At 35.0% G+C, this 144,179-nt stretch overlaps 1 protein-coding gene across 2 annotated transcripts; it reads left to right on the forward strand.

Moving 5' to 3' along the window:
* Positions 1-1,759: 1,759 nt before the first annotated feature.
* Positions 1,760-53,251, forward strand: Rpp14a (Ribonuclease P/MRP subunit p14 a). 2 transcript variants are annotated; one of them, XM_090415924.1, is made up of 5 exons: positions 1,760-2,059; positions 21,244-21,337; positions 33,738-33,814; positions 38,667-38,745; positions 53,120-53,251. In XM_090415924.1, exons 1-5 carry the CDS (start codon positions 2,010-2,012, stop codon positions 53,159-53,161), a joined length of 342 nt encoding a protein of 113 aa, XP_090272050.1. In that variant the 5' UTR covers positions 1,760-2,009; the 3' UTR covers positions 53,162-53,251. The 2 variants fall into 2 exon arrangements, with proteins under 2 accessions (XP_090272050.1, XP_090272051.1); XM_090415925.1 differs by lacking the exon at positions 1,760-2,059 and adding an exon at positions 2,171-2,306.
* The last annotated feature ends 90,928 nt before the right edge of the window (positions 53,252-144,179 follow it).

The raw sequence follows: 144,179 nt of genomic DNA on the forward strand, positions 1-144,179 counted from the left end.
CCAAGAATGAGAATTTGGAAGACCCTAGCAGGCTTCAAAAATTTCCATATTTGGTCTCTATAGAGATGTATCTCATCAAAAGAGTTGGCGCTCTGATGGTAGATCTTGGAAGAAAGGCTACCTTTAAATTATCATATGTTATGCTCCCATATTGGCCTTAAGTGATAATGAGATAAATGAATTCTATAAGAATCTTGAGGAGCCACTACAGCAAAAGTCCACATACACTTGTGTGCGACTTTAATGCTAAATTGGGAAAGATAGAAATCAAAAAACCTTCATTGGTCCCTATGGATTCGATTCCATTCATGTGCCGTCTACTATCTAGGAGGTTGACTACAATGATATTACTCATGGTTAACTACAGGCATAACGACATATGGTGAGGACCCTATCTCTTCCACACATTGCCATAGGCATTTATGATTATAGCTGTGTATGTTCAGGGGCCGGTTTGCCTGTTCTGAGGGACGAAAAACCCAAGTTTCCGGGTGAAAAACTCTCTACCCCCGTATGAGACTGGCTAATTCACCTTTAATCGAAAGAGACCAGATAAAGGTTCTTCACGTCATCGACGGGAATCGAACCCAGGTCTTTCCGACCAAAGGGATTCGTCTATACCGACTGAGCTGTGGATGCTTCCCTTTGGATTACATAACAGAAATGAAAGGGTAGAGAAACTTCTAGAATTTGCAGAAGCAGGACAAAAACATCATCTTGAATAACTTCTTTCAATAAAAGAAAAAATGGCAATATAAGAAATGAAATAGGCTACATTCTAACAGACTGCAAAAGACCAGTTTAAGATGTAGGCACAATTGGCAGAAAGTATTTTGACATCCATTCAGATCACCGACCCCTATGAGCCATCCTACAAATTGACCAAAAGAAGGAAGAAAATGATCCCAGGGGACTATCAAACCTATGGGGGGGGGGAGACTGAGAAATGTCGCTGAATCTAAAAAGAGTATATAAAGAAGTAGATCATATCTACTTGATCAAGATGGAAGAAAACATGCAAACAGTACAAAAATGGAAAAGATAGTACAAGACGTCTACAATGACTTCTTGCATCAAATATTCTTTACCCTAACCAAAACTTTAGAATATACGAGGATGTACCAGAAGTGCTCCCAAATAAAATAGAATGTGCACTGAAAAACATTAAGCCAAATACAGTTCTTGATATACTCTCAGAAACCTGTGTTTGTTCCCGCAAAAGCAGACCAGAAGAACCCACGTTAGTTACTGAGATGATACATTGGCCTCATATCTAGAGTTGCTTCTACCATTATAATTCGCCCACAGATTCGAGATCCTTCGACCGACACTTCTGCGCATGTCAACAGGAGGAGAATCCATTCCGATAATAGGGTCCGATAAATAGTCCGTATTGTGGAATGAGTTGTTTATTATTACACGACGGAAAATTAACTTATCTTTTATGATGATTGTAGTTAACTATGTTGCTTGTATCATAGTTGGAAACTTTTACTTATAAAGCACGTGATTTCGCGTGTGGGCGACCAATTCGTACGTCCTTTATTTCTCTCTCCCCTTCAGCATGAATCAACTATTCTTGGCAAGACGCCAAGGAGAGACCTACAAACTGTGGGTGAACTATACCTTCAAATAGCTGAATATGCCAATCATCTAATTGCTTCCTCTCAAAACTACCACCTATGCTACTTCTGATAGGTTGGTATTGCGCATGCTCAATAAGGAGACTTCATATTTACACCACGAAAACTTCGCGAATACTAAATGTTTATTAGTTGCTAACGGATGAGAATAAGCGCGATTTTGGCATGTGCATTAATATTATATTAAATACTGATGACATTTAATATTTTTCTATATTTAACATAATAATGTTTCAAAAATCTGTTTTACCTTACCGAAATTCGTAAAGCTCGCGACCTCTTCTTTGGCAACACGTGCTTCCGAAGCATGCTCCCGTTAAGTAATTGTATGCGTTAAATTTAATGTTAGATTTGTCTTAAATATAAATGGTTATGGAAACATTTACAAGTGATTATTGCTATATGGATTTAACCCTGTGAGTGAGTATATTTTAGAATTAATAGTTTATTATTTTTCAAAATATGTACAATAAAATTGTAATAACATTTGCGTGTTTTGGTTTCTGTCCGTTCTAGTTTATTGATGGATGTCATCCTATACTTATTCTAGCCATTTCGCAGTTAAGATATTCACAAGCTGCATTTTGATTCGATGTAGTTGTGGAATGAATACTTTTGCAAGTTGAGAAATGCTGCGATTAATATTTCAAAGGTTATGAACCAGTAAGTAGGATTTACTTAGATGCTACGATTTTCATCGATTGCCTTAATAATTTAGGTGTGAGGAATCCTTCTGAAACAGTTTTCCCCATTAAAAAAAAAAAAAAAAAATACTAATAAAAATCAGAAGTCAGGGAAGAGAATGATGAAAACACCATGAACAGTGAGACCCCCCCCCCAAAAAAAATCCTCTGTTTTTATTATGAGTCGACTTCAGACTTTTCATGACTCACCTGTGATGTTTTATATCACTTTGTCTCCAAAATTTATGTTTCACCGGACTTATATTATATTATCAATTGTTATAATACAAATCTCATTTCCTAAGAAAAAACTATCATGGCATCAGCATTAAGTAAACTTTCAGGTCTCCTTCCATCTTTCTTGTTCAACGCAGCGATGGTGTTGCACTTTTCAAAGGATCATCTTTTTCTTCTATCCCATTCAAAGTGTTATCAAGTTGCCTGCTCTGGGCAGACTGGTAGTTGTGCAGTGATATATGTGTAGAGGAATGTAATCCTTTCAAGATTGTATTTATATATATATATATATGTGTGTGTGTGTGTGTGTGTGTGTAATTATATGTAATGAAAAGTAATTAATTTACAATATATATATATTGCAAATTAATTACTTTTCTTTTCAGATTTCAGTGGTGTACAGATTGATTATGCCTCATACATTATGAGTCATGCCTATAATATCATATTTGTAACATGCTCTTTAATTTGTTTAACTTTTTTTTTAAACCATTTAGTTACATGGATAGCAGTCATGAGACATGAACAAAAATACTGTTTAATAATAAAAATTGTATGAATGTGTATGTGTATATATATATATATATATATATACATATTCATACAATTTTAAAATTACAAATTCTGAAGATAACTTACAGAAAGCTATTTTAGATCTAAATGAGATAGCCAAAGATTATGGTATGATAATATCAACAATCCACTACCCAGACCGGTTTCGACCTTTATTGAGCTCTCGTCAGTGGGAGCCAGACTAAAAAATACTAAGTTTTAAATACAAAGCTGATAAATATTTTACCAAAACAAGTTACCATAAGGTGCTTTGACCTTATTAAATAAAAATCTCAGGATGAGAGATAGATGTAGAAAGTTTTTTACCTTGGGTATAATATATGTTAAAGATACCAAGTTATTTTAAATATAAACCTGGTTGTTTACTCCATTTCTCTACCCAAGGTAAAAAAACTTTCTACATCTACCAATTGGTGAGAGTGACCATAAGGTCATGACTTGGGAGGTGGCTAAAGGAGTGGAATTTACAATTAAGACAGGGTACATGTGGAATTACCGGGCTGGTAAGTATGACAAGCTTAGGTATGTGCTTGGCTCAGTGCCATGGCATGTAAAACTGCAAGGGCTGGATGTTGATAGTGCATGGGAGGTGGTTAAGAACTGTTTGCAGGAGGCAATGGTTGACTGTATACCAAGAGTCCGAATAATAAATCAAGTAGGCGTTAAATGGATGAATAACACTATTAAGCTTGAGCTGCAAAAAAAGAAACAATTGTGGAAGGAATTTAAGGAAAGGTGACCATCAGGCGCAGGAACAGTATAAAGCTCAGGCCAGGATGGTAACAAGGGTGATAAGAAAAGCAAAAGCAGATTACGAAAGAAAATTGACCATGCAGGCTAAAGAGAATCCTAAACAGTTTTTTCAATATGTTGCAAGTAAAAGGAAAAATGCTCATGGTAGAATGATCTTAAAAAATGCTGAGGGTAGGGAGGTAACTGAATCAGTCGATATTGTGGAATTACTGAGCGAGCACTTTGCAAGAGTATATCATCCGTGTGGTGACTTTGCAGGAATGGAAGAACCAACAACTTATATTGGAATTGTGATGAATGAAGTAGAGGTAACTAGTCTATTATAGAACCTAAATGGCAATACATCTGTGGGATTGGATGGTATACCAGCTCGTGTCGTACGTGAAGCGGCCAAAGAACTGTCAGTGCCCTTGACCATTTTGTTTAACTTGAGCCTCGGGTCTGGGTCAGTCCCAAGGGGGTGGAAAGAGGGGAAAATAGTTCGGCTGCACAAAGGTGGTTCCAAGGCAAGCTGTTGAAAATTACCGGCCAATCAGCATAACAGGAATCATTATCAAGGTCTTAGAGAAAATAGTCAAGAGGAAAATACAAGATTGGATAGAAGAAAATGGGATACTGTATCGGGGACAGCATGGTTTTGTGAAGGGTAGATCATGCCTCAGTAACTTGTTCACGTATTATAACACAGTGACGGCTGAACTGGATAAGGGTAATGGGTTTACAGTGATTCTACTGGACCTTGCTAAGGCTTTTGACAGGATACCACATGGAATTCTAATCAGTAAATTGCATCATATGGGGATGGACATAGGGTTGGTGAGATGGATAGGAGAGTGGTTGACTGAGAGATATCAGAGAGTGGTTTCTCAGGAGTAGAGTCCACAAGACGGTCTGTGACTAGTGGTGTGCCACAAGGATCTGTTCTTGGACCACTGCTGTTTAATTTGTTCATTAATGATATAGGAAAGGATCTGAGAGGAACAGTTCATTTGTTTGCGGATGATGCGAAGTTAGGGAGGGCAATAGCGAATGCAGATGACGTCAGAATTTTGCAGGATGATTTGGATAGATTGGAGGTCTGGGCTGAGGAGAATGGATGTCAATTTAATGTGGCAAAATGTAAGGTTATGCATTTTAGGGTGAAAAGATTGGCAGCAGTTTACTGCATTGGTGGAACTGTGCTCCAGGAAATTGATGAGGCACGAGATTTAGGAGTGTTGGTGGATAAGGAATTGAAATTTAGGGGACACATTGCAAAAGTGGCTAAATCAGCTCATCAAATCACTTGGTTGCTGAAGAATACGTTGACAAGCAGAGACAAGCAGGTTATTGTTCCTCTGTATCGAGCCTTGATAAGACCCCATCTCGACTACTGTGCCCAGATTTGTTCACCTAGGTTTCTTCTTGATGGGGAGGAGGAGGTGGAGAGGATTCAGAGGCGAGTGACCAAGATGATAGCAGGTCTGTGGAATGAACCTTATGAGAACAGGTTGAGGATTTGTGGGTTGCAAAAATTGGTTGATAGGCGGAGGAGGGGAGATATGATTGAGACATTCAAATTACTGAAGGGTTGCTATAAAATTAATTCAGAAGATATTTTTGAGAACAGGGCTGGTTGTGGGAGGACTAGGGGACATCCATGGAAACTGGGCAGAAACGTGGTTAGTAAAGGTGTTAGAGCTGGGTTCTTTACTTTTAGAGTAGTGAATGAGTGGAATGCGCTCCTGAGTCTGTGGTGGATGCTGTGACAGTGAATGAGTTTAAGGCGAGGTATGATAGATACTGTATGAATGTTGAATAGTTGTGATGAATATGATTTGGGGCCTCCCTCTATGAGTCTAATGACTCCCTGGAGTTGCCCGTAATAATAGTAATAGTAATAATCTATCTTTTATCTTGAGATTTTTATTTAATAAGGTCAAAGCACCTTATGGTAACTTGTTTCAGTAAAATATTTATAAGCTCTGTATTACTTAAAACTTAGTATTTCTTATTCTGGCTCCCACTGACAAGACCTCAATAAAGGTCCAAAGGGCCACTACCTGGTTTGGGTAGTGGCCCTTGCCTTTAATACATAGCATCATACGTCTCCTCCAGGAGATGTGCTTTGCATTAAGGGTAAATATTAAGAATAGTGATCTGAGCTTAATAACCCAGTAATGAAGGAGCATAGCAAACAAGAACGTTTTGTAATAACAATTAAATTACAACTAATATGGTCACTAAATAAAATGTCTGGAGCCCACCACCTTTGGTGTCCTTCATACTCTGTGTGTGTGTATGCAGTTATATATATATCTACTCTATATATATAAAAAGATAAGCCGAAATTTGAAACGTTTTTATGTCACATTTTCTGTCTCACCAGCTTACCTGCTCTTACTGGGATACCAGCCCGGAATTTGGGGGGTTGGGTGCCGTAGGTGCCAGGGAGGGTGGATCCCCCCTAGTGTATATATATATATATATATACCCAATAGATATAAAATGATAAGCCTTTTTATGTCATGTTTTTTGGCAAGTTATTTGAAACGTTTTGAAACTCAGGGGCTATCCTGAGTGTCGTCATCAGAATTCAAGGAGAACCGGCCTATCGGTCCAGAACTCAGGCAGGGGGTCATAGGTGCTGGGGGGGGAATCCCTTTTGAAGGCTTTACACTCAGGGGCTATCCTAAGTGTCAAGTCTTCAAGTCATCAGAATTCAAGGAGAACCAGCCTACCAGTCCGGAACTCGGGGGGGGGGGGGCATAGGCATCAGGGGCAGAGCTCCCCCTAGTATAACCATGCAGTGAAAAATGGAGCAGAAGTAATTTTGAAAAGCAGTTTTGAAATATATTTGTGATGTATTATCAATGAACCCAATTACACATTTACACCTGATGGTATTCAATTGTTGGCTCAAAATGGAGACTAATAAACTGTGTAGTTCAAAAATTACTATTAAGTATAAAAAATAATATTAAGTACATGAAGCTTTCTTTTATGGTGTAACTTTTTAGTTGTATGAGTTTATATGTTGTGGTTTGTTTTCTTTTTTTCCCCCATCTACACAAATGTATACATGTAATCAAACTTAACTGTGAATAAATGATGATAATAATCCTAAGGCAAATGTTATATTTATTGTTTTTCTTTCTGTTAAGTTATCATGCATGTTTGTAATGATGATGTCTTTGACTCCATGGGGTCTTATGATAATAGTAATTATTATTATTTTGTATATTCATTACAGAGAAGTAAAAACAAACAAGAGAAGCATTACAAGAATGGGCAGCAGGCCTACAAGAAAGGACCAAAAAGAAGGGGGCACTACTAATGTTGACTACCAAGGCAACATTGATTAAGCCAGTTTCATTCATAAGATTTAGAAATTTTTTTTAAAAAAAAAATCAGCTGCCCTTCTATTAACAAATCTGTGTGTAGCCATTAGCAAAAACATGGATACAAAATTTACAATACACTATGGAAATAACACATGGAACAGATTTGGTTACCTGGTTTTCAAAAGGATGAAGAGATGTTGGAAAGGGTCCAGAGGCAATTTGCTAAGGTAATTTCTGATCGCTGAATGTGAATAAAGGTTGAGAAGATGCAGTTTATAGTCTAGTGGCTAGGAGAAAGAGGGGTGATATGATAGAGACATAAAAGTTGATAAGGAGTTGTTATAGGATTAGTGTTGAAGAGGATTTTCATAAAATGATGGGAGATTGGGGTAAACAAGAGGTCATCCCTGGAAGCTGCATAAGTAGGACATGAGCAAGGGAGTGAGAAGCAGATTTTTTGCATGGAGAGTTGTGAATGATTGGAATCCATTGCCTGAGAGGGTGGTGTCTGCAGAGAATTCAAATATGTTTAAGGCACAGTATGATGAGCTCTGTCTGACTGACTGACCCTCCCTCCTATTAGATGAATCTTTGACTCCATCAATCAGGTCTTAGGATAATAATATCATGAGTAGTCTGTAAGGCTAATTATTTCCTGAGCATAAACTTTCATACTGTTCTAAGAAGTAGCTTTTAGGAAAGCTAACATTTACACATGCACACACAAATTTCTGTCACCTTGTTATTCAAGAAAAAATGAGTTATTATTATTATTTTGTGACCCTCCAAGGAGTCCAAAGACTCATCGAGGGAGAACATCTACTCTACAACACACTGTCTCCATCATCCATACTAATGCCATCTACTGCTCACCATCACCACTAGTATTTTTTTTGTCTATAAATTGCATGTGTCCTAAAAGCCGATTTGTCTGTGTGTGGGATGAAAAACTTGACTTTCGAGGAGAGAAACCCTCCTACCTCCATATTAGATTGACTAACTCATTTTCAATTGAAAAATTCCATATAAAGATTTCTCCCTTTATGATGTGAATCGAACTTAGGCTTTTTCCAGTTGAAGGGCACAATGCACTGACTTTCTTCCAATTGTGCTGCAGAGGAAGACAAGAAGTAGAACTTGGAGATACTCACTGGCAAACTCTGAAGAAAATGTTGATTGATTGATTCAGCCAGGGAAGCATGTGAAAGTTGTCTCAGTATAGAAAAAAATTAGAACTCCATGTAGACTCAGGACATTAAAGCAGTGCTCATGGAAAATGAGAAAGCATATTGAAAGTTCCCTGCAAGTGAATCATCATGTGTGCTTGGAGAATACAGAAGAAAAACGCAAAGTAGTTCAACAAACATCATGACAAGACTTTGGTAAGGAAGGTAAATATCAATAAGGTGGCAAAATGCTGTGGAGGCTATTGTAAGGACTTGGAAGTGGAGGAAAGAGTACCATAAAAGGAACCAGAAATGATAAAGATAACAAGAAAACTGAGGATAAAGATATTGCAGATGTCTGGTGTAATTACTTTGAAAGACTGCTAAACGAAACAAGAAGGGATAAAAAATATTCAGGAGGAATGCAGTCAGAGGTAGGGAAAAAAACATCAGAAATCTCAAATGTGGAAAGACAGCTGAAGTAGTCTCATCTTATCTTCCTTTTACCCTCTTTTGCCTTGTGACGTCGAAGGTTTATTAATCGTCGGACCTCAAACTATTCACAAGATAAGGTGGTCAGCCCTATGCCCTGGTGTATCCTATGTCTATAGTGTTGAGTTCTCAAGGCCGGTTTGCCTACTTTGTGGAATGAAAAACCCCAGGATAAACTGGGGAAAAAACTCTACTGTCCATGCCCAAGATAGGCTAACTTGGCTATGGCTGAGGAAGATCCTTCAGCTCCTCACGTCTTCGATGGGAATCGAACCTAGGACACTTCTTCCCCAGGCATATGGTTGCAAAGTGCACAGCCACTAGGCTAATCGCACGGACAGCTGAAGCAATGATATTACCAAAAATGCCTAACTACTGAAGTATAAAGATGGTTGGCATATCTGCTCTCCAGCCAAAAGGCTGCAGGTTCGAATCCTCCCATGGGCATGGATGTTTGTGATTATCTGTGGAAATATTAGTGGTGGTGGTGTAGTTGGTGAACTGAGTGGTGGAGACAGAGAGTTGTAGAGTAGGTGTCCTCCCTTTGGACTCCCTGGAGGTATCACGTAATAATAACAATAAAGTTTTACAGTAGCTGCTCTACATCAATCAGATGGCTTGGTTAGAGACAAATTCTGAATGATTTTAGTAGAGCTCTCAAACTAATAACCATCTGTATAAAGAGAAATAAAACTGAATTACAGAAGAATTTTTTTATGGAGTGTTCCAGATAAGATTTATGTGCGCATATATCTTGCCTAGAGGGGAATGTTCAGGCCAGATAGATTATCACCATCAGATTTTAATAGATAATTGGGAAATAATGGGAATATAACTAGGATCTTTATTTTGTAGATCTGGGAAGGGAAGCGATTGGTTAAAGATGGCAAAAAAAGAAAAGCTTTTAAAAATGTGAGAATTACAGTGTTAGTGGGATGTTATACCCAGCAGTATATAGTATATATCTGAGTTGTACATCAGGATACAGCTCAAGTTGTACATGAGTTGTACAAAGATATGCAATATTTCCACTGTTGTTCATCTCTGTGGATCAGATTACTTTCATGTAATGTTATACTCTTAAGTAAATCCAGTACAAAATATGCAGGATTTTATAATTAGATTGAATAATTGTAATTAAATTTTGGTATGAAAATAGACAGTAACATTGAAAACATCAAGTGCATTCTTAATGGACAACCTATAGAATAAGTAAAGCTTGGGCAGAAATAAAATCAAACACAATAGACCACAGATATGAGAGTTCTGAGAATTAGGGAAGTGAACAGATGGCATCAATATCAGAATCATATGATACATAAAGATATTATGATGGACCTTGACATCATTAGCATTCCAGAATATGTGACCAAAGCTAATCTAATATGGTAGTGTCATGTAAACAGAATGTGAATAGAAAAGCTAGCAGAACAGGTGTTTGGTGTGTCAAGAGGGGTAAAAAGAACCCAGAAGAGGAAGAAGGCGACCGAGATCTGATGGTATTGGAGTCCTGATAGATGATAGACTAATGTGGAGGAAAATTGTTGATAGTAAGTTAGTAAACTATTTCATGTGGTACTGTTCTAATATCCTGTATGAATCATCCCTACCAATGGTACATATCAGGAATTTGATGATGGTGTCACATTAGTGATGTATGCAAGTAGAGATTTAAAAAGGGGACAAACCTGATTTGCCATGTTGTACCATCATTTTGTATATTTCTCTGAACAAATCTGAAAGCACCCCCAACTCAACATCACCAGAGTTAAAGATTGGTACTATCAACATAAGAAGCCTAAATGGCAAAGAAATGGAGCTAGCTGAGGAATTAGATAAGTACCAGATTGACATAATAGGGGTGACTGAAACAAAAAAGACAAAAACTGGTGAGATCTTTCTGAGCAGTAAGTACAAAATGTTATATTCAGGCAATGACAATCAAGGAAAAGGAGTAGCCATAGTATTCAACACAAAATATGAGGCTAATCTTCTTGAATGGCAGGCAGTCTCAAGTAGAGTAATGTGGGCAAATATGAGAATGGGGAACTGGACAATGAGACTTATTTGTGCCTATGGTCCCACAGAAGGTTCTACTAAGGTAGAGGTGGAGGAATTTTTTCATGCTTTAGAAAAAGCAACTGACACAATGAAAAAGGAAAAGTTCGTCCTTGTTGGCGATCTAAATAGCAGAGTAGGGAATGACTGTTAGACACACAAAAATATTTTGGGAAAATTTGGAGAAAAGAGCAAAGCTAATAATAATGGCAAATATCTGTTGGATTTCTGCTCAGGACATGGACTGGATATTACTAACACCATGTTCCAACATAAAAATTTGCACAAATTCACATGGAGAGAAAAGGCAAGGAATAAGAAGAGTCTCATTGACTATGTTATTGTTGATAGTGATGTTTTCTCCCTGGTGCAGAACACCAGAGTGTACAGAGGATTTGAAATTGGAAGTGATCACTATTTAGTCTTGAGCAGGATAAAATTGAATTTCGTATTGAAAAGAATAACGTGTAGGAAAGTTTTAAAGTGAATAAAAGTTGAGCAGCTCTCAGATGTGAACTGTAGACTAAAATACAAAAATTATTGAAGAAAAAATTAAAGAGTTTGAGAACAGAAACCAAACCTTGGAGATTCAGTGGCAAGCCTTGAAGAAAACTCTGATTGATTCAGCCAGAGAGGCATGTGGTGAGGTTGTCTGTAAGAATAGAAAAATCAGAACTCCATGGTGGACACATGAAGTTAAAGAGGCAGTGAAGGAAAAGAAGAAAGCATATCAAAAGTTCCTGGCAAATAAGTCAGCTTGTGCTCTTAGAGAATACAGAGACAAATGTAAGAAAGCTAAACAGTGTGTAAAAGTAGCTAAACAAAAGTCATGGGAGGACTTTGGCAAGAACATAGAAAATAAATATCAAGAAGGTGGTACGATATTCTGGAGGTTGTTGAAGAAGCTTAGAAATGGAGGAAAGAGTGTTGTAAAAGGAGTTAGAGATGATGAAGGTAACATGAAAACGGGGGGAAAAGATATCCTTGAAGTATGGAATAATTACTTCGAAAAATTGCTAAATGAAACAAGCAGTGATAGCACAGTGGTAAAAAAACACTCAACAGGCATACAGTCAGGAATATATATCCATACTTGAAGTAGAAAAAGCCATCAAAGGCTTGAAATGTGAAAGGCAGCAGGAGTGATGATATTCGACCAGAGATGGTGAAGTATGGTGGTATAAAAGTCGTACAGTGGCTGCACTGCATAGTCCAGAGAGCCTGGACAGAGGGATGAATTCCTGATGATTGGAGTAGAGCTCTAATATTACCCATATACAAAAAGGGAAATAAAACTGAATGTGAGAATTACAGAGGTATTTCCTTGAGTGTTCCTGGCAAGATTTATGCAACTTGTGAGAAGAATTGTGGAAGTAAAGCTTGGTGAAGAACAAGCTGGATTCAGGCCAAATAGAGGCTGTCAGGACTTCACTTTACGACAAATAGTTGAGAAAGCATGGGAATATAACAAAGATCGGTATTTAAGTTTAGTCGATCTGGAAAAGGCATATGACAAGGTACTAAGAGAGAAGCTATTCAATACGCTACAGTTATATGGTGTCAATGGGGCATTATATCAAGCAATACTTAGTCTTTATTTGAGTTGTAAGTCAGCAGTTAGAATTGAAGGAAGTACAGGAAGATGGTTTAATGTTAAATCTGGTGTGAGACAATGATGTACATTATCCCCTCTGTTACTCATTATCTATATGGATCACATTATGAACGAAAGTGGTATTAAACATGATATCAGAACTGGAGATGTTAATGTCAGCTCTTTGCTTTATGTGCACGATGCTATACTTCTAAATAAATCTGCTACAAGTGTGCTAGATTCCCTGACTAAATTGAATAACTGTTGTAATAGATATGATATGAAGGTCAGTAATAAAAAGACAAAGACAATGAAAATAGGTAGAATCATTGAAAATGTCAACTGTGTTGTGAACGGAGAACCTGTGGAACAAGTAAAACATTTCAGCTACTTAGGCACGATTTTTTGTTAAGATGGTAAATTAAATATGGAAATAGACAACAGAATCAACAAAGCTGGTATGGTAGGACGTTAATTGAATAAATTCATATGGAATAAGAGAGAAATTAGTCAGAACACTAAATTAGCTGTATACAAGACAGTGTTCAAACTAGTTTTAACTTATGAATCTGAGAGCTGGTTAAGAAGTAGAACACTTGACCAAAGACTAGAGATCACAGATATGAGAGTCCTGAGAAAGATTAGAGGCATGAACAGATGGCATCAATGGCAATATCATATTAAAAACGAGGATATTAGTAGGAAAGAACTTGACATTGTTTAGCATCCAGGAATGCTGACAATGTCAAGTTGACAATTATTGATGGCTATTTGCTGAAATAGCCATCAATAATTTTTTCCAGATCTTGTCAGATGCCCTAGAAATGTTCAGCAGCACATGATTCTCTAAACTTTTCCGTGATAAAAGTGTCCAGAGATGGTGATGCAAGCAAGGAGATGTGATGTTGCACTACAGCAGTAGAATCTGTACTGTGATAGGCATTAACTGGTCGGTTTCAGGAGATGAAGTTGACAATTAATCTTTTTCATTATTTTGAAGGTGCTAAGGAAGCAGTATGTTAGTGGTTTGATACCTGACTTCCCCCTCCCCCTCTGTTTTTTTGAAGGTGTTTGCTTCCATGGTGTGGGATAGACATTTAACTGAGTATGATATAGGTATTATTTCTGAGCACAGCTTAAGTACATTTGGAGGGATACCATCAGGATCAGAAGACTTTTTTTGGCATGTAGTTAATCAAGATTCTTCTGGTGTCTTTTTTGGCAGAAGGCTAATAGACAAATAGTGCATTGTTTTTGTTTCTGGTATGGTTGGAGATGATCTCACAATTAGAAACAGAAGCATGGTTCTAAGAGGTCAATTTTGCCTTTAGACTAAGCATCTGTGCAAGAGTTAACTTTTTTTTTTTTTTGCATTGTAGGTCCTGTGCCAGTGATCACAGAATTAGAAGTAAAGAGGGCAGTTGACAAAATGGTGAACAACGAAGCCACTGGACCTGATGATGTTCTGCCAGAATTGTGGAAAAGGTTGGGTGTGGTAGGTGTAACCTTCCTGATATATATTTTCAACAGAATCCTCTCAGAGAGAGAGAGAGAGACGATGCTAGATGAATAGAGGAAAAGCTGATACCATTCTCTAAAAATGAAGATGTTCGACTCTGCGAGAATTAGAGTCATAAAACTCATCTCTCACACATTCAAAATATGGGAATGAGTGCTTAATCAGAGGTTTGTAACAAATGTCTGAAAATCAGTGTAGGTTCGTCTAAGGAAAATCCTCAATTGATGCCATATGCTTGATCAGAAATTTACTAGAAAGGCATAAAGATAACCAAAAAAGACCCTGCACCTGTTATTTATTGACCTCGAAAAGACCTTTGATTGGGTTCCACGGAAATTAATATGGCAAGCACTAAGATCGCAGAAGGTCCCAGAATATTATATTAACCAAAGTAAAAGACATGTACCAGAATGCCACAATCAAAATGAGAGGCCCAGCAGAAACCAGAGAAGAATTGGAAATTAAGGTGAGAATCCCTCATGAAATATTTTATATGCTGATGACATTGTCTTAATGAACAATGACCCAGAAGATGCTAGATAGGTGGGGAACTGCTCTGGAAACTGGTGGTGTGAAAATTAGCAGACAGAAGACTATTTGCTGTGATTTTTTGAATGGCCCTAACAATACCATCATATGCCTTCACAGTATCCCTCTCAAGAAGGTTGACAGTTTCAAGTACTTGGGCTTAATCTCTCACAAAGGACAGCATCATCATATGAAACACTACATGAACACCAGCTGGATGAAATGGAGAACATTGTCTGGGTGTCAATTCTCAAGGATGGAAGGATGCCAGTATGATTAAAGGGAAAACTGTATAGAACATCAGTACTACCTTCCATTATATACAGTGCAGAGCATTGGCCTCTTAAGAAACAACAAGAACAAAAGCTACATGCACTGAGATGAAGATGCCAAGATGAGCTAGAGGAATTACCATGCTGAATAAAGTGCATAGTAAAGTTAGATGTATTGCTGATAAAATAGCTGGCTTAGAGGGTTTGGACACATCATGAGATGCTCTATGGATCACATGACATGAAAGGTATTGGAAATGCCTGAAAATCACTGTAGGTTCATCATAGTAAGAGGGCATAGTAGACCCCATTTAACATGGATATCCCTTATAAAAAAAAAAAATAATAATAAAAACCCCTCCAAACTGACCAGTTAGAGTTATCAACGATCTAGGACAGAATATCCTGGGGTTACAGGCTAGGAGAGCCAGTCCCATATGGTTTCATATTTGTTTCAAAATCATCAGCAAATATCAGTTTTGAAAGATCAACAAATCTAAATCTAATTCAGTTTGCATCTTTGAGTCACTTGCAATTTTTTTTTTTTTTTTTTTTGCAACAATTTTCCTTGATGACTTTACTCCTAGCTATACCCGAGTGGGGCAAGGATAATATTGTAAACTTCAATGCCACCAAAGTTCTGTCTGATCTCTCGCAAGAAAGAGCTTGCATCCCTCCCCCCTTATTTTCAGTAATACTGAGATATCCAAACACAATCAGATTTCTGTTCTTGAACTGACCCGCATCTCTCATCTTTCCTGGCACAACCATATTTCACCTATAGCTTCTGTAGCCACCAAAAATCTAGGTGTACTCTTTTGCACAAGACACTTCACACCTTCAAAGCCGCTAACTCTATACAAAGCCCAAATCTTCCGAACCATGGAATATTGCTCCCATATTTGGGGTGGTGCACCAAAATCCTCTCTAAGATTGCTCAATTCTATTCAGAAGAGGGCAATCTGACTAATTAACGATCCCTCTCTCACACAAACATTCAGTCTCTGCTTTGTGCCTCTTTGACAGATACTTTCATGGACAGTGCTCTGCTGAATTGGCCACCATTATTCCTCTTCCAAAATCATTAAAACAAGAGCTATTAACCAACACCCTTTTACAGTCCATCTTGAAACTCACCAAACTAACTTCACTACCTCCTCTTTCATTCCATCTACTTCTGTCCTTTGGAACAGTCTCCCCAGACTCTGCCTTCCCCAAAGATTACAACCTTCAGCTGCTCAAGCAAAATGTGAACAGACTCCTCCTCTCCTCTATTCCTCTTGTCACAAACACATGGTACTGGTGTACTATAGGTTTTGTGGCCTGTCATGTGTGTATCAGATATTAAAAAAGAAAAAAAGTAAGGATGTTATGATTGCATTGTGCAAGGCTTTGATCAGACTGCATGTGGATTATTGTGCACAGATTTGGTTGCTTGGTTTTCAAAAGGAAGATGAGTTATTGGAGAGGGTTCAGAGATGATACACTAAGTCGTTTTCTGTTCTCTGGAATGTGGAGTATGAGGACAGATTAGAAGAATGCAAATTGGAGAGCCTAATGGATAGAAGGAGGGGTGTGTGTGGGGGGGGGACATGATTGAGACGTATAAGTTTGTAAGGGGTAATTACCAGATAAATATGGGTGAGATTTTTCATAGAATGTCTGGAGAGGGGAGAACAAGAGGTCATCCCTGGAAGCTGTATAAGGAGGGTGTGAACAGGGGGGGGGATTAGGAGTAGATTTTTAGCCTGGAGTGTGGTGAGTGCTTTAAGTAGAGGCATGATGTACATGTTAGAGTGGGATCTGCGATGAATCTCTTGATCCTGTGGATGTCTGATGGTGATAATATTTCCCCACTTTATTCAGAATTTCCACCTAATATCTAGTGCGCTGTAATTATAAAGCTAGGATATTTGATGGAAATTTTGGAGTAAGAAATTAAATACTTCATTCTAGTAAGAATATTTTCATAACTCACTCAAAGTATGTGTTTGAATATGAACAGAAACACTAGTGTGATAGAAATTGGACTACATCAATGAGATCAGAATGATTTTGAGAATTAGAGAGAGTGATATACAGTGCAGATGAATGATACAAAATGATGCAAGGAAATCATGAGACAGTAAAGTAGAGAAGATTCAATATTTAGCATTTTATGGCATGGAATTGAGACCATATAAATGCACGATTCTACTCTTAGTGGAATCATACTAAGTGTAATTTGGACATTTAAGTTGAACTGTAGTAGTTGCATGTTTCAGATTCACTCAAAAACAAGAGGCCAAATCTGGATGTGTAAGTCATGTGAATAGTATTTAAATTTACATTTATATAGTAAATGTTGAAGTGAATGTTGCAGAAGTGATTTTTTAATATTTTTTTTAAACTATTTTTTTTTTTTGGTACAATGTTTTCAGGAAGGTACTTTTTTAACTGAAGTAACACCATTATTATTTGAATTTCTTATCATGCTGCTTTAGAAGTTAATAAAGAATTGGGACCTGCAATGAGTGAATACTCTTAGACATTTCCATACAAAGAGCATCCAGTCTTCATGACTTAATGCTTCCTAGACAGTACTTTTGACATGCCATATGGATTGGCCTTCCTCTAGGCATAATTTGGTGGAAATAGAATTATGCACTAGCTGAACAGGAATCCTTCTTTGTGTATCATCAGGTTCAGTCTTAGAATTACTTTACATATCAAATCACTATGCTATACCCTTGAAGAAAGGAAAATCTGAATCTCTTCATTATGTTTGGCATTCTCTGAAGAGTATTATCACTCATCATAGCATATGCAGGGGAGAAGCAAAGAACCATCTCTCTCTCTAGTAAGCTAGTTCTAATGGGGGGGGGGGGGTTTGCTCACATAATGCCTTCATGTGGTGGTGATAAATGATAATCAGCCAGTGAAATATCACTGGCCGATGAAGATCATTAACTACCTAATAGATCTGGTAGTTGTTACATTGCCTTGGTTTCAAAAGTAGACTTCATAAAGATGTGTAATCCATGACACGGGATTATTGTATTACTCTTTTGTGTTATAAATCAGTCATTCTGAGCTAATTCATAACGTAGGTGTGAACTCTGATAGTTTAAAAGGTCATGATATATGCACACATATAACACTCTAAACTGATATAAATTGTTAGGCAATTAGATTATAGTTGTGAAAATTTAAAAATTCACTCTATAATGCTTATTTGGCTGAATGGATAGCCTTTCTGACCAGCAGACTATGAATTCATATCCCACAGTATGTTGTGGGTGCTTATGATTGTCTTTAAGGAGACGTAAATTTCATCACTGTGTAGATTCACCACTCTGCTTATTTGAGGCTTTAAGTGGCATGCATGCTACCCCCTCCCCCCAGTCTTACCATAAATATTGTTACAACTTAAACACACTTTAGGGTGCCCACAGAATTTCATGAGCCCAGTTCTGTTAGAGAAAGAGAGTTATCTGGCAGTACTGGTTAACATACAGTGGAGAGTTTATGAGAATCATGTAGCTGTAATAGCACTTTACAAGATTGGAATGTAGTCACCTGTTATTTTCAACACACCAAAAAACACTCGGGGTTAGTAGGATGTTTGTGTATCAGACTCTTAACCTTTATATAGATACAAAAGATGTATCTGATCGCCAAAGTACAGGTCGACCTCAGTGTTAGGATGCAACAGTTTGTGAGGGCTGTGAAGGCACTCCTCCACCGTAATCCTGTGAGATTCATGTTGTAAGAGACAAACATCAGAAATTCATGTTGCAAGAGATGAATGTTTCACAGAAAATGATGCCACATCTACTAACTGATGATCTATTGTTCTACTACACCTCTTAACACCACAACTTATGCGACAGAGGGAGATACAATCAAAAGCATTCCTCTGACAGTATATGAACAACAGACACAGAGATATCCTCTTCACAGATGAGATTTTCAGCATTGAAGAGTTGTTTAAACTGCCAGAACAACCAAGTATATGCCCCAGATGGTTGCACCACACACACACACACACACATGCCAAACCAGGATTCAGAGAGGTCATCATTTTGCATCAGTGATTGTTTGGTGAGGGGTGACGAATCACGGGAAGGTATCCAAGTTGCATTTCTGGAGAAAGGGGTCAAAACTTGCACCAAAGGTTATCAACACCATACTGGAACCTGTGGTATGGCCCCGAACAACACCTTATTTCACAGTAGGTAGTGAACCTTCCAACAGGACTTTCCATCTTTCCACAAGATGAGGACCACACAACAGTAGTTGAAGGCAAAATGTGCCTTCAACTTCAACCCCATATCACCATCTGATTGGCCATCTAGAAGCCCCATTCTGAATCCATTGCACTTCAAATTGTGATCAGAACTTGAGAAGTAGCCTGCAAAAAATGACAGCTCAGCTTTGCCAACCTGAAGGTAGATTTGGAGCAAGCAATAGCAGCATTTCTATCGGATGTTGTGCGTGCCACAGTTGATATGTGGCTTTCACAGACTTTAGGTGTGTGAAAGCAAAAGGGGGGATACATTTCAAACATTGAGTGCTACTATATGCACATTATACATGTGGTTTGTATGTTCTAAATCCATTGGACTTCAAATTGTGATCAGAACTTGAGAAAGTAGCCTGCAAGAAATGACAGCTGAGCTTTGCCAGCCTGAAGGTAGATTTGGAGCAAGCAATAGCAGCATTTCTATTGGATGTTGTATCTGCCACAATTGATATGTAGCCTTCACAGACTTTGGGTGTGTGTGAAGCAAAAGGGGGGGGAGACATTTCAAACATTGAATGCTGCTATATGCACATTATACATGTGGTTTGTATGTTCTAAATCCATTGGACTTCAAATTGTGATCAGAACTTGAGAAAGTAGCCTGCAAGAAATGACAGCTCAGCTTTGCCAGCCTGAAGGTAGATTTGGAGCAAGCAATAGCAGCATTTCTATTGGATGTTGTATCTGCCACAATTGATATGTAGCCTTCACAGACTTTGGGTGTGTGTGTGTGAAGCAAAGGGGGGGGGGGGGACATTTCAAACATTGAATGCTGCTATATGCACATACATGTGGTTTATATGTGCTGAAAGCTGTAAAGGGATTAAAGATTAATCCATTTACAGCTTTCATTGTAAATTACTGTAAATGGAAAAAAAGATTAAAGGTTTATGCACTGTCAAGTTGTAACAGTACAGTAATACCTTGATTAAAGCTCAGATGCATTCTTAGAAGACAAAGCGCTAAATGAAACAGCGTTAAACGGGGTAATTTTAACATATAGTAAATAGGGATGGGGAACACGCTACCAAAAATAAACAAGTTTTACTTTAATTTTCAGTTATTGTTATATTAACTTTCCTTTCATGGCCCTTGGTGTTTTGGAACGATAGCAATGGTTTTAATTTAAAATTAATTGGTGTTACTGGCCAGAAGAAGAAGGGTTAAACAGCCTTTTGCAGCCTGGTGGTCGCTTTTGTTTGCACGATATAAATGTGCACTTTGGCATTCTCTTCCAGAAAAGTCCTATTTCTCAACATTAAAAACTAGTTCGGGAGGATAATTTCCTCTTAAAGTTGATGGAAAGGCTGAAGCAGCTTCAGAATCTGCTTCAGCCTCACTGGTTCTCCGGTGATTCAAATGTTGTCGAGGTTGCTTCTTTTTTAAAATCTCGAACCACCTTCTGCTAGCTGCAAAGGTTTTGCTTGTATCCTCTCTTTGTGTTTGAATATGATTTAAAAATACTTCTGGTCTTTTCTATGATTATTATTACCTGACTTAGTGGCATGTTGCATTTAGTTTCATGATCATCCAAATGGAAAGATGTTTCTCCATTTCCTCTAAAACATTGCTTCTGGATTGGGTTACCTCTTTTGCAGAAGATGTTGTGGCTGCTGAATGTTTAATTTTGTTCTTGTTTTTTAAAATTGTTTATATAGTAGAAGTAGACAAATTTAAAGTGGCTCCTATGAATGTTCACCTTTTTCTAATTGCCTCAGCATGCATTTGAATGCCGAGCGAAATGTTTTTTTGGTATCAATTTTGTTTTAACCTTTTGCTGGTTAGTTTGAGTTCGGTAATAATCATATGTACAAATCAAAGGAAATACAGCGAATAATTGAATCAGCGTAAATTTAGCATTTTTTTAGGCCTCAAGTAGAACTACATTATATCAAATCATGGAATATTTAGTACTTTTTTTTGGGTTCAGAAAAAAAATGCATTATAGCAAATCAGTGTTAAACGGGGTCTTACTGGTATTTATGGCTAGACTGTGTATATTGGTTTAATGCAACAAATGGAAAGAAATTCAATCTTCTTTTTTTTTTTTTTTCAGATTGAACATATAAAAAATACTTTTAATAAGTTACTGAATTTTTATATATTTTTAATTTCAGAGATTTTGGAGAGGGTGTTGACTTGCCTCAAGATTTGGATGATAAACTCTTTAAATTTATAGTGACACGAGCTTTAAAATCACTTCATGGAGAGGTTAGTTTGTATCTGTGTATGTTTTGTTTTTATATATATATAAATCTTACATTTGGTTAGTATTGTGTTAGTAGAGATTGCAATGAGAATTTAAAAAAAAAACTATTCAAACAGCGAAACATAAAAATTTGCAAAAATTCATGTGGAGAAAACATTTAAAAAAAATTAAATTCTTATCAATTGCATTACTGTGACTTCAGATTGGCCTAAGACACAAGAGTATGTAGGAGGATTCGAAATATGAACTTACCACCATAGCAGATGAAGAATGAATATCTCATTGCAAAAATAAATAAAAAAATAAATTAAATTAAATAAAATTGTATACTAAAGTTTTGAAAAGATCATTCATATTATTATTATTATTATTATATGATGCCTCCAAGGAGTTCAAAGGCTCATTGAGAGAGGGCACCTACTCTACAACTCTCCGTCTCCATCATTTACACCAATGCCATCTACTTCTCTTCACCACCCACTAGTATTTTTTATGTGTAAATTGCATGTGTCCTAAGGGCTGATTTTTTTTGGGACGAAAAATCAGCCTTTAGAACACACAATTTCAGGGAGAAAAAAAACCTGCTACCTCTATATGAGATTTGCTAACTCGCCTGTTCAATTGAAAAAACCCTATAAAGATTCTCGTCATGACGAGAATGGAACTTAGGTCTTTTCCAATTGAAAGGTGCAATGTACTGTCATTCTTCCAGTTGTGCTATGGAGGCACTTATCATTGAACTATTCATTTTTCCAGTCGAATGGGACAACGTACCATATCATTGAACTATTATGTGAATCTATCTAAAGATCATTCACATAATAGTTCAATTCAAATATACAAATGTTATTGGGGAATGGAAAAAAGCAACAGACATTGAATTTGACAACCAGCTCTTAGACTGAATGGTTAAATTACAGAGGAAAAGGAAAGCAGTTGTACATTGTAACATGCATTCTGTGTAGGTTTGATGAAATTAAGACAAAGACGATATACACACACACTCTCTCTCTCTCTCTCTCTCTCTCTCTCTCTCTCTCTCTCTCTGATAGTGTGAGAATGCAGCATACTTATTTCAAATTCACATAATAATATGCATTGTAATTATTTAGATTCTAAGTGGCCTACAGAGTATTTTTGTTATACCACCTATAAAGAAGATGAATTGATCTGTATAAATACACTGGTGTCCAAAACCTAACTATTTCTGAATATTACAGCTGCAAATTCAGACAAATCAGCTTGTGGAAATTTGTATAATTGATGATTTCAAATAGAAAGCAGACACACACATTCAAATTTTTGATTTGCACTCAAGGGGGCCATGTGGTAGCACTTAACAGGATAAAAAGTAAAAGTCTGCGCCAAGCGAATTGTTGAAGAAAGCTCTTTACGTGAAGGAATAAAGTTGCAATCATGGATGTCTCAAGGACATCATTCAGATGATTTCATGCAGGGAAGATTTATTGGAAAACTTGAAGGCCACAGAATTAATTGCTGATATTGCCAGAGAGTTTGGAATCTCACATAGCATTGTACCCAGAAGCAATGATTCGAACCAATGCCATGTGTTCCAGACAATTGCTAAGAGGTCGTCCTTGTTCTACCCTGGAGCATGAAGACAGATTTTTGGTTATAATAGCAAAACATAATCAATACACCATGGCAGGTCAGCCTCATTCAAGCACGGGTATGTGGATATCTCGACAAACTGTAGCAAGATGTCTACAACAATTATAGTCCTATATGCCCGAATGCCTGTAACGTGCATACCTTGATCCATAGCTCATTGTAGAGCACAGTAATGTTGTACCCATAAAAATTGGACAAGACACCAATGGGCTAATGTACTCTTTACAGATAAGAGTCGTTTTAGTCTTTTCTCTGATTCTAAACAGCACTTGTGAATCTATCTAAAGATCATTCACAGAGTACATTTGTTATACATTGGTATAACAAATGTACTCTGTAGGCTACTTACACTAAGAATCTAAATAATTACAATGCATATTATTATGTGAATTTGAAATAAGTATGCTGCATTCTCACACTATCAGAGAGAGAGAGTGTGTGTGTATATTGTCTTTGTCTTAATTTCATCAAACCTACACAGAGTGCATGTTACAAGGTACAACTGCTTTCCTTTTCCTCTGTAATTTAACCATTCAGTCTAAGAACTGGTTGTCAAATTCAATGTCTGTTGCATTGATCTGGCACAAAAGTGCTACTGTTTACCATCATGAGAATATTCTTGAAAGGGATAGATACAGCAGTGCTAGGTCATGGCATGGGGAGGCATTATACTTAATGGCTGCACTGAGCTACATGTGCTGGAAAAAGGGACTATGACTGGTGAACAATATTGTGAAGAAGTTCTTCAACATCATGGTCGATTGTTCCATGGTGTTCTTTGTGAAGAATTAATTTTTACGGATGATAATGCTACATCACATCATACACGAGCAGTAGAAATACTTCTGGAGACCAAGCCCACTCCCCAGATCTCAACCCTGTAGAACATATTTGGGATGCACTAGGGAGATGGATTGCTGCTTGAAATTCCCCACCAGAAAATAAGACCTTATCCTTGCTCTGAAGGAGGAGAGGGTCATTTCAAGAACTCCTGAATCTATTCAAGCTTAGCATAGTATGACATTGTGATAACTGCATCCTAGTCGGGGGGGGGGGGGGGATAGATATATTTCATACTGAAATGTCTCTCTGCATAATTTTCTATAAGCACTGTACATTAATTCCTTAACTACGTAATTAGGAAATTTGTAACTTTTGCTAAAAACATATAGCAATTAAGTTTGTATGAAATTTATAACAAATATTACACATTGTATAATATATACTTTATTTGTATGCTGGCAATAAATTTTTGTCCACATTTGGCTGTAGTTATGAAAATTCATATACATGTAAAAATGTAGTTTGTCCTTAGCTTTTGGACAACAGTCTATTTAAAAAATGAAATTAACTGCCTTCCATAAATAAATAAAATGAAATACATCCTTTTCTTTCCCTTCTCAAATTCCTGTTCAAAATAAAGCTTGTGGAAGAAAAGTTTGGTGAAGAACAAGCTGGATTCAGGCCAAACGGAGGCTGTCAGGAATCAGATTTTCACTTTACGACAAACAAATAGTTGAGAAATGATGGGAATATAACAAAGATCTGTATTTAAGTTTTGTAGATCTGGAAAAGGCATATGATGAGGTTCCAAAAGAGAAGCTATTCAAAAACACTACAGTTATATGATGTCAATGGAGCATTATTATTATTATTATTATTCAGGCCTCCAAGGAGTCAAAAGACTCATCGAGGGAGGTCCTTCCTAAGACATAAAGTCTGTCAAGGCTCATCGAGGGGAGGTCCCCCCCCCTGAGAAACACAAAGTCTATCATACCACTCTTTAAACTCACTGACCGTTCTCGCTCCCACCACTCCATCAGGCAATGCATTCCACGGCTCAACCACCCTCCACACAAAGAAACCACTCCTTACCCTCTTGCTCACAGTTTCCTTTCGTAACTTCCAGGGATGGCCTCTTGTCATCACTCCTTCCCGCTGATCAACCAAGCGAAAGAACTCCCCAATGTCAACCCTGTAACCACCTCTCAACAGTTTAAAAGTCTCAATCATATCACCTCTCCTTCTTCTATCCACCAAACTCTGCAATCCACATTCTCTCAGTCGATCCTCATAACTATCCTTGTACAGTCCTGAAACCATCTTTGTCATCCGTCTTTGTAACCTTTCCACAGTTAATTTATCCCCTTCAAATCCTGGGGACCAAATCTGAGAACAATAGTCCAAGTGTGGTCTGATCAGAGACTTATACAACGGAATGATAACCCTCTTATCTCTGCAGGTTAACAAGCAATACTTAGTCATTATTTGAGTTGTAAGTCAGCAGTTAGAATTGAAGGAAGTACAGGAAGATGGTTTAATTTTAATGTCAAATCTGGTGTCAGACCAGGATGTACTTTATCCCAAAGGGGATAAAGTACATCCTGGTCTGACATACATTATCTATATGGATCACATATAGATAATACATTATACATTATCTATATGGATCGCATTATGAAGGAAAGTGGTATTAAACCTGATATCAAAATTGGAAATGTTAATGTCAGCTCTTTGCTTTATGCAGACAATGTTATACTTCTAAATAAATCCACTAGAAGTCTGCAAGATTCCCTGACTAAATCGAATAACTGTTGTAATAGATATGGTATGGAGGTCAGCAATAACGAGACGAAGACAATGAAAATAGGCAGAAGCATTGAAAATATCAACTACATTTTGAATGGAGAACCTATAGAACAAGTAAAACATTTCAGCTACTCACGATTTTTTGTGAAGATGGTAAATTAAATATGGAAATAGACAACAGAATCAACAAAGCTGGTATGGTAGGAAGTCAGCTGAATAAATTTATATGGAATAAGAGAGAAATGAGTCAAAACACTAAATTAGCTGTATACAAGACAGTGTTCAAACCAATTTTAACTTATGGATCTAAGGTCTTTGGTCAAGTGTTTTTCTTCTGACCCAGCTCTCAGATCCATAAGTTAAAATTGGTTTGAACACTGTCTTATATACAGCTAATTTAGTGTTTTGACTAATTTCTCTCTTATTCCATATAAATTTATTTATATAAATATGAGAGTCCTGAGAAAGATTAGGGACATGAACAGATGGCATCAGTGGCAATATCATATTAAAAATGAGGATATTAGGAAATAACTTGACATTGTCAGCATCCAGGAATGCATCTGCCGAGCTAATCTAAGGTGGTATGGTCACTTAAACCAAAGGGTAGAGGAAAGATTAGCAGAAGAAGTGTTCTCTGCCAGGTTGCCAGGAAAAAGACCCACAGGAAGGCCAATATAGGTGGATTGATATGGTAAAAAGTGCCTTAGAAGATAGAAATATAAGATCTGATAATGTTGGAGTCTTGACAGGTAACAGACTGATTTGGAGGAAAATTGTAGATAGGAGAAGTTAATAATGATGTAAATTTTTCATGTAATACTAACGGAAATTTTTTGTTATTTTATGATTATTATTATTACTGTTTTTATTCCCTCTATTTATTTATTTAAGCCTTTGTTGTTCTTATATTTCCTTACCTTATCATTCCATTAACTATGCCAGTTTAAAGAAAATTTTGTTTACGATGTGTTTATTTTACAAAGTTTCTCTATCTTAAATTTTGCTCACCCCTTTCTTCTTACTCTTGTCCTTTGTTCCTACCGCACGTAAAGCAGACCCTAATTCTAGTCATCACCAGCTATACAATTGCAGCATATTTAATTTTTCATGCTCTTTGGCCTGACAAATTTATTTGATTTATGACTGTGCCAGTCAGACAGAGTAATAGAGAGTGAAAAATTGAAGAAATGGAATAAAGGCAATATTTAGTCAAAAGCCATAAAGCAAGTCATGGCAATATCTAATTAATACACACAGGTCCGTAATTTTTTTTAGATAGTGCATTGGCAATGATCAGATCAAATTGTTTGAAACAAAACATTTTATTCTAACTAAAAATTGTATTTACATACTAGACAAATAGTGGGGAATACTTGTTTCTCCCAGCATAGCTAACTCCAGAAAATACATTACACAGTTAAAACATACATTTCTGCCCTCACACAATTCTAACACACTACTTAGTATTGTGTAAATCTTAGGACAAACTCTTACTTAACAATTACATACAGTTACACATATCTACAATTCAAGAAAATCGATATGATGTGGTTACTCACGGTTTCAACTTTATAACAGTTCTTCACTACCAACAGAGTTCCGTCGGAACATCTCGTGTTTTTGCCTTGATCTGGACATTTCTTTCTCTTTTTCCTCCTCGGTTGGCAGCTGCCTGTCATTTACACTAGTAGGTAGTTGAGGAGACCATGATTTCCTCTGCGATGTATGTCCACTGGGTCCCAGTCCATTGTCTTCAGATTGCAGGGAATGCGCCCTACTATACTGCAGGAAAACATCAGCAGACATGCTTGGGGAACTGCCCAGAGAACTTCAGGAAGAAGGACCATCGACGAAACTCCAATGACAAACCATGAGTCAAGAGGTATGAGCTATGAAACTTCCAGCCCAGAACTCCTAATAATAATCTTCCTTTCTCTTCTCCTCCAGTAAAAAGGGACCCTTCCCCCTTTACCCTTTTCTTTCATCCTTTTAAATATCCTCCTCGTTCTTTGTTTCAACTTCAAAGTGTCTGCGATCACCCTCTGGCACGATGCTGTCACTCGGGTTCTCTCTTGCGAAAGTCTTTTGTTTTATGTGCCTAAATGTTTGCAAGTTGTTGCGAACTTTTTGTTTGCTGACTCAATAAGGCATAATCCCTTTTCTCTTCCTTTTTTTTTTTATTACAATATAGTTGTAGAATAATTTTGTTATTATCTATATAAGGTAGTCGATTTATTTTAAGAAAAAAGAAGAAAAACACAATACGTTGTATTTTCTTTATATTTTGACTTGACACCCTCATAAAAATGAGCTTGACAAGTTAACTAAATTAACTTATCGTGCAAGATTTTACACTATCATATCCTGTACACCCCTTGAGGGTACATGGCAGGAATTTGATGATGATGAATAAAGATTGCATCAATTTCTTTAATTATAAAATGTGCAATTAGGATTTTTAAATTCAACTTGTGTTAAAATTGGATGTCTACTTTCTGCTCAGATAAGTTTTTAATAGATATTAGTGTCACTTATTTTCTTTCACATATGAAAAGAAGGTGCTTACCATAGAGTCTTATTTATTTATTTACTTTGCAGTGGTGAGATTCATTTTCATTGGTAGATCACTTTGTAATGATTGAAGTTAGATGCAGATACACTCTGTCCCTATAGAAGAAAGATAGGAAAGTCAGTTCCCTTGATAGTTTCTTCCTTGATGCCTGCACATTCCAATTTTTTTTTACAGGGAGAGTTTCTCAGTTACACTTACATATTCTTTACTATGAAAATATTTAGATTTACTTCTGCAGAATAATATAATAGAACAGTAATGTAGAATCATTTTTATTTCATACCAGATTCCTGATCTTTTCCTGGTATGCACCCTCCAGAAGTATGCAGAATATTATATGAGTCCAAAATAATTAAGGGTTCATTACTAGTTTCTTATCAGCAGTTTTCTTTCAAACTGATCCATTACTTGTTAGGTCTTAATTGGGATCAGCTCTTAACTGTTTCATCTGTCCATCCATCTAGATCTAGGTGTTCATCTTTGTCTTTTTCCAGTTATGCTAATATTTCATCTCCTGTCTGTTTAAATGATCATATCACTTTAGATTAACTTGATTTACAAATTCTTGAATATTAATAATGTCCAGTTATTTGTCTCATTTTTTTAATGTGATGTTATCTGCTTGTTCTCCTTAAATTTTTTGAGAACTCCCATGTATGGTCTGAAATCTTTGATCAACTATTTTGTTTCCTACTCAACTCTTGCTCTATATATTAAAATTATGGTTTTGAATATTACTAGTATTGATATATATGCCAGTTTGCTTATTTCTCTCAGGTTCCATGTATTGCTGTTTAACTAGCTTTCCACCCAATACCGTTTTTTGTTTATTTTTTTATCTGTTGCTCCATGCGTGAAAACTGATTGTTTTGAACATTACTAGTATTTGCTGATATATTGGTAGTTTGCTTATTTCTTTCTTGTTCCATATATTGCAATTTAACTAGCTCTTCTATTATCTCTTTCTGTATTTAAGTTTCTGTCTGTTCACTAAAAATTTGCCTATGTATTTTCTCCTGTCCTTCCACCTGTGTTTGTGTCCTCTTTGGATTTACAAGCCTTTCACCATATATTACATATTTGGTGAGATGTAAACCTGAGATTATGTGGGGAAAAATCCCTCCACTTCTATATGAGACTGACTAACTTGTCTTGAGTTTGTGAAGTCTTTATAAAGGTGAGTTATATATAGAATGGGAATTGAACTCTCTTCTTTCCAACCAAAGTACATTATCACTGCCATCTGAACTATGGGGGCTCAAAAATTGTACCAGTATAGCTGGAATGTTTTACTTCTTCCATAGGTTTGTCACTGAGAATTTAGCTAATTTTGCTTTCCATTTACCTACAAGCTGTTTATCATAGTTTTTGATTTTCATAACTTCATGCCATATTTGTCACAGCAGTTGTTTTAAGATGGTTAAAGGTTCCTTGAAGACTTGCAATAGATTTATTTAAGAGAATTAAATATCAGGTTTAATATCACTTTCCTTAACAATTTGGTTGGTATAGGCAGGGCTTAAAATGCAGTCATCTGTGATGAGTGAGAATTATTAGTTGAGTAAAAAAAAATCAGAAGAGGAGAATAATTGTTGGGTATTTACATAATACAATTCTTTTTCATATTTTATGCCATAAACAGTTTTTTTTTTTTTTTTTTTGTATGTTAACCTTACTTATTATGTCTATTGGGGAATGCTGGTTATTACAAATGCACATTTGTCAATGATTACTGATTTTGTTGTAATGGAATATGACTAATAAGAAGTGTAGCAGAGAACAGTAATTCTTTCCCACTTATAGAATATGCAGAATTTGATCATTAATAGGGAATATTAAAACTTGAAAAGCTGAGAAAGAAGTATTTACTTTCCCAAAATAAATACGTCTTTCTTGGCTTTGATTCTAACCTAAATGTTTTTTTATTGTTTTCTGAATTTTCTGTCCATGTGACAATATTTCAAAGCCAATCAGATTCCATTAATATAATTATATATGTAAACTTAAGGGTTTTTTCCTTTATTTTTGATAATGCACTTTTACATCATAATGAAGATGTAAAAATGATTAAAAGAAATGTAAAGAAGAAAAAAAAATTGAGTTTTGGCCAAATAGAGATCTCAGGAGTAATTTTTACCTTACAAAAAAGGAGCAGAAAAATCAGAGAATATAACTGTTGGGAAAGGAAGGAATAAAACTTCTATCCATCATCTTTAATAGAAGTCTGGAAAAAAGTGATAGAATACCTAAAGAAGACAAAAGTGATAGAATACCTAAAGACTTCATAAGATCTATTTTTATTCCTATTCCCAAGACTACAGGAACAATGGATTGCAGCAAGCACAGAACTAACAGCTTGATTAGCCACATTGCAAAAGTCCTAATCAACATAATATATAGAAGAATGGAACAGATGATAGAGAGGGAATTAAATGAAGTACAGGTTGGTTTCAGGGGAACTAGGGAGCTATCACAACACTACGGATATTGGGGGAAAGAATGATTGGGTGTACTAAAGATTTATATCTATGCTTTGTGGACTATGAAAAAACTTTTGATAACGTTAATCACTCTGTTTTATTTGATGTTTTGCATAAAATAGATAAAAACAATGAGAATTTTGTTCAGAATATACAAAACTCAAGAAGCCAAGGTCAGATTTGAAGGAGAGGAACCCTTGCCTGACACCCCATAAGAAAGGGTGTGGGATGTCCCCACTCCTTTTTAATGTCTATAGTGAATGGATGATGAGGGAGGCCTTAGAAGATCTGAAGGATGGAATAAAGATAAACGGACATCTGATAAATAATATAAGATATGCAGATGACATCTTACTTGTGAGTGAAACAGAGGAAGCCTTGCAAAGAATTTTGAACAGACTGAACAGGGTTAGAAATGAGAGATATGAAATGAAAATAAACATTCAGAAGAAAAAAGTGATGAAGATTTCAAGGAAAGGAAGTGATGGGATGGAAATTACTTTGAACGGACAAAGAATAGAAAATGAAAAAGTTTTGAATACCTTGGGGGTTGGATAACAGAAGACAATACATCTAATTATGAAATTAAGAACAGAAGTATAAAAGCAAAAGCAGCCTTTTTCCAAATATACCACATATTAGGAAATAGAAATAGAAATCACAGTTCATCACTTTGAACGGACAAAGAATAGAAAATGTAAAAAGTTTTGAATACCTTGGGGGTTGGATAACAGAAGACAATAGATCTAATTATGAAATTAAGAACAGAATTATAAAAGCAAAAGCAGCATTTTTCCAAATATATCACATATTAGGAAACAGAAATCTGAACAAACAGTTGAAAGTAAGGAATCCTCAAGACAATGATCTGGAGCATGGGGACATATGGATGTGAGTTCTGGATGATCAATAAAGAGATGAGTGACCGATTGAATGCATTTGAAATGTGGCGCTTGAGAAAAATGGATCGTATCAGCTGGGCTGAAAGAGTGAGCAATGAAGAGGTTCTTAAAAGATTCAAAATGAAAAGAGACTATATGGCTAGTATCCAAAAAAGAAAAATAGCATTTGCAGGACATTTGATGAGGGATTCTTCTGGAGAGCTTCCCAGAATAGTATTGCAGGGAATGATGGAGAGAAGGAGAGGAAGAGGAAGTGCCCAACTGCAACTGAACAACATCAAAGATTGGATGGGCAAGAGTTTTACAGAAGCAAAATATAGAGAGGCATGGAAGTGGATTGTTCATCAGCTGCAACCCTCTTAAAGAGGAGGCCACAAAATTAGATTAGATAACCGTTGGATATATAAGAAGGTTCCTAGTGAAAAATTGTTCAAAGCAGCAAAATTGTATATTTAAATCAGTGCTTCCCAAACTTATGGATGTAAATACCCCTTTGGAAAAATTAAAATATTCCATGCCCCCCCCCCCCCCCCCCATCGGAAAAAAATTCGTAATACAAACATATATTATTATAATATTTATTGTAATGAAATGAAACTTATATGAATAAGCATATATTTACTAATATTCATTAAACACTGAAATATGCAAGAAGCAAAATTTTTGAACCAACACCAATGTATGATTTTTTATATTAAAATATAAAAAATAACAAAAAAGAAATAATAAAAATTAAATACGTTTCTATTAAGATTAAAAAAAATATCTACTTAGTCTTACAACATTTTAAATTTGTTTTCATTATTTCATGGCCCCCTCAACAAAACTAATAGCTCCCCAAGGGGACCACGGTCCGCAGTTTGGGAAGCGCTGATTTAAATGATACAGCTAATACTTGAGTGATAGGTAAGCAATTAGAATTGAAGGATGTAGAGGAAGATGGACTGAAGTTAAATCTGATGTAAGGCAAAACTGTATACTATCTTTATCATTATGCAGGGCTTGAAAAATTTTGTGCTGGCTCACCAATCTGAAAAATATCTCCCTAGTGAGATGTTACCTTGGGTGTACTATACCACAGTTCATCTGATATATCATAGTCATGTGTTTAATCCCAGATCTAATCAATTTATAAGGTTATGTTAATACCATTGGTTCATTTTTATCCTATATAACTACCAGTGTTGAAGCAAATATGTTAACTAATATATGTTTATCAGTCTGAAGAAAAAAACACATGCATTTCATAAGGAATACGAGGCCATTTATTATTTTTTATTAATGATAACATTTTTCACTACATTTTCACTTCTAACACTTATGTCTTGAATCACTTTTATGGAAAAAAACAAACAATTGTTTCTCTGTCACTGCAACAAAGTTTAGTACAAAGTATTAAAAAAAATTAACAGTGAGGAATATCTAGCACTTTCCATAATGGTGTTAAATTTTGTTTGTCTCTCAGTAATGCTTCACAGCTTCTCTTCTCTTATCCAGTTCATTTCATGAGGAACCTACTTTTATGTAGAACTTTAGTCTTTTTTTTTTTAACCCAGAAAACTGTGCGTGGAGATAGTATATATGCTCTGCAAATGTCCAGATATTCCAGTTCATGGTACATGATGTATTTCTTATGTTTTTGATGATGCATAGCTACAAATTGAACAAAGTAAGATAACCACATATGAGAGAGATTTTTTTTTTCAACACAAGAAATTGCCAGTAGAGGAATTTTCAGGACCCAAAAATTAAAAGCCATAAGAAATATGAAGTATACCAAAATGGAGCTCTCTTAACTTGCAGGTGATGCTATCATCCCCACATATATAGTGTTTGCTGGGAAAAAACACTACAGTCCTGTGCCTGTAGTCTAATCTGATGGATCATATTTATCCCCATTGTAGGAAGTAATATTACCTAACATTATTCATCAATATTAATTAATTATTATTATTACTATGTTATTTTATTTATATACCTTTTGCTAAACCTTGTTAGAACTGTAGATTATTTGCATTGTTAATCCTTCTGTTCTTAATATTGAACTGTTATTCCATCTTTTAAATCAACTATACAAAAGATGCTTATTGAAACTTATTGATTTTTATTACTATGTCAACTTATGTCTTATATGTGATGAACTTCTGTATTCATTTATGATTTAATTTTACAAATTATGTTTGAAATGATACTAATTATTTTAAAACTTACTGAATTCTGCCAGATAGGATGTGCAATTCCTGTGGATATTCTTAAGTATTCAGAAGCAAATCTAAGAGCAATCATTAGATTTCCAGCCAAGTATGTTATTTGTTTTGTGTCCTTAATATCATAGAATGTAATATCTTAAAATTCCAAAATTTGTCATACATTTTATAAAATATTAGAGTGATAATTTTAATTTACTATTGTTCATGGACATATTAATGCATATTATTGGATACACCTTTGATATCCATGGTGAAGTTGCAAAGATATTTGTCATGGATGTTTGAGATGCTATAAAATATAAAGCATTTGTACCCACTGGAAAAAAAAAAGCTTAAATACTCCATGCTGAGTTGTACTTTTGGTTTCTAAAAATAGCAGATGGAGAGAAAACATTAGCTAATTAGCTAATGTTTTTTATCCATCTGCTATTTTTAGAAATTAGCTAATTTCTAAAAATAGCAGGTGGAGAAAATGCAGATGGAGCAGATGCAAAAAAAACATTAGCTATATTAGCTAATGGTTTTTTCTGACAGACACACAACAGATCATTAGCTAATTAGCTAATAATCTGTTGTGTGTCTGTCAGTGTACAGACTTTTTTTATATATATACAATATGCATCTATGGTTATTTTTAAAGTAGATACACGAGCCTTTTCAGTAACAGCATTCTTACACTGTTTATTCATATTAAGTATCCTTTTAAATAATATCATATATATTAAAGTTTGTGCTTCAGTAGGTTCATGTTTATGTTATGTGAACAGTTATATATTTGATTTTATATGATCAAATGTTATTAGAAAAGAGCTTTGCTATTAAACTTTCTCATTGTTCGCTACATATCAAGCCTAGAGTTTGATTTCATACATACGAAAATGTTTCTTTATGAGAAACCATGAAGCTGCTGTCACGTTCAAATATGCTTGGTAGCTGTGAGTAGGATGCATACCTACTCACAGCTACCAAGTTTAAGCTACCATAGTTTAAAGATAATGTAAATATAAGCAGAACAGTGGTTGTTTAGCATAAACACTCAGAAACATAGCACAGCAATATGCATATAGTTCTGTTTTATTTACAGGTGTGTTTTTCACATGACTGCAAGTGTCCTTATAATAAACTAGAGAACAGTGCCCTTTGCATGCAAACTACTGGCATTTTTATTGCTTATTTCCTTTACATGTTTTATGGAAGTTTTTCTGCTGGCCTAGTTGATCAAGTGGTCAACATATATGCTCTTCATTACAGGCTGTGAAATATCCATGCCCACCATTGGCATGAATATTTTCTTTTTTTTTTCTCCAGATCAGGGTTTCCAGCTTATCTAATCTAAATTTCCCAGAGTTGTGGTCTGCAGTCTGGTACTAGTCCTTGGGGAGGGCCTAGTTCTCTAAAAAAATATCAAATTGAAATATGGTGTGCAAAATGTCATTAGAGAAAATGAGGTTATATGCAAAAAAGAAAATTATATTACTGAAATGTATAACTTGCTTACACAAGTTTAATAACATAGCTATAGAAAATATGTGGATATATGGGTATAGAAAATCTGGGCCTATTACCTAACTGATATCAGTAAAAATATCAAATATACATTATGTATACAATTGCATGTATGTATGTATATGTGATGAGCCAAAAAAATATGTATATTGAATAATATACCTTTTTATCGTTTCTGATTCGTTTTACTGAAGTCTTCTTGTGACTTTTATTTAGCTACTTTTACATATCTCTTTGCTTTCTTACATTTTTTTCTGTATTCTCTGAGAGCACATGTGACTTACTTGCTAGAATTTCTATAACTTCCACTTTAATTTCTCACATCTGCCATAGAGTTCTGATTTTTCCATCCCTGTAAACAACTACTTTGGCACATGAAGGAATCAATGTTTTCTTCAGAATCCACTGTATCCAAGGTTTAGTTTTTCTCCTTGAATAATATTTTTATATTTGAGTCTACAGTTCACCTCTAAAAGCTTTATCGTTCATTCTTTTTAAAACTTTCTTATACACCTCTATTTTAGTATCGTATTCATTTTTAATCTTTTCAAAGCTAAATTGCTGAAACTTCCTATTTCAAATCCCTTGTATACTGTTGTGTCCTGAATCAGTATGAAGCTATCACTCACTATCAATTATAACAATCAGTGAGATTGCTTATTTCTCACTAATAATATGGTAAGTACCAGCAGGTAATTACCATCATTATTACCTTTGTTCATTTTTTGCTGATTTTTTTCTAAAACAATTCTCTTTGACTGGTATTCATTTCTTACTCTACTATTCAGATCTCCAGCAAAGATGACTTTTTTTTTCTTGATGTCAGATGTCTTCTCTGATGATTCAACAAATTTCTCTGCTTCTTCCTTAGTAGAACTTTCGGCATTTTGACATTTGCCCACATCACTGTACTTTATACTGCCTGCCATTTAGAATTATTCTAATGTTCAGTGCTGAATACTATTGATACTCTGTCCCTTTCATGGTCATTATTGCCTAAATAATCTTAGTTGTTATATAGAATAGTCTTACCTGTTTTTTGTCTTTTTTATTTCAATAACACTAATTATGTTGACTTCATGCTTCTCTAATTGTTCTGTCAATTCCATTTCTTTTCCATCAGTAACTCATGATGATGGTGTCTGTCTTTCTTTAATTCTGCTGATGTTGAGTTGGAGTTTGCCAGTAGCTGACTTCTTGCTGCCCTTGTTCCCTGACAAAAACAGTAGGAACTTTGTTTAACTAGGCAATGTCCCATTTGGAATGAAATTCCATTATTTTATTTCAATTTAAGCCAGATAACTGATCAGTTACATCCCAAATTGCCAACCTATCCTTGTTCTTTCAGTATCCAGATATATTCCTACTAACTGAGTGCACCCTGAGAGGGTAAGGGCCAGTTGTTCACCTTCTAAGGCTATGTGGAAGTTTCCTCCTATTTATATATTTTGAACCCTTAAGTGATCCCTGTTATTTTTATGCACATGTTATGTGAAAACATAATATTATGATGACTAGTCTGTGTCTGGAACAGAAATGCAGCAGGTACATTATTATTAGCTTTGCCCTTTTCTCTTAAAAAAGAAAGAAAATGTGCCTGAAATGGCATGTTCTTCACATAACATGGATTATGTTAAAACCTTTTTAGTACACTTAAACCTGTATATCCCCAGGATTCATCCTGCCATAGAAAAAGAAACAATAACTGTGTATCCTTTCTTGTAATTATAGTCATATCTATCTAGTGGACTCTTATCAGTCTGCAGGAACCATCCTCCAAGTTTTTGTAATGTGATTGCTTCTCACAAAAGATTATAACCTATAGGACTTAAGTACCATGTGTGGGCTTGGATTTTGTCAATGAAGAAATATCTGAAGATAAACGAAACCTTATGTTTCACCTAAAGATATTCACATACAAATACATCTATATCCACTGAGATTCAAACCTGTTGGTAGAGCAGAGATTCCATCCATGTGACTAACAGAAATAGAAGTACCTTAGGTGGAAAACAAACTCACAACCTTAAAATTATGAGAACAACATCACTATCACTTAATAAATTATACTTGCAAAGAAATTATGTTTTTGCTTAATCCTTTGCCCAAGTGTGTGAAAGTATCCTCATGACCATGAAGATACAAAAATATAATTTCTTGGCAAGTATAATTTTCTTTGTAACCCAGTGAAAAAACCTACTGCTTACTACTACTGTTCCAACATTATGATGTTATGAAAACATTAGCTAATAAAGCCTGGACCATCTGTTCAGACCACACTACCCTTACACTGAAATCACTAATATTCTTAGTCAGTCTCCCCCCCCCCCCCCCCCAATCTTCCCACAAACTTCAATTAGAGAGAGAGAGGAAAAAAATCCAACATCCTATCTATCTTCATGACTTAACAACAAAAATTGACTATATTCTTATATTCTCATCAAATGACTCTATCAAGCATCCAGACACTTACAAGAGTTCATTTTCTGCAAATTGATCTATAGACTGGAAGTGATACTAACATCTGTGGATAAATGTATATAATACATCAAATAACCACATTGTGTCCACTCATATGTTACAGATCATGCCACTGACTGATCATCAAATTCATTGGGAAAAAGCTCTAAATATATAGATGAAGATTAAAACCAGGAGACTCTTTTGGTAATTTCTATAGCATTTTGCAACTTAAACAAATTCCAGTACCAAAAATCTGGAAGGTTTTTAATTCCTATTAGAGAACATAGATTAGTACTGTAGGATAAGTACTCAGTTTGTTTTGCATCTCCTATTATTGTATGCCCACAGTTCATAGAACCAGGGCTGGCAGATTTGCCAAGAATAGTCAATTCATGCTGAGGGGGAGAAAGAAATAAAGGATGTATGAATTGGTCACCAATACACGAAATCACATGCTTTATATGTAAAATTTTCCAGCTGTTATAAAAGCAAAATAGTTATTTTAAAAACTATTGTTCATAAAAGAAAAGTTAATTTTCTGATGTGTAATAATAAACAACTCATCCCACAAGACTGATTGATTACCCTATTATCGGAATGGATTCTCCTTCTTTTGACATGCACAGAAGTGTCGAAGGGTCTCGCATCTGTGGGCATACAGTACATGCTTGCTCTGTATATCTGTGAAAATCTCTGGTGATCAAGACAAAGTATTTGGTGCAATAATTAAATTAGTTTATTGTCTGAAGGTACTTATTTATTTCCTTTAAACAACAACATGAATGAAATTAACATTTATATCTTGTAATATTAGATGTGGTTTATTAGAAGTTATTTGGCAGGTTAACACTGTATAGTTGAAATAATTTATAAGATTGAATAGCTTGGTTTGCCTTTACTGACCATTTGAAATAAACTGAGTTGTTTATATATTTTTAAACTGGAAATTTAAAGGAAAATAATTCTCTGTTTAGGGATTTGGTAAAGGTGTGGAGTTCACTTACTCTATATTCAAAGTTTGGTGAACAGGAATGTGCTTTCAGAGTGCATAAGGTGAGCTAAATTGAGATAAAGGCTTTCTGGTTTTATTTAATGTAATGTTTTCCCAACCTTTTTAAATGAGATAATAATTTTCAAAAGCTCATAAAAGTTATTTATATGTTAGCAGTTATCAAAATAATTAAATCAAAAATTCAAATAAATACCATATTCAAAGAAGACAGTATATGCATCCCTTTCAGAGACGAATAGCCAAGAAAATTGATAAACATTTTGTTATTTTATTTTATTTTTTCCACACAAAGATTAATTATACTTATTGGGTCTTTCAGATACATTAAAAGGGATATAACCAGAAAATCTCACTTAATTCAAACTGATAATTTTGCATACTGAATTGATATTCCATTGGAACAATGGAACACCACAGTAAATATACAGCAATCTCTCGATTAGTGCGCCTAATGCGTTCTTTAAAACAGGTGCATTAATCGAAAACGCACTAATTGAATATAATAACCTATGGGGAAATGTATAATTCGTTTCTCAGATTTCTTTTTGGACCCTTATTTTTTTTTTTATAAAAGAATTAGGGTATGTCTCAGGGTCTAGTTAAAGGAAAACCATGATGCTGAAAGGCAATAAAACATTTCAAAATATAAATTTATTATTCTACTTCTTAACAAAGAATTGAGCTAACGTAGTTTGGTGGGCATTTTGTTTCTTTTTTTTTCATACAACCGACAGTATGGCCCTATTGCCTCTTCTGCTAATTTTACTGCTTCTCTCTTCATCAGGGTTGGCTTCTAAGCATTGCTGCTTAAAAACTTCGATTGTACAAAAAATATTTCAAATTGTTTCTGTGAAATCTCTTTTGGCTGACTATCAGTAGTTAAATTTTCTTCATATTCTTCTGGGATGAATTTAGATGCACAGCAGGATCTTCCCGCTGTGCATCTAAATTTAGCAGGTCGGAATCACTCAATTCTTCAGAATGAGCTTTAATTAACTCTTGGATGTTATTATTGAAGGAGAGAAAGAAATGAAGGACGTATCAATTGGTCACCAACAGGCGAAATCACGTGCTTTATAGATAAAATTTCCCAACTGTTATACAAGCAAAATAGTTACCACTTTAAAAACTACAATGAACATAAAAGAGAAGTTAATTTTCTGACGTGTAATAATAAACAATTCATCCCAGAAGATGGATTGATTACCCTATTATTGGAATGGATTCTCCTTTTTTGTGACATGTGTTGAAGGGTCTCGAATCTGTGGGCGTACTATAGCAGATAACATAAATTTTGGCAGTAAAAATTTGGAACATAGTATACATGGAGGTATTGTAGTATGCCGTTAAAAATAACTTTGTAAAATGTTTTAAATCGGTAACTAAATTATTTCATTCTGGTGAGTGATTTTTTTAAAATACAGTAGTTAGTCATAAAAATGTATAGATAGAAAATTTTTAAAATCTGTAACTCTTATTTTTAAGATGTATATAGGCGCACTAATCGAATTTGGGTATCGAAAAAAATGATGCACTAATCGGGAGCGCATTAATCGAGGGATTACTGTACATAGGAATCCAGAAAAACAATACTTCCTGATTTTATTTGTATTTTTTATTTTTGCTTTTGTTAAAAAAGGACACTTCCTTTGAGCTTTATTCTGCAGACCATTATTTCTTGACATAATTCTTGCATCTACATTCTGCATACTTTCACAACATTCAAGTAGTTATCAGCCTGTCACAATAAAACTAAGCATCTTTAATGAAACTATATCTTCACTGTTACATCTTCAAATCTCATAAGAACTGATGCTTTTTGAAATGTCCCTTCATTTTTGGAAAAGAAGTTGGGTAGAATGAAGTTTAAACCACATGGTTGGCCAAGATAATCCAGAACCAAAGTAGTGAATCTCTGGAATCATTTGTCACAGTGGAATCAAAGCTGTTACATGTAAAGACAAATCCTTCTAAGCTATGTTTTAAGTTTTTTCAGTGTTCCAGAACTAAGACTTAGTGGTGCCATTAAGCATGAATTCTGAATGCACTTCACCATTCGCATCCAAATAACTAGTGGATATGATATCATCATTGGCAGGTGCATTGAATTTCCTTGTTTCTGGTTAACATCAGAATACTGTCTACACACTCATTCACAAAAAAAAAAAAAAAAAAAAAAAAAAAAAAAAACCCTCCATAGTGCAGTCACTAAGCCAACGTGATGTTTACCCTTTTGTCAGAGAGAGACAAATTCAAATCACATATCTAGGGTGTGAGGAATCTTTTAAGGACCTTTACAACTAAAGATGAATTTGCTGGTCTCTGGAGGTAGCAGAGTTATTCCTATTCTCAGGTATCTCATTGCACAATGCATGTAGTCATCATAATCATCAAATTCCTGATATGTATCTGCAGTTGGTGTACAGGATATTGTGATAATACTTCATAGTCTACATTATAACTTCCTGTAAATAATTTTGCTCCAAATTAACTGATGTTAGTCAGGACTCTATATTGTCAGACCAGGTATTCCATTCTTTTAAGGCACTTCATATTCCATCAATCCACATAGATCTTGATCATCCTGTAAGTCTTTTTCCTGCCTATCCTAGCATCAAACACCTGCTTTGGTAACGTTTCATTTCCCGTTCTGTTTAAGCAACCATGTTGTCTGAGATTACCACTGCTCACACATCCTGAATGCTAACATTGTCACATTTCTTCTTGATATCTTCATTTTTAATATGATTTGCCATTGATGCCATTCACTCTCCTAATTTTTCTCAGAACTCTAATATCTGTATAAAATATCTAATATCTAGTCTTTGATTAAATGTTTTATTTCAAACCCAGCTGTAAGTTCCATAGGTTAAAAATAGTTAGAACACTGTCTTGTGTACTGCTACTTTCATGATAATATAGCAACAGAAATGCTTAAGACAACTGTAGAAGTTTCTTCTGATAGTTCAAGTGATCTTTAATAATGTGCTAGAGACTGAAAGAATACCCAGATGAAAGAAGTAATGATAACTATAATTCCAAAGAAAGGAGATCTCTCTAAATGTGAAAATTGGAGTGGAATTAGTCTGTTTGTATTTGCAGAAAAGTCAGTAAAATTTTGATAAATGGATAAATAGAAAAGATATTAAGGCATGAGCAAACTAGTTTTAGAAAAGTAGATATACTGTACATCACATTTTTACCTTAAAGAATATCATTTTAAGCCTTTTATACCTCGTATTTGAACAATTCTGGTCAAATATCATCTACCCCATCTGCCTTTTCACATTTCAAGTTTTTGATGGCTTTTCTAATTAGTGATATGTTGTCCTGATTGCATTTCTGTTGAGTGTTTTTCCACCATCATGCTGCCACTGCTTAATTTTTATTATTATTATTATTATTATTTCACACCTCCAAGGAGTCCAAAGACTTATTGAGGGAGGACTCATCTACAACTCTCAATCCACCAACTGACCGCAACTACACCAACGCCATCTACCGCCGACCACCAGTAGTATTTCCACATATAATCACAAACATCCATGCCCATGGCTTGGATTCGAACCCGCAGCCTTTTGGCTGGAGAGCGGATATGCTAACCACTTGGCCAGCCAGGCTGGCCATTTAGCAATCTTTCAAAGTAATTACTTTAGACATCTAGAATATCTTTATCTTCAGTTTTCATGACACCTTTATCACCTCTTCCTTTTACAGTACTGTCTCCTCCATTTCTAAGTTTTTTTGTTTTTTTTTTCAATAGCATCCAGAATATTTTGCCACCTTCCTGATATTTATTTTTTATGTTCTTACCAAAGGCTTTTCATGATTTTGTTTAGCTGGTTTTACAGTGCTTTACTTTCTTGCATTTTTCTCTGTATTCTGTAAGAGAGCACAAGATGACTTACTTGCTAGGAACTTTGATATGCTATCTTCCTTTCCTTGACTGCCTCTGTAACTTCCTGAGTCCACCATGAGAGTGTCTTGCAGACAGGGCCGGATTTTGAAGCCCTAAGCTATACAAAACCCAGAGGTCCCTACTGTTTTAAATTACATCAGCTGGTCTCAGAAAAATTTAAAATATATATGCTTCTTAATATATGAAAATATATTGTCTTTTAATTTTTATTAAAAAAATAATAAAGTATGCTTTTACAAAATCAGAGAAATAATTATATAATTAAAGGGTTTAAAAAAGACAAATAAGGCTCACAGAACAGAAAGTTTTAAATTAAAATAGGAAAATGAAAAGTAAAAATTAAATTAATCTTTTATTCAGGTGAAAATTGAACAGTAGACATCACATAAAATTGGGTACCCAAAATTCCAAATAATACAGGTACACATATATATATACAGGGTGTTCGGGATAAATTTGACAGTTTCGTAAGGAAAAAGAAAATCTTCTTTGTATCTATTAAATTTAATGAATTGACAAAAAAACATTACAGGCAGAGTTAATTACAATACCATCAACAAGATTTACTCAAAATAACCACCATTAGCATCGATCACAGCTTCAATTCTGCTTCGGAACCTCGAACAAGCTGATGCTACAGTCTCCCTGGGAAGGGCCGCAAAAACTGTTTTAATTTTATCCATTAACTGGGCTTTTGTATTACTGGAAGTGCGATTGGTGTCTTTTTCAACTGCGCCCCATACAAAATAATCCATGGGGTTAAGGTCTGGGGAGTTTGGAGGCCAAACATTTGGACTGGTGAAGTCGTAGAAATTTTCAGACAACCATTTTTGACTTTTCCCAGAGGTGTGGCAAGGGGCCGAATCCTGCTGCCATACATACGGCCTACCATTGGCTACCCTTGTTATCCAGGGCTTGACTACAGTTAGCAACTCCACGAACAAAGCCCGAATTCCAATGCCAGGGTTCTTCAACACCTGTTCCTGCAGATTTGCGAGGAATTCTGCTGTACGAACGCAATCAGATCGTCTGCTAGGGATCTTTCTTCTTGCTACATCCTCGTAGTTACCATTGCAAGTCTCTAGTTCATGCCTGATTGTTTTTACTGTATTCAGGGAGCATTGGGCAGCAGTCGTAATATCCTTATTTTGATGGCGGGCACGAATCATCATGATACAAGTTATTCTCTTCCATGATTCAGGTGGGTTCCAGCTATCCATCCTTTCTGACATCTTGTATATGAATGAAGAAGGGTCCAAACTTTTAAATGAAGAGAAGTGTGTGTTAATACATGTAACTTACGGAAAAATATAATTAATTATAAATATGTCAAATTTATCCCGAACACCCTGTATATATATATATATATATATATATATATATATATATATATATATATATATATATATATATATATATATAAAATAAATTAATATTGAAAATATGGAGTGGATAAATTGTTATAATACAACAATATTTAATAGAAATAATTATATTATATAATCCTCTAAAAGGCTCTAAGATATAACTTAAAATATTTTCTTTCTTGATTTCCCAAAAGAAAAATCATTAATTATGTCATCAAAAGATATGCTATGTAACTTATTGCTTTCTATACACATGATGCTAAGTGCAGACAATATTTCTTGAGACATAGTTGCTCTCATTTCATTTTTTATTCTCTTTAGCTGTGAAAATGATCTTTCTCCTGAACAATTTGTTACCATTAAACACAGAAATAGTCATAATATTGCTTCCACATTAGGGGAAAACTAACTCAATCTTGTGTTGAAAATGTTCTTTTTCAGGATAATTCTGCTTGACATACTCATGGAAGTGCCTCAGTTCACTCGTGAGATTAATATCAACATCGTGTGGATACTCTTTTATTAACGTATCTACTGCTTTTTGTAGCTGTACCTCTGAAACTTCTAAATCAACTAAAAATGAAAATTTATTTGCAACATAATTGTAGACTGTTGCTTTTCTCGTTAAATTTGCCTCAAGGAGATCTATGATATGAATGAAGGATTTCACTCGAAATTTGTCTCTTGGAGAAAGCTGTTCATTAGCATCAGGTGAAGCTCCATCATTAGCTTGTTGTTTCTCATCCTCTTTCATTTTACTGTAGACTTATATTCTACACCAGGCAATCTAGATTTAACTTCTTCAAAATCATCAAAATTTTCTCGAATGTTTTTAACATAGTGAGAAAGTGATTTGTACATGTGGTAAGTGCAATCTTTGGATCCTGGAGAGCCATACTGGTTTTGTGAAACTCTGGCAGCAAATTATTCCATAAATGTAGCATAAAAACAAACTCTAGTTCCTCCATTTTTTCCACAGCTTCTAGTTTTGTAGCTCCCTTTTCATTCTTATCATCATAAATGTGACTTAGAGCATCTATGATGGGCTTATAATTCACATTTATGGCAGATGCTGCTTTGACATTTGCTTCCCACCTAGTGTCAGACAGTCTTTTTAGTACTCTGGTATCTGAGTCTGTTTTCAAGAAAGATAACATCACAGACTACCTCTTTGTAGAAGATGAAAAGAAAGTGTATATTTCTTGAACAACAGCAAAAAAGTTTACTGCATCTAAACAGCAATCTACAGCAGCACGGCCGACAAGATTTAGTGAATGACTGGCACACGGAATATATATAGTATGCTTGTTTAACTCAAGTATTTTTTGTTGCATTTCCTTGTATTTGCCAGCCATATTCGCTGCATTATCATATGACTGTCCTCGGCATTTGCTGAAATCAACTTTGCAGTCCTTATTTAGATAATCCACCACCATACCTGCCATACATTCACCACTGTGATTTTCCAACTCTAGGAAAGTCAGAAAACGTTCAACAGGTAAACTATCACCAGGTGATACATACTTTACTATAACAGTTAGTTGATCCACATGGGAAAGATCTGGCATAGAGTCCACAGACAAACTGAAGTATGCCTTTCTCAGATCATCCAAAATTGATTTTCTTACTTTATTAGACATAAGCTGGATCAATTCGTCACATACTGTTTTCGACAAATATGAAGGTTACCCAGATCCTCTGTTTCCATGTTGTTTTATGTGATTGGAAAGAAATGGATCATACTTAGCAATCATTTCTAACAAACCAAAGTAGTTGCCATTATTTCGCGATTCAAAAGTTTCATTGTCTCCACTAAAAGCCAGACCGCATTCCGCTAATGTGCATATCACTGCAACAACATGCTCAAGCACATTCTTACAATAAAGCTATTCTTCTTTTATTTGTTTTGCTAGTCCCAAGTCTAAGGTTTGACCATGCTTTCTTGTCAAGTATGTAAGCAAAGCTCTTCAGAGTGTTCATGACTTTGAATTGCAATGGGATTTTGCCAGTCAGAAAATCCATCAGAAGTTAGTGCTGCAGTTGATGTTGAAAACAGTTTGCAGACAAAGCAATAAATACAACCTGTTGTTGGTGAGTACACAAACCATTCCAGATCATATACTTCACCATTAACCTTCCTATTCTGAAAAAGACCTTTTGAACAATATCTAACCTGATTTTTGAATGAACGCTTAGAGTTTTCAAATGGACCGTTGCAGTGCTGACACTCGCATGGACCTTTTAAGATCCAGTATGGGAGTTCATCCTGTGTGAGGACACCACCATTGACCAATATCACTGAGTTTCATGAATTTTTTTGTTTCAACTGTAGATGTCGGTTCTCCAACAGCAGCAATGCTCACACTGGGATCAATTACAATATTTCCATCAGCTGAGATTCCAGACTCTATGATCTCAGAGACAGTAGGCTGTTGTTTTGGAATTGGCTGCTCTCCCTGGGTCTGTGGATCATCTTTCGTTGCTGCAGTGAAATATATATCAAGTTTTGTTGCTTTTTTGAATTCGTCTTCAAGCTGCTGCTTTCTTTTTCTTTTCTGGTATCCACTTCCAAATGTTCGTTTCATTGTGTGGTTGGAAATGGAATAGCAGAAGTAAATGCTAGAAAATAAAAGATTACAAACATTTTCTAAATAATGATTTTAAAAATTAATTAAAACTTATTTAGGTATTAAAGATAAATATTTTAATTAATGTTTTTGAGAGGGAAAAAACTTCTTTTGTTATATTTTGTATATTTAAAATTATTTAGAAATTATCATCGTGATATGTCTGACTTCATTTGAGTGATTTTTCTACGAATTTTTTTTTTATCAATTTTTATATTTTTTTTGTTTTTTTATTTGAGGCCCCAGCAGATTGCGAGGCCCTAAACTGTAGCTTTTTTAGATTATACGTAAATCTGGTGCTGCTTGCAGACACTCACCACATGCCTCTCTAGGTGAATCATTGATGTTTTCTTTCTAAGGTTCTTGTTTTTTAATCTTTTTCATTATTTCTTGAATAATGTTTGTTTATTTGAGTTTTCAGTTCACCTCTGAAAACTGCTCAGTTTTGATTTGCTTAAAATTTTCTTATATACACTTCCTTTTAGTATGAAATTCAGTTTTATCTTACTTATCACTAAATGGTGATCACTTCCAATCTTTGTTGGGTGTGCTTCTGATTTCATCATCAAATTCCTGCCACAAACCCTCAAGGGATGTACAGGATATGATAGTACTACATGAAAAATTTACATCATTACTAACTTCCTTTCTATAATTTTCCTCCAAATCAGTCTGTTACTTGTCAAGACTCCAACATTATCAGATCTTATATTTCTATCGTCTAAGACACTTTATACTGTATCAATCCACCTATATCTTGGCCTTTCTCTGGGTCGTTTTCCTGCCAACCTGGCAGAGAACACTTGTTTTGCTAATTTTTCCTTGCCCATTCTTTTTAAGTGACCATACCACCTGTGATTAGCTCTGCTAACGCATTCCTGGATGCTGACGATGTCAAGTTCTTTCCTAATATCCTCATTTTTAATATGATATTGCCATCTGTTCATGCCTATAATCTTTCTCAGGACTCTCATATCTGCGGTCTCTAGTCTTTGGTCAAGTGTTTTACTTCTGACCCAGCTCTCAGATCCATTAGTTAAAACTGGTTTGAACACTGTCTTGTATACAGCTAATGCGTTCCAATTAATTTCTCTCTTATTCCATATGAATTTATTCAATTGACTTCCTACCATACCAGCTTTGTTGATTCTGTTGTCTATTTCTATATTTAATTTACATCTTCACAAAAAATCGTGCCTAAGTAGCTGATGTGGTACTTGTTCCACAGGTTCTCCATTCACAACACAGTTAACATTTTCAATGATTCAGCCTATTTTCATTGTCTTTGTCTTTTTATTGCTGACCTTCATACCATATCTATTACAACAGTTATTCAATTTAGTCAGAGAATCTTGCAAACTTGTAGCGGATTTATTTAGACGTATAACATTGTCCCCATAAAGCAAAGAGCTGACATTAACATCTCCAATTCTGATATCATGTTTAATACCACTTTCGTTCATAATGTGATCCATATAGATAATAAATAACAGAGGGGATAATCTCACACCAGATTTAACATTAAACCATCTTCCTGTACTTCCTTCAATTCTAACTGCTGACTTACAACTCAAATAAAGACTAAGTATTGCTTGATATAATGCCCCGTGGACACCATATAACTGTAACGTATTGAATAGTTTCTCTCTTGGCACCTTGTCATATGCCTTTTCCAGATCGACAAAACTTAAATACAGATCTTTGTTATAAGTAAAGATCTGATTATGACAGCCTCTATTTGACCTGAATCCGGCTTGTTCTTCACCAAGCTTTTCTTCCACAATTCTTCTCAACCTTTTCTCAAGTATACTTGCATATATCTTCCTAGGAACACTCAGTAGGGATATACTACCTCTGTAATTCTCACATTCGGTTTTATTTCCCTTTTTATATATGGGTACTATGAGAGCTCTACTCAATCATCGGGAATTCTTTCCTCTGTCCACGCCTTCTGAACTATGCAGTGCAGCCACTGCAAGACTTTTATTCCACCATACTTCAGCATTTCTGGTCGAATATCATCTACTTCTGTTGCCTTTCCACATTTCAAGCCTTTGATGGCTTTTTCTACTTCAAGTATGGATATGTATTAGTGACTGTATGCCTCTTGAGTGTTTTTTTACCACTGTGCTATCACTGGTTATTTCTTTTAGCAATTTTTCGAAGTAATTACTCCATACTTCAAATATATCATTTTCTCCATTTTTTTCTCACCTTTATCATCTCTAACTCGTTTTACAGCACTCTTTCCTCCATTCCTAAGCTTCTTCAACAACCTCCAGAATATCTTACCACCTTCTTGATATTTATTTTCTATGTTCTTGCCAAAGTCCTCCCATGACTTTTGTTTAGCTAGTTTTACACACTGTTTAGCTTTCTTACATTTGTCTCTGTATTCTCTAAGAGCACAAGCTGACTTATTTGACAGGAACTTTTGATATGCTTTCTTCCTTTCCTTCACTGCCTCTTTAACTTCCTGTGTCCACCATGGAGTTCTGATTTTTTTATCCTTGCAGACAACATCACCACATGCCTCTCTAGCTGAATCAATCAGGGTTTTCTTCAAGGCTTGTCACTGAATCTCCAAGGTTTGGTTCTTGTTCTCAAACTCTTTCATTTTATCTTCAATAATCTTTGTGTATTTTAGTCTACAGTTCACATCTGAGAGCTGCTCAACTTTTATTTGCTTTAAAACTTTCCTACATGTTATTCTTTTCAATATGAAATTCAATTTTATCATGCTCGAGACTAAATAGTGATCACACTCCAATTTCAAATCCTCCGTACACTCTGGTGTCCTGCACCAGGGAGAAAACATCACTATCAACAATAACTTAGTCAATGAGACTTTTCTTATTCCTTGCCTGTTCTCTTCATGTGCACATTTTTATGTTGGAACATGGTGTTAGTAATAACAAATCCATGTCCAGAGCAGAAATCCAACAGATATTTGCCATTATTATTAGTTTCTTTCTTTTCTCCAAATTTTCCCAAAATGTTTTTGTATGTCTGACAATCATTTCATACTCTGATCTGATTTTACTATCTAAAAGCAGATTCTACTTGATTGAGGTAATTATATAGCAGAGTTACATGTCACTCAGCTTACACTTGTGCATATAAAAGAGATTCACTACCAAAAGTGCGAAAAGTGTGTAATTTATACAGACTCTTTGAGTTCTTTACAGGCTGTTTACTCTCCTATGTATATAATCCACATCCTGTGCTATGTGAGGTGTTATAACTATTGTACAAAATGAAGAGACCCTTAATTTTGACGTTTGGTTGTGCTGGATTCCTAGCCACATTGAAATTAAGGGAAATGAAACTGCAGGTCATATGTTTTCCATGTGTTTCCTAGATCAGGTCATACATTTTCCATGTGCTGTTTGACAGTTTCTTATACAGACTACAGACATTTTATAAATCAAAGCAAATGGCCCAATAGCAGTCATCATGGCAGGAAGCATCAACAAAAAAATTGCATGATATTAAGTCTGAAATTAAGTATTAGCAGGTCATACGTTTTCCATGTGTTTCCTAGATCAGGTCATATGTTTTTCATGTGCTGTTTGACAGTTATACACCCTACAGACATTTTATAAATCAAAGCTAATTGCCCAGTAGCAGTCATGAAATTAAATATTAGCAGTTTAGTCAACATAGAAACAGAAGAGAGGAAGATGTTCTTGTTAGGCTCTACATAGGTCAGTCTTCTTACATATTTTATTTACTGATGACCTGCCTATGTGTGAAAAATGCAACACACACATCTTATCATTTGTCTTATTCTGGTGGAATGAAAGCACTCCATGAGAGGAGAAATGATATTTTTGCTTATCTGGCTGAGCCATATACATTCCAACAGATGTTATCAGATTCAGACAAATTGCATGATATTTTTAAACTTTTTACAAAGAATTAATTTATACAAACACATTTGATTATAAATTCTAGTTATAGGTGGATACTGCAGTGCTTAACTTAATTGTACATACATATTATCAGAGCCGTTGCCAGATTAGATCGCACCCTGAGGTAAACAATTTAATATCGACGCGGATGGATTATAAGACAAAAACATAAGGAAATCTCCAATTGCTATTTTGTTTTTATTACAAGAGAAACATTAATGCAAAATAATTACATAATAATATTAATTAAATGTTTGCTATACGGGAATATCGCACAGTAAAATTGTTTATAAGCTCTTCTAAATTTAAGTTATAAGCTATGTCCGCTTCTATCGATATAGTTGCTAGACCAACCAATCTTTCTTGGGTCATTGCTATTCTCAAATACTTTTTAATCAGTTTAAGCTTGGAAAAACTTTCTGCACTTGCTACGCTTATAGGAATTGTTAGGGTAGTGATGGTGCCTACCACAATATGGCTGACTGAGCGTCCTTATTAAGGTCGCCATAAGGCAGACTGCTTCTATGCTACACCCTGTCGATGGTACTGCATGCTATTTACTAACTTATCCCTTTATGACTGTTTGGAGGAAATGCCAACGAGATACTAGGTGGAAGATGTTCTTCATCACTCGGTGAAATACCACCACCCAGCTTAGCGGGGGTCTGAAGGAGCAAATGCTATGTTTGGTCTCCAGAGCAGGGTTTCCAATTTCTATTCCCCCCCCCCCCCACACACACTTTCTTCATGTAGTGTGAGTGATACCCTTCAAGGCCATGACAACATCTACTTAGAGACCTATTATCTCCTCCATTTCGAGGGTACATCAGTTAAAAACGGTGGTGCCGCAGGCTGGCTGCCATTTAGTACATGGGCCCGAACCTGTCAGTATCAAATCAGGAGGCTTACCGGTCAAATGGTGCATAATCCTGGTGCCACATACTCTGCTAGGTTGTGCCTGGAGAGGGAGGCCGAGTAGTGGTATGTGGGGCATTGTCGATGTCATGTCATGTATGGAGACTGGTTTTTCTCTGTATGGATGTTATGTCTGAGAGTCTGTTTCTCTCATTGCACATCCTCACCATATTTTTCCAGCTAATCACAATTAAACGTTTGAAGTCTTCTACAAACAATGACAGTAACACTGCAACAAAAATGAATCTCCTTCATAAACCAATCCCATCAAAACAGTCTCATCACAACAGACAAAACACACAAACCAAGCTTGAATCTCTTCACTAAAAACTCACTTTCACATGCACTTTACTAACATCCATTGACATAACACAAACATAAATGATGTTCACCACCACTTGCAGTCTTCCAGACCAGATGTCCTATTCCTCACAGAAACACAGATTGCAACCACATCTTCTACTGCCCGTATCCACTGTGCACAAACTACACACTTCACGATTCATTTTGCCGCATGGGTTGCACCTGTGCTTTTGTGAAATCCGACATAGCCTGTCACAGAATGGCTAATTTAGAATTTACAATCACTTGATTCTCATCTTTCCTCTCTCTCTCTCTCCTTATCTTTTGCTTCACTTTTTACTTCCTCTGCCTTCTTGCTTACATCACTTATTGTTCCTCCTTGCAGCAATAGTCTCTCTAACTGACTCACACTAAATCCATTCAAATGCAACCTGTCACTTTTGTCCATTTCCATCCTTCTCTCAGATGCATCCCACACATTCACAAACTCTCCTCTGTTCTCTTTGCACAGCTCTGCCTAAACATACCATTCATGATCCCTACTTTCTGTCTCAGCTCACCTTTATCATACATAGCAACAGACCACCCTTCTAACCATGCTGTTATCTTTCACTATCCTCTACAACCTCATGATATCCATTCTAACATGCTCTTTATGTCCAACCAAGTCATTTGTTCCAACAATCACACCATCAGCTTGCTTGCTCGTCTGCTTCTCTTATCTAATGCATCAGTTGTCCTGCTAATTCTCCCTCCTGGAAAGCACATCTTATGGTATCTCTCATTTATTACACCTCTAATAATGGAATCTCCATACATTGCTATTCCTGCATCATTCGTCACCTCTTTCTCTGCTTTCCTTCGTCCTAACTTTTTGTACTCCTTCATTCATTCTTATCCACCAAACGTCTCATCTCACTATGCATATTTTTCATTTCACTTCTCATTCTGATCAATTCATTTTTCAAGTTTTGCATCCTGGCAATTACATTCTGTCAGTCTAGTCTATCGTTCATTTGTTTCATTTCTTAATTCTGACTTTCCTTCACTTCCAGAGTGTCACTCGCTTTTGTTTCTTCAGCTGTACATTCTTTTGCTTCCATTCTGTGATTTATACAACCATTTGTTTCCATTCCATCATTCATAGAGTTGTTTTTCTCCTGCAATTATGCACTCTTTCATTCTGTCTGTCAGTTTTGGTTTTGCTGATAACTTGTAGTCCAACAGAATATTCAACTCCTACATAAAAACATATTATACACAAACATACATACTTTTATAACTACAATAACTTAAAGTAATTGAAGTAAAAATTCATATCTTTTATTAATGAGAATCTGTCATTTAATTGAAATATTTGTGTTTTACAGGTGTCTCCTATACTTATTGCACTTGCTTCTCAAATTTTCTAGGATTTTTCAGTCATATGCATTGAAAGTTCATGAATGTTTAAAAAATGTTGAGAAGTGAAATAAAATTTATTTGCAGTCTCAAATATGAAATCACTGGTTTTATATTTTTATTAGTATTTCCCATTTTTTGTTAACTTTGATTTTAGAAGCCTATTTTTAACTGCTTACTTGACTTATAATAGCTGCGATTTGTTTAAAGCATTGTACAACACCAAAAGTTTTGTTTGATACAACTGTTTACCACACACACACACTCTACCATGTATATGCCTCTTTTAAATGTTTAACATATGAGTTGGCATCAACTGAAATCATTTTAATGTACTCTCTGTTGTACTGCTTATGGCTGTATATATTTTGATCATTTTGCAATATGAAATTTTCTAGCATTTGATATTGCATGACTTATTAAGTATACAGTATTTCAGTTTATAGGTCTCTCCTATGCTCAGTACTCTTGTTCTAGGAATTTTTAGCCATACCTTATGAAAATTTGTTTGCCTAAAATTATGCAAATCACAGTTCAACAAAGCACATATGAGGCAGTATAATGATAAATATGGAACCTATTTTTTTTTTTTTTTAAGATTGAACTGTATAAAAAAATATTTCTGTTGTGGTATAAATGAACTTTGCTTTCTCAGAGACTGATGACATTCGTTTATAATGGGACAAGAGAGAGCACCGTGCCATGCAGAAATTTCGTGCTTGCATTTTAGCAGATGCACTACATATCATGAAGGTTCTTTAATTGAAACCAAATTTGCATAGAGGGGATGGAAATTGTGTTTGTTTTAGGATATATTAGAAAACAATAATGAAGGAGAGCACTGTATTTGGTTGGTATAACTGAAGTGACCAAAGGTGTAAATATGTGAATCATCATTAATAAGCCATGTGAGAATTGCAAATGTAAAGGAAAGAACAAGTGTAAGTATAAATAAGGACAAACGAATTATTAATAATTAACATTTGTGATATTATATTACATTCACTCCATCCAGCAATATACAGTAATATTACTGAAATAGAGAGCCAAAAGGCTTCACTTTGGCGAGGCAAAATTATTTAAATTAAGTGGATATTGAATCCAACATTATTTCAAAGCCGAATAAAGAAACTGCAAGAGTTTCATGCTGAATATAGATAGAAACTATAAAAGTTTCGGTGGATCCAAGCATAAGTAAACCTTTTCATGACAGGGGTAACTCGTAGCAAAGGTGGGTTAAGCTCCGATCACTGTCCTTGGTATTTTCCCATAATGTAAAACACATCTCCTAGGAGATATATGATGTTATACATTATGTGTATTGGGGAGGGGGGGGGTTCCATGCCCAGACTGGTTTTGAATCCAACATTATTTCAAAGCCGAATAGAGAAACTACAAGCGTTTCAGAGAAACTGCAAGAGTTTCATGCCAAATATAGATAAAAACTATAAAAGTGTCAGCAGATCCAAGCATAAGCAAACCTTTTCAAGACAGAAGTCTTTTGGCTCTCTATTTCAGTAATTCTTGGTGGCTTTTGTGATGTGAAACCTCTTGGCAATTCATATGGTAAAATATAAGCTCTGCATCACTACAACCCAAGTATTTACAATTTGGGTCTGCTTACTCACTAATGAGACCTCAACAAAGGTCGAAACCAGTCTGGGTAGTGACCCCCCCCAGAATGTATAACATCATACATCTAATAGGAGATGTGTTTTACATTATGGGAAAATACCAAGGATAGTGATCAGAGCTTAACCCACCTTTCCTACGAGTTGCCCCTGTCATGAAAAGGTTTGCTTACGCTTGGATCTGCGAAAACTTTTATAGTTTCTATCTATATTTGGCATGAAACTCTTGTAGTTTCTCTATTCGGCTTTGAAATAATGTTGGATTCAATATCCACTTAATTTGAATAATACAGTAATATAATATTATATTATATTGCTGGGTGGAGTGAATGGCATGTGATCCTATAAATTCTAGACATGCATAAGTGAATTTATGATGGCATAATGAAAAAAGATGGAAATAAATTTGTTTGCAAAGTATAAATAACTAACCAATAATAAACATCTGCTGTATACATTTGGTAGTTTAGTAATTAACTATAGGGTGGGGCCTAATTCAATGAACTAATGTTGATCAGGTGATTCATTTAGGCATGTTTCGAATACATATGGGTTGATGGAGTAGCAAATCATTTTGTAAAATTAGTTGTGCTGGTTATGTGTATTTATTTCTCTGTTTTCTTTATATTTCACTTCATATTCTAAGAATTTCTTTACTAAGGCTAAGGATCAGTATACATTTTACACAGTAATAGAATACACAATGTCCAATCATTATTAAAATTATTCACACTTTAGTGAATCCTACGTTCATTACATTTTTTTTGTCCTCAATTCTTCTCTCCTATCAATGATAGATATCTCACATATGCTAGTATTTTGTTGTAGATCAACCACTTCTTATAATACATAGAAGTATTCATTTTTATTGAGGAATAAATACATTTTTTATGACGTCTGTTGTTTCCGAAGACTGGAATAAAAAGTGTTCCTATAACGTGATGAACATTTCAACAGATGCTATTCTGTAGAAGCAAGAAAAACAAGTAGTTCTGTTTATCACTAAATACAGTACTGAGACATTTACATTCTATGTACTATATTTAGCAATGACTAATGTGACTCTGTGCTGCATGCATGCAAGCAAAACAGATTTCTTGTAGCACTAAACATAGCAACTAACTAAAGACATTTATTCTAACATCGTCTTTCAAATTTTCAATTCAAGAAAATATGTATAACAACTGTATATAATGCAAGCATATATAGAAAGCATACAATTTATGTACACCAAAAATATCAGTATGAAAATATATATATATATAACTTGAAATCAGTTTGAATTACATTTGAGATATTTGATATCATCCAGACACTTTACAAATGCTAATTTTACAAATAAACTTCTACTGAAAAAAAAAGTTGCAACTAACATGCCAATAAGTATTGTGAAAATGCAACTATATACCGCAGAAACAGCATACATATGCTTAAGCTAGTTCCTGCCAATGGTTTGTGCAGACTCCAATGTGCAAACATGTTAAGGAGGCTGGAATTACTGTTTGCTTATAGTGATGATAAAAAAATGTCACTAGATGTCAGTCTAACACTATGCATGACACACACACAACATTCTAAATTAGTTTCTAAAAGTGATCGAGGTAAAGAGCCATTTTACTGAATTATTTGTCTTTAACATAGTCCTGATTTAACTCTATTGAGTTTGGAATAACAACATGATGGAATAATTATTACACAGACGCTTTCCAAATTATTGAGACACTCTTTTTAATAAACGCAGCAACCAGTATTTTCAAAATTGTTAATATATATATATATATATATATATATAATTAAAATGTAAATTTAATATCCCAGTTTAAATGTATTACCATTACCTAATTAAATTAATTTTATAACCTAGTTTGATTTTATGTACAAACTATTGCCAAAAATGATTCACAGTGTAGCAGAAAGGAATCATAATTTTATAAAATAAGAAAATAATAATAAAATATATAAAAGTTTTTATTTATTTCATTAATCTATGCCAAAAAAAATTACAGCAGAAACATTAATATTTTCATCATCATCAAATTCCTAAGATATACCCTCAAGGGGGTGTACAGGATATGAAAAATTTACATCATTACTAACTTCCTATCTACAATTTTCCTCAAAATCAGTCTGTTACTTGTCAAGACTCCAATATTATCATTATCAGATCTTATATTTCTATCGTCTAAGGCACTTTGTACCGTATCAATCCACCTATATTTTGGTCTTCCTCTGGGTCGTTTTCCTGCCAACCTGGCAGAGAACACTTGCTTTGCTAATCTTTCCTCGCCCATTCTGTTTAAGTGACCATACCACCTGAGATTAGCTCTGCTAACGCATTCCTGGATGCTGACAATGTCTAGTTCTTTCCTAATATCCTCATTTTTAATATTATATTGGCATTGATGCCAACTGTTCATGCCTCCAATCTTTCTCAGCACTCTCATATCTGTGGTCTTTGGTCAAGTGTGTTACATCTGACATAGTTTTCAGATCCATAAGTTAAAACTGGTTTGAACACTGTCTTGTATACAGCTAATTTAGTGTTCCGACTAATTTCTCTCTTATTCCATATGAATTTATTCAATTGACTTCCTACCATACCAGCTTTGTTGATTCTGTTCTCTATTTCCATATTTAATTTACCATCTAAAATAGTGTCTAAGTAGCTGAAATGTTTTACTTGTTCCACAGGTTCTCCATTCACAACACAGTTGATATTTTCAACGATTCTACCTATTTTCATTGTCTTTGTCTTTTTATTGCTGACCTTCATACCACATCTATTACAACAGTTATTCAATTTAGTCAGGGAATCTTGCAAACTTGTAGCGGATTTATTTAGAAATATAACATCGTCCGCATAAAGGCAAAGAGCATGCATTAACGTCTCCAATTCTTATATCCTGTTTAATACCACTTTCCTTCATAATGTGATCCATATAGATAATGAATAACAGAGGGGATAATGTACATCCTTGTTTCACACCAGATTTAACATTAAACCATCTTCCTGTACTTCCTTCAATTCTAACTGCTGACTTGCAACTCAAATAAAGACTAAGTATTGCTTGATATAATGCCCCATCGACACCATATAACTGTAGCATGTTGAATAGCTTCTCTCTTGGCACCTTGTCATATGCCTTTTCCAGATCGACAAAACTTAAATACAGATCTTTGTGTAAAGATCTGATTATGACAGCCTCTATTTGATCTGAATCCGGCTTGTTCTTCACCAAGCTTTTCTTCCACAATTCTTCTCAACCGTTTCTTAAGTATACTGGCATAAATCTTGCCAGGAACACTGAGTAGGGAAATACCTCTCTAATTCTCACATTCAGTTTTATATCCCTTTTTATATGTGGGTACTATGAGAGCTCTACTCCAATCATTGGGGATTCGTCCCTCTGTCCACGCCTTCTGAACTATGCATTGCAGCCACTGTAAGACTTTTATTCCACCATACTTCAGCATTTCTGGTCGAATATCATCTACTTCTGCTGCCTTTCCACATTTCAAGCCTTGGATGGCTTTTTCTACTTCAAGTATGAATATGTATTCCAGACTGTATGCCTGGTCAGTGTTATTTTACTACTGTGCTATCACTGCTTGTTTCATTTAGCAATTTTTCGAAATAATTACGCCATACTTCAAGGATATCTTTTTCTCCCGTTTTCATGTCACCTTTATCATCTCTAACTCCTTTTACAGCACTCTTTCCTCCATTCCTAAGCTTCTTCAACAACCCCCAGAATATTTTGCCACCTTCTTGATATTTATTTTCTATATTCTTGCCAAAGTCCTCCCATGACTTTTGTTTAGCTAGTTTTACACACTGTTTAGCTCTCTTACATTTGTGTGTGTATTCTCTAAGAGCACAAGCTGACTTATTTGGAAGGGGTGGTGAAGCGCAATACATAGCCTCTCCCACTCAAATGTTAACCTCACCTTCCCGTGGTCCATCATGTTCAAAGTACAAACGAGCGACCGAGTATGGGCGGTATAACCTTAACACCCTAACAGAGTAAATGCTGTTAGATCTGCCTGTCCAGGGGCATTAGGTAGCAGCCCTACCACTGGACTTACCCAGTGACAGGTTAGTAACCTGCCCTGGAGAAATTCAAAATACTTTCAAGTTTCATGCAAGGCCACATAACAATAATTGGTGCATATGCACCAGAAGAGGGAAAAGAAGAAGACAGTAATATATTTTATAAAGAATTACAGAATGCCATAGATAAAACAAACAAAACTGACTATTTACTGCTAGCAGGAGACTTAAATGCCAGAATAGGAAACAAAAAATACAAAACAAACATAGGTAAATTTGGCGAAGATACATGTAATCAAAATGGTCGCAGATTGCGCGATTTTGTCATTTATAATAATATGAGAATAATGAATTCAGTATTTAAGCACAAGGAAATACATAAATATACTTGGTCAGCCAGAGGATACAAATCAGTAATTGACTATGTTATCACAAATTTTAAATTAGTGGAGTTAATTTTAGACATAAGAGCATATCAAGGCTTTGAATTAAACTCTGATCATTATATGGTATCAGCAAAAATTCGTTTTAAACCAAAGTGGCTAAAAACACATAGAATTGAAAATTCTTACCAGCCAAGCTACAAAATTTCTTCATTACAGAATCCTCAAGTTAGACAACAATATCAAAAATGCACAAACTTAAAAACAGAAACCACACATTAATCAAGTGACATAGAAGATGAATGGGAAAATTTGAAACAAATTCTCACAAAAGCAGCAACAGAAACCTTAGGAATAAGGCACAAGTGGATAAAGAGGACTATGAGACTGGAACAAAGAAATAGAAAATATAATAAAAACCAAAAAGGACAGTTACCAGAAATGGCTAAATTTCAAAAGAATAGAAGCAGAAATAGAGTATAAAAGAAATAGTGCAATTGCAAAACGAGAAGCAAGGAAAAAACATAGAGAAAGATGGAACAATTTCGTAACAGAACTAGAAAAGGATTTATTTAAGCCACAACCCAAAACCTATAAAGTAATAAAATACATGAATAAAGAAATAAAAGAAAAGATAAAAATACAAACAATAGATTTAGAAAAATGGGTGATCTATTTCCAAAATCTCTGGACAGATGAGAACAATGAATTAAAATTTTATAAGACAAAGAATGACCTAATAGAAAATATCACAATGTTAGAACTGAAAAATATAATAAAGAAGATGAAAAATAGGAGAACGCCAGGAGAAGACAATATAAATATAGAATATGGTTTGGATGTCCCGAAAAACCCCTAACTCTTGGAAAAAAGCACTGGTTATCCCAATCTATAAAAAAGGAAATAAAGACAATTGCAGTAATTATAGAGGAATTAGCCTGCTGAATACAGGATATAAAATATATGCAGGAATATTAAAAGAGAAACTAAGCAGCATTGTAGAAAATAAATTACTAGAAGAACAAAACGGTTTCCGAAAAGGCCGATCCTGCATAGATCCAATTTTTACTTTAAAATTATTAATAAAAAAGAGAAGAGAATTTCAAAAAGAAACACGTGGCATTTATTGATTATGAAAAAGCCTTTGACAAAATTAGTAGACAAAAATTGTTTAAAATATTAACCGATTTAAACATACTAAACCAACTTTTACAATCTATTCAAGAAATATATACAGGAAATAAAATAGCAGTTAAATTAGAACACACCTCAGAATGGAAAGATATATCAAGAGGGGTATGACAAGGATGTACCCTCTCACCTCTGCTTTTCAATATATATATATATATATATATAAATGAAATAATAACAATCTGGAAACAGCATAACCCATTTGGTATACAAATGAAGATAGATACACTACTATTTGCAGATGATCAAATAGTATTAGCTACATCAGAAGATGACTTACAAAGATCATTAAAATCATTAAATGATATCTCAAAGCAATATAATATGACAATATCCAAAGAAAAAACAAAAATAATGGCGTTCAAAGGAGAAAACCCAATAAGAAGTAAAATAGTGATAGATAATAAAATACTAGAACAAGTAAACACTTTCAGATACTTGGGATGTGATCTATCATATGAAGCAGAAAAAGACATAGACACTAAAATATCAAACTTTGTCAAAGTAAATGGCATAATAAATAATATATTTAAGCCATCCCTGGTACAAAAACACTAGAATCAGACTATATAATATCTTGTCAAAACCAACTCTACTATACGGAAGCGAAACATGGACCATGAAAAGGAAAGATGAAAAACGAATTCAAACAGCAGCAATGAAGTTCCTCAAAAAAACAGCTGGATATACCAAGTCGGACCACAAAACAAATGAAGAAATCTTACAATCCCTGAAAATAAAACCAATTAATCACTACATAAGACAGTATAAACAAAAATGGCTAGAACATTTAAATCGAATGGACAACAGCAGACTACCAAAAATATTATACAGATACAAAATAAGTGGAAAAAGAAGAATCGGAAGACCAAGAAAGAGATGGCATGAGACCGGAACAGGCCACATGGCCTAAATTCCATGTTCGGAAGAAGAAGAAGACATTTGTGTGTATTCTCTAAGAGCACAAGCTGACTTATTTGCCAGGAACTTTTGATATGCTTTCTTCTTTTCCTTCACTGCCTCTTTAACTTCCTGTGTCCACCATGGAGTTCTGATTTTTCTATTCTTACAGACAACCTTACCACATGCCTCTCTGGCTGAATCAATCAGGATTTTCTTCAAGGCTTGCTACTGATTCTCCAAAGTTTGGTTCCAGTTCTCAAACTCTTTCATTTTTTTTTCAATAATCTTTGTGCATTTTAGTCTACAGTTTACATCTGAGAGCTGCTCAACTTTTATTCACTTTAAAACTTTCTTTCTTGTTCTTCTTTTCAATATGATATTTAATTTTATCCTGCTCAAGACTAAATAGTAATCACTTCCACTTTCAAATCCTCTGTACACTCTGGTGTCATGCACCAGAGAGAAAACATCACTATCAACAATAACATAGTCGATGAGACTTTTCTTATTCCTTGCCTCTTCTCTCCATGTGAATTTGATTGCAAATGAATCAGTATGTAGGTTGTGCAGAAGGAATGGTGTGGAGTGGAGACCTATGGACTGAATGTGATGAATGGAAGGACTTACATAATGCAGATAGGTTGCACTTTTAATAGATTTTGAGATAGCTCTCTCAAGAAAGCATTGTTCACTCAGAGCATGCAAGTGCAAAGTCAGGAGAATAATGCTGTTAGAGTGAATGCAGACGTGCATCTGTGTGTGTGTGTGTCTGTCACCCATGAGGTGAGTGAGTGTGAGAATGACCAAGTGGTCTCCATTCTCAAATATGAAATTTGAATGGAATGAATACAAGGTTATAGGTATGCGAGGACCAATGGGAGATGCTACCATTTATATATACTAATGCAAAAGAAGTATCAGGATTATATAAAAGTGAGGAGTTTTGGGTGCTGGTTGGTGTGACCTCACCAAAAGTTACAGGCATTAGTGAGACTTTGCTGATAGCAGATGTAGTTACATGGATAGAATGTGAGGATATAGCATTTTCATTGAAGTTATAAAAAAATAGGATGGGTATTGCTGATGACATCAGATTAACTGCTGCCACAATGAGTAGGGGATCTGGAAGATGCATGTGAATGGCAATTTATTTGAAGCAATCTGGTGTGAGATAGAGGTAGCCTCTGTAGCACTGTCTTGTCTTAAGCTTTACACAAACCATTGAGGTTCTTTTGCTGAGGACTTCACAACCGCGACTGTCTCGCGGATAATGTGGTTAGCCCTATGCCTCCTGGTATGTCTTATATCTGTCAATGCATGTGTTCACAAGGCCGGTTTGCCTGTCCTAGGGGGTATGAAAAACCTGAGTTTCTGTATGCGACTGGTCACCTTTAGTTAAAAGAGACCAGACAAATGTTCCTCATGTCATGGACAGAAAACGACCCAGGTCATTCTGACAAAGGGCTTTGTCTATACCAAGTGAGCTACGGAGGCTCCATGAGGTCAGCATATATTGTCTGCTAATTGTGTGTTCTGGCTGGACTGTTTTGCACAATGAAAAAAACCTTTATAATTCTGTATGACTTCATATGGAGGTAAGAAGATGTTCTACCAAGATGTTTTTTTTGTTGTTTTTTCTACAGATATCTCAATGGATATTATTTATTTAGTTTGGATTCTATTTTACTTTTAAACAAGCTAAACCTGATCAAATTTCAGGTGATATCAATACACAGATTTCATATCGCTGAACCACCACTTTTAATTTTGATTTAAAATACGTTTAGTACTGTTAACATGGTTATTAGGATAAAAACCAGTAAATAAAAGAATAATAATGGCAAGATTTGCATCAAGATTATTAGCATCACAATAGTTCTGGTCTAGTCACCCACTTCAAAGAAGTACTGGAAAAAAATAATGATGATTCTATAGCAATTTGAAAATAATCTTGAAATCAGTGCCAAAAAAAAAAATAGACTAATCATTGGAAGAGATTACGATGCGCAGATCGAGAAGGATAATGAATGATGATGGGAAAGAATAATAGACAAATATGGATATGGAGAAATCATTGAAAGAGGAGAAAATATGCTTGATTCAGCCTTGAAATATGACAAGGTAATTCGCAACACAAAATTCCAGACAAAAAACAAAACAAAATATGATGGTCAACTGATGGAAGAACTTGATAGGCGTGAGACTCAAGCAAGTGATGGGACACAGTTCAGCAGTATCGATCATTTCAAGGCAACATGGAATCGGATCATAGCTAAGTGATTGTCAATCTCAAATTGAAACTCAAGCGAAAATAGAAACAAAGCTATGTGTGCAATCAACAGCTGCGAAACAAGCAATCCAGAGACAAATTAGACGTGGATTCACAGGAGATATCATGCCAATTCCAGAGAGATTTTTGTGGAAATGGAAGAACAATATAGAGCAAAATGTAATGAAGTGAAGAAGCCGGTTAGAAGAGAGAAATACAATAGTGGAACAAGAGAAGTATACCAGATGATTAGAAACATCAACAAGAAAGGAAGGCGCCCAAAGTAGCAAGCTATAAGAGATTAAAATCTTGATGAACACAAGAAATAAGAGAGAAAGAGAGAGATGGGCAAGACACTGTTCAGAGTTATATGAGACAGGGAGATGTTGAGGTCCAAAAGAGGTTAAATTCATGAATCGAAATATCACCAAGCACAGGGGAAGAAACAAATATATTTGTGGGATGAAGTTGTAAAGGCAATCAGAAAACTAATGGGGGAAAAAATCTAGAAGGTGAGCAATTTGGATTTAGAAGATACAGAGGTACTGTTGACCAACTGTTAAGATTCGTTGTGGATAAAGCACTACGTAAAAACAAAAGTGTTTATATATGTTTTGTTGACTTTAAGAAAGCGTTCGACACTATATATATATAGAAAGAGAGAAGTTAGGTACCTCATATGCTTAGGGTGCAACATGGCACTCGATGTACACAAAAAGAGAGATAAGATCTGGGATAACAAAAGCGAAAGTAAACTTACAGGCAATGAAAAAGATAAGGAAAAGAGGTCATATACCTCGCATACTTAGGGTGCAACATGGCACGCGATTTACACTATAAAAAAAAGGGATAACAAGCAAAAGTAAACCTACAGGCAATGAATAAGATAAGGAAAAGTAAATCAATAAACATTTCTACAAAACTGAGACTGCTAGAAACGCATATGCGCAATTGCGCTCTCAATGGTTGTGAGACATAGATAATGGTCTGAGAGTCTAGGAGACGAATATTGGCGTTTGAAAGAACTTGTAGAGAGATTTTGCGAACTGGAAGCGTTGTAGTCCTGCCCATAAATGGAACATTACAACATACAGGAACACTTCTGTGACTGCAACACACCAATCCCGGAACATTTAAGCAATAAGAAATACTAATCAAAAGATAAACAGGGAAAATAGAAACAGCAGCCCACGCTCTTGAACAGAAACATACCCACAAATCGACAAAGCCGTAATAGTAGACATACAGGAAAATGAAACAATGCTTAGAATATCGGAAACAATAGCCGTAAAAGTGACAAAAACTCAATAAACGTTCACCGTCCCTATATAATCTTCGAGAGTTGGAAGCTCCACAACATAAAAATTAGGTCAAGACCAATAGAAAACAACACATACACCCAAATCAAAAACACTAAGCAGATATGACGTAGCCTCGAAGACGACACTCAATCGAAACATCTCACATCCCAGTTACTCCCACCTTTAACCTTGATTCATCATATTTTATCCTCCGTTCCCCGAAAAAATTTCTATCTTTCATCTTCTTCCCAAAGAATTCACAGTCCACCCTTGAAATCGCCCTTATCCGCAATTCTTCCACATCTTTCTATTTCCACCAACCCTTCCTTTCTGTCATACTTCAGCAGTGGTATATAAATGTTTATCACTATATGCCTGATGCTGCTCCAAAAGAAGACAAGGAACATCTTATAAAGGTATGTCCAAAATTATTCCTTCCTTATATTCTTCATGTATCTGTCTTTAAAACATCAATAATGCCCTAAAAATTGAGTAAAAAGCCAGTGACATTATAAAAGGGGGTATTCCTAAAGAAAAAAATAGGAAAATAGCAATAAAAATTAATATTAATTTAGATGAGTAACATGGAAAATTTTCCAAAAATAATATCTGTATCTTTTAAAGATAAAATTAAATCCCCTAATGTTTTTTTTTTATTTTTATTATTCTTCAAAGAGAGAGTAAGCAGAAGTACTTTAGCTGTAACTATCTGAAGATAGATTGTCTGCATGCCATCATTAATACTGAGCCAAGGCTAATTAACTAAAGCTTTTCAGGGAGGAGAGCGAGTACAGTAGAAAACTGCCGCCATGTCATGGCACTAAATTTTAACACTCGTATTACTGTTTGTAATAGCGTTAATTCTGAGCAGTGGCGGATCGTGGCTTGAAATCGTGAGGGTGCTGCAACTTTCGAAATATAAATATACATACAATGTATATTTTTATCCAAATACGTATACACTATAAGTACAGTGCATACATGTTTGGATAAAATATTAAAAATATGGTAAAAATTAAACATGAAAAAATATTGTTTATTATCGATAAAATTATAGTTTGGTATAATTCAAAATTACTTAAAAATATAATATATTCTTGTTTTGGCGAAACATGTAGGAGGATAAAAATAAAGCTACTTGATAAAGATTTTATAAAAAAGTGTAATAGTCTTATGAATAATTATCAAGAAAAAATTCAACATAACATATTCTTGTTTTGTTTCATGAAAAAATATTGTTTATTATCGATAAAATTATATAGTTTAGTATCCCTCAAAAGTACTTAAAAATAAAATCCATTATCATAATAACCCCAATAATGTTCTGAAATAAAAACTATAACAAATGTTATGTTTTTAATTGTAATATCGGAGTAAACACAATAAGCACTACGAACACTCTACTACTGGCTCAAACTGCATATAAACAACAATGGAACTGCGTGACGGACAGTGCCGCATTACGCTAATAGCTCGCATCTCACTATGTCGTACATATGCCTGCTCGTGTAGCAAATACTAGCACTGTGGTAAACACAGTGCTGCCAGCGTCCTTCGCCCTCCTAAATGCTACAAGATGGATTTTTATTATTTTTTATACAAAATAAGAGAATTGTATAGGATTGTTGATTATAAAATTAAATATTACAAGCAAATATAAATAAATTAATAAGTATATATATTTATATTTATATATCGAGAAAAATTGGGGGTGCTGCAGTTCCATAGTGCCTATGCACGAGCCGTCCCTGATTCTGAGGTCAATTTTATGAGATGAAGGACTTAAAAACAAAGTTTCATTGAAAAAGAATCCCTATTCCCATTCTAGAGATCCACTTACTATGAAAATGATCAAAGAAAAGCTTAGAAAAACTTCCTCTTGTTGGCAACTAGAACTGAACTTATGGTCTTTCTTCAGGCAGGCTAATGCTGTGGATGAAGCCTCTATTTCAACAATATATGTAGGCACCATCTTTTAGATATATTTTCTTTAACCTTAAATTTTTAATTTACATCTTTATATATATATATATAGCTTTTTAACACTTATATCTTAACTTTAGTAACCCTATTGGAAATGGCGTTTGAATCCGTAGATTGAAACTTTGTAAGTTTCAACCTAGTCGTCGACTAGAAGAACGTTTCCAAGCCGTTCTTCAATTGGTTCACGTTAGTCGATTTCTGACACAGACAAGCCGTTTTTTTTTTTGTTTTTTTGTTCTTTCTCCCGGACTCGTGTTTTTCCTCCCCATAAACTCAAGTAAGTCGAACGTAGAACCCACACTACTTCAAGATTTAATACAGGAACCACGAGATGGCGACGCTTGTCCGCCTCTCTTTACTATATGCCATTTATAATTAGTGATAGTTTCAAGTCAGCTATCCCTAATTGGCTATTGGTGGAGACTGAACTTCCCTCTCGGTCTCCAAAAGTTATATAGAGCTAAAACTGCCTTGCCTACCTCCTATAGGGAAGGTGTTAGCGCATTTTATGTTTATTTATCTTAACTTAACCACACACACACACATACTAAAAAGGTCAAAACGACGGTTGTAACTACCACGATAGAACTGTCAAATTCCATATATATCTTCAAGGCTATACAAGATAATATGATAGTACTACATGATAAGTTTTTACACACACACAGAGAGAGACAGATGTACGTTGCATAATTTTATTTATTTAATTTTATTTTATAAAAATTATGAAACCTGCCGAAGGTATAAACGAATTCCATTATATTATCAGTAAACATCCGCTTAATTTTGTCTGTTTCGGGTCGCATCTTAAGGTTATTATTAGATTCAACACAATTCTAGAAATGTAAAACTTTTGCAGACATCGAACATAGGAATGTCATCACCTTAAGAAGAATCTGTGAACGTCAAATTAAGCGGGTATTTGCTGAAAAAATAATATTCCCTGCAAAGGCTGACACTTAGGGAGGGGGACAACGTGAAAGGAAACACGAAAGGTGCCGAAATAAGCCCATCCAGTTAGAATTTCCTTGTCATATCATATATATAATTATCGCCGAAATGCCACTAGCCCTTTTGAATTGATGTGTGTAGTTACCAGTATATATTCAAACAGTATGAAAATACTCAGATCAAAATAAATAAACAAATGCCTTTTTGTACTCTGTCCACAAAAGCTTTGATTCATTGATAGCTTGAACTTACTATCACCGAAAGATGAAGAGGCTTTCTGCCCGTCACTGAAAGTTATATTAGGACCGAAGGAACTCCATCTATTCCCTTTGAAGAATAAAAGGTATTAGATCCAAAATAATAAAATAAAATTAGATTCTCTAATGTGTTTTATTCATAATGACAATACTTAAACTTAATCAACTGTTTTTGGTTATTGGTTTTTTTTTTTTTTTTTTTGGTTATTCATAGCTGATGATTATGAATATTTTAACAATAACCATAACACAACTAATCAAATTAATATTATAATAATATTTATTAATCCGTTTCCTACATTTTTCCGAATGGACATTTTTACTATTATTATTATTATTCCTACTATACTATTAAGATTACATATTACTAATATTCTGTGAAGAATTTTCCTCCTAATTAGTCTATCACTTCTCAGCATTCCAGTATCGACAGATGTCATATTTCTGTTTTCTGGAGCAATTCTGACTGCATAAATCCACCATGTTCTTGGTCTTCCTTTGAGGTCTCTTTCCTGCTATGCTGACAAAAACATTCTTTTGCTAACCCTTCCTCTCCCAGTCTGTTTAAGTGATCATACCAGATTAGATATGCTCTGCTCATGCAGAATGGTAACAATGTTAACGAGTATTTAAGCTTAGGTTCTGGCTTAAGTTTAATAAAATGAATTCAGCACAGAGAAATAATTAAACACAAGTTTAATCTTCCAATATTTCTTCTCTGTCAGACACATCTTCGGGAATGCAATATTAAAATTGTAATGACACACAAAATCAATAAGCTGAAGAAAATATATTATTTTAAACATGGGTGCTGTTGGGGGAAGGCCTAAGAATTTGTTTCCCAAATCTTGGGAAGTTTAACACAACCACATTTGTTTAAATTAGGCTGGTTTTTAAATCTGCTGCTGATTCTAAAAAAAGGTAAGTTTTTATATGCTGTAATGAAGCACAGCAGTTGCTTCCCCCCCCCCCCCCCCCCACACACACACTGATGCTGTACAAAGTATCTGATTGTACTGACCGTAATAGTACTGGCGGATGTATTTCTAGTGTTCATCTGGGTAGATGTTAGCAGATCTCCCAGTTTGTTCATGATATGATAAGCTGCAAAAACGAAGAACCTTGTAAACACCTGCGGCAGTAATGGCTACCAGCTTCAGCTGAGGTTTGAAAGCAGTGCCGATATTTTATTTCTTTAAAGTTCTGTTTTTCTGAAGACCCCCAGATATAGGGAATTGCGATAGCATTACTGTAATCAATATGATGAGAAGGATGTGATGAAATTGGAGGAATTTTACAATTTTCATAGTGTACTCCTAAAGATGGCTCTGTGACAGAGACGAATTATCGGAACAATTAAACTTGTGCTTAATTATTCCTCTGTGCTGTATTCATTCCATTAAACTTTTGAGGATAAGAATGTCACGTTCTTTTCTAATATCTTTATTTTTGATACGATTCTGCCACTGATGAGACTTTTCAGTTCCGTTTTTTTTCTTTCATATCGCTAGTATTTAATCAACTGTTTAATTTTTAACTCAACTCTCAGATTCGTAAGTTAAAACTGGTTTGAACACTGTCTTGAATACAGCTAGTTTAGTGCTTTGACTATTTCTCTCTTATTCCATATAAATTTATTCAATTGACTTCCCTCCATACCAGCCTTGATTTGCTATCTTCCCTAAAAATTCTATTTAAATAAGTGCCTATATATCAGCATAATTTATTTCATAGGCAATCAAGTAAACAGTTATTTACAGCAGTGTTAAAAGTTAGAAATGGGAGGGAGAAATAATAGTAAATTAAATACTTGATGCAGAGACTTTCAGTTATAATTACAATTTTAAACTTCTTTTAATTTGTAATTTATCATGGCGGACGAAATCATTCACTATCAGCAAACAAAACTTTACTTTTATTATTATTATTATTTAATTTTTAGTTTCCCGCAACGTCAAGTTTCTTTTGAAAAATGCGAACTTCTTTTTGCTACTTTGTTTGAAATGCATTCATAATATGCGTTTTATTCTAGTACTTTTTCACTTCCTCCATATTATCATAGGCAACTAGTACAGGGCTTCATATTCACGTGAATCATAATATGGCAAATACTATACAAGTATGTGTGATGACCTTTTCGACCCCGGGCAATATCATTTAGGTAGATAATAACCTTCCTCCTCCCCCCCTTTTTTGCTACGCTTTAGATATAACCGCCAGATGTAGTCATTTGCCTTGAAGATCATCTATACAAAAATAATCCAGGAATTTGGATAAGATAGCGATAACGCGCCAAGTCATTTTTTAAAACTTTGTTACAGGTGTATGGTGGAATTTTTGGTTTGTGATATTTTCAGAAAGAAGATGAGTGTATGGAAAGGGGGGGGGGGTCGCCAAACCGTTCTTTTTTTATGATTACTGCTTCTCTGATTTCCTTCTCCTTTTACTTAATAATAAGAATTAGCGTTAGAAGACTGTTAAACATAATGCGAACTTTTTTCCTTGTTAACTTTTGAAAAAAATAAAATAATTTAAAGAAAGCAAGAACATAGCGCCTCCGTAGCGCAATTGGAAGAACGACGGTACATTGCGCCCTTCGATTGGAATAGGCCTAAGTTCGATTCTCGTCGCGACGGGAGGAATCTTTATCTGGACGATTTCAATCAAAGGTGAGTTAGCCGATCTCATACGGAGGTAGCAGGGTTTTTTCTCCCGGAAACTCGGGTTTTTCATCCCGCATACAGACAAATCGGCCCTTCAGAACACACGCAATTTACAGACAAAAAATACTAGTTGTGGTGGGCGGTAGATGGCGTTGATGGAGTTGATTCGTAGTAGAGGTTCGGTGTAGTGGTTGAGACAGTTGTAGGTATCCTCCCGCGATGAGTCGTCGGACTCTTTGGAGGTATCAGGAATAATAATAATAATAATAATAATAATAACATTTCATTTATATGGGAATCTTCATATGAGCTTTTTCAATTGAACGTGAGTTAGAAGATAGGGGAGTGGCAGGGTTTTTTCTCCCAGTTTTTCATTCCACGTATACAGACAAATAGGACTTAGTGCACACATTTAACTTGGGGAAAGAAAGAAAAAAAAAATTGGCGAGCGGTAGATGGCGGTGTGTACTGATTGTGGTAGAGTGCTGCCGTAAATACTTAGAGGATTAAGTAGGGGGGGAGAGAGTGAGTTGTGCATAGAGAAGTAGTGTGCCCTGCCACGATTCTTATGTAATACATCACGTACGAATCTACTACATTCCTATGTAATAATCAAATATATATTCATGCATGTCATTATTTTATGACTTGAATATGTAAATTTTGGTTTTGCTAAATAAAAATTATTTTCACATTAAACCCACATATGAGGAATTGCAAAATCTACAGCACATCGGTGCTGTAGACTGAGTTATTTTGGTTCTTCCAGTTTCGTGTATTTGATGTATTATTATTAGACCTTAATGGAGTCAGGACTCATCGAGGATGTATTATCATTAAATATACGGAAGAGTTATTTGATGAAGTTAGAAAAAAATGTTCTAACTTTATACGTTTTTTTAAAGCTATTAGTAACTATTTGAGCAACAACTCATACACAAATACAGGGTTGCACTTGTGTTCTAGTATCCTACCAATTAAAAAAAAAGTCATTGGCATCCGATTCGGTCGATTTTAGTATACGCTGCACATCGAAGTTAATCATGACATTAAAGCACAAATTCTTTCAATATATATATATTTAGAAGTGTTAGAAATTTCTGCTAATTTAAAAATAATGTTTTAATATTTTAAATATGAGAATTTCTAATTACAATATAATAAGCTATTCTGTTAATAACCAAGCACTGAATATTATGTGTATAAGTCTATACAAAGAGCAATAGATAATACAAAAGATAATGACGATGCAGTAGATTGAAGTGGATATGGTTGCCAGGGTGCAAAGGCTCTTTAAAGGGCATTCACGTTATATCTTTGATCTGCTTCGTCACAAATCGCGTGTCTTGTTGATAACAATGATGTTGCTAATTGAAATATGTTATTTTTATCACCAAGTACCGCCAATTATCAAGGTTGGCTTTGATGTGATTATCATCTAGTATTAAAAAGCTATTCAAGAAAGAGTGCAAAAAGGTGACCAATTATTTAGTCCACGTTCCGTGGACGACGAAGCATTTCATTTTAAACTGGCGCCATCTTTTGGAAAAATGTCGATATTATCTACTAATTCATGTACTGTATGATATTTAACCAATTTGTGATGACACAGGTTGTAAAATAACATGTACATGCAGGACAGACCTAGAAATTTTGTCGCCCCGTGCAATAGCATATTTTGCCGCTCCTTCCCCTAAAAAAAAAACTCTTTTAAAAACCACGCTACCGGCCAAGACGTCAAGGTTATCATGGATGCGAAGTGCATATTAAAATTTTAATACCATTGATATTACATTGAAATATTTGATGGATACGAAACGTATGAGGATGCGTATTTGATCCATAATGGCCGGTAAGGTGATTAATGACATTTAAAAGCCATGATGTTAAGCTAGGCTTCAACATGTATCATCATAAATTCTAAACAGTTAGCATTAGCTAATGAGAATTCATAAGTTAATGAAAAATGATCATAAACTATATTTTTTGCAGAAAGGGAGAGAGAATTAACCCTTCAACGGTGGAATTTTGTTCAAAATGCGCACCTGCATGGGTAATTAAAATCAAGCGAAGATGAGTACATTCGTCAAACGCAGAGTAAATGCATTTTGCCGCTCCCCCAAAACTTGGTCCCCCGTGCAAATACACGTGTTGCACCGTCGGTAGAGTCGGCCCTGTGTACATGTTTGAAATATTTTAGTAGCCTGCATACCAATTTTTAACCAAAACTCTTCCTGAGATGCTTTAATATTTTAAAACATCTTGATAACCCTCTCTAACTTATTCGGTCTATTCCGTATTATATGAATACTATTTTGCTCTCTCATGTTCTATCTTCAGTGATTAACGCAAATTCATCAACAATCCTTTTGCTGTTGTCTACACTATTAACAGGACAAGTATGGAAAATATTCAAGCGAATCATAAGTTGCGTTTCATAATAACTTTAAGAGAACTGGGAGTGAATGGAATAACTGCAGAGGTCATGTCTACGAGACTGGTATATTTGTTTAACTGGGGACAATCTCTGACTCGTTTGAATACTCTTGTTTCTGGAAAGAAAAGGCGTGCAATCTCCATACAAGAATAATATCTTTGTGATAATCATCACCACTCCGACTACTGAATCTAGAGGTTTTTTTTTTTTTTTTTTTTGGGACTTCGGCACCGTAGACGAGTAATTTGTAACCTATAATTTTGTATCGATTTTTGTTTAATTTCGGGAACTTTGGTGCGATCTTAACCGAAATTGCGATGATTATACAAATTTCAGTAACTATTCCACAGGACCGAATTCTATTAAACTCTATCCAACTAATTGGAAGTTATTCTGGTGAATGGATGAAATAAATCTGATAGGTGGTATATTCTCAAAATGCATTAGCACCTATCAGATATTTTTGCGAAACTACGTCTGATCGACAGCCTTATTTAACTTCAAATATAATTGCCTTTTCTCATTCTTTCTATCTTTGGAATACTCCCCCCCCCCCCTATCCCCCACGAGAATTATAATCTACGTCTTTTCCATAAAAAATGTTTTTGGTCCACAATGATCAGTGTGATACCGTCAGAGTAGCAGTTAGGAAATGTATGTATAACGCAACATTACAGGTGCTTTTACGATATTAATATATATGTTATTTCCGACGATTCACAAAAAAAAAAAAAAAAGGCAAGAACACAAGTGGCTGATTACGATCATTGCGTGTGACTAATATCCCAAACGCGATGATTAAAATCATTGCACCGAGTCGAAAGTTAACTGCACGAGTCACTAGCAGAGTGAAGCGACCTCCTTGGTACAGTGAAAAAAATGTGATGTCAAGTTGTGGTTATTATCAGGGGAGCGCCGGCCATATGTGCAATGTGTGCGACCCACACAAGCACCAAAGAGGAGGAAGTACTTTAAAAAAAAACGTTTTTTTTTAAAGTGATTTTTTTATTGGAAGGGGGGGAGATAGGGGCGCCAACTAAAGTTTTGCACACAGGCGCCGGACACTACTGGCGCGCCCCTGGTTATTATAACCCGATTTTAACATCAATGAGAAGTGTTTGAAAATGTTAAATATTAAATTTCGTCCACATTAGCTCGTATTCTCGAGTATTCGCAGGGGGGGGGGGGGTTGCGCATTTTCATAACTTATTAACTAGTATGTTGTCATAAACTACAGGTGCATGTTAGTGAATATCTATATCTACATGAGCGCAGTTAGTATAATTTATAGTTGGAGGGAGATCAGTCGTTCGATGCTGTTGGCACACTCTCCCTTCGATGAGCCTTTATATGATGCGCGCGCACGCACGCACGCATACACACACACACATCAAATAATGAAATTACTTGTTTGCAAAATATAAATAAAAAATAAATAAATAAATACAAATAAATAAAATAAAATAAAAATAAATAAATAAAAAAATAACAACTCAGTAACATATTAAATAGCAAAACTGTTAGGTGATATTAATAGTAATAATATTAAACGCTTGACTTATAGTTCACTGGATAGCATTCTGGTCAGGCGCCTCTACGTGTTGTCTCGTATAATACCGAATAACTATCGTTCGGACTCTAAAAGTCGAAATTATTTTTAGTTTAATAATTACAGTAATTATCACTATTCAGAATGATTTTTTTTTTTTTTTGTTTTGTAAAACAAATGGATGACCTTTCATAGCATCATTGGTACCCAACACTACCTGATATGAAAAAAATAAATAAATAAAAAATATTGAAATATCTTAAGGAAAAACAGAAATAAATAACCTCTTTTAGAATAATACCAAATAAACCTGACTTTCCGAGAGAGATCATGATTAAAAATAAATAAATAAAATAAACATCGTGTGTGTGTGTGTGTGTGTGTGTGTGTGTGTGTGTGTGTGTGTGTGTGTGTGTGTGTGTGTGTGTGTGTGTGTGTGTGTGTGTAGAAAGTATTTTACCTTGGGTATAATAAATGTTAAAGATACCAAGCTATTTTAAACCTGGTTTTACTCCATTTCCCAAGTAAACAAACAGACAAATAAGTCGTTTGCACCTACAAGTGTTGCAAGTCTAGCTGACCCTGCACGTAGTGCAAGACCAAGGCAACTCATGGTAAAAGTAGAATAAGCTCTGACCACTAATCTTAATATTTATCCTTAACGCAAAGCACATCTCCTGGAGGAGATGTATGATGCTTTGTATTAAAGGCAAGGGGCCACCACCCAGACCGGTTTCGACCTTTATTGAGGTGTATTTAAGTAAAGACCTCTCTAAAAATTAGGACTATCCCTACACCACTCCATAGTGGCCAAAAGACCGTCCAACTCAGCGTTGTTCCGTCGCCGAGAAGAACTTCTCAGCGTTGACTCTACCCAGTGGTAGGCTCACCCCACCACCAGCCAAAGCCATAATCTCAGCGGTGGCCCTACTCAGAGACAGGCAAAAACCTATCACCAAGCAGAGCCTCTCAAGGCCAGCCCCCATCAGTGGGAGCCAGGCTAGAAATACCAAAATTTGAACTTTGAACTTAATTGGTTGATGGACTGAGTCCTTGACTCTTTATCCCTTCATCTGGATTTTAGATTGTGGGTGATGAGATTATTGTGGGTAATTTATCCGCTCATTGTGAGCATTGAGGCTGTATCAGCTTTCTCTTGCGATGGAGGATTTCGGTTTTTTATGTTTGAAACGATCTGAGGGCTTATAGTCCGCTGCCTGTCGAACTATGCCAAAATTTTAGTAATACAGAGCTTATAAGTATTTTTCCAAAACAAGCTACCATAAGGTGTTTTAACCTTATTAAATAAAAATCTCAGGAGGAGATATAAATGTAGAAAGTATTTTACCTTGGGTATAATAAATGTTAAAGATACCAAGCTATTTTAAACCTGGTTTTACAAAGCACAACTCCTCCAGGAGATGTGCTTTGCATTAAGGGTAAATATTAAGATTAGTGATCAGAGCTTATTCTACTTTTACCATGAGTTGCCTTGGTCTTGCACTACGTGCAGGGTCAGCTAGACTTGTAACACTTGCAGGCGCAAACTTGACTTGTCTGTTTGCTTACTTGGGAAATGGAGTAAAACCAGGTTTAAAATAGCTTGGTATTTAACACACACACACACACACACACATATATATATATAATTAACCGAGGCCATTTTCTTGTTGTCATATCCTAAACATAACAACATATTTCTTTATACAATATTAACATGAGAAAATATTTAGCGAATTTCATTAATATTTTGGCATATACGAGTATATTTCTGCCGAACTTACATTTTTAGTAATAAGGCTACGTTTATAATCCTTCTTATATTCTATTGTTGACCAGCATTTCATGGTTTGGTATATTTTGCTATTCATTTATCCACGCCACCTGGTGGAAGTATAGTGTATGATATGAAAGTACACTGAAAGCATTTGAAATAACCATCAGGTAGTTTGATAGCAAAGAGAGAGACAAAAAAAAAAAAAAAATGGGATTGATTTAAGATAAGATAGGAAGCACCTATCGTTACCGTTACGTTGACGTTATACCGAATGACCTTCCAACACAAAAATGTTTCTGTAGCACAGATAGTATTCAGTTTAAAGCGCAGAATATCCATTAAGGCATTTAAGTTTGTAACTGATGCTCCACTCTACTACCATGTATTTTAAGCTGACTGCTGGTACCAGAAGAAAAGCAACACATATTAAACGTGCAATAAAAAAAACAAAGGAAATCCAAGGTTTGAATATGAACAGAAAGAAAACTAGTAGAATCGGATATGAGAAATAGTTGCAGTGATTCATTTCATCAGATAACGGGATAACTATAATTTTGGGATCTCCAATAAAAAAAGCTTTCGATGGTAACTTGGACATTGGAAATTTTTGTTGACCTTACGGTCCTCGATAGTCAATATCTAAGCTCTCTGCACCCTCATTACAGAATTTTATGGGATTATAGTTACGTCTGCCAGTAGAGATCCTCCTGTGCATATCTAGAAATGTAGCTTGAGTAATAAAATATCAATTGAAAAGTGCGGCTGGATTAAATGTCATTGTCATCTAATGGGCGTAAAATCATGGCCTAATAAATCACTTTGAGGAATACTGTAGGTATAGTTAGAAATGAATGGATTATTTTTGCAAGTAATTTATGAAAATATTTCGTATTCCGAGTGAGTGATATTACAGTCGTGACAGTAGATTAATTTATCACGTCTGCGTAACAGCTTATCAGTACGGAAAGTTCCAGTTCTTGACTTTAATTCCAAATTATTTAAACTTTATTGGTCAAGTTCGCTGTGATTGATTGGATTATAGTCAAAGCCAGCTCAAGATGTTTTAGGGTTTCGTTTTGGTGAGCGGAATTCCACCAGAATTGTGAAACCTGTCCGAAAATAAATAAGTGATGTATGCATTTTTTTAATAATCTAATTCTTGACGTCCTATGTATTTTGTCTGTGATCAAAATTAAACAAACGTATTTTATAAAACACGCATTTATTTATCCAAAAATAAATGCCTGTTTTCATGAAATAATCTTTTTTTTTTTTTTTTTTTTTTTGTCTAAATAAATGAGAGCCTCCATAGCTCAGTCGGTATAGAAGTCCTTTGGTTGGAAAGACCTGGGTTCGATTCCCGTCCATGACATGAGGAACCTTTATCTGGTCTCTTTCGATTAAAGGTCCACCAGAACAGGCAAACCGGTCCCGTGAACACCCACCCGCCCACCCACACACACACACACACAATCTACAGACAGACACTCCTGCAATAAGGATTAACCAACCTATTCCGTAGGATTTCGGTTTCGAATCACGATGGAGTGTGGGTCAACAACAGTAAATTAGTGAATGAGTAAATGAACACTGTGTGTTTACAAAATGCAACTTGATTCATTCCCACTATTTCCGTAAACAAGCCCACGTGCAACAACTGTTCACATCAGAAATGCCAAAAACATTTTTGATTTATGATGTAAACATCGAAATCACAGGCTGCGATTTCGATGCAAGATAAAAATAAATTAAAATAACATAGAAAAAAAAAATCACCTTTGCAAACCTACACTGGGCATATCACAGTTCAGCCGTTTGCTTTGCAGATTATCCACATAATGAACAGAAACACCTTTGGCGACAGCTACTTGAAATTCTACAAACAGACATGATTTAATTATCCGGTGCTTGATCTTCACGAACCCAAGTGACCATGTTTGGGCACAGTAGTCCAAATATAATTTTACAAGGGTTTGTAAAGTAGACGAATAACTTTCTAATCCCAACAAGTTAGTGTTATTTTCAGCATCGCAGTTATTCGATGTGAAGTCATAACCACTTTGAAAATGTGGTCACTGAACTTGAACTAAATATCCACCGTTATCCCAAGTGTCCAGCTTCATCCACCATTTACAGAAGATTAAACTGGACTTATTAAATTTAAAAATGAAATATTTGATTGTTTTTACTTAAACACTTTTAAATAATGAAATCGTCTCTTTAATGTATAACTTGGTCTCTTCTTATTCAAGGACACAAATGAATTTGAAAAGGATCTTTAAATGTTTTTAATCCTTACTTTAATCAGGGTCATTTTTAATACTCGTTCAGTTTTCTTTCTAATTATAGTTTCACGAGTCAGCAGTGTTTATAGATTTAGTTTTTAGAAATATATTAATTCAAGGTTTAATTTGTTCATAACTCCTGCGTTTGAGATTATGCTTCCGGTTTCATTAGTCGCCTGCAAAATTGTATTGCAACTCGTCTTCTGTTTACGTTATATTTAAGAGTATTAAACGTACTGCCAAGATCAAATATGTTTTTGAACTCGAAGAAAACAAAGGCTACAGAGATATAAATGAATTTTTGATAGTCTTTAAGGATTAATGTTAATTACAGGAACAATAATTTATCACTTTAAAGTATTATTTCGCCTTCGATTTTCTGACACAAACGTTTTGCTTCCTTGTTAATAAATATGGATGTCGTTCTTTCTTCTTCTTTTTTTTAAATCTAAATGAAAGAGAATTACTCGTATGTAGTTTAAAAACTGATTTTTATTTACATTTAAATTTAAAAATAAATAAATTTGTTATGGTTTTCGTTATTTAGAATTACAGGCAAAAGTGACAAGGTTATAAGCGATGCATTGTATTATGTCTGCTGTGTGTATGAAAAACCTTAATTTCCTGAAGAAAATTAAACTTATTATGAACTGTGATGGTTTCTAATAAATGAGTTGGTTTTATTATACTTTTTAAGATCATTTTATTATGAGATGTTAATTCCACCCCACAAAAAACTTAGAAGTCTGCGCCACATTTGGTATCATGGATGAACTGAGTTGAATAATCCATAAACTCTTCTCTAAAGACGAAATGTGACACATTCCACGCCAATTTAGAGCTTGTAATAAGTTTTATACAAGGTGATGAAACATCTCCCAGTTACATTCCCAAGCATCCTTGCCATAGTGGATGGAACGGATCCTCCGCACGTCAGTCGTTATCGACAATGCCTTTTGTTTTGAAAGACCTGGGTTCGAATCCCGTCTTGGACAGAATAGAAGAGAGACCGCTTTTCCTTGGAAGAAGGTAACACGGAGAATGGTTTAGTGATAGGAAAGAAAGTAGGGGAAAAACTATACTTTTTCAAGATCCTTGCAATTGGTTCAGAGATTTTAGCGATGTATGGGATAGGAACTCTTTATAACCTAGTCAGATGGTGTCCAAGCTTTCCTGGGCATCCTCCTCTTTCGCTCCATTTGACGTGCTGACAACTTCAGCATATCGTAACTGGACGATAAATACAATATGACTCGGATCATCATTCGCTCAGGAAAGTGATATCATTAAAACGCTTCTCAATAGATCACATCGTCTACTCCGATTCCTCTAACTTTAAACAACACTTTGCAAACAATCATGCAGAAAAGATCCAGCGCATAACAGATACAAATTTATCCTTAAGAACTCCGACTGAGTAAATAGACTTTCTATCCTTGCTGGATTCTCAACCAACTGCGTGGATTCTGAAGTCTAACTTGGTACCTACTTGTTTTTCAGTCTATAAATTCTTCTCCATGTACTTCCACTAAGCATACGCAATCTTTTTTCTTCCCAATATTTATTAGAACTCCGTATTCTGGGAGGAAGAAAAGGTGTTTACCAGGCGAATGTCTTCTCCGATATTTTAGACAAACAGGAGGTCCCGTTAAATAGGGACAAGAGTCCCTGTTAATATTATAAATAATATGTATAGATTTCGTGTCTGCTGTACTGTGACCCTGTATCACGCGGCTCATATCCCCCTTATGAAAACCATTTTATTATTGTACCTTATTGAAATGCTAGTTACATGTAAGACATTGTGTCTACGTGGTCTTATAGTCTATATTAATATTTGTATTCATTTTTTAGAATTGAGAATAGATCGATAATCGTGTTATCCGAGCAGCATATTCAAGGATCGAAGTTATTGATTTATTTGTACTTTCAAATTCAGTCAACAACTGCGCGCATGGCACTGTTGAGCACAAATCGTTTTCTCTCCCCCCCCCTAGCATTTTAGTTTTCTGATTTTGTTTTCTCCGCTTTCCATGGGCATAGTTCTGAGGTCAATGTTCGTGCCACCACAATGAACCGCACTACGACTGCTTATATTCGCCAGTCACTACAAATGTTTTATTGCGTTACATAAAAGCATTTCTACTGTTTCCGTAACTATTGCCTAAATCATTCATGTAGTAGCATTTACTTCAGTTTTTACGGTTTGTACAGGACATAAATTTAATATATACACATAGACAATGTGACTGCTGAGTCACTTATTGGGTGCTTAGCACATAAAACACGTGCTTTCTGTTTTATCGCGATACAGATATTGTATAATCTACTACTTCTGACTTCGTAATCTGAGAAACAATTATTCAATATTGTTCCTAAAATCGATCTGTACTTTGGAAATAATCAAACTACGAGAACAGAGCGAAGGAATGCTCAGTTTGTAATTAATATGAAAACAGTTCCACTTACTCATCTTGATTTATTCAAGAACTGATTCCAGAGCCAACTAGTTGAACATCATGAAAAATTACTAATTCGTGTGCTATTTTTAAAATAAAAATTAAAGTTGAAGTAAACAAATTTCAAATTCCAATAATTAGTTATTTCTTTACTTTCACAAATATCACATTCTTTTCTTGTAAAAGCATCACTAAATGCAAAGACTATTAAAAAATAAATCCATATTTTCAGCAGAGATAAAATAGTAGGGATTCCATTGTATAAGGCCGTCCCTGATCATGTCACACTGGACTACTGGACTCATACTGGTCACCGGGGGATAGGGGGGGACAACAAAGACACTTTTTGAAGGGTGCAGAGGGACAAAGACTAAAATGATTTAAGGACTCTCCAATGTTAGTTATGAGGATAGACTGAGGGTATGTAAACTGCAGTGTCTGGAATGCTATGATTGAGACGTTTATGCTGTTGAGAGGTATTTACTGGAGGGATACGAGAGATTTTTCAGATAGTAGAACATAAGGAAGGGACAAGAACTAGAGGCCATCCTTGGAAAGTGCGCAAAAGGAGTGATATGATGATTTTTTTTTAAGTGGAAAGTCTGTGGACTTTTGTAACACATGTATGCTTCATTCACCTTGTATGCATAATGAAGTATACATAATGTAATATAACGTGTTGTAATATAATGTAATTGTTAACGGTATAAATCTCTCTCTCTCTCCCCTCGACCTCGATGAGTCTGATTGTAGCAGAGTCAATGTAGTAATAAATAATAAATTTCAGAAATCCAACTGGTTTGTGCAAGCGTCACTTTGTGCACTTGGGTGAGAAACTGATGTTTTTTCTTCTTCTTCTTCTAAATAATTTAGTCATAATATGAAGCCTTTTAAGACTGTTAATCATTCATTAGCGTCTAAATGTTGTTTATTTCTGTTCAAATACTGATTAGAGAAAATTAAAAAAAAAAAAAACTTTTACATAATTTGTAACAACTAATCTTTTGATAACAGTGCGCGATAGAGGGACAAGGAGAAAAACATTGTCGATTTCTGTTACAAATTACAACTTTGTAACTTAATAACTTAAGAAGTGATCGGCGAAACTGTAAGTTACAATTTCGCTGCTCACTTCTAACGAAATAAAATTTCGTTTCGCAAGGAAGTGATGGCATCTGTTTACTTCCGAAAGTGAGTACCCTCGAACACATTTTTATGACGCAATATCCTTCTGAAGATTATTTTTCAATGCTAATCGAAGATGCATCTTCATTTGCAATGCACTTTCAGATCTTATCAAAGTTGAAGGCAATGGAAATAGCAGCGAAGAGTTATATATATCTTCCAACTCGTTACAAGTAGTTGCAACAATGACTGCTTATAGATTTTCTTAGATAACGGAAGATGCAAAAGACTTTATAAGAAATTTTCTTTTCTTTGGAAATCCAAGCATCGATTTGCACTATTGTCTTCTTCTGCAGCTTATATTACGTAATCCAGTTGTAGTCTTGTTGATTTTATCATGTCTTTCAAGAGATTTATATCAATGGAAAGAAACCTAATTTTATTTCTTCGTTTTATGTGAATTCTATCTACGAAAGGTTTTAAAACTACGAATATTAAGACATTGGTAGGCTATATAATAAATAGGCATTGTAAAATAATCGGAAACCATTGCTTGGACAACAAAACGCGGAATTTTTTCCAAGAACTCCACGCCATCAGTAAACAAAATAAAGAGTTACACAGCCAGCCTAGCGGTGTGATTCCTTTCTTACTTTGTTGCATTACACCTGGATAAAGCTTTATCCTTAGTTAATTCATTTGTGAGATCTTGCCAGGGCCGCATTTACATTAGGCGCATGAGGCGCAAGCTGGGGGCCACATTTTAAAACCTTACTCCTCACAAAGAACAATAAAAAACAGCGTAGTTATAGTTGCAAAATAAAATACTTATTTTTAAATATTAAATTCATAATATAAAAAATAGATGTCGCTGAAAAATTTGTGAGGCATCCCACTTCCATTTGAAATACATTGCTCTTTCCTTAGAATATAAAACTAACAGGAACTCCTGTATTTCATAAAATTCATGTATGTAAGCGTACCATTTCTTTGCTGGACGTATATACACGTCCAGCAAACCTGAATAATATTCTGTCCGCCTGTTGAAAGAACATGGATAAGAAGTGCAGTTTGACCGTCATGTCCATTAGAAGGGGCAATAATCCTTTACGCTGAAAAGATCCCTTAACTAGATTACCTGTCATACGTAATAGCTACGTTCAGTTGCCTACAGCAAGAAACGCAGTTGCTTGCCGTTTGCTTGGTAACCGGAATCTAAGTTGTATCAGACTAAAGACCTATGAGTTATATTCATTTTTTGCTGCTTGTTTTTATCGCATAATTATAGTTTTTAATGCCAGCGTAAAATAAGAAATCCTTTCATACTTTCTTCACTTCATATTGTATCATTTTGGAAGATAAATGTCACTATCAATTTTTTTGCTAATTATTTTAATCGCCAATACATTTTAAAATTCTCCCAGAACTTGATTGAAGATAATTATTTTTGTCAAACGATTATTTTATAAATTCATGAAAATCCGAATCTAAAAATGAATACAGATTAAGTTTTCTTTTTTATTCATAATCTTAGTTCGAAGGTTAGTTCACAGATTGCGCGAAGGTTCACACTTTAAATTTTGCTTTATAGAGAATCATACGTAAATCTTGAATCATGTCATGTAATGCATAATTTTTATAACGTAATCTGTAGGTTTTTGCATTTCAACTTTCTTGGTTGCCCCCTAATCACTCACTACAAATCGAAATAAACGGCATTTCGATATTATGCGGCAGTTTTGAAGTAGCGATATTTTCTCTACAGTTACGTGCGGGCGCACACACACACACACACACACACACACACACACACACACACACACACACACACACACACACACACACACACACACACACACACACACACACACACACACACACAAAATACTGCTAGATAACATATGGAGGCCGATCTCATACGGAGGTAGCAGGGTTTTTTCTCCCGGAAACTCGGGTTTTTCATCCCGCATACAGACAAATTGGCCCTTCAGAACACACGAAATTTATAGACAAAAAATACTAGTTGTGGTGGCGGGCGGTGGATGGATGGCATTGATGGAGATGATTGGTAGTAGAGGTTTAGTGTAGTGGTGGAGACAGTTGTAAGTGTCCTTCCCCCTATGAGTCTTCGGACTCCTTGGAGGTGTCACGAATAATAATAATAATAATAATAATAATAATAATGTATGTGCACTTTCTTTTTGTTTGAAATCGTTATTTTTCCAAAGTAATTGTACCAGAGAACTTTTAATATTCCGATACAGAAATTAAATTAAAAGACGCATTACTTGAACTATCCATTTTGTCCCACACAACTATCCAGTTGTGTTGGACAAAACTTTACAACGAATACATGCTACTAGTATATCTCTAAAAGATCCCGATATGGATTTGTTTTTAGCTAATAATTTGTTACAGTCTTTAGTTGGTTTTATTTTAGATATAAGAAACAGTTTTGCTACTGTAAATAAAGAAGCAAATTTATTAATAGATGAGACAAAATTTAAAGATGAAAAGGAATGAGTTAAAAGACGAAAAAAAAAATGAGTGATATGTTAGACTTTATTTATTTTTATTTTTTTTTTGAAGAAAGATATAGATCAAAACAAGTACAAGACTAGTATTAATAAAATCTTACAAACTAATGGGACTGATATTGATCCAGAAAAATTTACTGATGAAGTTAAGCAATTTTTAATAATGATAAAAGAAGAAAATTCTTCACTTAAAAATATGTACAAATTTATGAACGATGGTAGAATGTAGAAATAATTTTAAAAATATTTTTGACGATGCCTATTTCAAATGCAAGTGCTGAACGCTCCTTTTCAGCGTTGAAACGGATAAAAAATTATTTAAGAAGCAACTTGCTCCAAAATAAAATAAGTGACCTGTCGTTATTATGCATTAAATCAGATGTAATGGACTCGATTAATTATGATGACATTATAGATATATTTGCTAAAAACAAAGCCAGAAAAAAAACCTTTTAGTTATTAATTTTTTTATTTAAATTTGAACTGATTTATTTTCATACTTTTTTAAAAAATGCAAATATATGTATACCAATGTTGTATTGTGTTATTAAAATGAGTTATTATGGAAATGTTGACTTATTTTCAATAAACTAATAAAAATGCTTATTTTTGAGGCCTCATAATGATGATGTGCCTAGGGCCTCCAAAAGTAGTATAAATGCGACCCTTAGTCTTGCCATTTCCCACATATTCAAATAGAGCATCTGTAAAGGCAACTGCCCTTTGCCTGGAAAGATAAGGGTTGAAATTCCATTTAAGACACGAAGAACTTTTATATATAAGGACTTTTCAAATGAATGTGAGTTAGCGGGTGTCTCATATTGGAATGGCAGGATGTTTTATTATTATTATTATTTTTAATGCCAGAAACTCGGGTTTTTATTCTCGCTAAAACGGGAAACCAGAGCACAAAACATGCAATTGTACACTGGCTTCATAGCCTTAGTTGAGGCCCTGGCCATAATTCACAACCACCCAACCCAACGTTTTCAAATTCTCAATCAATAAGTGCTTTACAAAAGTCGCTGACTTTCCATCAGAAGTTTTATTTAATTTCAAAGTTAAAAAGCATGCTATGTCATAAATTGAAGAAAAGGTTTCTTGGAACTGGGAGCAATTTTTGTCCCATATGCACTCAAACCACAAAGCATAAAATTTTGCCACTGGAAAGTTCTTCGCGGCATCATGAAAATATTAGATTTCTGTAGCACCGAGCGTCGAAGAAATCATCAATTTCGAAGAAATTGATTTCTGAATTAGAAACCTTTATGCAGATGTACGTAAACGTCACTTACGCAACATATATGCAAAATCACGTGCATTACCAGGTGTTCTAGGCAGCTATTTAAGAATGCTGCTGATCAGAAATCATCAATAGTTGACGACAATGGGAAAAACAAAGGATCTTTCGAAGTTCAATAAAGGACTCATTGTGGGTGCTCGTCTGTTGGAACCACGGTTTTGAAAACAGCAGAGCAGACTGGTTTCTCAGAAGGGGAGATATCCCAGGTGTTTAATCAGTGGAAATATACCCAACATATATGCAAAATCACGTGCATTACCAGGTGTTCTAGGCAGCTATTTAAGAATGCTGCTGATCAGAAATCATCAATAGTTGACGACAATGGGAAAAACAAAGGATCTTTCGAAGTTCAATAAAGGACTCATTGTGGGTGCTCGTCTGTTGGAACCACGGTTTTGAAAACAGCAGAGCAGACTGGTTTCTCAGAAGGGGAGATATCCCAGGTGTTTAATCAGTGGAAATATATCCACGTTGCTTGTCTAAGAGGTGTAACTGTGGTCCTAAGACAGTCTATTAGAAACGAGATCGCCATCCTCTAAGAAGTCTTGCACGACAAGCAGAACTTGTGCGCACCAATTAGATATTCACATGTGGCGTCATTTGACGCTGTAAGGTCACTCCCGTACCTCATTGGATGTTGGAAGTGAAACCTTCTGCTAGGTGGTAGGATCGCAGATGCTTTTTCCACAAAGAGTTAGTAGAAAAATCACAAACATCCATGCCCCTGGTGGGATTCGAACCCGCGGCCTCTTGGCTGGAGCGCGGATACGCTAACTGCTGAAATCAACAAGACCGGCGTGCAGCAATTGATTGAAGCATTTAATGAAGACTGTTCTCTCACCGAACAGGGAATTGAAGAGGATAGGTATTGGCAGTCGCATGCCTATACGTAAAATAAAAGTTTCTAATTCAGTAGCTGGTATGTGTATAATGTATGAGGAGAAAGTTGGTGCAACGTTAATCCTTAAATAATGCGGCTAATGCCGTTTGACATTTAAATTGTTAATTGGTATTATCCGAGTGAAAGTCAAAGCGTATGCAGAACACTTTGCACGTATAGTGGCATTCATTCTACTTAGATGCGAGTCGCAGAATATAAGAAATAAGATTTTTCTTAATCAGTTTAGCTAACACTGTGAAAAAAACATTCCAAGTCCAAAAATGGCTGAATTTATGGGGAAAAAAGAAGTAAATAAGTTTTCAGGACGTGGGTGGGTAGGAAAGTAGGTTTTCTTAAATGTGTAGTCTCTAGTTAGCAACCTCACCACAGAAACAGGTGACGTTTCCTAACTTCATTTGCGTGGCTCCAATAGCCGTAAATGCTTGCTTGGACGTCATTTGATCACCTTTGGACCCCATGATGAATGAAGGTTATCTTGCAATTCCTTACTGGGACGACAGTCTGGTGCACTGCATCTGATAAACTGATAGGTTTCTGGTCTTTACACATCGGGAAATGTATGAGGCGTTGACTTCAGATGATCCTCTTACATAATTCATCACAAAGAATGATCAATTATTTATCCAAGGAAGATTATACCAGGCATGCGGATAATTTGAGTTGTTCCGAATTACATGGGAAAATAACTAAGGCCAGTGTGTTGTGTTGTGTTTATTAATTGTCCATGCTCTCTGACTGGTTTCCCCCGATAGGAAAACCGTTATGAGAAGCTGACTCACTTTCAATTGAAGAGCACTCATAAAAAGTTATTCACGTCCTAGACGGGATTCGAACTCGGGTCTTCTTAGCCGAAGGGCAGACTGAGCTACGGAGGTTTCTCTGACCACTTTTAGGAATCGGAATTGAAGATTCACGGATGGTTGCAAATAGAAATAACTTTGTGGCTTCCTCTTGTAATATAAGTATTTATATTTATTGAAACAAGCTAGATAGGGTATAAAGGCGGCCTCGCCTACTCCCTATATGGGAATAAAAGGCATTAGCTGATTTTTTTTTCTTCGCATCAAAACATAAAAATCATATTACGTGAAAATTTATTATTGGATGTACATGTCTAAACTAAGTATCACTAAATTTATTATTATAATACTTATTGCAAACGCTTGTGGCATTGTGGCCCATAAAATAAAATTATGACAACTTTCAAAAAGAGTTTGAATTCGATCTGGGACGCAAATGACTTTTCAAATCTAAATTATGTAACCAGTCATATAGAGACGGATACTCTCGGAAACTCAAACGTCTTTTTCCTTAAAAAAAAAAAATTTTAAAAAAATGCTGACATAAATAATTGGGCTATGGAAATACGATTATCACTATCAAAATGAAGTTTATAAAAATCCAATTCACTGGTCATACGTAGAAGAAATATAACATGAGAATGTTTATGTATTCTGTTCATTTGAAACATGATGCTACCAAGTCTTGTTATGAAAATTATGAAATTTATTGCATTAAGATATAATAACTGCATCAAGAAATCCAGCTTCTGTGCATCAGTGTGGGAGACGGTATCAACTGCAACCTCTCCTAAATTGAGAGTACCCCTCTGCTGCATCGTTCATAATCCCAGCATTAAGAATATGTAACAAACTCATTATACAGGCATACCCATGGAATGCCTGCAATTTAAATGCAAATACTTCTTTAAATCAAATTTCTAATCATCACTTCGCCTAAGATAATCGGACTCAATGTTTTTTTGTGAGTACATGCCCAGAATTAGGTGTTAAAATGACGACAGTCTAAGAAAAGGTTCAGTATGTTTCGGGATGCACAACGTCGACAGCCAGACCCCATCCCGAGCTAACCGAAAGTTGAGCTCATGGCTAGCGATGATTTTTAGAGGCATTTGGGAGAGAGAGTACGGCAGACAATGCTGCCACATGTGGATTCTAAACACTTGTCTGAAATAGAGCGAGTTCCATGGTATTATTTCATTTATTATTATTTTTTTTTTTTTTTTTTGAGACTCGGATTAAAAACCAGTTTCATAGAAGAAAGACCTTGCTTACCTATACCAGAGATTGAATAATTTCGGAACTACATGGGGGAAAAAAGCTTATTAAAAGGTTTCTCTAGGCAGCAACTAGTATCGAACTTATAACGGCATTTCTGCTGGTCTGGCATTATATCAGTTCAGTTATAATTTAGTTTAATGACGCCAAGAAAATGTGATTGCTATTGTAATTTAACCAGCTGTAATATAAAATTCAGCTAATTAATAGCTTTTTTTTTTTACATCGCTGAATATGTTTTTAAAGAAAAATGTTTTCCGTTTTTGCAATGCAAAATGCTACCTCTGTTCATATTTCAAAGTCTTCAAGTAAAGCCTTGAAAACAGTGACTCACACTAATAGGTGAACTTTTAAACTGATTCTATCTCTGCACTAAGCTTATTCTAAACAGGTATAGATCATATCTGAGAGAACTTATCGCTCCTTGAGACAGTCTGGATCAACTAGCGAGGTTTGATATGGCTTCATTTCAAAACTGAGCAGTCGCAAGTCGTGAAGGTCACGTGACAAAAATTCTTCTGCTGCTGACAATATTTTACAACGAAACGAGTTTAACTTCACTTTCTGAGCACTTTTCAAAACGGTCAAGACAATCAACAAGATTAAATAATCCACAAAAGGTTTTTTTTATTTTTTATCAGTTTTACTTGGGGAGAAACATGGCAGCTGGCTATCGTATAGATATAACTGCAGATGTTCGATATTTGTGCTGTAATGAGTGATATGCCTCGTTTGATTTTCGATGAATAAACATTAATGTTGAAATAGTTTCTATAATACATATTTCGTGTGGTGTTTACTTACAATTTACATAAATTTGCCATTTAAAGTATCGTCTAATGCTCTTACGAGTGATCTATACCTAGATGTGACGATTTATGACTGTACCTTAAAATAATCTTTTTAAATGAAACTTCCTCCTCCTCCTAACATGGATTTACAACGAAACGAGTTTAACTTCACTTTCTGAGCACTTTTCAAAACGGTCAAGACAATCAGCAAGATTAGATATTCCACAAGAGGTTTTTTTTTTATTTTTTAACAGTTTTACTTTGGGAGAAACATGGCCAGGTGGCCTGTTCCCGTCTCATGTCATCTCTTTCTTGGTCTTCCGATTCTTCTTTTCCACTTATTTTGTATCTGTATAATATTTTCGCTAGTCTGCTGTTGTCCATTCGATTTAAATGTTCTATCCATTTTTGTTTATACTGTCTTATGTAGTAATTAATTGGTTTTATGTTCAGGGATTGTAAGATTTCATTTGTTTTATGGTCCCACTTGGTATATCCAGCTGTTTTTCTGAGAAATTTCATTTCTGCTGTTTGAATTCGTTTTTCATCTTTCTTTTTTGTGGTCCATGTTTCACTTCCATATAGTAAAGTTGGTTTTAACAATACTTTATATTATGTAATCCAGCGCTTCCCAAACTGTGGGCCGCGGCCCCCGTTGGGGGGCCCTGAAACAATGAAAACAAATTTAAAATGTTTTAAGACAAAGTAGGCAATGTCAAATGTGTATGTAAGATGCTAAAAATGTAATATTTGCATTTGATTTTTGCAATATTCGCTGTGTATGTTTTGTATTGAATATAAATACAATAAATATTATAATAATATATGTCTGTATTACGATTTTTTTTTCTGATGGGGCCGTGAAATATTTTAATTTTTCCAAGGGGGGGGCCTTACATCCATAAGTTTGGGAAGCACTGATATAATCTGATTCTAGTGCTTTTTTTTGTACTAGGGATAGCTTAAATATATTATTTATTATGCCATTTACTTTGACAAAGTTTGATATTTTAGTGTCAATGTCTTTTTCTTCTTCGTATGATAAATCATATTCCAAGTATTTGAAAGTATTCACTTGTTCTAATATTTTATCACTATTTTACTTCTTGAGTTTCCTCCTTTGTATGCCATTATTTTTGTTTTTTCTTTAGATATTGTCATATCATATTATAGTGTATTGAGATATAGTTTAATGATTTTAATGATCTTTGTAAATCATATTCTGATGTAGCTAATATTATTTGATCATCTGCAAATAGTGTATATATATCTTCATTTGTGGGGTTATTTGTTTACCAATGGGTTCTACTCTTTTCAAATTGTTATAATTTTATTTATATTTTGAAAAGCAGAGGTGAGAGAGTACATCCTTGTACTCCTCTTGATACATCTTTCCATTCTGAGATGTGTTCTAATTTAACTACTATTTTATTTCCTGTATATATATCTTGAATGGATTATAAAAGTTGGTTTGGTAATATATAAATCGGTTAATATTTTGAACAATTTTTACTACTAATTTTGTCAAAGGCTTTTTCATAACCAATAAAGGCCACGTGTGTTTCTTTTTTGAAATTCTCTTCTTTATTAATATTATTATTAGAGTAAAAATTGGATCTGTTCAGGATCGGCCTTTTCGGAAACCGTTTTTTTCTTCTAATCGTTTGTTCTCTGCAATACCGTTTAGCTTCTCTTTTAATATTCCTGCATATATTTTATATCCTGTATTTAATAGACAAATTCCCCTGCAGTTATTGCAATCGTCTTTATTTCCTTTTTTATAGAAAAAGGTAGAAATTGGTTTAGGTGAATCTATGGTCTGGTTGGCCAAGTTATTAATATACCCACTCTCTACCCAAAGCTACAGGTCGGAATCCGCCATCGGAAGAGATGTTCGTGTATCGTCTTTAGATGACAAATGAATTTCATTGACCTATGTGACACCATCGCGACATTTTGTGTGTGTGTGTGTGTGTGTGCAACGAAATATTTTCCAATAAGCTAGAAAGCAAATCAGTTCATATGAAGTTACCATTACCAACCGAAATTCAGCTGGAAACGGACCATTTACACTTGAAACGTGTTCGTTCCATCCACCCCCCCCCCAACACACACACAGACAAGAAACTATGTCAAGTAAGGGTATTTGTTATAAGTCGAACTAACAGCGCATATAGGTCGCAAAAGCATGGCAGATTTCATACTGATTATGGGGCAATGAGAAGTTTTTTTTTTTTGTTGCTTGGGAACTTCCGACATAAAATTTCATTAGAACAAGTACAATTTTAATTTAAAATTCACTTGTGTTTCTGAATGGATTTACACCAGCAGAACATAAATCGGAGAGAGTATACTTTTTTTTTTTTTGTACTGATCGTGTCACTTTATTAGGAATACGTAGTTGCTATGCAACACCATCTTGTTAATATAATATCAAGGTACGGAACGTGTACAATCATCAGTTGAAACATGACTACTTACTTCCCTATTAGGTGATCATAATATTGGGCCTCCTTTGGCCAAGATAATTACTTGCGCCGTCTTGGCATTATCTCCGCTAGAACGCTGAAGCTGTCGTGAAATATTCTGGACCAACCCAAAAAAGAATAACATGCTGGAGGTAGGTGATCAAGACAGGAACCGACATCGTTACATATAATCCTACAAATGTTTGATGGAATTCACATCGGGAGAATTACGTAGCGAAGGAAGCACACAGAATGCTTGGATACATTCTTCGAATGATGCAATCCCTGTCATACATGGCGTCGTCTCGCTGGAAGAGTCCAGATCCATCGGGTCACATTGCCGCTATGTAATACAATACCTTCTCCCAATATCTAGGTAAGAATTAACCGGTCAAAGCGTGTTCATGGGGGTTTGAGAGGAGGTAGCGATATTGCCAACGGTGGTTTGCACACTTTGGTTGGCCGGAAAAAAACTGGATGGCCAATGTTTTGGCTTGTGAGTGTAATATGATTATGTCTCTTACTTGTATTCTAAGAGATGGACAATGAAATCAGGAAGTTCCATTCGTCCAGGTTGCTTGTAGAATGGAAATGTACAACTAACATCAGGTTGAACTGCTATCAAGTTTGTTGTGACTCAGCTGCTGATAAGTCTTCCACAGCATTGTCTTTTTTTTATTTGTATAAGGTAATTAATATTCAGCAAATCATGCGATTATTTGTTATTTCATTTAATAAATGAAGTTTTTTTCCTTTCAGCAAAGTGAAAATAGTCCAATAAATTGATTATTTTTCCTGCAATGTAGACGTCCAATCTCTCAACTTAAGAACACTAATATTCTTTAATTATCCATTATACTACGAAAGCAGAAATATGTTTGCGTATACAACTAATTGTAAAGCATCAAAAACCTATTTCATAAGGGCAACATCGGAATGTTTTAAGAGAGGCGAACGATCTCATGTATTTGTATAGCATGCATTCTATAGAAATAAATAACCCTTATACACTTTGCCTACTGAAATCGCCCTCTGATTTCTTAAAATATACTAACACAGACAATCACAGTTTACAAAAATGCTCACGCTGTTGTGGTTGCTAATCTGAATGGCGAAACAGTGCGAAAAGAAAAGTGAACTGCGAGTCGTCACGTATTCCCAGAGCAACGGCCACCAGTTCGCTTTGAGAGAATACGGCATATTGCACAAGTTGATGCAATTAATAATGGGCTATTGAGTGAGATCGAATCTCCCGAATTAGTTAAGTGTTCAGTATAATGTTTATAAAAAGAAGAACAAACAAATAAACACAGTCGCGTATTCAATGTTGTGAAATGTGGTGCAACACGCCATTTCAAGATAAAAATCGTCTCTTACAAAGTTACGGTTTTTCTACATTGTGATGTTATATTCTTATCTTATCGCTCGTGTATGTGATGCAACGGATTTTGGCTACTTGGGAAGCTATCGATAGAAGAATTCACACAAAAGCCCTGTTTACTGAAACCAATGGCGCATAGGTTTCTAGGACATACCGTGACAGACCCAATTGGTCACACCAGCCAAAAACAAACAAAACAAAACTCATTTCATAAAACAGCACTTAAAACTCAAGGACGCCCAATATTAAAAGCTTACAAGATTTCAGATTGAGGGGAGGGGAGGAAGTCAAACAATGGTTCAAATACTGTACTTATGATTCTTAGTATTCTTTTGTGAACTTAGATTATTCAAATTTCTACGTGTCTTATCTCTTTCACTCGATCTGCAAGTTCATTTGTGTGTACGTGTATAGGGCTCGGCTTCAATCGGTACTGAAGGAAGACTACGCAAGACTTGGAAGAGACCGATATTAAGGATACCCCCCCCACACACACACACCCCTTCATATATTCATACACAGTAATATTTTTGCCAGTGCAAACGAAATGAGCAGCATTTCCTAAAGTTTTTTTTATAAAGCATTTTCCTTTTTAAATGCAAAAATGGTTCTCATGAAGTGATATATAAAATGACCAGCGAAGTGAGTTCCCGAAATGTAGTGGAGCCTTTCGATCCCACCTAAAGAGGAAAAAATTAGAAAAAATATATGAATCATTGCAACCGCCATTTCCATTTTTTTTTTTTTTTTTGCAATATTAAGTATTTTATTTATCCAAATTTATTAAACTAATACATTAAAATTCTTTTTATAAATTCATAATATTAATGCTTTAAAATGCGTGCAGTATTCTAATATGCATACCGTAATAGCGAGCCCAATCAGATGTAATTTATAAAATTTAATAATATATATCAAATATTTAGTATATGAGCTTATGACTTATTTTTCAGAAATTGTTAACTTGTGAAATTTACAACTTCAGCATTGTAATAGAAAAGTAACGAGTTGTCAGTTTGATAACTTCTAGATTAGTGTATATATGTAAAATGACTAACTGATTCCACACGTATCTGTTTAATGCTTTGCTTATGTTGGTATTGTACCGCGTTGTCATGGCAAACGTACTATGAACAGAGTACAGGAATCCAACTGCAGGACTGCTTATTTCTTGATTGTTATATTTTTTAGTCAAGTCGATGAAGGAAACAAGAATATCCACAATATTCGAATTCAAAGAAGGCTGCTGGAAAAGGCTTTTGACTGGAAAGGGGGGTGATTGTCAAAATATTCTTTGGAACTTTTAACAGCATTAATTTGTTATAAATAAAGATGTTCACACGTAAACAGAATAACTTAAGGTTTTTGTCCATTCTTAAGAGACTTCAATGATTCCGGTTTGGTTTGTTGTACGACCGAAGCAACTAAGATAGACCAGTATATTATGTCGGTGGTTATTACGATATGTTTCGAAATAAAAACCATGAGTATCGGGAAGGAAAATCCTGCTTGCCCTTTGTATGATACTAACTCATATTTAATTGAAAAGGCCTTTTAGGTTCCTTGAGTCATCTGGGATTGAAATCCAAAGTCTTTCCAACCGAATGGCGAATTAATACATCATCCTTACGGCTGCGCTAAGGAGATGCCTTCTCCTTAGCTCAAGCGTACATTCAATGCTTCAAATGAACCCCATTATTCTTTTCAGATTCATGCTAAGCCTACTTCTCTGCATTTCGGGGATTCCAAGTATTTTAGTTGTACCACAGCAAAGTGAACATCGATTTGCAGTGATGAATGTTCGCAATGATTTAATGAATTTCACGCCATCTCCTTAATTAAACAACGCCTCAGGATTCTTGATCCAGAAATCAGAGCTGCTTGTTTGAAGTTTGCTTTAATGGCTTATGTTAAATGCATTCTTCCTTTGTCCCCTTAAAATAAACGAATAACTTAAGTATACCTTCAGTTTAGTTCCGGTTCAATATTGGAAACATGCTGTGAAATAGGTGGAATCTCATTATGTTACAGAGGGGAGGAAACATAGAACATTTCGATTGTGTCGATATATATATAAAAGAAAAAAAAGCTAAGAAAATTTACTTCAGCTTTTCCGAATATAAAAAAAAAAAAAAAAAAAAAGTTACACCTAATAATGAAATGCGATTATTACATTGGCTCGATATAACGTCTGTCGTATAAAGTAACAAAGTCCAGTTTACAAAATCTGTACCCAAACGTCACGATATTCACGTTAAGGAATGTTATTTGAAACTGTGGGTAACGAAGTAGACCAGTGTGTTTTGGCAGCTTTGCCTATTTTGCGACACGAAAAACTCCCGACACATTTAAAGTTGTGTCATTGATGAAGTGCGCTATCGTTACCTTACCACGGTAAAATAAAGTAATATCTCTAACTGGGAGAGAATGCAGTCAATCAAGTCTAAAAAAAGTTTATTGTTGTTCACTGAATACAGTAACGGGCGCTTAATATCAGAAACGGATTAAATACAAAATGACTGGCAATGCTGTTCCTTTACAAGCAAAAACTTTCTCCAACACTTTTTTTTCCTCTTTCGAAAAAAACTCAATGTTGTAAATCTAATCTTCAATTCTCTAGTTGCACGTCACAGTCGTTTGTCATTTATACCTGAGTCAATTGAAGTTACATTCACGACAGGTAAAATTGAATAAAATCTTTCTTCCCAACAACGTTAAAAATATAAAATCCAAATATTAGAAATGCACTCCAATAATCAACTTACACAACTATATTGTATAAGTTACGTCAAATGAAGTGAAACTTATGAAATAAAGGACGGATAATAAATTGGTAACAAGAAAATAAAAGCAAATAATTACATAAAAACTCATAAGAGAAAATAATACAAAGTGAAATATGTTTTGCCTTCAGTTAAACACATTCCCTTCGGATTAATTAACGTAAAAGGTGCTATGGTCCTTTAAGGAATTAAATTTCTTTTGCGTTTTTTTTTTTTTAAAGAAGACCACATTCTTTATAATATTGAGTATTATACTTTAACAATCGAGAAATGGTTTTCTTGATATCGATTGAAAAGCCCAGTCCGACAAATGAATTAAAAACCATCATTTCTATTTCAGTCCTCTCAACACACGGTTTCTTTTATTTAGACACTTTATAAAATACTTCGAAAAGAAACGTAAGCATGTTGCACAATTGCGATCACCTGTTGGAGGTGTGCAGAGTTCTGGTTCAAGATATCCGAAGTCCTCATGAATGTGTTCATAGCATCATGCACTAAACGAGAGAGTTGGTGCAGTAAAACAGAAGCTTCTGTCCGATTAGTAAATACTTTTCGTGATGGGTTATATGTAGTCTTTATCGTATTAGTATTCTCTTGTGATGATTCGTGTATTCTCGTCATCAGGGTCATTGTATCTTGCATGAAAGCTATTTTGTTCGTTAAAATTTCAGCTGCTTTTCTTACAACGGCTCTTGACCCCATAGGATTAGCCCTACCGAGCCATAGCGAACTGTAGTGAACATTTGCTACGTCTTCTATTATTATCTTCGCATTGCTTAGCAAATGGCGAACATTTATTAATAATGACGAAGTTAGATTTATCGTTTCACAAGTCTCGTCCAACATGTGCACGCAACGACTAACCAGTCTTGTAGCTGGTATATCGGCAATTCTATGATTAGCTATAAGATAGCACGAATCCTTCAAAACCAGAGTGGCACACAGTAAATGGTGAGAAGTGCCTGCAATCACTTGGGAAGTATTTATTACATAACTAAAAGTTCTGTGTAGAGTTTCAAAAGCTTTCCCTAAAATATCAGTTGCTTCTTCAGCCATTGATAACGCATACAACACGAATATCTACAAGTTGCCTTTTCCCCCTATGCACTTCTTTACTAAATAAACTAACGATTAATCGTCTGCAATTGAGGTTTTAAAGGCATTAAAAACAACACTTACGCCTCCAAGTGTTACAAACTGATTCTAAAATAGTAGCTTATTTATTCAGGCATAATCAGAGAATTTTTGCATTGCACATCATGCTATTTAAGAGGAACTTTGGGTAATATGGAATACTTTTTTTTTTCTCGTCCAAAACAATGAAATATCAATTCTTCCATAATATACGACACCCTCATTTTGAAATTTGCGTAGCGTGGCCACGAACTGAAAGATAAAAGAAACGTGAAAACTAGGCTGAAATGAAATTCAATCTTTGTTCTGTAGATAACCAAGAGCGATTAAGGATGTGTGGAATACAGTCGTGAATATCAAAGTGGTAAAACTTACCTGTAAAAAAAAAGTTTCAAAATACGGAAAAAGAGAAAAAGAATGGCTACCCAAGACAGAAGCTCCAACTAGACTAATTCCTCACACACACACATGGAGGGGGGGGGGAATAAAGGTGTTAATAGTTCTATTGTAGTCCGGTAGGCTGCGACACTTTATAGGTGAGAAACTTGGTATTCCTTTCGTACTTTAAGTTCCTCTTCATTTAAGAATACTTCTGCTTTCAATAGGTGAACATTATGGCCTACATAACTCCTAACAGTTTATCAATTTAATTAAAGCAAAAAAGAAAACCTTATCAAGCCTTTCAAATAATTACAAATTTACGTAGTTTCAACGAGTATAGTTTGATTCCATTTCGACACGATTATAATTAATAATGAAGTAATTCTTGGGCTATATTTTATACGCGAAGAATTACTTCATTAGAAAATTCTTCTATTAGCGTATGTATGATATATTTTATTTTTAATTCTTCGCGTTACAATACCCTAACGCTAGGGCAATAACTAGCACATGCATCAACTGCATGCATGCACACACACACACATAGTGTGTACACCGTTGATGCATTCTTTATGCATGCAACACATTCCCTGGGTATCCTGTCCGTCACTCGCTGATGCATCCTCCATGTAACCAATGCTCCTTGAAGGGTTCGGAGGGAAAAGTATTTAGGTCTTAGTGCTCAAGACATCTGACACCTGTACATTCTTATAGGATTTTACACACTACGCGCCTCTATTTGAGATGATTATAGCAAAAAAAAAAAAAAAAACGCGCCATAGTCTTCTAAACAATGTCTTCTAATACCAAGATTAGAAGTATAACAATCTGTTTTATCTTCAATTACACGATGAAGGTCTCGGTTCGATCCACAGACTTAAATATCCAGGATGACACCACTACCATCTCTTAATGCCAAAAGAGCAGACTTTCTTATGTTAACCTCAGTCCTGATGTTTAGCTCCATCCTTTTTGTTCTAGTGTTGTGGGTTCTAAAACAACATTGAGATATATATGTGTCAGTCTCTCTGAACCAGCATCCAGCCCTACCGCAAGCTATACGAGCCTTGGTAGGAAGGGCATTTATCCTAGTCCTGACCAGATCTGTATACTCCCATCCAGGCAACATTCCTTCACCCAAAGATATTGAGACGGAACCCTCGAGCCACTGAAGGGCTTCCTGTCGACTGCTAGATAAAAAAGTCTTTCCCATATCATCCTTCAAGAGAGTTAGAAACAATGTGCATGCCATTATTAAAGGTCCAACGTAGTATTAATTCTCGTTGAAGCAAAGGAGTTATAAAGGCAGCTATGGAAAAAGGTGAAGATGAATGTTGGAATTTATTTAACCTTAGATATTTTAAGCGAGGAACCATCCATCTCATTGCAAGAATTCCTAATCCACCAGATTTAATGACCACATGAAGATATGCAACTAGGACACCATGCGGTAATCTCTGCCTAGATCTAACTGCTTGATAAACTTGTTTATCTATTCAGGACAGTCAACATTGGTTTTTCTAATACGAAAAATGGAATAATTTAGATAACACAGATTGATTTAATAACGCAATGTGCTGCTGAGGCTTCAATGGAGTTTTACGAAGCTTATCCAGAAATGTTGAAAGTTGGCTTGACCAACGTCGTCGTCCAGCAGCCGAAAACATTAATCCTAAGTACCGCACGCTTCCAAAATGCCGATAGTTTAAGAGGGCGGCTGGAAACATTAAAGATGTAATCCTGGACTTTAATTTCCATTCTCCAGAAACTTCTTCCTCTTTGGAGCTTTAGATCGCTGGTCTCGTGTGGTGAAATGGCAAGTACTAATTGTGGTGAATTGGTACTTCGAGTGTCGCAAATTTCTTTTACACACACACACACACATAAATTCTGCATAAAATTAAAAAAATTCCTGAGTAAAAATTTTTATTAAGGAATTTTGATTAAAATGAAATTATGAATGATTTAATTTATTACTTTCCTTGATATTCACTAATAAAAATTAAACCATTTCTAAACAATAATAATTCGATATTTAATTACTTGTGGCGAATACATTTCATGCCAGAAACTATTGTTGCCAATTTCTGCTTTAGATGAATCCTTCCATACCTTTTGCCTCCAGACGCTTCCATTTGGCGAATTAAACTTTCTCTTTTCCCTCCAGTCCATTGCTGACAGTACTGTAGCAGAAAAACTGGGGCTGCTAACGTAAGTACGGGTATTATTTGTGGAATCCTTTAGATATAGGGATGAAGAAATGGATTTTTTTTTATGTTATTAGCTAGTTCAGGGAAGAATTTTTCAAATTGTATTATTTTTTCAAATTACAATTGTTGAAATTGTTATGAATTTATATTGTGTTACTATAGGCCAAGAGATGAAGAATGATGAAGGATTCCTGGGAGTTATGCATCTAGGAGGGGCAGAAAGGATTGTGAAAGAACATCCATAGCAAGGGCACGGTCGTCAGGAGATGAATGCTGATTATGTACTAAAGCTGTTTAAGAATCATTTCATCAAGTTGTTTGATCAAAATAGTAGTTTTATTCCTAGCTGGACAGATTGGGAGGGTCGAAATCAAGTGGATGAGACTGACGCATTTAGAACACTTAAAGTAGTGTAATATATATATATATAAGTGTTAAGGCTCAGGAACTGGTTAAGATTTAGACACAACTTTTAATAAAATACGTTAAAGGAACTGAAAATACTGTTGATCTTGTTGTTCAATCCACTTTACATCTTCGAGCCCTGAAAGATGAAAATGGATGTCGTTTCATAAAGGAATTATTGGTAAAATGATGTCATCAAATCATATACCAGTTTGCATTTCTTCAAATAGCGATATTTCGGATTTTTAAAAAACTGGTAGTTGCTTGTAAAGTTACAGAATTGAGCAGATATGGCCAAGAAGACCCTTTATGGAGGTCAAAGTGAATTTGTTAAAGATCATGTTTCAGTAATCTGGTCAGATTTTATAATTAAGTAGTAAGAGTAGGTAATAAAGGGAATTACATTTATCTTAAAATTAATTACGCATTTAGATATAAGGCTAGCGAATTGCATTAGCACTTGGTTGTCTGACATTAAAAATTATGTGCGGGAAAGCAGTATTAACTTAACGAAGTTTACAAATAGTATTCCAGATAGCTCACTTGGGGACCATTACTGTTCTACCTTTATATATATCAACGTCAATGGATTACAAGGAGAGTTTCAAATGTTTGTAAAGGGATTGAATATGTTGGAGAGCTGGATAAATGAAACGCAGAGGAGTCGGCTCAATGTAGTTAACGCTAAAGCTTTGAACTTTGAGATCCACAGAATGAACGGTGTGCATTGTATTGGTGGGACTGAGGAAGTGGGACAGGCAAAGAATTTTTGGCTAATAAGAAACTGAAGTTCAGAGGACACACGTTGCATAGGTGAAGACAAATCACAAAGACGTGAAATACTTTGATCGTGGGTTATAGTGCTAGAGCCTGAACAAACTGTGCATGGACCAATTTGTCTATTTTCAAAATAGACAAGTTTCTTTTCAAATAAATGGAAGGAAACCACTCTCCATATATAAGAACCTTTGAAATGCCTAAAACTCTCCCTTCTCAAGAAAAAGGATTTGAATTCCAGTTGTTTTTTTTCCTCCAAGAAAGAGACGCGTAGTAATTTCACTGGCCTCGTAGATATCTGAATTTATTGAAATTTCTCCTTAAATCCATCCAGGATGAATGAATAACTGTAAGCACGATAAAAAATTTACAGTTACAATATTTCTGTACGAATTCTCCTGGGAGTACCGTACAGCTAATACCATGCACCACACCAACTGTCATGACCTGAAAGCTGGTTGTTGCAAGTAGCTCGGATGCTATTACTATACTGCACCTAACGGTTATGGATGTTTGGAATTACCGTCAAAACAACTAAGACTGCGGGCATGTATTATGTCTGTAAATTGCATATGTTCGTCAGGATTGTGTGTTTTGCGACATGAAAAATTTAAGTGTCCGGTAGGGCTGGGGAACCTCTGCCACCCACGTGTGAAATCGGCTACCTCGCGCTTAGATTCAACTACTACGTCTCATCATTCGACAAAGAAACATTGCATCGCTCACTGACAGCCCATAACGGGAAATTTCTTTTTTACACTGTTAATAAATCGTAGTTAAATTATTATGAACGGAAAGGTGAATCTCAGTGTGGAATTATGGAAGCGGTGCTGTCACTCGTGTACGATTTTAGTTGGACCACAGATACATCTGCTGTTAGTTGTGTACGAAACTACTTGGAAAAGAAGCAGTGTTTCAACTTATGCTTCGAATGAAGTCAACTTGAATCGGTAATGTCGTCAATGCATCTTTTCCATCGTATTTTGAATAAAATGGATATGCATTTTGAATTGTTAGTAATTAAAAAAAAATTTTCATTCGAATGGGAAAAACATGTTCCGTCGACCTCTTCAGATGGCAAGAAGAATTGCCGATTGCATCCGAATTCAGTTGTTCGCTTTTAAATCAATTATGTTAAAGATGGTCAGCGTCTCTTTTTTTAAAAAACGTATGGAAAAAAAAGTATGCCTCATGTTTGTACCTGTATGTATATATAGCGAGACTTCTGTATTCGTCTCTTCGAAGAAATTGGATCTTATATTCTCTGCTATAGCAGCAGCTCTGACAGGGCCGTCGTCAGATTAGATCGAGCCCTGAGGCAAACAATTAAATATAGTCCCTGATGGATTATAAGACAAAATATATATATGTATGAGAAAATCTCCAATTTCTATCTATTGTTTTTATTAGTTTAATTTAATATTAATTTGATTTAATTAAATTAATATTAATTAATGTTTGCTCTACAGGGATATCGCACAATAACTGTTTTTAAGCTCTTCTAAATTTAAATTATGAGCTATGTCCGCCTCTATCGATATAGTTGCTAGACCAGCCAATCTTTCTTGGGTCATTGCTGTTCGCAAATAATATTTAATCAGTTTAAGCTAGGAAAAACTTCTTTCCACACTTACTACGCTAACAATTCCTGTTAGCGTAGCGACGGCGCCTACCGCAATGTGGCTGGACGAGCGCCCTTATTAAGCTGCCCCGTGAGGCAGGCTGCCTCTATGCTACATCCTGTCGAGGGTATGTATATGCATCACTAGCATAATTGGGGTTGTGTAAGTCTTTGGATTGCAATGTTTTTTTTTTTTTTTTTTAATAATTCTGTTCTAGAATGTTTTATTTTAGCAACAGGATTTCACCACTGAACTACAGCTTTTAGAGACCGTGTAATGACCATGGAGAAGGTCTCTGCTTGTACCAGTCTTAAAAGCTTTCGATTTCTTAAGTTGTTTTAAGAAATTGATCGATTATCTTTCCTGGAATAATCTATCGCTGATTTATTGGGAACTTTCTTCCATTATTCATTTTAATACAGTCAATTTGAACTGACTGGTCCAGTCCATCTTGGCTGAAACTCGCATTCACTTCAATTTGATGCTATAAAAAAAGTGGGGTGGGAAAGTATTGTTAATTGAACCTATGACATATCGTGACATTCTTGTTAAACGTGAATTGAACAAATTTCCGAAAAGCGGTTTAAAAGATGTTGCTTAAACCCAGAGCATTCTAAATCAAATAATTTGCAACTATTCTCACAAGGAGATTTGTCTTAAAGACAGCATTACGCGAACAAGGGGGGGGGGGAATGATATTGATCAGTTTCCTAAAAAAAGGTATTTCATATCATAGTGAATTTCCACAACTACATTTCTAATAGCAACAATTTCGAACTCGGTTTCTATTTTGTAACTTTGTATCTTTTTATTCTGTAACTTTTGAAAATGTAACTTTAAATCAATTTCATTTATTTGGCTTTGACGAACCTTAAATTATGACCTTAATTAAGTAAACCTTTTACTGTCTATTTTAGTAATTCAAGCCATTGTTCTCATTAAGTTTCAGGAAATGATAGCAATAGAATCGAGCGCAAATTTACCCAGAATTCGCTACCTAAAATCAGATTTCCGGAAACGTGCTCATTGTTTAACCAATGTAACCTACTTCTCTGAATTGGGACTCCGAGCACTTTTCACACTGTTATGTCGAAACCTACAGCTTTCTATTAAAAAAAAAAAAAAAGCTGTAGGTTATTTTCAAGCATCAAAATTCAAATAAAAAGTTGTTGGTTTAAGTTTAACAAACACAAAAAGCGAAATTATATTGACATTCAAGAACGTTCCAGCTGTTGTAATACTGAATTCTTTGAACCAAAGCCCAATATATTTGGTGTTAATTCTACACGTTTCTCTGATGGTTTGCGGAATGAAAAATCAGTTCTGGGAGGATAAAACCTTTCACCTGCGAATGAGACCAGCTGATTTATTTTGGCTGAAAAACCATAAGACTTTTCCGCTTCCTAATACTTTTCAACCGAAATAAATTTCGTCTCGTTAAGATGGGGATAAGGCGACTTGTAACCCACTGCTGCAATACAATTGTGCAGATATATTCATAAGCGAACAACCCAGTTTGCGTTTAGTCATACTGGGTTATTCGTTATTTAACTTTTTAGTATGCTTGCTGAAATCTCTTTTATTTTTAAGCCTGTTCGAAAGAATGTGGTTTTTAATGAAAAATAAAAAAAGCTGGACGAACAAGGAATGGTAAGGCAAAGCATACTTAGTTTTACCTTCCTCCCTGATGATGCAACAAATTAAGCTTCAAGTAGAAGCTACTATGATGGAAACATCGTCACTATCTTCCTCATTTGTCTCTTCACGAGGAAAATTGATAAGTAAAGTCCAGTTAAGTAACTTAACTCATGAGAATTTAAGCATTTGCCATCGAAAATTGACAAGATGAAACGAAATAAACTATTTCAAAGTATTTAATAAACACAGCTGACGTTCCCTTAAACGAGTTGATCAGATTATGGCGCAAACTGGAAAGCCCTCAACTTTCTATATTACATTACAATGAAAAGGTGAAATTATCTAAGAGAAAAAGTGTTGTAAGATCACCAAGGAAGTTAGTGACTATGGTTTTTCGTTGTTGAAACTGGAGTTTCACATTTGAATTGCATAGCGAAAGAAAATACGTATCCTTAATAAACTGTCGATTGACAGTACTGATGCAATATGAGAAGAAATGGATACCTCTAAAGCTCTTTAGAAGTTGCTAGAATGTCTTTAGTTATGGATCATTTCATTCGCATACATTGCAATTATACCAATGTGGTCATTTACATTTAGTATTTTCCCCTCCTCAAAATGGGATGGTCTTAATGCTGTAGTCTCATATTTACATTGATTTAAAATCGTAGCCATCCCCTTGAAATGCAAAATAAGTATTCCAGAACAGATGTGCTCTTGGAGTGTTACACACGCATAAAAAAGTAAATCAGAGAATTATCTTACACAAGGCTCGAGAAATACAATCGCCCACGGCGAGTTGCTGTATATTGGACAACATTTAAAACTCTGCAACCAACACGAAGGGGAAAAAAAACTTACGGCGAATAAGAATTGTTTTCGCGTGCGAGTAGTAGGATTTTACATTACTTCGAACTCTGGTTATCTACATCAGAATTCGGAGGCGGGGAAGCATAGGAGGAAAATCTTATTTTAAGTTGGAGGCAAAACCTCTACAACTGCGAAAAAAACAAAATATGTTAGGAGGGAAAAATCCAAGTAAGGAATTAATGAGAGCATGTTCACTTCAGACAAAATGGGAGGGGAGGAAAAAAATGTCCACAGGGACGCTTATTTCAGTGTTTTTTCGTGGAATTTTAGTTCAATGATGCAATAAACAATATTTAAATACATAAAAATTTACTGAAATTTTCGCGTTTAAGTTTGGTAAGCGATATGCTATTCCTCATCCTATAAGTACTAGCATTGAGTAATTCGATACAATATTGAACTATTTTTGGTTTAAGGATTTTCCTAAAGGAAAAAGAATAGAGTTCAGACAAAAGCGAGTTTTCTTATTAGAGTTTAATGATTGCTTCCCATTTTAAATCTCATGCACATTTCGAAAGTCAACGTTTCAGCTTTGAAATCGGTATTCATATTTGCTCTTATTACCCACCACACTAAGATCTGAGATTACACAAATCATGGGTGTAACAGTCATTGATTTGTAAGAACGAGTAATATTCACAAATGAATTCCTGCGTTGTACTAAACTTTTTCTCCCTGTCGTTCCGATTTCATACAAAAACTAAACGAGATGTGTAGACAACAGTTTCATTATATTCGATGTTGGAAGACTACTTCGGTGAAGGGAAAATATATTATAAAGACTACTACACACAAAAGGAGTTGCAACTACAAAAAATTTAATTTAAAAAAATAAAAAGTTTAATTTATTCTAAAAAAGGAACATCCATTGTATTCGTTAAAATTGAAAAATTCTAAAAAGATAAAAATATAGAAAAGTAGAACTATATGAACACAATTTAAGGCAATTAGTATTCACCTAAGTGAACCGTTCGTGCAATTTGTATTTGCAGATATTTTATCTAATCTACTATCCGTTTAAGTCTTTCCAGAAAGTTAAGGTTCTTTCGAAGGCTCATCTCTTTTGCGGGCTTCTTCGGCGTTTTCGCAAATTTCACAGAACCTGCGTAGCCTATCGCACGCTTCTTGTAAAATAGTCAAAGCTTCCGCTAAAAGATCACACGTGCCATTTACCCTGGTTATGGTTTCTTGCACGGTTTCGGACGTACTTCGAACCGAAGCAGACGGACTCATTAAACAAGGTGAAGCATGCGGAAACAGAAGAGAATTGGTTCTGATCGAAGACGAAGAATTCATTGCAGACGCAAAGGAATCCAGCAGGGAATCGAAGGTGGCTTGTAACGAATCGCACACGTTACGCAACTTCTCGTGGGTGTCCCACAGTGCCGCTTTCGTGCACGCAAACGCCTCGGATTCTTCTTTCAGATGCGGCCATTTCTCGACGACACTTGACGTTTGCGAAGACGCGAGGAATGAATTGAGGACGCTGTTCAATATCGCAAGAGTGTTGTGCACGGCAAGTGGGGTGCTGCGCAATGTCTGAAAAGTGTCGTTGATCGTCACACAAGTATCGTCTAGTTCGGCACACGACGCAACCAAAATGTTCACGAGATATTCACGGGAATTGGCCTGATCTTGAAGAACTTCATGCGAATCTTCGAGGCATTCTTGAGTAATTAAAAGCCGATCAACCATGTTCTGTAACATTTTTCGAGTATTGGTTAACAGATCGGTAGCGGCTTCGAGAGTTTGGAAGGCGGTTTTTACTGCAAAATCGAAATTTGACCACTCGTCCGCATCAGCAGTTTCTGCTTTCTTTGGTTCATCTTGTCCGTTCATTTTAAAATAGTTGAGTATTAAAAGTCGATCAGTAAAAATTCGCTCGGGACCCAATGCTACAACTTTGCAGTAAGACGCTATTTTTGTTTCCTTCTTCTTGTATACTTATATTTTTTTCACTACTGGCAATGAAATCACTGCGCCTCTGGTTTTGATTAACCGTACTTGAGCCTAATAGCAATACCTCGTAGCGGACGATGAGCGAAATAAAAAACACAAATGTTGACTGTTGCAGGAATGGCTCCTACAAGATTTATTTTTATTGATGCACACATTCATGAAGTACTTTCCCCTTATTTGAATACTGCGGATGCAAAATTCACCTCCCCCACATCAATGCAGTTAATTCTTCCTTCCCCCCCTCTTCAATTTCTTTGCACATGAACTGAATGTGATATAAATTATGCGTGGTTAAAGTACAAGCAAACTGTCTTTGCAGCGCATGACTGCGATATAAAAGACGTAACAAAAATTATATTAATTAATATATATATTTAAAGCTTGATACAAAGTTGCTGCGTGAACATCTTAAAAAGACAAGAAATTTTATCAAGCAGACATTGAAAAATGTTTTCGGTTAACAAGTGGATCACCTGAAACGATAATATTTTGATCTCAACAATACCAAACTACGTGCAGTTTATAACTGCACTGCACAAAATTCTAGTTATGATCATGGGATAGAATAATTTGTTGACACACGTGAAAATTTGTGTTTCGAATCATCAGGAGAAATACACGAATAAATTATTTATTCTCGTCATCCATCTGCAATGCTTAAAATATATTTCATAGTTTAAAAAAAAAAAGCCGGAAGTTTGTAACAATCCTGGGTCATTAGCATAATTTACAACCATTTTATGTTACAATTTATATTTATTTTGTCAATATAAGATTAGCGGCTCTTATACTGATATTATGTGTTTGATTTTGTTTAAAAAAAAATAAACGAAGACTATTTTTTTTTTGTTTAATTCAGATATTTACATTTAATTACAAAATATTCATCACGTATGATAGTCATGTATATTAATAAAATATTTTTAACAATTAAAAAACAAAGGATTTGAATCAGATGTTCTCCACACTTGTTAAAGCATTTCGTACAGTAACGGACGATTCTGTCAGGCTGGCCATCAAAGTTCGTAAAGTGGCATAACTTTCTTGCAGGGAAATGGCATTTTTTGCTGTCATTTCTGATATTTGCTTCAAAGTGTTCGATCTATCCCATAAAATGGCGGATGTCCTTCGGAGCAAAGGCTCCTGTAGCAACACATAAGGATTATCTAACGCGTGACATAAGTTGTCTATCAGAACATCTATTTCCTTTAAAAACAATACATTATCCTTTAACAAATGGTGATTTTCTAGAGTTTGGACGATATTTCTGATTGCGATGCATGGTTTATTAACATCGACGCAAAACCCTTTCAGAAAATTCCCAGTTTCTTGCATTGCTAAAGCCGAACCCTGTAGTATATCCAAATGACCACCCAAGGCATGAACGGCGTCACAGAATTCAGAAGCCGCTGAGGAAGCAGAAGTGAGTACGTCAACTAATTCTCCATAAATTGTATTCAATCGTTCCCTAAATGTTTCGAGCAGTGAGTTTATTTGGTGGTTACCGCAATCAGAGGGGCTATTTGGTGTCTTGGAAGTGTCCTGTAAATTACTGGAAATGATTTGGGGATGAACACAACTGTCCCTTGATGTAATACCACTTTCCTGGATTGACGATGAGACACTTGCTGGAAATAAAACTGTAGAAACATTTAGATTGTCGTTCATCTTGAAATAACAGCAACACGTAGGAATAATACTAAAAATTTAAGGATACCAACAGTAGTTTCAGAGTGAAACTTATCCTCTTAAAATGCACGGAATACACCAAGTTTCAGATTGTCAAAAGTAGCTCTGAGAAACCTTTAAATGTCCTTCAAGAATATTAACAAAATAATCCTATGCAGCAAACTAGTCGGGAATAAAGAGATGGGTTGGTATGTGTGTGATGAGCTAAAACATATTTTACCCCCCTTTCATCTCAGCGCATACCGAAAAATAATTCATCTCCTCCAATGTGCATAATTCAGCGTTAGTTTTATTTAGCTAACGTAAGTGAGTATGAATGAACATATCAAAATTAAGAGAAAAAAAAAGAAGATAAAATTACAAATTTATATAATGACGTGTTATTTTATTTATTTTTATTTTTTGGAAAAATGCAAAAAAAGTCAAAATAGGCTTCACTATTATAAAAGCAAAAGGAGAGGTACTTCACTACTTGTTTAGATAGTAAGGCATTTTTTTTTTTTTTTTGGCATAATTCCAGAATGTATCTTTAGAATTTGTTTTTATTTTTGTGTTGAGAATATAAGTTAAACTTATTCAAATTTAAGCCATTACCTAAGGATAAGCTAATGGTATATCATAAATGCATTGAGATCGAGATGTGTACTTTTTTTTTTAATTTGTTTTCCACATTTCAATGAAACTTTAAGTTCTTTTTTTTAGGAAAGAGGAAGTAAACTAAATTTCATACGGTCTTCTAAACCAATGACGTAATTATCACACTGCGAAAGGCCTCATTAGGAAGTCCTTGAAAGCTGGGCGGACCAAATGAGAAGGTTCAAGGAAAGGGGAGTGTTTGCAAGCAAGAGAGAGAGAGAGAGAGAGACGGTGAAGATATAGTAGTTACAACACGGTTCTGAATCTTACATAACAGCAGTTATCAACGATTGGTGAACAAGTAAAGCAAATAAATGTCATTTATAAAAAGTTTATTTATAATCGATTTATTTATAAATCATAACTAAATAAACAAATTTATAAGATTTATTTATTTGAGTTAAAAATAGAAACAAAGGAAATCGATAAGTTTATATGTCAAGAATAAGTTTGGGATTAATGATACAGCTCAGGTTACTCAACAAAAAAATTATTTTATTTCTTAGCGCTTTCTTTAAGATGCAGAATAACACGACAATTTCAGGACCTTCAAATATTGATGGAAAAGGGGAAGATTATCACTGAGAATAAAAATTATTGTAATTAGAATATCACGAAATTTTATCTTATTTTTTAAACGATACGTTTTTAAGAACTTCATAAATAAATCCATTGAGTTGTATGAACAAAACTGTGATCTTTCATTAAACTTTTCGCTGTCCTGAACTGGTGTGAAATTTCAAGTCTGGCACTAAAGATTGCTGAATAATTGCAGTGAAAATGACATAAGTGGGCAGACAATGTCAATGCTTATTAAACAGCATGTACTTTTGATTGAAATGGTGAGTGAAAACTGTTTATAGGAAAGAGAGAGAGTTTGAATATATTTTTCGACATTTGGGTACTGCGTGTTCCTCACGTCAGACAGGTTGCAAACAGCAACCAACTTGGCTCACTGCAATCGAGTCGATGATGCGATCGAAAGCTTTCGATATAAATCAGTCAACAATTACGAGGAGCGGGGAGCTGAGAAGTTCTGATAAACACCTAGAACAAAAATGATATTAAAGCACTGACATAACCACAAGAAAGAACATATCTTAAAACCCTTTACCCCCCCATGTTTCATCAAATTGTAATAGTTTGTTATTTTTCTTTAAGGATGTATCAGAAGACATGTCAGAGGTTTTGAAGAAATTCGAAGATGCAGAGGTGCGGACCGTCATCAGATTTTTGATGCTGCAAGAAAAGTCCGTAACTGAGATTCACCAGTGAGACATTTTAGGTGACTGTGCCCCAGTATATCCAATAGTTGCCAGATAGGAGACCAATTTTAAAACTGGGCATCCTAAGACAACAGATGACCCCAGATCAGGAAAACCTTCACCCCCGAAAACATCGATGCAGTGGATGCCATGATCTTTGGTGATAGACGAATACCAGAGAAAAACATGGCAAAGACTCTGGGGATATCCAGGGAACGAGTTGGGGTCATTATCCACCAACAACTGGACATGGGGTCAGTTGAAAGCCGTGGGAAACTGAGCAGAGGCGTGTTGCTTTTGCAGGACAACGCACCTGCTCATGACACCAAACAGACAAAACACAACTTAGGCTTTCAATATCTACCTCACTCTGACTATTTCCTTTCCCCAAATTTAAAGAAAAACTTGAAAGGAACAACATTTAGAACAGATGATGAAGTCATATCTGCAGCTGAGGACTGCTTTGTGCAACAAGGGAAAGAATTTTTTCTAAGAAGATTGCAAATGATGTAGCAGTGTGATAACAAGTGTATAACATTTCGTTGGGAATGTAGAATAATGTGTAAGTTATATGGTTCTACCTCAATTCCTTCCGAAAATGATTTTGGGAGGATCACTTTCTGATGATGAGTTCTACTAACATGATTTTGAGGTCTATCGTGAACTGCTTATGAAATTACTTTTTTTCTCTTTTTTATGTTTCCAAAGTCTTGTGACTCGCCCGCAAGCTGGTTTGAGAAATAATTTTATAAAATTGTAGAATAAATTTCAAGGAATCAACTATTTTTGTTTCATTATAATAGGGAAAGAAATGTAGGGGAAGAAAGTATCACTTCTCTCTCTCTCTCTCTCTCACTCACACACACACACACACGGAAAGCAGAAGAGCCTATAGCAAACAAATGCTGTGAGGGCAGGGTCAGAAATAAAGTAATCCGTTGATATTCTTCTTAAAGTGTTTGAGAATGCTTCACTTTTGAGTAAGTTATTAACACCAACTTTAGTAAGATATGAGTGACTGGGCACTAGTACTGACTTATAGCACTTTACATTCATAAAATAAAATTAAATAAATTTTAGTACCAGACCTGCGTATTTTAGGATTAAAACGTAATTCTATCTTACTACATATTATACTGATAATCCTTCGTGCATTTTTTCTCACTAAAATCTCGTTTAATTCCTGTCTTTAAACATTTTGAAAATTTTAGCATATAGCATCATCGTCAAATTCCTGAAATGTATCTTCAAGGAATATACAGGATATCATGATAGTACTACATGAAAAAGTTACATCATTACTAACTTCCTATTGAGAATATTGTTTCTAATCAAGCTATTATTTTGAAGAATCCAATATTATCAGATCTTATATTTTTGTCTTCTAATGCGCGTTTTTTACTGTATCAATCCACCAATATCTTGGTCTTCCTCTGGGTCGTTTTCCTGCCAACCTGGCAGAGAACACTTGTTTTGCTAATCTTTCCTCGTCCATTCTGTTTAAGTGACCATACCACCTGAGATTAGCTCTATTAACGCATTCCTGGATGCTGACAATGTCAAGTTCTTTCCTAATATCTTCGTTTTTAATATGATATTGCCATTGATATCATCTGTTCATGTCCCTAATCTTTCTCGGGACTCTCATATTTATATAAATAAATTTATATGGAATAAGAGAGAAATTAGTCAAAACACTAAATTAGCTGTATATAAGACACTGTTCAAACCAATTTAACTTATGGATCTGAAAGCTGGGTTAGAAGTAAAACACTTGACCAAAGACTTCAGATCCATAAGTTAAAATTGGTTTGAACACTGTCATCTTGTATACAGCTAGTTTTGTGTTTTGACTAATTTCTCTTTTATTCCATATAAATTTATTCACTTGACTTCCTACCATACCAGCTTTATTGATTCTGTTGTGTGTTCTGATATTTAATTTGCTTTCCTCACTAAAAATTGTGCCTAAGTAGCTGAAATGTTTTACTTGCTTTATAGGTTCTCCATTCAAAATGCAGTTGATATTTTCAATGCTTCTGCCTATTTTCATTGTCTTTGTCTTGTTATTGCCGACCTTCATACCACATCTATTGCAAGCTATTCAATTTAGTCAGGGAATTTTGCAGACTTGTACTTGATTTATTTAGTAGTATAACATCATCCGCATAAAGTAAATAGCTGTGATTAACATCTCTAATTTTGATATCAGGTTTAATACCCACTTTAGCACATAGCAGTATATGATCAACTATTTAATGAACACTTTTTAAAAAATTTTCTTTATATTATTATGAGTATTCCGTGTGTCAATCAACTAAACCTCTGTAGATTTCAAGAGCCGGAATTCGTTTGTAATGTATATTTAGGTGTGTCGCAAGTTTGTAAATTTGTCGTTTCAGTCCCATTCGATTGTAAATTTATAGGAAGACGTGTTTATGTCGGACAAGCTAGAAACCGCTCTTCAGAGACTCAACAGTAACTTCAGGCCTCCATTTGGCTATAAATGAATCACAGTCATCTCAAACTGGGCTAGGAACATTATCGACAACCAAAACTTGAATTCCTCAAAGAGGATTAAACCTACATCCTGGTTATTGCAAAGCTGTGACGTTGTGCACTTGACCATGTAGTATATTAGAAAAAATTGAAGGGTAAAAATGTTAATAATATAGTCCATTTGACTGTTAAAATTTTAAAATATCACAAATGTTTTATATCTATCGCAGGACAATAAAAGGCCTTAGCAGATTTTGTTTTAATTAAAATAATCGTTGGTAAATTTTTAATGTCTGCTGAGAGCTACAATCCTTTTAATCAAAAGAAAATTCATATGGTTTAGAAAAAGGTATTTTCTGTGCAACTGTTCTCTATATTTCAATGAGTCTTATTTAAATAGGAAACGAAATCGAAATTGACTGCCGTAAGCCACATTTTTCACAAGCAGTTGGGGTATCAGATATCAATTAGTTTGCATGGTGGTCTTAAACTTTCTGATTTAACATTACCATTGATTGTTATATACACTGATGGTATTTTTAAATACATATAAACGAACATTGTTATTCGTTTCCTAGTTCTCGAATTGAAATAAGAAAAAAAAAAAACAGAATTGTTAGCTTTGAAACAGGAGCAGAAATCTTTCTTCCAAAGAGACTGGCCTTTATATTCCTGCAATGCAGAAAAACTGACCGTAGAATACACACGATATACATACTGTACATGTATTAGTTAGAAAGAAGAACAGAAGATGGAGCTGTCACACATCTTCCGTTTTCGCATCGTTCTGGCACGTCAGAAAAAAAAAATCATTCAAGTCTGTGGTGATGATGAAAGGTGGTGCAAACCAGCTGTCTGCTAATTTCCAACCGTTTCAACTAAAAGAGTTCCACTTTATTTCGTTATTAGGTGTTAACATTACTAAATAGATCAGAGAAGAGCAAACTTGGCAAAGTTCCAAGAGCAGATGGTCGGCTTACTAGAGTTCTTAAAGAAGATAGGGAAGTCATCGATAAGCTTTTAATTCATTATCATGGGATTGATTATGAATCAATTCTCTGGAGTTACATCTGAAAGGGAAGGATAATATCATTTTGTTAAAAAAAAGTTTTTTTTTTTTTTTTTCAGAAAGTATGAGAGAAACATTCTTGTGAACAGTAATCTAAAAATTTCCCTCCTTGTAATACGTATACCATGTTTAACTTATTTGGTTATTATGACATTGCCGCTAAAGAATTAGATGTCGAGAATTATTTTGATCTGAATAAACCACTTGGTGCAATATTTCATCCTCTCAACTTGCTTAGTACAAGAAAATGTGTATTACTGGAGGAAGGGTTATAGCATGGGGAGAGGAAATAATGAGTATAGTCCTCCATAATTCAGTTTTGGGGATCGCTGATCTTGGTTTTCATTAACAATGGCGGCGTTTCTGTCATAAGTCTGTTAATTGAGTTTGCAAATAAGAATAAGCAGTTGGGAACAGTATGGATGATCACATTCTACAGAAACAGTTTAATATGCGGAAACTGTAGTCTTTTAAATTGCATATTATTATTATTATTATTACGCGATACCTCTTAGGAGTCCAAGGACTCATTGTGGGAGGGCACTCTACTTTACGTGAGATAATTCTTATGTTAAAAATACTTCCCGGAATATTGTATTTGATGAGGTTGACGATAAGAGAAAAGATCTGGATGTTAATAATACAAACATGCATGAAGTTTATTATGCAGGGCAGGACATTTGCAGAATCAGACCCAACCAATGCAATGGTATCGTTGATGTTGAAAAATTTTGCATCTCCACAGAAAGAAGTAATAGCGTTTCAGTGGACATGATTTGGTGTGGCACCACAGCTCGAAAACTGCTTGCAGTTAGGGAAGTAGCGCTCGAGAAAGCCGTTGATTCGGTAGTGAAGTAGAACAGTGATTGGAACTGATGCCTTGGCATAGAGTGAAGGTTCTTAGAAGGCGAGTATTAGAAAACAAGATATTTTATTGGAAATATACGATAGATAGTTACAAGCTTTTGGATAAAGTAAACGATAATGAAGCTGGATTTCTTTGGCGTTGAATGATCAACGTCTTCGTACGTATTATTATTTAATCATTAATGAAGAATATTATAAGAGAGTTATGAGAAAAAGGATGCATGTATCTGGTCTTATTCTTTGCCTTCTGATATGAACAAACACATGCAGTGATTCTTGATATCTGCTTCCATTTCTTAAATGCTAAAACAGATTAACCAGGATAACATGAGGCCAGGAAAATGTTTTACAATTACATCAGAAATATTAGGAATTCAGTCACAATTTGAGCCATTTATAGTAATATTTATGTATGTGAATCCTACTCAAGAAAGATTGGAACTGTAATTCATTTATAAGACCAAACAAGGTACGTATTTAAGCTGCTTCAGGACTCCAATAAAGATCTCGTATCGGGTGATAAAAATTACCGATCACCTAAACTTTTACAAGCATCCATTCTACAGTTGAATTCGAACGTTCAGCCTATTCGTTGGAGAGCAGATACTTTATCCACTCATCGGAATAGCTGGACAACAGTAACTACATCTCTTATGAGTATATTGTTATATGAGAGATGAAAAAGCAACTGTGCTCTGTTTTTTTAATGTGGCACCACTCACGAAAGGTTGTAAATCTATAGTACATTAATACTGTGGGTGAACGAGGGATGTTTTCTATTTTTTAAATTGAGTTTATATATTTTATTGTGTTTTTATTTTATTTTATTCATGATCCGGAATCCTTGTTCTAGAAACCAAGCACAGAACCTTTTTTTTTTTTTTCAAGCCACTTCAGTCCTTCGAGTAACTGGAGCGGTGGTTTCACACAGGCAGATGAAATTTCTGTGATTGTTCTAAAGACAATCACAGAAATCCATCCGCACCCAGAAATTCCATCCTGCTGCTTATTGGTTGGTTGATTCAATTCACACTTTGAATTATCAAAGAAAACGTAATGTGAACAATTTCCTGGACTTTATTTAATTCTATTAGGCAGATTTACAGGAAGAATTAGAATGAAGCCAAAGTATTGGAATGAAACTTTTTTCTTTGGACTTGTTAAAAAAAAGTTTGCAATAGGATTCTTCTATCTTCTTATACTCCACCTGGTCCCTCCTGAGAAGTTGAGAAAAGCTCCTTGTTAACTCTCTTACTCCTGTATCGTAGGTTTTGTGTCATGGTGTAGGGACTCTTTTTCCATCTTAGAAGAAGGGCTCTGTATAAGAAACGTTTGGTCTCCAACAGTTTACGAAGTCATATTTTCCTATATCCAAATCAGACGACATGAAGTAATATCATTTCTAAGAATACAACAATTGTAGGTTCATCTTATACTTATGAGTCAGTCTTGAATGACCAACGGAAGGTCCACTGTTTTTTTTTTTTTTTCAGCAATTTCGAAAGTTTTAAATGCATTTCCTACCCTTGGAAGTAAACGTTATGGTTCTCTTTTCTTGCTTTATTCAGCTAATTCCTCCTTTCTGACACTAGATAACTCTTGTTGTCTTATTTTGAAATCGCGTTTAGCATGTTCTTCGATTCAGTTTGGATCGCTTTAAAGAACTTTTGAAATTTCCGTCCTTTGAGCTGCAGTTCCTTCTTTGGGAAGAAAGAGAAGTCGCAGGGAGCCACATGTGGAGATGACGGAGGATACTGGATCACAGTCATCATTTTGGTCAAAATTTTTTGCGCAAGACAGAGCTGTGCGCTCTGGGACAGTCGTAGTTAAGCAACCAGTTTTGCTTAACCACGAGAAAACTCTTACTTTTTTCTTTTTTTAATAGTTCAAGGACCTTAAGCTGTAATGACAGTTGAGAATCTGGTCTGTAGGAATTCCTGATACACAACACTTTTCCACTCCTCACTTGATATTCATCTGATCTTGAACCTAGAAAAATCTGTGCAAAGATTTTTACTGAAAATGTAATAAATTTACTGAAATCTTGAAGGAAAAAAATAAATAAATAAAACGTGTTTAAGCGTCAGTTGAAAATGAAACAGGATATAGAAAATTTTGATTTAAAAAATATAAAAAGTAATTAAATAAAAACTTTCTTATAGTATTATGGTACTATGCAAAATTGCACTAATTAATATGAAATATTTTACGAAATACTTTAAAAGTATTTGCTAAAATCCTCAAGAATTTATTACTACACTGGAGACAAGAGTTCCTAGTTTATATATATATATATATTTTTTTTTTTTTTTTTTTTTTTTTTTTTTTAGAATTGAACAGTGCCAGAATACAGGAGGAGAGGACTAATATCCTATATAAAATCGGAACATTTTAAGGTAAGATTTAAGTATAGCAACTTTAGAGTTTAATTTCATTTATTATTAGGGTTATAACTGATATTTTGCACTAAAGCATTCGAATAAACACGCTGCTTATTATAACGGCCTCATTTCAAGATGTCGAATATACATGGAGAAGCGTTGTTATTCTTGTGGAACTCGATGTAGAATTAAAAGATAACACTTATTGTGTATTTTTTCGTAGCAGCACATATTTCAGTTTCCTCATAATCATATTTTTATTAATGTGTTATAAACAAATTTTTTTTCTTGTGATTTTTTTTTATCCCGCAAAAACAGACAAACTGGCTATAAGAACACACGCAATTAACAGACATAAATACATTGGCCTTTAACTTGCTTCGGCCATAAATACAAAACAGTCAACCACTTTTTTCTGCTACTTGTCGACTTCAGCTATAGCAGACTAATGTCAATAGAATTATCATCTGTTCTTGTTTTGTATTTTAATATGTCATGGAAAAGGTTGTCTTGTCAATAACGTTTTCTTTGATAATTATGCAGGTCCTGTTGAACAAATCAAATGCGGTGAACAACTTTTCAGGTAAACAACTGTATTTATCGAGGAAAGATAAAAACTATTTCCCTATTTCAAAATTTTGCATTGCGGATTAAAATTTCCATACATTTTTCTCAATCTGCGAGTGCTAAATAAAGAATATCATACTTAACTGATTGTTATCAATAAAAAATAAATCTTTTAACGTATTACTTCACTTTCGTGCGATATTTTCGACAAACAACTGCGCACACAAAAACTGAAATGCGTAGTATTGATTAAGCACCGCTACCTGGGAACTATACTCATCAACTGCGCAAATGCAAAGAGCACACGGACACCTGACCAACGTCAAGTTCATAGTGCGTGATTTCTGGTAGCCTTGTGAGTTTAACACGTTAATTCTTCAAATTACGTATTCCCGTACTGTACTACGAACACGAGATCCGCATGTTGAGAACAGCGACACTTAAATCCCTCTACTGTCTACAAAGAGAAGCAGCGAAACAGTATTCTGCATTTTAATAATTTTTCATGGTTAGAAAATAGACAATCAATCAATCAATATACCGTATTTACTCGAATATAACTCGCCCTCGCGTATACCTCGCATCCCTGATTTTTCTTTACGAAAATATAAATTAAAAACTTTCGCATATAATTCGCACACGAAAAAAAGTTTAAAACTTTAAGAAACAGATAGTGAATGTTGTTATGGAAGTTTCAAATATTTTGGAATTCGGTTGAAGAGAATCAGCATTTCATCTCAACAATCGTCGGCTTGCCTTTGTCGTTGAGTCGCGCACCTTTTGTCAATACCGCAAGAATCACATGCATAGAGATGGAAGCAACCAGCAGACTAAATATGGGAGTGAGAGCATTGACTTCTTCTCGATCTTGGATTGCGTGAGATTGGATGAGATTAAGAGACCATCATTAGAACTGTTGTGTAACTGGATTTTGAGAGCTTGGGACACGATTTCGCCAGAAATAATTAATTTAATTGCAGCAGCATTGTCGTTAAAAGATGCAAATATATCGCGTGATGAAGGTGAGATGCCGATCATGTAAATAACGTTGATAATTAAAATTTAAATGCATTCATTTTAGCAATTATACATTATAATGAATACTGAAGATTTAATTATAAACAATTTAAGTTTTTCTTGAAAAACTTCAGTTTCCGAAAATCCCCGCATATATCCAGCACCAATTTTTTAACTTTAATTTTGGGGAAAAAAGTGCGAGTTACATTCTAGTAAATACGGTACTGTGATAATGGTCAAAGATTTTATGACTGTTATTCTATTGAGAATACGGACATGTGCCTGAGTGATGTCATCAAGCGGTTTGTTTTTATATAGTATATAAAGTAACTGCCCAGGCCATTTAGAAAGCAGCATCATCACCACTAAAGAAAGGCTTGACTGATTGCAAGTCTTACTTTCCTTCACGCTACTTTAGAGATCATTTAGCAGGAACAATTATTGAATTTTTATTCTAATTCATTCGTAGTGTTGCGAATTGCAAGGATCCGATATGTATACTTAGTAACATGACAAATCTCCAAACTGCATTCAACGTCCTGCCTGATTTTTCGTATTATATATATATCGACATTTATTGATGATTTCACGAGTGAGTTCTTTTAGTTCGTAATAAAACACGACAGCCTCCTGTTTGAGAAAGCATTAAGATTTAAACTTTCCGATTCTTTTAAGAACGCGTGGAAGAGGACTTGCTTTTATGTTTAATAGCTCAACTACTGTAATACATTTCAAGTTAGTAACTCCGATGTTTGCCTCCATCTCTTCAAAAAAGTTTTTGATCAAGATGTTACATATTTTCAAAATCTGATACTGCTTCAGATTTTGAAAATAAACAGTAATAATGAAGTGAAGATTTTTGAAACGAATAGATGAAAGAGAGAGAGAGAGACGTACAAAAACTACAGGGTGTTATCAAAATAATGGAAACACCGATAGAAAAAGGAGTGCATGCAGTGCAGCGTATGCCTATCACAGAGAGAACGTCATCCGCGATATGAGGTGTATGTATATATATATATTTCATATATATATATTATATTACACCGTATTATATTATATTATATATATATTTATAATATATATAATACGGTGCAGTATGATATCGGCTATCACATAGCAATGCCATAATCGATGTTGAACTAGCTGTTGTGCAGTTAGTATGCAATATGTCAGACCTCGGTGACCTCCAAAAAGGTATGATCATTGGAGTGCGGCTTACAGGAGCTGCCGTAATCAAAACGACAGAAATCGTAGAGTATCACGAGCCACAGTATCGAAGATTATGACAAGGCGTTGTCTTCAGTCGGTTCTCCAAGGTTCGATCACATTTTTCGCCTGCAACATCACTGGCACAGCTGCAACATATTTGCAGGAAGAATGGGCCCAAATTCCATTATCCTAGATGGAATTCCAACGGAAATCTTTCCCAAAGAGCAAGATGTGCGTTCGAAGGCTCTTTCTGGTTATCAAGAGTTGTGTCAGTCTATTCCACTTCGAATTCCTCGTGTTCTAACAGCCCGAGATAAAGCTTATTAATAAAAAATTCTCCAAAAAAAATTGTGTTTCCATTATTTTGTAACTATAATTCTAAGATAAGGAGGTTAGCCCTATAGGTATACTTTGCGTGTGTCCTCCCAACCAGTTCGCCTAATTGCGGGATGAAACAAGATGAGGTGGCAGAGCGTCCTCCCACTGGAGAAACCCTTTCCCCCCCCCCCTCATCTTCCTTAGTATGAGACCAACTACTCACGTTCAGTTTAAAAGACCTGATAAAGGTTGTTCTCATCCTAGATGGAATTCGAACGAAGATCTTTCCCAAAGAGAAAGATCTGCGTTCGAAGGCTCTTTCTGGTCATCAAGGGAGTTATAAACTGTGTAAAGTTCATCCAAGTATATTTAGGACTAAACTTTTGTCTGAACCCAAATTGATTTTTTTTTTGAAAATGGTTATTTTTTAAAAATTAAAATTTAATAATAAAATGATTAAATTTAATAAAAAAAAGTAGCAATTTTTTTGCTAATTTCTGTAATTTTTTGGGAAAAAAATCCGATAGAAGAGAAATTGATCTATTCACTCATACATTTATTTTTAATATCCCCTTTTTATAAATAAACAGTCTTTTTGAAATCTGAAGGAAACATACCAGTCTCCAGTGATAAGTTAAAAATATTCCACAATGACATTATTTGACAGTGATAATATTAATACTATCGAATCCTGATTCAAGTTTTAGTTGCTTTATATATTGTTTTTTATATTTCATTTTCACAAGTGAGGAAAGGATACATGGTGCTATAAGTGTAATTCGCTAGTGTTTTTAATACTCCTTAGAACCTTTTCGCTGACTGTGACAAAGTGTGATTATTGAACTCGTCAGCTGTCTTCGTTTTCTCCATTATCATTGCTGTCTCGTTAAGGGTAAGAATGGTTGCTGACACATTGCACTGGAATTGTACTGGCATACGTTCTTTTAATTTATAGTATATTAGATTTCTAGAGTATACATGAATCTCATAATTCTGATGTGGTATTTTTGTTTTAAATTTTTTTATACACTTTACCTCTAATTTTTATGTAGTGTCATCTCCTGTGTATTCCAATATTTTCATAACTTTCAGTCTCTTATTTTACTGTTTATCATTTGAATCGATTTATATTATTATTAATTATCAGTATTTCCTATTGTACTGTCTTTAGGCTATGCTTGCGAACTGTAATTTGATACAAACTGGAAAGTGATCCACGCGGTTGACGTAAAACTATTGCTTGAATTTTGTTTATACTTTAAAAGTTCTAGGAAATATATGATCTAGGGCACGATAGACTACTGCTGATTTCGCTCGTGAAAACATTAATATATATATATATTAATAGTCTGAGGCCATGCACGCCAATTAAATCCGTACAGCCCACGTTACATCCATATTGAGAGAAATCGCTGCTCCTCAGCAAGTCTATACTGATATTCCCAATCATGAGAACATTGCCAAATTTGATCTTATCTAGAATAACTTCCAGTTCTTGTATAAAGTTGGACTCTGTATAACAGTGTGACCTATAAACTGCTATTATAGATTATAAATGTATATACATACATTATGATGTAAATAGAAGCTCATAATTTCAGTTGTTTTCATTTTTATGTTATTACTAATATATTTGTTATAATCTCTGTACTAATATTTAAAAAAAAAAAATCCGCCACCCACTGTGATATAAATCAACTCTATTTTACCAATACTTCTATAATTAGTATCAAAGGCATCCAGCAGATAATTCAAATCGTCTAGAAGTGTTCCATTTTTTCTTGAATATTCCTTATATATATATATATATATACACACACACACACACGCACACAGTATTTGTATGTCACATGAGTATTTAGGGTGCGAGAATAAGAAACTCCTTTACTACTACATCACATTACAATTATTGTTTGTGCTTTATCTCGCGTTATTTTCTGCGAGTTTATAGAGGTCTAACCACCAGATTCGCCATATTTTGGATGTATCGTCTTCTTTGATGAGCCATCTCGGAATTGCCGAGTTTTTCAGAGTAACAGTTGTCTGTCTTCAAAATTAACATTTTTTTTATTCTTAAATATGAATTACTGATGTCTCTGCATTAGTAAGGAGATAGTATTATTAAATTTCATACTTCAAACAAGCAAAGACTGTCTCGAATTGCGTAAGTTATAGTGAGGATCATGTGTACTGTGACTTATTCTCATTCCCAGTAATATCGAGAATGTGAAAAAAAAAATCAAATAATGTGAATAAATCCACTAATTCACAAGGGATCATCTTTAAGGGCTAGAGAAGTATACGACTGCACTGACCAATCTTTCATTTAATAATTCAAATTACAATATTAGGCTTGCAAAGACAGTTATTTTTGTCTTCCAAAAATTCTTGAGATGGGAAATAGTGATTTGAGATCAAATAGTTTATAATCAAATATAGTTTGTAATATAGTCTAATAAATAACACAGGAAACAGTATATATCTCTGTATATTAAATTTAAAAAAATCGTTTGCAATAAAACGCCAATGTGGTATAATGTTACAATATTAACCAGAGGTTCTACGATTACTACTTCCACATGACCTGGTAAGTCCAACTAATTCCCAAAACGTTAGGGGTAAAGAATGCTTCTTTTCCTTTGAAGATTAAAAATGAGTATAGGATTCTTTGTTTTTCACAAAGAAGCCAGAATCTCTATCGAGATGAGATTTTTGCCCATATCTTTTTACTTTGGGCAACAATCAGATCTGAATTAGCACTATTTTGTTTTGAGGTCTGCGTATTCTTGTGAAATATTCATAAAGCAACATTAGAAGAAAAAAAATAAATCACAGGTTCAATCCTATCGGGGTCAACATAAAAATTACAATTTCACCCACAGATCGTGTTTTAATTACAGCAAATCCATATCCAAGCAACCCCCCCCCCTCCAAGAAAAGATCTCAAACTAACACACTTGCATAATACAGAAGCGTTGGTTTCTTTACGCAAAATCGCGTTTGTGGCAACTTACTTTTTGCAAATGTGAATGTTAAGGAACTATTAAAAAGAAATCATTTTCAAAGGAAGGCGAGCCGGAGAAGGGTTTGCACTACTACGGACGAAGTTTCTAGCAAGTGTTTGCTATCACATAGCGTGAAAGGCATCTGTTACATGAGACCTAGATAAACACCTGCTAACCTAAAAAAATTTCCATCTTAGAAGAGAATGAACTTTTTTTTTTCTTCTTTTCATAACATAATTGGTATGTGACGCATTGAGTATAGTACAGCATGCGACAATTTGAGCCGAATTCAAACCATTGTAGTTAGCTATTTTATATATATAAATACAAAAGAAAGATACTCAAGTATGTCTTATCGGTTTCTTCCAAACATTATGGAATCAACCGAATTTTGAGTGATATAGCAAGTTTAGAAAATTGCACTTTATTAACTTTGATGTGGCTACACCTCTTGGATAAAAGAGGTCATTTCTTATCAGCTAATAAGGGGGTGACAAATGTAGTTGGGGGGGGGGGAAAGCTCGTAAACGGGACGATGAAAATATGTATTAATCTATTAACGAACACACTTTATGACAAGAGGTAATTTGTCCTGTACACCTCCAAACGCATCATGCACGCATTTTCGACATTGTCATGTGGAACCCACACGTATTTCGTTCAATTAGAACATATCGATGCAAAATTTTAGCTGCTAGTATCATCTACAAGTATCCGGGAAATTAATACCAATAAAAAAAAGTGTGGAATTCTTGCTAACCTGCTTAGAAGATGGAATCACCTTATTTTGCATGCCATGTACAAGTGAGGGGAGGAGGAATACAGCTTAAATGAAGGGAGGGAATTAAGCGATTAACTTGAATATTTATACTACTCCATATATAATTAACTGCTGGAAAAAGTGATAAATTATTCGTAAAAGTTGAACCAAATAAGGGACGTTTTGACAAGCGTTTACAAGCTATCCTCTACTTAATAAAATTGAGGAACTGAAGGAAAAAAAAGCGAACTAATGACTGCAGTTTTATGTCTATTGAAAAGACCTCAAATCGAACCTGTTCTCAGTGAACACATTTTTTGACAAGTTCTACAGTCATTTATGGCGGATAACTGCCCCCCCCCCTCTTTTCCCCCCCAGATTGGAAAGTATACATGTGAAAGTTTGTAGCAAAGAATTTTGACTGAACTGGCATCCAAATTCACCCATTGTCCCTTGAATGTAAATGCATGCCATGTATACTTAACCGTATATGAACCTGTCAAAACACGAACTTATATTTTGATACCTCTGTTTTCAACTCCTACAAATTATCAATGCACTTAGCGCAGTTCCCTTTCAAAGCTTCATTGGTCAACGTCATCACACAATTGTAAAACTGGCAGTCATTATTTTGGCAACTTCAAGAAAATTATGTTAAGTCTGCATAATAGTTCTGTCAACTTAATTTCCACCCCCCCCCATCTCAAGAAAGTTAAACTTTATGGCTTAATTGAGTTTGCCAGTGCTATTTCAGCAACTACATTTCACATCTGTAATTTACAGCAAATTGTTTTCCTTGTCTAGCCTCGATAAATTGTGTATGGGGCATTTATAAAGAATAGTTTCCCAAAAACAAAATGCCATTCACTATCAATTCCCATGTTTCCTAATGCAGTTTCGCAAATCAGTACAAGTCGACGAACATTCACAATGATTTCACATATAATGAGAGCTAACGAAAACACTGATCACAGGGTTAGGATGAATAGACAAAAGATGTGTTAGCAAAGAATATGATTCGAATTATTTACTTCTTGGATTTCAATCACTCAAGCATCCACCCACTCACTAATATCGTATATGATATGAGATGAGCGAAGTCACGCGAGTTCCATTTCAGAATGGAAAACTGTACGCATCTGGCTCTCCCTCCAGCCGGAGACTTTCATTTGGTATTAGCAGCTAAGATTTACTACGTAAATTAATATTTACGTGTTTATAATGGAGTAGACTGAAATGACGTTTCCGGGATTTGGCCAAAATCCTAACATTCTCGAGAAAGGTACTGCGAATGTTGACATAGCTTTCAAATGAAACAAAAAACTGTTCCCTTTTTGTGACGTGAAAGGAGAGTTTCAGAATTAGAATTCAGCTGATCTGTGTAAATAAGTAAAATGTGATGATCAATGTGTAGCTTATTGGTTAAACTAGGTCAGAAAGCAACGTCATTGTTTGAATTCACACTATTCATATTCTAGTCACACTAGATGTGCACTGCGTCTAAAATAACGACGAAGGGATTTTGGTAGTAACCAAAAACCCTCCGCCTATTACCTTCAAATGCAAATACAGTTCTGCTATATGCATACAAATATCAGTAACTTCATAAGAAAGTTTGAAATGGCAAAAAAGAGTTTATGTTTGGTTATGGGAAGGTTAAAAACAATCGAAGCATTCCTTTTGCATATAAATAATTTAATTAAAAATCATTAAGCTATTCTTACATGAAAGTCAAAATTAAGTTGGACGTTTTACAGCATTGCACATTACAAAATTAAGATCTGTGGAGATTTCAATAAGTTATTAGATTGGCCGAATTAATATAGAGATTACGATTATTTTGTTTAGAAGATTAAAGTTAGTATGAATCTGGGGGGAAAAAAAGAGAATGTGGGAGTTTGAATAACGCATGGTGTAGGTTACATAGTTTATTCAGCGTTACTAATAAAAGTGGATTTGCGTAGTAAGAAATATTACTAACTTGGGTACTATACAGTTCACTAAAATCATTAACACAACTGCATAAATAAAAGTAGCTAACTCAAAAACATACTAGCCCTGATATAATATTTAAAAGAAGGGAAGAAATGCGGAAATAATTTAGTTCATTTCTACATGCAAGGAAAAATAATTTAAAGAATAAAAACATTTTCGTATTCACGTCTGAAGTGCTAGTCATTGATGTATTTCTGCAAGTGTTCATTGATGTTTTCCAACGCTATATCAACACTTTCCAACTCCAGCGAACTCCTGGTCAAGTCTATAGATATCATCTTAAGGTCTTCTGCGACATCTTGAAGTTTTCCTGGGAGAAATCTCTCCCCTTCGCAAATCTGCTCGGCAGTTATTTGGCGACTTCGTAAATTATGCGAACTGCATTCAAGCACCGAACAGAAGACGGACAACAAGGAAGTAAAGGGCATTATCGAAGCCAGAGATCTTCCGAATGTCAATAGCTTATTGTGTAAATGAACAAGATTTTTTCTTAACGACACACTAACTTTTCCGAACAGAGCTTCACAGCCATCAAACATTTCCGAGATTTCTCGTACATTGCGAAGAATTTTTATCAGACGCGAATAAAAAACGTTAAGATTTTTATGACTGTCACGGAGCATGCCAGATAACTGATATATCAATAGCGCAAGGCTGTCTAGACTAACACAAGTTGCATTCAAACTAGCAGACGTTCCACGCCGAGGAGAAGACGGAATTACCAAAGAAAGAGAATTATCTTCCAACATTATTAAAACCGTATACGTAAAACGGAACACTTCTTGTAGCTTAAACTTTATGCCCAACAGAATATTTTGGGCATTCAATAGAGCGGTCTGGCACAGCTCCAGCTGTCCGTATGTACTCTGTACGATAGACAAACACGCTTCGGCCGTTGCAGGTGTGATATACCCATAAATCATTACGTTTTTAAATAGTACCAGGACGTTTTGCAGCTCCTCTGCTACGTATTTCAGTCCATCACATACAATGAAGAAAAATTCGGCAAATTCACTGGTCATATCGGTGGTGGATTGAAAATTGTCTATTAGCTGTTCTAAAGCGATCCATATGTCTCTGATTGTCATAGAAACGGGCAGATCTTGTACATCGTTAGATGCCATTTTTGCTGTCTTTCAGGAAAATAGTAGCTGCAGCACAAAGAACAATTTACATTTAAACTAAAGTTATTTGAATGAGCTCTTTAAACCTGTTCCAGTTATAAGAACACATCAAGTTGTAAGCTAATATTCTTTAATACAGATCTGAACACATGCCGATATTCAACGTCTTAGCACTGATCTTAAGTAGGTAGTTGTAAAATTGGTTACGGATAGAAATTTCCCACACGTTCGGAGTTGCTTAGCGTTCTGAAATGTAAAAGCGATTCTAACTCTTGTTCATTTTAATGGTTGTAGCTTATTACAATCCATGCATCCTCCGCGTGAACTGACGCGATCCATTGTATAAAAGGAGAGATAGGTAGGATGGGACGTCAATGGATCCCCAAACTGTCCGGATTCAGTATCCAAAGTTTCAGTTATTTAAACATATTCTCGTTTATTTCACATTCGAAGGATGAATATTTTACAATTCTTCTCATAAATTTCGCTTTTCTGTTTATTCTTTTAAGTATTAATATCCATATTTCACTTTCATACAATAAAGTAGATATATAATTAGTTTTAAACGGATTTCTTCATTGGTACTAAATTAAGATTTGAATTTCTATTTATTAAACCTGTACATACTAGTAAAAGTTTAGAAACTTGTAATATCCTTTTGCCTTCATATAATATTTAGCGCCTGAACTTACTTTACTGTCATTATTAGCTAATTATATTTTCAATTACAATCTATTAATTTATTTAGAGCACGTAGTCTGTTACCTATTGTGTAAATAGGTCACAAGTTTTAGAATGTCTCAAAAATAAAATAAAACGTATCGAGCACGCATATGAAACTCGCTATTGGAATGTTACCGACGAGAATGACGTCAAATATCTTTGTCGTCTGCTTTATTCAAATGAATAAGTACACAAACTTGTAACTCTTCCTGCTAACATAACTGCATTAAATGTGCATGTTGATTTTATTGATGAGGAAATCTTTTGAGAAAACGTAGCAGATGCGAGTTACAAACTCTTTAAAGCAGACTACCTATAAACTCCGAGCGCCTCTAAAATACGTACGTATTTTATATTCATTGCACACAACTTCAAAAGCTTTTAATAATTTTCTGTCGTATATTGCCTTGCAGAATGGTAATGAGACAGACAGTAAAGTAACTTGGCCTTGACTTTCTTTACCAAACTTTCTTTTTGTATACGTTCAGTGGTTTGATGGAAGTTTAAAAAGAAAGAAAGAACAAAAAAAAAAAAAAAAAAAAAACTAAGTCCATATTAGATTTGTTTAGTCTTGAGATTAAAATATTTTACAAAACAGTTTTCATACTCACTTTTCAAGAAAAAAAGTTACACACACACACACAGAGTAATTGACATGTTTAAAATTATTAACTGACTTAAAAAACAAAACAAAAAAAAAGTATTTTATATATATATATATATATATAAAGAATTCAATGATTAGAACCGAGATTTAAGTAAAAAGGTTTTAATATAAAAACACGACTAGTTTCGGCTTTACAGCCTTCATCAGGCGAGATTATAAAAGAAAGAAAAAAAAACACTGAAGCATAAACTGCTTCAGTGTTTTTTCTTTCTTTTATAATCTCGCCTGATGAGATTTTATAAGATTTTATAAAGATTTTTCGAGATTTTATAATCTCGAAAAAACACTGACGCATAAACTGCTTCAGTGTTTTTTCTTTCTTTTATAATCTCGCCTGATGAAGGCTGTAAAGCCGAAACTAGTCGTGTTTTTATATTAAAACCTTTTTACTTAAATCTCGGTTCTAGTCATTCAATTCTTTATAAAAATATGTATGTTAACCGAGTTAATGATTATTCTTTCATATACACACTATATATATATATAACAAACGTGAAATTCCTATCTGGAAGAAGACCTAGCGCCATATGTTAATCAAGTAGCTAACTTTTTTGTTGTTGTTGTTTGCTAATCTCGGTATATAATAAAACTGTTTCTTTTGTTTTCAGTTAAGGGGAATGTCACCTGCTCCTGTGGAAAACACAAGTAAATCAAATATGCATGAATCATGAGATGTTATTATTATAACACTTGAACATTTTCCCAAGTCCTAATCATCAATCGCACAATACTTATCGTACTTCACTTTGAACTCGTTCACCGCTATCCAAGAAAAAAAGTTAGTCCTCACACCCATGCTTACCATACTCTTACTCATTTTTTAGTCAAGTATTAATATTTCTGTATCTTTAAGTAGCTTGACTCTTTTAAATTCCTTCCCCCCCCCCGTCGTTTCAGACTATCAGCCAATTTCTGTCACCCATAAATCTCCAATGTATCCTTACAAGGTGTCTCCATAGTTATGCCACCATCTTGGTCACTCGTCGCTGGTTCTCTCCACCTCCTGAACATCCCCAAGAAACAGATCAGTGCACATTATTCTAGATGGGGGCTGCATGAAAGCCTTATTTAAAAAGAAAAAAAAAAAAAGAAGTAAATTACGTTCTCAGAAGAATTATTACATTTTCATATCGGCCTATTGCCTTGTTTCTTGATGAGGTAATTACAATATCAGGTGTACTGAGGGGGGGGGTCTAGTAAGAATACAAAAATCGTGCGAGAAAGATCCCTAAAGTTTAAAGAACACGAAAGCAAATGCAATTAATGTAATAAGATATTCACAAAAAAGATATTTTAAACAAAACAAAAAGTTTTAAATAATAATTATTGATTATAAATGAACATTATAATACTGCTTGCTTCGTTTTTTGGGGGGAGAAAGAGGCGCCTTCCTACTATGTATTGGTGTTCAGTGCGTATTATTCTATCAATTTTTGCGTGATAAAATGATTAGCTACTTTGTTATCGCCTGTTTTTTAATCTGTATAATGCACAGGTAGTTCTTTCGACTGATTGCACAGACCGGATCCCATCGTGTTACAAATCTGATAAGCCTGTTTCACGCGTTAAAAATTCTGTCGCAACCGAATATCTATTAACATGTGGAATCTACACAAAATAGTTATGAGTTTAACATAATATTAATTGCGATTACGGTCTTTGGTATATCGCTTCCGAATTCAAGGACAAAACCTCTCGGCAACCCAGTCTAACGCCAAAAATATTTGTTTCAAGGATTGCATTAATTAATGCTTCTGTTTCAAGGACTGAAAGTCGGAAATAAGCAGTTAAGAAATGAATAAAAGGTTTGATGATATTGGATTGAGTTTGTGGAACCACCATTATGACGTTCATTCATGAACAAATAGTTCAATTAGTCCTAGTCTAAGGCCATGTGTCTAATGTACTGTCCTGTGAAGTGTCATCTCTATCGAGGAGGTCGAATATTATAGATCTCAGATAGAGATCCATAAAGGTTCCTCGTGTCACAGACGGGATTCGGACCCAGGTTTTTCCAACGGAAGGGCGAATAAAAAAACAAAACAACAAAAAAAAGCGCATCAAGTCAGTCACACTTGATGCGGTTTTTTTTTGTTTTTTTTTTTCTCCATAAGACTTCGTAAAATCCTGTAAATGAGTTGCTTCGTAAAGAATAAAAGCTAATCCCTATTGTGTTCACATATATAGCGGTACTTCAACTTAAGAAAGAGTCGTTTCTCGTTGAATCGATATTCTTAACAGCTCAGTAGGACACGGACAGTCTGCGTTGTAAGTTGTCCGAGTAGTGGAAGCCTGAAATATAATAACCAATCAAAATAAATAACAGGTCCGTGGAATAGGCTTAAACTCTATCGACTGGATTCGTACAGCTCACCAGCGAGTGTAAATTCCAGTGGAGAGACCTCGCGGTCGTGCAGTTGGCTTATGCCAATGATGAAGACAAGCTAGATGTCGAAACGCTTACAGAGACCCTGTGGTTTTTAGGACTTTTCCAGGAAGTCGTAAAACGTAGTTGCCTTTACATAACATACACACGTCTCGCAGGTAGACTGTGGGTGGTTGGTCCTAGCTGGTGATTGATGAACGAAAACGGGGCTCTAAAATACGCGAGCGAAACATGCTCCAGAACTACCATCTGCACCGTACGACATTTATTTAGAGCCCCTCAATGAATCACACTCCACGTGCAACGGCAGTGCAATATGCAAATATCCTTGACACGAGTTGTACTGAACGTAGTCGATGCTCGAGGGGAGAGCAGGGAAATCCAGCAGTTTTTGAAATAACACTGTAACCGTCCCGCTATAACTAGTCAGGTATACGTATTGAGGATTATGTGGCAAAAAAAAAAAAAAATTATTTTACGAATTGTTGCCTTAAAAAAATCCAGTGATTTTTATTTGCTTGAATCTCTACTGAATGAGCTTACGATGACCTTTTGAGGCCTTAGGAATATTAATGTCCCTTCATAAACTTCGTTATGAAGGGACATCTCCTAAAAGAAAGTTTTGTTGGGAAGGGGGGGGGGAATCACCAAGCACAAAGAGTAATGGAAAATTATTCCAATCGAACATTAAACAAGTCGTGATAGATGTGTGTAAAATAGGTTGATTATCTCAGGTATGTGGCTTGTACAACAACTAAATAATCAGTTATCAATAAATTTTTCACTGTTATCTTCAGTTCTTACAAAACAAAAAAAAAAAAGGTTTAGGCAGTTCATCATCAGAGAAACCCATACGGAGGTCGAAGGAATTTTCATCTGCCTCAAAACAAAGAATCCGGCCAAAAGAACACACACAATTAACAGACCTAATATACTGGATTTACAGCGTTAACTACTTCAGCAATAATTCTAAATCGCTGTATGAAGTCAATTCAGCTGGGTTGATTTTACAGTAAAATATGAGACAATTCTATGAAGGAAAGGTGTATGATGCACTGTCGATTTCCTGCGTTCACCAAGTTTGCGTTTTTTTTTTTTTTTTAAATAAAAATAAAATAAAAACTCTGCACACTCCTCTCCTAAGCACAGCATCTAAAATTCTACTGACGGATTCGAATTCCCGTAACATTTTAACTTACGTTTAACAAGTGTTATTCCTGCATTATATACATACATATATGGGGGGGGGGGGAAGTAGACGTCCATGGAAATCTAGTTCGCCTTTTGCTCACATAAAAGAATCCAAGTTTGAAATGTTGACCATGACACGATTGAAAGTAATAAATTATTACTAGTATACTAAACCAAACTTAGGGTTCGAATATTGATGAAGCAAGTATTCCTTTATTTTTGTTCTCTTACATTCTTAACACGTTGTTGAGTTAGTCTATAGTAGAGTTTTTTTTTTTGTTGTTGTTGTTGTTGATTTTGCTACTGTAACCTTTGTTTTTACGTATGTCAATTTTTACTACCAGAACTACCAGAGCAAATTAAACACGTGTGTGCCTGTGTGTGTGCGCGCTCATTACTTAAATATCTTGACTGACTTTGATGAAATTTAGCACAAGAGATTCTTCTACGACCAAATTCGATTCTAATCGAAATTTATTTGATTTCTCACTTTGCATAAAAACCTTACTGGAAAAGTTTCATGTAAAGTTAACAAGTTTACCAGTATACTGTAATTCCGCCACTGATAACTTAAATATGACTCATAAAAAACATTTTAAACTGAAAAAAAAAAGTATGGACATATCAAAAAAATAAACATACCGAAAGAAATAATATGGTTAAAGGTCTAATTGCATATTATGTGAATTTATACTGATAAACGTGAGATTTCTCGAAAGGACTTTTTCATTCTGTTACGTCCTTTAAATAATTGCAACTACACTGCATGAAATAAATAGGATGCGGGTAGTAGTACAGGGGGGGGGGGGTAAAATACATACGTAATTGTACTCAAGTTACAAGTTCACTTGGATTTGCGACAGTTCGTGTATGAGATTAATATAAATATTAATTTAATATTTTAAATTGTTTTATGATGGCAGCTTTCTTTATTGCTGTGGACAAATAGCATACTAATCAAAATGTTTTGATTTAACTGTAATAGGTCTACAGTCAAACATTCGTTCTGTGTACGTATTTTACTTCAGAAAATTCTTTATTGATTTTTTTTTAACTCTGATAAGAGCTTCCTAATATTAACAAATATACGTAATGCGCGATGTAGCGGTAATATAGTATATTGTGGAATCCTTTCTTCTTGATTTTTGCGCTCACACTATTACAATGCAGGTGTTCGAAACCAAATTCGACGGAATATGGTGGTTAATTCCTTATCCTCGTAGCGTCCTATGCAGTACCGTCGACAGGGTGTAGCATAGAGGCAGCCTGCCTCACGGCGCCGCTTAATAAGGGCGCTCGTTCAGCCATATTGCGGTAAGCGCCTTATTACGGCAACAAGATATTTTACAAATATACGGCGTTTAGTTTACCAAATAAAAAAGGCGCCATTTCCTATTGACAGTTAAATATGTGCTTATTATATTTTATTAATAAAAAAAACGCCATACATTTTAAAACTAAACAATTTAGAACCCAATTATTAGATACTTAAGGAAACAACCCATGAAGTATCGTACAGTGCGAATTTTATAAACTTTTATAGTCTATCCAAATATTTAATTAAATATTATTATATTATGTTTTCCATTAATGTTTCTCTTGTATTAAAAACAAAATAACAATTAGAGATTTTCTTATATTTTTGTCTTATAATCCATCAGAGTCCGCACAGTTAACCTAGTGGCTGTGCGCTTCGCAACCATATACCTAGGGAAGGAGTATCCTAGGTTCGATTCCCATCGGAGACGTGAGGAGCTGAAGGATCTTCCTCAGCCATTGCCAAGTTAGCCGGTCTTTGACGTGCACAGCAGGGTTTTTTCCCCAGTTTATTAACCAGCCGGCCTGGTTGGCCTAGTGGTTAGTATATCCGCTCTCCAGCCAAAAGGCTGCGGGTTCGAATCCCGTGGGCATAGATGTTGTGATAGTCTGTGAAAGTACTAGTGGGGTAATCGACAGTAGATGGCGTTGGTGTTAGATGATGAAGGTTGGTGGAGTAGTGAGATGAGGAGTTGTAGAGTAGATGCCCTCCCTCGGGGTTTTTATGGGGGTTTTCATCCCCCAAACAGGCAAATTTCATCCCCCATACAGGATACAGTCATAGGGCATATAGACGAAGATAAACGAGGAGATGGGCACCATCTGTCTTAATTCAACACCCATTAGACATTCATGGCTTAGTCATGAGTGACCTAATGGTCCATTAAGGACTATGGGAGAGGAGAAGATAGGATAGGAATCCATCAGGGGCGATATTTAATTGTTTGCCTCAGGGCACCATCTAATCTGGCGACGGCCCTGGTCCTATGTATGTATAGTGTGTATATTCCTCTGGCCGGTTTGTCTGTTTTGCGGGACGCAAATCCGAGTTTCAATTCGAGGAGAAAACCCTCTCAATAAAACTCACCAATTTCATTGAAAATGACCTGATAAACTTTTGTCACATGTAAACTAGGAGGCTCTGGCTGTCACATATTTGTTATTTATAGGAGAAGAACACAGCTGAAACGCACAAATTTGGGAGACGGAAAAAAAAAGTCAAAAGTTGTCTGGTTCCAATCAGAATCCAATCGAATCGGAAAATATTTGTATGTTTTGTATTTTACAATTATCACATTTTTAAGGAAACTATCTATTTAAATACTTAATGGTCTCAAATTAACCTTTACAATCATTTCTTTCTTAACTATCATAATGTTAAGACCTTTTTAGACAATAATATATAAACACAAATGCAACATATAGTTCTGTAGAAAAGATGTTTGCGTCCATAGTGCTAAGCTGCTCAAAGAAAGACTGTTCTACGTTCGATTCTTGTCGCCGATTAGAGGAACTTTTTCTAAGCTTTTCCTCGACCGGTTTCCGAGTTCCACGATCTCTGGCATGGTAAGTGGGTTTTTTCCCTCTTGGAAACTTGGATTTTTTTGGTCCTGTAAGCAAAGAAAATAAAGTGTAGAAATCACAATGTTTCAGACAATAATATATATATATATATATAGTGTTAAGGAAAACTAGTGACGGTAGGTGTTTGCAGTTCTCTCATTTGATTGTCTACAGTAGGGAGTCCCTCAATCTCCAAAGGTTACATAGGAACAAAAAAATAAGAAATTATGCACGGAGCTGTCATTTACGTTGTGTGTTTTCATTAATAAATGAAATAAAAACCTAACAGGGAAGAGAGATGACAAATACAGCAAACCCAAGAATCAAATCCATGCATAAGTGGGTGTAAAGCTTGCTTTCGAGTCATAATCACTCCAGGGACACTGGGACCAGAACAGAAGCAATCAACCTACACCGGTGTAATAGACTTACTAGCTTTTGTCAAAACTCCAGCCAACCATATGCAATCATAATCATTGAGATATGTATGCAGACACGCACATGTCATACCAATACGTATAGATACATCTAGGAGGAGGTTGCAGCGCAAGGAATGCAAATACAGATCACTTCGTTGTTATTGTTGAATTTCTCATAAATGCACACAAACGCATAATTTCTTTCTTTTTTTTACATGCAGTCGTAACGTTTTGAAGAGAACTTTGAACAAGTAAAAATATCTCATAGAACCTCTGTAGCCAGGTTTCTACGTCCCTCCCCCTCCCTTTGAGTGGAAATATTTTAATTCCACTCTCGAAATCTTCGAACCGTTATTGGAGGCTCTTAATTGAAGGCGAGTCAGCCTGTCCACGTACGAAGTGGATTTTTCGTCAGACAAAACAAGTAAACTGATCAGAAGAACACACACACACACATTGACAGCCATTATACGTGAGCATATTAATTAGGTTTCAAAGAAACCAAGTAACATGGACGTAACAAGCATTGAGCTTAACATGAAAGCGAAAATGGGAAATATCTCATCGACATTCTCCTCTTTACGTTTGGAGACTTATGGAATATTTTCACGCCTGCACTAAGTTTTCTCTTTTTTTAAAAGAGAAAAATTCGCTGATACATAATTCATTTATGATCTCGAGTTTTTCTTGGCTGTTTGACTTTGTAAGTTTTGATCTGAAAAGTATTCCAAAATATTGTTTTGACGTTATTCTTTCCGAGACTTGGAACACCGTCTCAAAAATTTATTCATCTCATAATGTAGCTCAATTTTCATAAAATCCGCGTATTTGTAAAAACAATAAAATGTTTGTTGCATTTGCACACATAACCACAGACACACAAGTTTTTAATTTCACTATATAAATAAATCGCCCGAAGCAACTAGGCTACGATATTAAACCAAGTGAGTTCTCCGGCTAGTTTGTCTCTTTCTGAGATGAAAAAAAAACCCATTCATCTCCATAATTGATGCTAGCTTAATAACCTTCGGTTGAAAAGCCCATTAAAAGGTGCCTTATGTCCTGGACGGAATTCGAAGGTAGATCAAAGAACAATTGTCGCGATGTCCTAGTGAGCTACAGAGGCGACGCCATTCAAGGGGAGATGGGAAGTACTCAGTACATCAGAGGGAAACCTACACATATCTTAATTTTAGCACAATAATTAATTTTGGGATTCCTGAAACAAATTATGCACACAAATACTAGTCAAGTTACTATAACACAAACTGTTTCCCAGAGAGGGAGGAAGGGGAGGGAAATAATCGCAATTATTCAATATAATGAAAGTACCTTTAAGGAATGAAGTTTCAAACGATGTAAAATAGAATGTAGCCGTGTCAATGGTTTATTTATTTTATTTTTTTGAAATAAATCAGACACTACAAGGGAGTTTTCTGGGGGAGGGGAAGGGTTAAAATTACGTAGCAACTACGGCTATGACGCCAGTGTATTGTCTGTTGATTCTGTATTTTTATGGCTTTACGGAATGAAAACCCCAAAAGGGGAAAAGAGGAAGAATCATTTCGAAAATGATTATATATATAAAACACTTTTATAAAGTAAACAGCATTTGGAGTTTCGATACAGTTTGTGTAAAGGAAACGATCATGATATCAATTCCGATCATTTCGAAGTTCTCTTTCTCAGCAGTTCTAAATAAGGCACGCCTATCTCGTGTTCGACTTTGCTGTCACGTTCTGTTTGCCTAACCCGCTTCCTCCAAATATACTTCAACTAAGCATTAATGAGCAACATTAGAGTTTGTGTTAGGGTGCTTACCTTGCTTATGACTATCTGTTAATTAAACGAATGTGTTAAATAATTACTTTTCTCTGCGAGGTTTCCCTAGTGGAAACAGCCCAAGATCAAAGTTTACGTCAAGAGCAGGATATAAATACCTCTAGAATAAGTCGTTGCGAGTCTTGTAATACCTTTTATAAATTATTAAACAACATTTAATCTAAGAATGCCCTTTTGTTCAGGGGAAAAGATAGCAAAAACTTGGAGCATTTTCTACTGAATATTATTATGATCGTGATAACACTGCAATAAGGAAAAGGACGTGCCATTAGTTGTCAAAACTGCAAATGCACAGCCCATAATAAAAAGCCAGTGAATTAGTTCTAGCCTAAATGATGAAGTATGATTAGCCACCTTTGAATTTATATTTCCTTGCACTCTAAAGAACAGATCAATTTGTTCAAGTAGCAAAATAAATTCCCGCTGTTAACGTTATTTAAATTTTCTTCAGTAACTGGAGCAAGTCTAAAAATATATAACGAAGTGATATGAAATGTCCAAAGCATGAGGAATTGAGTTTTTCTAACAGCTGCTTTCAGAATGCTGGAAATCAGTTAGCTAAGTCATTCTGTGAATTTTACTGAAGCATTATATGCTGCTTTCAAAGGATGTAATAAGCGGTAAACAAAAACGAAAATCTGACGATTTTTTATTATTGTAACACCTGAATTAAAGCATTTCCAATAATGATAATTCTTTATTTTAGGTGAAAAAGTTTCAAAACGTTTAAGTGTTCAAAGTGAGCAGCGACGGATGGGGTAATGTGTCGACCCATCATATTTACTGTTCTCCCTCTGGAAAGGACTTGATCGAATGAATTAAACGTGCATCGCAAACGCTGCAAGTACACATAAAGGATCTTGCTAGTGGGAAGGGTGGGGACAAGGAATATCAAGCTTCATATTACTCCTCTTATCCCCCCCCCCCTCTCTGGAAATCAACTTTGTTGCTTTTCTTCCTGAAAAGTATATTTATTTAGCTCCCCAAAACAGACCAAATCGAAGGGGAGAAAGCCTTTTCCAAAAACACTTTAAAAGGGAAAAAGGTTTCCAAACCCCAGAAAGAAATTCCACGAATGAATTCAGTAAAAAAAAAAAAAAAAAATGCTAGTTTAAGAGTTTGTGATAAAATACTATGATGTTCAAATGCTTAATCCTTCATAGTAAAAAGACAACCTTCAAAACGGTAGTACAAATAATTTGAAATAAGCTTTATTTAAAATTACAAAACATAGATAAATACAGGTATAAAAGTCAATATAAACATACTTTAAAAAGTGTATAAATATACATACATACAGTAAACTACATTCTACTAAATAACGGCAGAACTAGTCATAGTCAAACGTTTAAAAAAACTTAATACATGTATGGTACTAAAGGTGGTAACCTTCGTCGCATCTCATAAAGCCACAACGATTCTGCATTTAACACATTAAAAGCTTCTGTTAATGTTTTGTTAATTTGGAGAGTGTGCCGATCACACAAATCTAACACGACCGCTGTATGCAGCAGTGGCACGGTTGTTCGTACACCAGGAAATCCAAGCGCTATCAATGCCTGCAATGTATCTCGTGGTACAATTGGCGAATCTCGCACGTTGTCAGAAACTTCGTGAAGATTTGACGATTTGAAAAACATCGTTGATGCTGCACCGCGAATTTGGAAGTATGCATGTCTCAAACGGTTTAGTTTTTCTTGTGTTAAGACAAACTGATCATTGGGCAATTCAGCATCTTCCTGAAAGAAAGTCATAAAAGTAGTCATAACTGGTACAAAAGCGGAGATCAGCTCACTTGCCCTGTTTACCTTTTCTGCAAGGTTCTCTATCGTATGTCTATATTCGGAAAGTTTAAAGATCACAAATCTTAATTTTATATTGTTCTCTTCCAGATTGCTGTATATTTGTCTTCTAGGCAAATACAAATTCCAGTGATCAGGCACAGGACCGCGTGTTAACTGTACTAGACTGAATAATGTTAAAATATTGTACAATAAAGCAATCCTAGCGTCATCCAGAGATCTTCGTGTGGTCACCATAACACCCATCACCTCTTCTAGTACTTCCAACGAGTCTTTCAACATTTCAAAAATACCTAACACAGTCAACCAATATTTGGGCGCTTGAATCACTTCCAAATCAAGATTTTGCCTCAGAGATTGACAAGCTTCGCTAAAAGTATTACTACATATTTTTTGTTGACGAATCATGGACAGTAGCGCATTGTGATCAACCTCCAGTAGTATTGTTACCAGTTCCAATTTTAAGGACGTTTCCATTGCAGTAGCATATGTTTCCTGTACCACTTCCCGAAAAGTACGATGAAATGGAGGATTTGCCATTGTGAACAAAGCGCGGGCGGACTCTTAAACTGCTCCACGTAACGTCCTCAGTCGATAGTACCACCAGCAAAGATTTTATTTATTGAGTTCGAGATTTCAAATTTCGTGACGTATATGCGAGTGCAATAAATGGAATATTCCTACTCGTCGGTATGTAATTCGATATAAAATCGAAGGATTTTTTAGAGGATTTATTTCATTTTGATTTCCCAAAGTTTCTCAGAATACATATTAATACAAACATTTTCGATTGGCTTCGCTACAAACCTTAGCGAATTACTAAATTCACAAGAATAAAATTATACGTAATGCTTATTACTACATTAGTTGAAGTGATGGCTTTGCATACTGAAGTGACGCGAATTGCAACATATTGTGTAGCAGTGCTCATTTCTTAAATCAAATAAATAAACATATATAAAGTAGTAACGATCTTTGTTTTTATATTTAATCCGGCGATTCATTTTTTTTTTTTTTAATAGCGTAAAAATGAGCTTAAACTTAAAATCCAACAACCGGATTTAGGTTTATATTTAAACCTGTAGCGAGAATATTTTAAAAATCATCCTTCTCCCTTCGACGATTTCGTGAAACCGTATATTTTGATAAAGCTAGGGAGTGACGATGAATCGATGGAATCTTGTATTTCAAACAGAAATACTACAACATGGAGGACATTTCTTCGGACAGAAATGGCAAAAAATATTGCCTTAATTATCGTCTTATTTGTTAAAAAGTTGTCTTATTTCTTAAAATTTTTCGACTTTTAAGGTTTTATGATTTCAAGGAACTATTTTGCCATGAGTGAATTGTTACAGCAAGGTGATTAGTACAAAATGTTTATCATAAAAAAAGTTTAAAAATTACTATAATCAAGGCAATTTTTGACCATTTCTTTCCAAATAGAGAGATTTCCTCCCGTGTTATAGTATTTCTGCTTGAAATACCAGATTATTTGGCTCAAAATGACTACAAACAATTGTTGGCTTATGGATAATTGAAAGAATATTTACAGCCTGGAAATTAGGGTAATGAAATTTGAGATATCTGTACAAACGCTTTAATGAAAAGATGACTTCATTTCAAAATTATTTTCAACATATTTCTGTTTGAAGTCTTTTTGAAACACTTATCGAAATTTTAGAATATATTCTGAACATATTTTTTATATGAACCAGTTGTATAAATAACGTAAGATGGAGATTGGTTTTCCTGACTCCTGACGTTAAAGAACAAGATTCACCCTCCCCCCCCCTTTGTTTATTAATGATTGAGAAGACGATGCAGTCTACTCACGCAGCAATATTTAGTTTTAATTGCTTGTTTAAGCCAATCTTCAGGTTTAACAGAATGAAAACATAATGAAATAAATAGAAATGTAATAATTAGGCCACATGGCTAACACATCCTCCACCCCACTCTAGAATCCATTTCATCACTGAAAAAGAAAATTATAGTCGGTCTTTTCTGGACACTTACATCTTCCCAATAGGATTCATCCTCAGTTTATAGAAAAGCCTATCCGCACAAGTAGATAACAAACTTTCCTATCCCCCCCCCAAAAAAATGGTATCATAAAAATCCTTAATACAGTTGCCGAACCCTCTTCCAACTAGGTTTCCACCAGAGCTGAACTCTCCTTTATTCACCGTACTTTCATACCAATGGAAAACAATTATTCTTCCCATCAACCATTTCACATTCCTCTCCACATACCGCTCTTTCCCCATAGTCGGAGCATCTCAGTAAAAATAGCCAGACTTCTAAATAAATATAATCTCTGCACTTCGAAAACTTCATAGGAAGCTGGCTGCCCTTCTGTTAAGGATCAACTTCTTCCACTCTCTGGTCCAGTGGTACACAAGGCTCCTTCTTATTGCTGATCATATAAAACAAATTGGGAAATTTGTCGATCTTTTCAACCCAAGAAATATCTGCCGCAACTATGGCAAATCATTGGTAAAACGACTATGGGGAAAAAACTACTTGCTTCACTCCAATACAAACTTGAAAGATTTTCTTTAGAATTTGAAGCAGTCTTTTCTTATATAAGAAAAGACAAATCTAAATAAATGTGGTTGTGTGAAACTTTCCAACATTTCTGAAAGAGTAATTGTGTGTTCGCGCGTATGTTATAACAGTTATATATATACACACGAAATATTGAAACTATTAAACGCATGCTGAATTATTTCATCGTGCTGTTTTCTTATTCCACCAAACCTGAAGATAAGTACGCACACACCAACTAACTTTCCTATTTGTATAAAAAGAAAAAGAAATTAAACTTCCCTCCATTTTTAAAATACGGTACATGTTCAAAAGTATGGTGATCTACAGTGGCTTAAGAAAACACCTTGGGAACCTTGCCAAAATTGGTTATGTGGTCTCTGTGCCTCTATTTTTTTTTTTTTTTTTTTTTTTTTAAATTCGAAAATAAAATTTTGTCGTAATTCACATAAACATGATTATAATGGATTCATTTACGAGTAACTCATCTCATTTTCCCGTTACGTTAGGCTTAGAATGCATGGCTAAGTAACTTAGCTTTCTGGAAACTTAACATTCGTGTCGTTGTAGTCTGTCGATTACGTTTATTATCTGGTCCATTTGACTGTTAGATCAAAAAGAGCTTCCGGGAGGAGAAAATTCCTTCCACCTGCGTATGGACTTGAAAAGTTCTTATGAAAGTTGCTTGCGTCTTAGACCGTATTAGAAACCCCACCCCTACTTTTTTTAAACCATTCATCCCAGGAAATCAAACAAACCATGCCAGAGAACTCACCAAAAAGATAATACAATCGCCCGCAGCATCATTGCAATATCCAACAGTAGCTCTCAATAGATAACAGAGGAAGTATTGTGGATTTTATAGCTCAATACTTCAGTTTTGTATTTTTACGGAAACTGCATGGAATTGTATCTTCCTGTCTCTTTCTATGGTTTCTCTCAGATAATATAATTATATGCAACTCACTTCTAATGTAGTCTACTTTCTTTTGATGGTGTTGTTAGCAATTATTTTCTTGTGCAGTTCAAGTCCCTCCCCTCATTTCTTGTGGCGAAATTTTATTTTACTTTAGACAATTAAAAAAAAAAATTTTAAGATAAATATTTCTTATTACTGGTCATTCCAGTGACTACCTTTTCTTCAGTTATTCCGTTTTAAAGCTAAATGGTGTAGTAATCTCGCTACCATTGAGCAGTCATTTACATTTTGTTAATATTGAAATAAAAAAAGTACGAAGTTTATGGAAGGAAAGGATAGCCTTTGCTAAAAACAATGGAGGGGAAAGGTTATGCACATTCTAAAAATTGGGTAACTACAGAATTCTTTGAAAATCTGTTTCGTTTAATTGAGAAAAAAAAAATGCAGTTTTAAAATATGCTAAAAAAAATTACTTGGTAATAATAAAAATTTACTCACTGATTTTACTGCGTTTACAAAATCACCGCAACGGTTACCAAAAGTACAGAAAATTGGATTTTTTTATTACAAAAAACAGTTTAAAAATCATAAGTTTTTTTTTTAAAAAGTGTATAAAGCGGATATACAGTTAAAACATTTCCTTATAATGGTAACGACGGAAGTAGTCATTGTCGAACACTTAAAAAAATATATTTAAAATCCATATGGCAATAAAGGTGGTAACGAGTGACGGATATTCTGAAGCCAATTCACCTCTGCCACTAACATCTCATAAACTTCGTTTAATACG

Source organism: Typopeltis vanoorti, chromosome 3 (genome assembly GCF_054136105.1).
Source record: "Typopeltis vanoorti isolate ZY-2024b chromosome 3, IOZ_Tvanoo_1.0, whole genome shotgun sequence".
Lineage (NCBI taxonomy): Eukaryota > Metazoa > Arthropoda > Arachnida > Uropygi > Thelyphonidae > Typopeltis > Typopeltis vanoorti.

What these genes read in the sequence shown, in the direction of transcription:
- Rpp14a (XM_090415924.1), top strand. Translation starts at nt 2,010, where the DNA reads ATGGTTATGGAAACATTTACAAGTGATTATTGCTATATGGATTTAACC. An exon ending in TAAAATCACTTCATGGAGAG is followed by an intron (nt 21,338 to 33,737) that starts GTTAGTTTGTAT and finishes GAATTCTGCCAG; the next exon opens with ATAGGATGTGCAATTCCTGT. An exon ending in ATCATTAGATTTCCAGCCAA is followed by an intron (nt 33,815 to 38,666) that starts GTATGTTATTTG and finishes TTCTCTGTTTAG; the next exon opens with GGATTTGGTAAAGGTGTGGA.